The sequence below is a fragment of the Lithobates pipiens genome, unplaced genomic scaffold, assembly GCF_037356315.1.
Source record: "Lithobates pipiens isolate NorthernLeopardFrog02 unplaced genomic scaffold, aLitPip1_a1.2 Scaffold_18, whole genome shotgun sequence".
Taxonomy (NCBI): domain Eukaryota; kingdom Metazoa; phylum Chordata; class Amphibia; order Anura; family Ranidae; genus Lithobates; species Lithobates pipiens.
Genome location: NW_027507758.1, coordinates 560,950,296 through 561,094,474, shown reverse-complemented (window position 1 = coordinate 561,094,474; position 144,179 = coordinate 560,950,296). Strand labels below are relative to the sequence as shown.

Below are 144,179 nucleotides of genomic sequence, written 5' to 3'. Positions count from 1 at the left end.
CACCGGCAACTGGGACGAGATGTCTGCAACTTAACAGGATAACCAAGGTGAGTGTAAGGTTTGTTGTGTCTATTCAGCAGGGTACACATGCATCATAGTGAAGATTATAACCCCCTAAATGACCAGGTCATTTTATAGCAATACAGCACTGCGTCACTGACAATTGTGTAATGCTGCAAACAAACTAAATTGAATGGGAAATCAAACTGTTGGGGTCTTCCCTATAGTGTTTTGTGGGTGGGGGGGCAGATCTCTCTCGAATTTTGTCGGAGCACCCTCAACTTGTCGCAGGCCTAACCCCCATGCAGAGGCTTTGTCATTTTTGAGGCACACCACCGAGATGCGTGCGTAAGTATATCCATTTATTTTACTTAGCGATTTGTGACCAGTATAGCCGTATTCATGTTCACTTTTTTTTTTAAACGTGTAATGTTGTTATTGTTACCTAGAACTGTGTCAAGTGTCCCTGCGAGGGCAAGCGCAAGGCGTGAAACTTCGTCACCATCAGGAGACGCTGACACCAGTCAAGAAACCACAGAGACAGTGTCATCCATCCACTCAAGAACCTGTATTTTAAAAACGTCACAATCTCTGTCCACAAAAAATCTATTACTTAGATTTTGAAAGGGCAGCTGGTGTTGGTACAAATGTTGGAGAAACAACAACGGCTTATTTTTGGGCAAAGTGTCACTTGTACTTCTGGCTTTGGAGGTCTTCAGTGAGATCAGGTTTTTGCGGCTAAACGAGTGCCTGTGTCTGATCTATTCTAAACAGGTGCTGCAAGCTCTGACAATATTTGTACAGGCATCATAGGCAGTTCGCTAAAGTGTGCCTCAATATCAGAAGCATAATCTATATATGCAAACTATTGCAGGAAAATCCAGATAGGAGAGTCTGGTCTACTTCCACTACCCATCGAACACGCCTTACTCAACAAGAGACACCTTTTGAGGAATATTTGAACTGTATCATTGAAGAAATGAGAAACCAATCACAAAACCAGGCCAAAGATGAATTCCTCAACATCTCAGACCCAGATGTTATGTTCTTGAGAATGTTGCTTTGTGTAATCAGGGAGGTTCCTCCAGATAAGCGCACTGAGGTCAGGGGTGATATACATGCCTATTTAACATATATAATTTCCGCTTGCAAAGAGCAACGCCCATATCCAAAATTTCAGCCATGGGCTATGGGTGTTAATGCACCTAGTGACTCTTTCAGTAGACCAATGCCCAGTCAGCAGTGCCATAACACAACACCTGCTATTAACCCTTATGCAGGACCCCCACCACTGTATACACCTTACCCATCTAATCCTGGTTATCAAAGGATGCATGTGCAGCCACACCCAGTGTCTTCACCCTCATCTTCCCATTCAGGATCACCCATAGATGTTTGCAGTGAACCAAGCCACTCTTCCCTGTGTAACCCTAATTATCCAGTGTATGAAATCTTATAGTTTTGTCCTTCTAATTTGTTATTCATATGACAGTTTTATTTTTCTTGTTGTGTTAATTTAATGTTACTTAATGCTATTGTTACCTACACAAACTAATGTTTACAACCAACCCCAGATTCCTCCATCTACACTCAACTGTACGCACGAAAGAATCTCCCACTGTCCCAAGCTTACATATCTACTCGCCCCACTTGCTCTCACAATACCTGAACATTCTGATTGGGTGCTAGCATTGTTTAGGTTGAGAGCCAGCGGGGCTGACTAGATACTGAAACTTGGCCCAGTGGGAGATTACCCCATCTACACAGTGCAGTGTACATGGAGACATCTTTTGCACTTTCTCCATCTAGCTGTTTACTGCAGTCAGTGTCCAGCTGTAAAGTCAAAAAATGTTTAACAGCACTTCAGGAATACTGTATTTTTTTGGGGGGGGGGGGGGGATTTTGGGGACTCGTTATCTGTTGCACTTGAAATACTTGAAACTAAAAAGGAAATTTTATATATTCCAAAGGAATTAAAAACAGTTTTCTATACTTGCAAGCATTCAGTGTTTGTCTATTTTTTCAAGACCCTTTGTGTAGCAAAAGATAGAAATAAAAACAATTTAAATTGTAGAAAATTGTTGACTACTTTATTTAAGGCAAACGTGAAAACTGACATGAAAACATGAAAACTGTGATAAAGAACAGTAAAACTTTGACATGTAAGGTTCATGCAGCACCGGTAATAAATTTATAGTAACACGACCCATGGGTTCTTCGGAAACAGGGGATTCGGTGGCCACAATCTCCTTAACCCTCAAAATATTTTGGAGAACACAACATGCCAGAATCACATTGATGGCATGATCGACTTCTAGATGCATGGCTGTCATCAAAACATGCCATTTGGCAGTGCAAATCCCAAATGCGCACGCAACCATTCTTCTAGCTCTGCTGAGTCGATAGTTAAAAATTTGCCTCCTGGCAGTGAGACCATGCCTAGTATAGGGCCTGAGCAGGTGGGTAGATAATGCAAATGCCTCATCTCCGAGCACTACGAACGGAAGATCCGGTCCAGCAGTACCAAGGACTGTGGCACCTGAAATTCGCCATATTCAAACTGCCGGCCCATTATGGAATTTCTGAAAATTCTGGAATCTCCAGAACTCCCATACGCTCCAACATCCACAGCGATTAACTTCATATTTGCATCCCTGAGTCCCAGGAGGACAATGGAAAAGTATTTTTTGTAGTTGAAAAAGTGGGAACCGGATTTTGGAGGCTTGATGAGCCGGATGTGTTTCCCATCTAACGCCCCAATGCAGTTTGGGAAGTTGGTCTTCTCCCAAAATTCCTCCGCTATTTCCTCCCACAGATTGGATGTTGGTTCCGGCATGACTGATGTTTTCAGTTCTTCCCATATAATAAGACAGGTATCATGCACTATGGTGGATACGGTGGAAATTCCCATCAGAAATTGATGATGGAGGGAGGTGGAACTGGCACCAGTGGCAAGGTATCTGCAATACAAAATTGATAACAATTCAGAAAATATAAAAAAGATAGTAAAATAAATAAAATTAAAAAAAAATCAATATACATATAGAGTTCTACATGGTAACAAATAAACATCAGCACCTATGTAGCTGCTGACTTTTAACACATCGCAGCCCAAAGATGAAACGTCCCTCGGCTCTGGTTGCAGGTGCTGGCATCCAAACAGGAAGCCGTGTGGTGGATCGGTCTAATAAAGAATTTGGTGGTACCTTGCTTGTTAATGCAAAATTCTGCCTTTGTGTTCAGAGCTCACCTACATAATTATAAACTACTGAAATATTATGATGGTTCTTATTTGCAAAAAAAAAAAAAAGACATTCACGATTTTCACTAGAAGTAAAACACCAGAAAATAGTGAACATTTTCTTTGTTGGGACAGAAACATTATGCACCTCCTCACAGAATAGGCCCTATCACATATGGATATGATAAAATATATGGTAAGGATCAGAAAAAAACAGACTCTGCAAGGCACGATAAATAATTTTCAAGGATAAAAAATAATGGTAATAATGCAAGAAAAATCGCTATTGTGATATAGATTAGGACATAGATAGAGATTATGTATGTATGTATGTATGTATATATATATATATATATATATATATATATATATATATACACACACACACGCACACACACACAATTATCAATAATATTGGCTACACCTGCATGTACATGAATTTAAGCATTTGTTCAACATATGGAAAACCTACCTTAAAGTAAGTAACAGCCGTTCTTCTGGACTAATGCTTCTTCGCATGTTGGTTGTGGTTCTGGTCAGGCGTCCTCTAACAAGTCCCAACAGCTCATCGAAGCATGCCACCGACATCCTGGTGTAATTATGGAACTTTTCCTCCGGAACTTGTCCCAGCTCACCGAACATAAGGGCAAAGTAGCCGATCAATAGACGCTGGGATGTTAAGGGATGGACCCAGTAACGACGAGGACGTCGCCTACTCTGGATCGCTCTTCTCGTCTTCATCCTCATCATCTGCAATATGAGCATTGCCAGCAAACTACCCATATTTGCATTCATTTTTCAAAAAAATCTCTGGCACAAAACTGAACGCTCCTCTCCCTGCAAAACTCCAACACACACTCAGCCAGAGAACAAAGAAACAGGTTTGAAATACAAAGGACCGAAATACATCATGGGTACATTCCAGGGACCAAAAACATAAAGAAAAGGGTTGCTATGGGAATAAAACTGCAGCTAAACGCAACGGCACAAAAAACGCACGTATACGCAGGTAATCACACTGTACAAATGCAGCTGATCACTGTGCTTGGAGACTTGAATTTCGCAGAAAAAAATAAACATGCTAAACTGCAGCAGAACAGCCACCCGTGTGAAAGGGGCCTAAATATATATACCAAATTAAAAGCAAACTGGATGAAAACAAAAAAAAGAGAGTGGTTGAAAAAGATCAAACCTGTGCTGTACCAGGCAGAACCACAACGGATTCCGTGCTTTTAATCAGAGATATAGTATGGGACATTGCAGATAGAGAACAAAGAATTGGTTTAACTTCATTGGATTTCGAAAAAGCCTAAGATTGTGTAGCTCATGACTTTTTATTTGCTGTTTTTAAAGAAAATGGGATGTGCAGAAAAATTGATCAACCAGATAAAGAGTTTATATAACGGAAGTTTTAGCCAAATATTGATTAATTTGTTTATCAAAGTTAATTTACTAAGTGAGAGTCAAGCAGGGATGCCCATTGTCCCCAATACTTTTTATAAGTGCAATGGAACCCTTGTTGAGTACAATAAGAAATGACAAAGTGGTGGAAAGCTTCTTTGTCCCAGGAATCAAAGGAAAACAAATTAAGACCATAGCATATATGGATGATATAACAATTATTGTGAAAAATATGAAGAGCCCTAAGGACAATAAAATGGTTCTGTGGAGGATCAGGTTTTTAAATCAATTTAAGCAAGTCAAGTGTTTTTACTATAGGTGATTTTTATGTGGAACCTGATTTTAAGATAACAATATTAAATTAAGTAAAGAATTTAGGAATATGGTTTTGGGAAAATTGTGGAAATTTAAAGAACTGGGAGTCATTGCTGAAATGAGTTAAAAAGAAGATGGATTTTTACGATCATTAACTATGGAGGGGAAGATTTTAATCATAAAGCAAGTCATTTTACCAATGATTTCATATATTGCTATGATTTTTTTTATCCACCTGTTTATGTACTGAAAAAGATAATTAAGACCTGTTTTAACTTCTGGGGTGCTAAAATGGAGAGGTTGAAAAGTGAAGAGATGTACAAACCAAAAGAGCTGGGAGAGAAAAGCTTCCTAGACATAAGATATATATGCTTGAAATACTTGTCACATAGTAAACCGGTTAATGGACAAGGAAGTATACATTAATTTGTTTTTAATATACCAACTGGGCTTTTACATCAGAAAATAAAAATGGATGGAATTGGAACTACTAACCCCTCTAGATGGACTCCCCTGAAGAATTATATTGTTTTGGAAACATTTTTTAAGAGTGTGCAGTTTAAAAGGAAGCTGATCCTAAAATACTGAAAGATTATAAGACATTAAGAAAATTGTAGACAAAACCTTAATATTAAGCCCAGTTAAAAACTACAATACAACAAAAAAGATATGGGAAATGGTGAATTTTGCATTACTTTCAAATGAGCAAAAGCACATATCTTGGGTTGCTGTAAGAGAAGTATTACCGTCAAAGGGAATTTCAGCACAGAAGAGGACTAATAAGAAGTTCCAGATGTGAAAGAGAACGATGACATGGCGAAGAAACAATATTGCAAGTTTTTTGGAATTGTAGCTTTGCACAGAAAGTTTGGAGAATGATCAGCATTTTGATTAAAGAACTCAGAACTTTATAAAGCTTGAATTATGAAATTGTTATATATGGAGTTGGAGTGGAGAAAAGAGACTTTAAAAGGGCTGACTTTGCTCCATTTCTGTCCCTTGTTTGCTGCTGCAGCTAGCTAAATGTCAGTTGAGGCATTCATTCCGCAGCCTGTGTCTCCCTCTAGTGGGTCTCTGTCTCTCGTCTTTGTCCACGTTACCAGGAGGCGGGGCCCATGCAAATGATTTGCCTTGTTTTACATCAACGAGGAGCACATGGATCTGTGCAATTAGTGCTCAGGTGTTGCGTACCTGCCAGATGAGCCTGAAGTGCAATGGGAAGGCTGTCTCGTACAACCCCGGCTCAGGGGCCACCAGTGTTGCAACAGTGGCCGCAAGAGCCTGGCGGTGTATGGGTGCCTGGTTCGTCTTTGGTCTTGTCAGTTCAGCTGGTACAGCAGGGACCAGGAAGCAGGCTGGTAAGCTGGGGAGACACTGAATACATAGTCATAAAAGCCGGGTTTGGTAACAGATGATCAGATGTAGATAGACGACAGGCAGAGAATGGTCCAGATACAGGCAAAGTTCGGCAACAGGATATCAAGCAGTGTAGAGCTGAGCATGGTTACAAGGCAGGCCAGGGTCAGGATAACAGAGATCAATCGTAGTCAAACAAGCCGGGTCAAACACAGGAAACAGATCGGATTACAGGAACAGGAAGTGACAGGAACAGGTATAAGCTGCAGATCAGACAGCAAAGACACAGTGCTGCTGAGGTTTTTAAATAAGGCAACCTGTTGCCAATCACTGAAATTAGTCTGCACTATTTTAACCCCTAGGTGGCAGATCCATAACATCAGGGCTGCCTAATTGGCAGTTTAAAGGTCAGAATGGGCTTCAGGTGTGGGGGAGGTGTTAGAATAGTATGTTAAGGCCAGCAGGTAGGGATTAGGCCTCAAGCCCAGGAAGGTGTGAAAAATGTGTGTATTTGTGGCTCCAGCCAGTCTAGACTACTAGATGTGGGGGAAGGAAGGGCAGATAGCACCTCTCAGTGAGCTCTTTGTTTCGCCTAGGCCACCACTCGCTTGGAAAAGAGAATAATTGGGTTATCCCTTCTCGCCTTTTTGGCTGCGATCTTGTATCAGAGTTAAAAGGTTTACAGAAGGCACCAGTCTTACTCGGCCTGGGGGTGTTTTCCTTAACTGTGTATCCCCTGCTGGAAGTTCACGAGAGGGCGATTGTGGGTCGTAACCCCACAGGGCATGGCTGGTCGTGGTGAGGTGTTTTTTTGGGGGGCGTACCCTGGGATTTTGGAGGTGACTGGTACTTTTGTGCAAGATGGCGACCCGAGGTCTTGGGACTCTCTACATTTTCTGATGAAGCCAGAGTCCAAGGACAAGATTTCCTTGAAGACAGCAGTGATCAATGTGCTAATGGATGCCTGTAATGTTGGGGTAAGAGATATTATGTTTGCAAGATTTGCCTATGCAAGGTATTTACGATGTGACTCTTCCTCATCTGCTGAGGTACGGTGGAATGTTTTTGAATTATGAAAGAGCAAAAGAGAAGGAGGTTATGAAATGTTTGTAATACCCCTGTTTATGCAAGACGTAAAAATGGTGATTGTTCATATGTATAATCCTTTCGCAGATCCAACTATGTTAAGGGCCTTCTGGGCAGGGTATTGTGAGGTGTTGAAAGGGGGGAAGTGTTAAATTGTTTCAATCTGTTTCACCTGTTGTGCGCCATCCTACGCTAACCTGTACCTGGGGGAGTGGGAGGCCATGGTCCTAGATGATGAGGACTTATCAATGTATACGGACCACATTTTATGTTGGTACCGATATCTATTACATTCCTTGATGTCGAGGTCTATAGAGGAAAATCAGGTTCCATCTTGAGCAAACTATATAGAAAACCCACTGCAAGAAACTCTATCCTGTTTGCCTCTAGTTTCCATCCTAAGCCCCTTTTAAAATCAATCCCTTATAGCCAATATTTGAGATTGAGACGTAACTGCTCTGAGGATGCAATGTTCAGGGAGGAGGCGTGTAAACTCCGCGACAGACTGTTACTGCGGGGATATTCGCATGCCTCCCTGAAGCGCGCATTCAAGCAGGCCTCTTCAAATGAGAGAAACTATTATATTCAACAAAAACTAAAAAGGATATGAAGACCACTAGAATTATCACAAAATATAGTGACCAACAGGATACTATAAGAAAAATGATTGATACATATTTTTAAACACTTTTTATGTTCAAACGGGCCACCTCCATTGGAGACAAGATAGTTAACAGTGAATTTGAAGGAGACTTTGGAAAAAAATCATTGCAAGTACAGAGGGACTTTTATCTGTGGCAAATGCCACTATTGCAAATACATGTTAACACAAAAGAACCCAACCTTACCTAATGGCCAAGTCCTATGTGAACGCAATTGTTTTTATGTTGGTAAGACGAAAGTAGAATTTTAGAAGAGGGCCTATAGACACATCCTCAGCATGCAATCTTATGACCCAGACTTGCCCTTAGGTTGCCACATAGTACACAATGGTACATTTCCGAAGATTACATTTTTGATATTAAATCGCATACACCCAGATCCTAGGGGAGGGGACTGGAACAATGCCCTTCTTCAACTATAATCTTGGTGGATATACAAACTCAGGGCCACTGAACCCCCGACTTAAACAATAAAATCTGGTTAAAGCCCTTCCTTGAAGGTTTTGCATCAGGGGGCATGGAGCAATAATTCCTTCCCTGCATGCTCTGATACTAAGGGTCTAATTGATGATAATAATAACGCACCATATGTTTATCCTATGTGGCCTTATGTGTATGATTAAAAAAATGTCTCTCTTATATGGTCCTGAATCGAATGTCATGATGTTTTAGTGTTTATAACATATCAACAAATTGTGTTTTGTTTTTGTGATGTAGTCCATTATCCATATTTGGTTGCTAATTTTTATTTGGGTGATAATTTCTACTATGAAATGTAACATATAACACATTATGGTACAATTTCATTAATCATTGTGACGTCCGAGCTCCATTAGAGATGTTGTTAAAAAAAAGATAACCTTCTTTTGTAACTTAATATTATACTTTCAGGCACATCTTTTTGCCTGGTTAATATAAATTTTATATATATATATATATATATATATATATATATATATATATGTGTATGTATATGTTTTTTTTTTTTTTATCTCTTTGCCCCCCTTGGTTCATTTGGTGTGCACGGTGTAGTCACCCAGCACACCAAGCCGCCTGAGCTTGTTTAGCTCCCGGTGGCTCTCTGTGAGATCCCGGCCGATATTCCATTCTCAGCCGCTCTCCATCTGGCTAACCCAGAGCACATGCGCGGTGCTCGGGTGAAGCCTACTGTGATGGCGGGTATAGTGGGGGGGACCCCGCTCCGACATTCATGGTCGGGACAGGGCCGCGCGCACACCGCTCGGGGGGCGAATCGACGCCTGCCTGTCTTTCCTCTCCTCCATCAGCTGCTGCAAATTACTCACAACGGCTCATTGGAGGAGCTTCTCTTTATATTCTTGTAGAAGTAGACCAGTTGACATTCCACAGCTGAATCTGTGGAACGCCGGATGGTCAAAATGAGCTCCTCTCCCCTCCTCATACAAACCTACCTTTCTCCACCAACACTTTCCCCAATTTTTCCTGTCCTCAGCAGCGAACAAAACAAAAGGGGTGGCCATCTGTCTGGCCAAGCATATTAACCTCTCACAACCCGAGACTGTGGCCAACCCTCTAGGGCAATCAATTTTGGTTTCAGGGAAGGTTGATGGGGAACTATATACCTTTGTCTCCTATTATGCCCCGAACAAGGGTCAGAGGGCCTTCTTTGAATCCTTACTATACAAAATTAAACCACACTTCAAGGGTACAGTTTTTCTTGGTGGGGACTCGAACATTGCTTTTGATTCCTCACTTGACAAATCAGGCAATGGAATTCAGAAACCCAGACATCCTTTTCGACAAAGCATTAAGATCGCTCAGATGCTTCATACTGCAGGACTGATTGATATCTGGAGGGAGACGAATCCCTGTACTAAAGATTACACTTATTTTTCAGCCCCCATAACTCCTTGGCCGGGATAGACCACATCTTTACTCGCCCCGCGTCGATCCCTCTTGTCACCTGTTCTAAGATTGTTGATGCTCCCTTATCGGATCACTCGATGGTCACTCTGTGTTCAAAAAGGCCCATGGGGGTGGGCTCACCTCCTTGATGGCATCTACAGGAATCCATTTTAAGCGACCCTGTCCAGTGTACGGTGCTTGAAGGTGTCATACAGGAATATTTCCGTAACAACACGATGAATGATGTATCCCCTATGACAATTTGGGCAGCTCATAAGGTAGCTGTTAGGGGTGAAATTATCAGGTTAAAGCTGGCACGATAAATCTGACAGAAGAATTCCGATCAATAGCAAAGGCCCACAAGCGTCACCCTACTTCGGACTCCCTGGCCCAACTTGATAAGGCTCAGACCCTATTGAATTTACACTTAATGACAGCTGCCGAAAGACACCTTAGGTGGACAGGTGCTAAATTTTACAGTCAACGGGACAAGATTGGTTCCAAATTAGCTGTTAAGCTTAGCCTTCCCTAAAATTAAACTACCCTCGAGAGAGTTGTCGCAGAACCCGGAGAAAATAATGGAGGCTTTTCTTCAGTTTTACTCCAAACTTTACAAACAGTCACCCCGCCCATCGGGCCCGACTTAGAAAACTTTCCTGGATTCTCTCCAGCTGCCCTCACTGACCACAAAGACCTCTTGCAAAGCCCGTTCACTCAAGAGGAAGTTCTAAATACTATCAACTCCCTGAAAGTTGGCTCATCCCCCGGACCAGATGGTTTCTCCACTGGTTACTATAAGAAATTTGGTCCCTTAGGAAAGGGGCCCCTCTGAGCACTGACCTTAACTCAGCCTATATATCGGTAATACTGAAACCTGGTATGGACGCCAGCGAGTTGGGCAATTATCGTCCAATATCGCTCATAAATAACAACATAAAAATTATGACAAAGATACTGGCCAATAGGTTGGCGGGCTTCATCCCCTCATACATCCATAGAGACCAGGTAGGCTTTATCCCCGGGAGACAGGGCCCAGACCAGATCAGAAGGTCCATTGATGTCATTTCACTCCTAAATTCCCAATGGGACGGAGGTTCCCCTCAGGAAGGGTTCCTCCTATCGATCGATCTACATAAAGCATTTGATTCTATCGACTGGGCTTATTTGTCGGATAGCCTCAATAGATGGGGATTTGGCCCGTGTTTTCTTAACCTAATCAACTCTCTTTACTCTAAGGCCGCGTACACACGGGCGGATTGTCTGCCCAACTAAGTTCGTCAGACAATCCGACAGACAGTCCGTCCAAATTTTGAATGAACGGACTTGACCACATACGATGAACAGACAGTCCGCTGAAAACTTGCGCGATGACGTGTACAGCACGTACGACGGGACTAGAAAAACGACGTCCAATACACTGCAATGCAACCTTCGGCCGTGTAAATCCTTTCTGAGCATGCGCCATACTTAGTCCGTCCAACTTGCCTACACACGAGCGGACTGTCCGCTGAAACCAAGTTTGGACGGACAAAATTACGGAAATTCCGAAAGATAAAGTCCGTCAGACTCTCCGCTGAAAAAGTCAGCTGAAGCCCACACACGAGCGGATTGTCCGCTGAAACACGGTTCAGCGGACTAAGTTGGGCAGACAATCCGCCCGTGTGTACGCGGCCTAACCCTTCAGCCCAGGTTCGTTTAATGGATAGGTACTCAGCCCCGTGCCACATAACAAGAGGTACTAGACAGGGGTGGCCACTCTCCCCCCTCCTGTTTGCAGTCGCCATTGATACCCTGGCTATCGCTATCCGAACGAACCCTGACATTCGGGGGGTGGTCTGTGGGGACCAGATACACAAATGTGCTTTATATGCTGATGATCTCCTCCTATATATCCTTAAATCAATGGCACTAAATATTAATATCCCACAGAACCGCCTTACACAGCTAGTTAGAAATGTTGACTTTGTCTGGGCAAAGAGATCTCTTATCTAGGAATCAAACTATCACCTGACATCAAAGACCTTTTTAATGCAAATTATCCTCCTATGCTCACCAACTGCAGAAGAGCTCTTGAACAGTGGTCGAGGTGTGGTCTGTCCTGGCTGGGCAGAGTGCATGCTGTAAAAATGACGCTCCTTCCCTGTACTTATTTCGGTCCCTACCCATCCCTGTCCGAAAGCAGTTCCTCAGCAAATCACAATCTGAGATCATACGCTTTGTCTGGGGGAAAAAGGGTTACAGGTGCCCATCAAGAATTTTCGCTTGAAATCCCAAGGAGGGTTGGGTCTCCTGGATCTCTGGAGCTATTATCTGGCAGCACAATTGACACAAATCTCTCTAATCTTCTCCAAGGCCCAAAACCTGATTGGCTTTCAATGGAATGGAAAGCTGTCCCCCTTAACACGATTGATTTCCTTCTATGGTGTGATCCGAAAGTACGACCGGCCATTATGTAACCCACCCTCTCCCACTCTGTAGCGCTTTGCTCGAAGGTATTCACACGTAACACTTTGACCTCCCCCCTGAAACCGCTAGCCCACCTATTTCACAATGCAAACTTCCCCCCGGGTTTAAATATACAGGCTTTTAAATGGTGGACTGACAAAGGTCTTTACATAGGCCACTTCCTTTCTCCTGCGGGTCCCCTGACCCTTTCCTACTGTAGGAAGAAACTGGAAATACCAGACACAGAATTATTTAGATTCTCACAAATATCACATTTTTTAAAATCCATTTGGTCTGATCAGCAGACACACCCCACAATCACTCCTTACGAACACTGGTGTGTTAACACTTCAGACCAGAAAGGAGGCATCTCTTTGTTTACACAGCCCTCTTGACGAATGTGGAAAAGCCAACTTACGCTCGGGCCTGGGAGGAAGACACGGCAGTACATGGATCATGTCCGAGTGGTTCCAGACCTCTACACGTTCCTTCAAAGGTATTTGTAATATTTCATTAATAGAAGCACATTAGAATATTATTCCGTTGGTACTATGTCCCATCTAGATTGGCACAGATCTACCCAGGTACTTCACCCCTATGCTTCAGGGGCTGTGAACTGGAGGGTACAATGATACATATTTGGTGGACCTGTCCTCGCATCCGTTCATATTGGCAGAAAATCTTTTGCACTATTAGCATATTAACCAATACCACAGCCCTTCCCAACCCTAATGTAGCTCTCCTTAACCACTACATCCCCAAAATAACCAAACATCAACAGAAACTAGCTTTCTTTATCTTACTGGGGGGCGAAAACCATGATAGCGAAAGCCTGGAAGAGGCCTACTGTCTCATTCCACTGCTGCAGGAGAAAAGTTTATTGGATTATGTCTCTGGAACAATTAGTAGCTAAATTGCATGGAGAGTTTTTATGTTACCTGGGAACCCTGGGCGAATTATTGCAACTTACCTCTTATACCTGGAATGAAGATTTGATCCTGGATCCACAAGTCCTATCCTCTCTGGCACTATCCTCCTCTGCACCTCTTTCCTTTCACACTTTTTCTTCTTTCTTCTCTTGAGACAATCTAGTCCCTCCCTCCCTAATCTTTCCACAAAACCTGTAACTGCACCCACACATACTATGTGTATAATTGTGGGTTGGAATGTCCAGGGGTTACAGTTCGATCTTTTAACCTTTTGAATTAGTCTTATATTTTGTTTAACTTTGCTTTTAGCGAATGGGAACCCTGCTGTTCGGACAGGTTCTTCCAGCGGAGAGCAACCCTGGTCGGGGGATGGCCCGTGGGATTTCTGAGCTTTCCCACTGATAGTTCCCAATGGGGTGGGGAGCCTGTATTCTCTGGGGTCTATCGTTGGCCACATACTGGGTCACCTTTTTCATTTTTGTACTTTTTTTTGTTTTCTGAGACGGGTTGCTCTGGGCTGGAAGGGTTCAACTTGACAGACCTGACCTCAATGTGGGCGTTTATTGTAAAATATTGTAAAATTCTTATCCACAGTGACTGTCTGGATCACTGTGATCTTTGTGTATAACCAGCACTATCTGCTCCTGTATGGATGTACACTTGTACCGGTTGTCTTTTTGTTATATGATACATCATTTTATTTGATTCATTGTTGTCCTGTATAACTTTGAAAATTCAATAAAATTCTTAGCGCCTCTTCACTTGATCCAAGGTATTCAGTTTAATTACTCATACTTGCGTTTTATATTATGTATACCTTAGCAACATCTATTACCTTACTAGTCTATTGCCACTATATGCTTCTGAACCAGTGTGTTAGAAAAAAAATCATCATTTTTTTCAAAAAATTATTTTGAGGCTTTAATTATTAATTGCACTCATAATTTTTATAATATAAAAATATATATATATATTTTCCTCTCACTTTATTACCATCTTTTTCTTCTCTTTGTCTTATCTTTTAAGGTTGGACGCCACAATTTGTCCGCCTCAGTGCCTCCCCTGTGTATACTCAGCGATCCATTTTTCCTTTGGGGCTTTATATATATATATATAAAAAAAAAATTGTGGCTATATAATGCCTACGATTTTTTTGTTGAATGTCATACATTGATGGAGACCCTTGAAGCTCGGTGGAGTCACATACGTGCATTTTTGACCTACTCTTTTTTGTATTTAATGGCATATCATCTACACATTGCATTATCTGTTGATATGTAAGTATATTATTATAAATGATATAATTTTCCTCTCTTCTGCTTGGCAAATGTGTCTATTATTCTAATGTTCTGCTGTTAGTATTCTAATAGAACTGTACTCCATACTGTATATCTTCCCCTGAAGGAGATTCTCAAGGCTCCGAAACGCGCAGGGAAACTAATACTGTGATCAACTATAAAGATATTTTGTATGGATGATCTATGTTGATATTCCATGTATGATGCTGTTTAATTCTTTTTATGGCATGATTTTATTTTATTAAATACATTTTGTACTTTGTTATATACTTTTTGTGTACGTGCCTAAAAAGTCCACCCCCAGGGGAACTCTTTTCTCTCAAGATCTGGACAGGGAAATACCATTTTTTTTTTTTTTTTGCTAGGTTTAAACTTGACAAAGACTGTAAGACACCCTCTATCTGCATTTACTATAGGAGGAAAGAGAGGGTATCAGGGACAACCTAAATATTGTTGGAAGTGTTCCTCTTATGGACATGTTAGTACATATTGTGACTTATCACAGAAATTACAATTTTTCAAGCAAGTGGGCCATAAAGCCAGTGATTGTGGGGCTAGTTGGACATGTGACATATGTCATAAGGCGGGACACTTTGCCAAACAATTTGGTGAATACCAGAAGTGGAAAAAAAGACTTTTGCTTGGGTTGTTGCTGGTGGGAAGAGTCAGGAGGAAGAGCGGAGGTCTGCTAGTGAAGGGGATGGGGCCAGTGGGACTCCTAAGGTTTGGAGTCTAGTGGGCAAGCACCCTAGTGACCAATGATTCTGTGCCCAAGAAAACAGCGGGGAGTAGTGGTGTGGTAAAATTTACCGGTGTAGTGACTGCAGTGGTGGCTGGTATGGCCCACTGCTCCTGTGGTCGATGCTGTGGAGGGCATTAAGACAGGACAGGTGGAAGATCTTGGTGTGGCTCCTGGGCCCCTCCGTGAAGAGGAAAAGATGGAGACAAGTGTTCCAAATGAACAGTGCGAAGCTTCCCCAAGGGAGGTGGAAGTGACTAGTAGGGAGGAAGAGCAGGCTGTTGGTTTGTCAGCCAATCAGGATCTGCTTCCCCCCCATAGGACTTTTTGGTGAATTGTCCTCTAGTGATGATTCAGAGATGCTGGAGGTGGAAGCGGGGAGTGAGGAAAGTTTTGAATGTGCCCAGCTGGAGATCTTCCCAGTGGAGGTTGTTTTACAGCCTACAGTGAAGCGGGCATGGGAGGAGGGGGAGGATACAGAAAGTGAGGCAATCAGCTTTTCTGGGGCCTCAGGGGATGAGGTTGCCAATTCCCCAGGCCCAAGGAGGAGACAAATGAGAGTGGATGATGCATTGGGTTTGGAATATTATCACCAAAAAGTTATGATGACTTGTATAGCTTCCTTTTTCTTTTTGATGGCTTTAACCATTTGTTCTTTGAATGTGAGAGGGATGAGGTCGGGATGGAAGAATGTGGTGGTTCTGGATTACCTGAGTGCTATCAGTGCGGATATTATATGCCTGCAGGAATGTGGGCTGGATGGACCGGCTGGCATTTCAGAGTGGCGAGGTGGAACGGCTGTATGGGCATCTTGTTGCAGCTCAAGGGCGGAGGAGGTGGGCATCCTAATTAAAAATGGTAATGTCCAGGTGGTGTCCCATGAAATCTTGATACCAGGAAGATGTCTGTGTGTGGTGTTAGAGTATGCTGGTGAAAGAATGCATTTGATAAATTGCTATGCTCCTGCAGACAGAACTTGTCGTAAAGATTTCCTTCAGACCCTTAGGTTGCTACTTCCTGGTAGGATGGCTACGATTGTGGCTGGGGATTTTAATTGTGTCAGAGTGATGATCGGGGAGAGGGACGGGGGATGGGGGTGTGCATTCTACCTCAAGTTTCCTTAATGATCTTGTTGAGGATCTTAGGTTGAAAGATGCTGCATTTTTGGTGCAGGTGAATACACCTTCACATACTTATTTTTCTGACAGTGGGGCAGTCTCATTCCGTATTGACTTTTTGGGGTTGACAGATTATGCTACTGCTGCCGTTCTGTTTTCTGATCACGTGTTAGTATCTTGTAAGGTGGAGGTGGGAGTTGGAGTGAAGTTTGGTGGGTTGTGGAAACGAAACTGTTCTATCCTAGAAGATGAAGATGTGTGCAGGAGGTTTGAAATTTTCTTTGAGGAGTCTGTGCAGGAGAAAAAGGAATATGAAAATATATTACTGTGGTGGCATTTGATGAAGGGAAGAGTGGCAGAGGATATGTGCACAGAAGGCGAGAGAGAGGAGGGAGGTGGAAGAGTGGCTGATGCAGAAGATTAATTTCTTGCGCATCCCCAGAGGACAGTTTGTGAGATTGAGACGCAATTGCTCTAATGTTGAAGATTTTATTGGTCAGTCACAAATTCTGTCCTCTAGATTCCAAGAGAAAGGTTACAATAAATCAGAACTTGACAATGAAATCTCTCGAATTCAACAGCTGGATAGGTCCTTATTGGTCTCTGACAGGGTGAGAGTCTAATGTAGATGGGACGCATTTCAGGATGGTACTAGATTATAGTGTCCAATACAAAAAATTCGAAAAATTGGTGGCAAAAAATTGGTTCATTTTAAGACAGGATCATATTTTGGGACATCTCCTACCTGAACGCCCCTCTTTTGTTTATAAAAAAGCCCCCTCTTTGCGGGACCGACTAGCCCCTGGTGTTGTTGACCCCCCGGTTCAAACTGAGAGTAGGCTATTTTCATTCTTATCTGGGTTCTACGCATGCGGACGATGTACTGCAGGCAAACATTCTAAATGTAATGTTAAAAAGAGAAAATCTTTTGTGGCCGCAGCTAATAGGGAATATAAGATTGACCAATTAATTACATGTGCGACCGTGGGGGTCGTATACATGCTTCAGTGTGGCTGCGGCCTTCAATATATAGGTAGGACTTCTAGGCCCCTCCATGTTAGATTGGGGGAACACGTCAACAACATCAAAAAAGGCCTCAAAACACATAATGTGTCCCGGCATTTTAAATTAATTCATGCTCGGAGTCCGAAAAGTTTAAGCGTCTGGGGTATAGAAAAAGTTAACAAACATTGGCGTGGAGGGAATTTTTTGCGACAACTCAGTCAGAGGGAATTATACTGGATCCACGAAACTAAAGTTCTTACCCCTGGGGGCCTGAATGTAGAATTTGATTTAAATTGTTTTATTTCGGATAGGTGATTTTTTGTTTTTTTTTATGCACGGATCAGGGTTGGTACGGGTGACGTCTCGTCTTGTTTGTTGTTTTGGTGTCGAGCTGATACGTCAGTTTAGATTATATGAGGAATTTTTATCCCCTGTATTGAATTGATACTATGTGTCAATTAGGCTGGATGAAACTGTTAGTAATTTTTACAAATTGCCTATATTTCATTGTTTTTATTATTTTTTATTACCCTTTTAGGTATAATTCTTTTTCTCTCTTTCGGAAATATATGTATTTTTTTCCGTGATTTGGGTACAGTTGGAGATTTTGTTTTGCGATCCAATATACCCCTACTTTGGTTTGTGGCTTGTATAGCCCTGCCCTATTAATTGTTTGGGCTTGAGAGAGCTAGGTTTCATCTGTACCTATTTCATTTATCTGGCGGAGTGTTTGAATCTCTCTCTTTTTTTCCCATGCCTGGCCCTTTGTGAATTTCCTATTTCCGGGGACACGTTTGTAATGTTCGCTTCAGGATTCGACCCGCGGATGGGCGATCTCTTATTGTCCATCGAATTTTGCTTTGACCATAAATTTTCGACTTGCGCTTGGGCAATCTCTTATTGCCCATCGAATTTTGTTTTGACCATCGAATCCGTTATTGGCTATCGAATAGCGTTATTAGTATATAAGCGGGTGCTTTTCGTTACGCCGTCGCCGCTGATGAAGTCCGGCCTACCTTGTGGGGACGCAACACGTACGGACCACGTGACTTTAGCCGTGAAGTCACCCGCCTGTTTACAGCGCTGATCCGTGCATGGATGGTTTCTATGACTGTATTATAACCTTGTCTGCAACTTAACAGTGCCATACCATGTGAGTATACTATTTTAATCTGCTTTTTTAATATATTTTGAAACGAGAGCACTATTTGTTGCATTTTTATTTTTTTATATATACTTCACGGCATTATGCTGGTATAAGGGACATGAGAAGGATTAACCCTTGGAGCACCGATGTTGGAAAGCTGTTACCTGTGATTTACCCCTGGTGGGGATATGCCTGTTTGACCTGTCTGAGTTGTCAGGGGTCCATTGCTTAAGGTGAGTAGTGATGGACGAACTTCCGACGGGACGTTTCGCGAAAGCGAAATGCGAACGGACCCAAACGTTCGCGAAACCGAACGTTCGCCGCGGGCCCCATTGACTTCAATGGGAGGCGAACTTTGCAAACCTTCATGTCGAATTTGCGGCCACGTGGTAATTATTAGGGGGTAAAACGTAGTCCCACCATCTGGACAATGACATAATACATGTATGAGGTGAATTTGGGATCGATAACTACAAGCATTTTTATTTTATTTGGGAAATTGTTCTAACAATTCAGGACTATGGAGCTAATGAAGGCAATGGAGGAGAGGGAAGGTCAGGGACCAGGGTAGGCAAAGAAGAGGGTGCAGGAGATGATCACCAGCAGCGTGACATACCGGAATGACACATGCACCGTGATAGAGGCATCTGACAGCAGCACCGTAATACAGAGCACTGACAGCAGCACCGTGACATACAGCGCTGACAGCAGCACCGTGACATACAGCGCTGACAGCAGCACCGTGACATACAGCGCTGACAGCAGCACCGTGACATACAGCGCTGACAGCAGCACCGTGACATACAGCGCTGACAGCAGCACCGTGACATACAGCGCTGACAGCAGCACCGTGACATACAGCGCTGACAGCAGCACCGTGACATACAGCGCTGACAGCAGCACCGTGACATACAGCGCTGACAGCAGCACCGTGACATACAGCGCTGACAGCAGCACCGTGACATACAGCACTGACAGCAGCACCGTAAGCAGCCCCAGGAGGAAGTCAGCACAGCACAGGGATGGTGTGATCCCCTCATAATAAGAACCCCCAGGAGGAAGTCAGCACAGCACAGGGATAGTGTGATCCCTTCATAATAAGAACCCCCAGGAGGAAGTCAGCACAGCACAGGGATATCATAAGCAGCCCCAGTAGAAATATGACACCGCTCAACCTCTTCAAAGAGGAGGGTAGGGGCATATAGTACGGTGTGCTTTTTTGGGTCAAGGAAGTGAGCCAAATGAATTAAGAAGGTCTGTGTGCTTGATTAAAAAAATAGTTTATAGACATATACATGGTCTACTGGTCACATGTGTTGAATTCCTCCGAGATCCATGCCTCATTCATTTTTAGAAATGTGAGGTAGTTAACACTGTCGTGAGCTAGGCGAGTACGCTTATCGGTCACAATCCCCCCTGCTGCGCTGAACGTCCTTTCGGACAGGACACTGGATGAGGGGCAAGCCAACAGTTCGATTGCAAATTGGGCAAGCTCTGGCCAGAGGTCAAGCCTGCCCACCCAGTAGTCTAGGGGTTCATCACTCCTCAGAGCGTCCACATCGGCCGTTAACCCAATGTAGTCGGACACCTGACGGTCTAGGCGTTCCCTGATGCTGGATCCGGATGACACCTGTCGATGGGTCGGCTGAAAGAATGACCTCATATCCGAAGTCACCAACACATCTTCAAACCGGCCTCTTCTTGCAGGCGCTGTTGGATTGGTACCCGCAAATCCTTCTCTGGGAGTGGGAATTGCTCCTCTGCCAGCGCACGCAAAAGCAGAATGCAGCATTTCTCGAAGCAAGGCCTGGAAGTGCTGCATTCTGACAGCCCTCTGCGACGGCGGTAACATTTCCGCCATTTTGTGTTTGTACCGGGGGTCTAAGTACGTTGCCACCCAGTACTGGTCCTTGACCCTCATGCTTTTTATACGGGGGTCCCTATTAAAACACTGGAGCATGAAGGCCCCCATTTGCACTAAAGTGGAAGCGGTGTGGTGGCCTGGCTCCTGCTCATCATCCAGGATAATGTCGTCCTCTTCATTCTCCTCTCCCCATCCTCGCACAACAGGGATCCCAGAAAGGTTTAAAGCATGCTCTTCTTGCTCCTGCTCATCCGCCCCGGCACCATCCTCCTCTGACTCCTCATCAGACTCCTGTTGTTGACTTGTCTCAGATAGAGTAGCCCCCCCTGGGAATTCATCCAGCATTGCGACTTCCTCATCTTCCCGCTCCTGCTCCTCCACAGCCTGATCAATGACACGACGCAATGCACGCTCCAGAAAGAAGGCATAAGGTACCATGTCACTGATGGCGCCATGGCTGCGACTGACCAGTTTGGTGATCTCCTCAAATGGCCGCAGAAGTCTGCATGTGTCGCGCATGAGCAGCCACTGGCGCGGTGAAAAAAAACCCAGCTCCCCAGAACCGTTTCTTTCGCAGAGTTCATACAGGTAGACGTTAACTGCACGTTTCTGCTGGAGCAGCCTATCAAGCATATAGAAGGTTGAGTTCCATCGCGTCGGGCAATCGCAAATAAGACGTCTGACCGGCAGATGGTGTCGCCGCTGAATGTCAGCAAGGCGAGCCATGGCCGTGTAAGATCTTCTGAAATGGGCCGAGATTTTCCTTGCCTGCCGCAAGATGTCCTGGACCCCAGGGTATTTGACAAGGAATCGCTGCACGACCAAGTTTAAGACGTGTGCCATGCACGGCACGTGCGTGATTTTGCCCTGTTTCAATGCGCTAAGCAGATTGGCACCGTTGTCACACACCACTTTACCAACTGTCAAATTGAGCGGTGTTAGCCACTCATCTGCCTGTGAACGCAAAGCTGAAAGGAGTGCCGGGCCAGTGTGGCTCTTTGCTTCCAGGCACAACAGACGCAGCACGGCATGGCAACGTCTCACCTGGCATGTGGAATAGGTTCTGGGGAGCTTGGGCGGTGCAGTGGAAGAGACGCTAGCAGCGGAAAAGGAGGAGGCAGCTGAGGAGGAGAGGGAGGAGGATGGAGTAGGAGGAGGAGAAGAAGAGTCAGGCCTGCATGCAATCCGTGGCGGTAAAACCAAATCTACACGGGTGCCACGGGTTACATGCTTGACGGCCGTCAGAAGGTTCACCCAGTGGGCAGTAAAACTGATATACCTTCCCTGCCCGTGTTTGCTAGACCACGTGTCTGTGGTCAGATGTATCTTGGCACCGACACTGTGTGCCAGAGATACATTCACTTGCCGCTGAACATGGCCATATAGCTCTGGGATGCCCTTCTCTGAGAAATACTTCCTTCCTGGGACCTTCCATTGTGGTGTTCCAATGGCCACAAATTTGCGAAAGGCCTCCGAGTCCACCAGTTTATATGGCAGTAGTTGGCGGGCTATGAGTTCTGACAAGCCAGCCGCCAACCGTTGGGCAAGAGGGTTATCCGGCGTCATCATTTTTTTACGCTCAAACATTAGGCCCACGGAAGCCTGCCTTTTTGCAGAAAAATGTGAGCTTGGCGTGATGGAAGGTGGAGTGGAGGACAATTGTGAGGAGAGAGGAGAAGGAGAAGTAGAAGACGAGGCTGGACGGTGAGAGCCTGCAGTGTGGCTTTGTGTGTTCCGTTGCTCCCACTGGGCTCGGTGATAGCTGCTCATGTGCCTTCTTAAGGCGGTCGTCCCTAGGTGAGTATTGGGCTTACCGCGACTAACGCGTTGACTGCAAAGATTGCAGATGGCAACGCTATTGTCAGCAGCGGACACGTTAAAAAAAGCCCACACTGCGGAGCCATGTGCCGGTGTCCTGGGAGCGCCAGATGTGACCGTACATGGTCGATGACTCGCTCCTGATACATTTGCAGTCTGCTTTGTCCCTGCTGTGCAATGTAAGTCATTGCTGCTTCTCCTCCCTATCTGCTGGTCCATATCTCCCTCTGAACTCCCCTCCTCTTCCTCTCTTGTGGGCACCCACGTGACATCACTAGACACGTCATCATCAACGTCACCTTCCCCACCGCTATAAGTAGAGATCTCGGAGTAGGCAGCAACACCGGGGACCAACCTCCTCCTTGGGCTGATCTGGGTACTGTCGTCAGACTGCTGAGTAGCGCTTGTTGCTACCTCCTCTTCCTGATCCAATACCAAGAGTGGCTGCGCATCAGAAATGTCCTCTTGATATGGATCGGAAAATAATTCCAGTGACTCAAGCGGAAGGTATGTGGTGGTGGTGGTGGTGGTCGTGTTGTTGGTGGTAGTGTCTTTGGGGGTGCACATAGCAGAGAGTGAAGAAGAGGGTGCAGATCGAGAGGATGAGGAGGGTGCAGAAGAGTAAGGCTGAGCGAGCCACTCAACCAAGTCTGGTGCATCCTTTAAAGTAATTGAACGCACCTTCTGCAACTTCCCACTTTGGCTCAAGCCTGTTGCTCCTGCCCTACCCCTACCACCCCTGCGGAAGGGCCTGCCTCTTCCTCTGCCTGTCATTTTTTAAATGACCCTGTGACAAAACTCTTAGTCCCTATACCGCTGAAGGACTGCTGCAGTATAGGGCAGCGGTCAGCAGTGGTGCACGTCAACCCTATCTATTGTGGACCGATAGCGGTCCTTACAGAACAGCAGACTGTACCGCACTCAAGCCTATGTACCGTAGCACCCTATACCAAGTTACCAGTCCTTATAAGAACTTTTGTGGAACAAGCAGGTTGTGTGTTAGTGATTAGCAGACTGTACGTCAGTCCCTATACCGCTGAAGGACTGCTGCAGTATAGGTGAGCGGTCAGCAGTGGTGCACGTCAACCCTATCTATTGTGGACCTATAGCGGTCCTTACAGAACAGCAGACTGTACCGCACTCAAGCCTATGTACCGTAGCACCCTATACCAAGTTACCAGTCCTTATAAGAACTTTTGTGGACCAAGCAGGTTGTGTATTAGTGTTTAGCAGACTGTACGTCAGTCCCTATACCGCTGAAGGACTGCTGCAGTATAGGGCAGCGGTCAGCAGTGGTGCACGTCAACCCTATCTATTGTGGACCGATAGCGGTCCTTACAGAACAGCAGACTGTACCGCACTCAAGCCTATGTACCGTAGCACCCTATACCAAGTTACCAGTCCTTATAAGAACTTTTGTGGAACAAGCAGGTTGTGTGTTAGTGATTAGCAGACTGTACGTCAGTCCCTATACCGCTGAAGGACTGCTGCAGTATAGGTGAGCGGTCAGCAGTGGTGCACGTCAACCCTATCTATTGTGGACCTATAGCGGTCCTTACAGAACAGCAGACTGTACCGCACTCAAGCCTATGTACCGTAGCACCCTATACCAAGTTACCAGTCCTTATAAGAACTTTTGTGGACCAAGCAGGTTGTGTATTAGTGTTTAGCAGACTGTACGTCAGTCCCTATACCGCTGAAGGACTGCTGCAGTATAGGGCAGCGGTCAGCAGTGGTGCACGTCAACCCTATCTATTGTGGACCGATAGCGGTCCTTACAGAACAGCAGACTGTACCGCACTCAAGCCTATGTACCGTAGCACCCTATACCAAGTTACCAGTCCTTATAAGAACTTTTGTGGACCAAGCAGGTTGTGTATTAGTGTTTAGCAGACTGTACGTCAGTCCCTATACCGCTGAAGGACTGCTGCAGTATAGGGCAGCGGTCAGCAGTGGTGCACGTCAACCCTATCTATTGTGGACCGATAGCGGTCCTTACAGAACAGCAGACTGTACCGCACTCAAGCCTATGTACCGTAGCACCCTATACCAAGTTACCAGTCCTTATAAGAACTTTTGTGGAACAAGCAGGTTGTGTATTAGTGTTTAGCAGACTGTACGTCAGTCCCTATACCGCTGAAGGACTGCTGCAGTATAGGGCAGCGGTCAGCAGTGGTGCACGTCAACCCTATCTATTGTGGACCGATAGCGGTCCTTACAGAACAGCAGACTGTACCGCACTCAAGCCTATGTACCGTAGCACCCTATACCAAGTTACCAGTCCTTATAAGAACTTTTGTGGACCAAGCAGGTTGTGTATTAGTGTTTAGCAGACTGTACGTCAGTCCCTATACCGCTGAAGGACTGCTGCAGTATAGGGCAGCGGTCAGCAGTGGTGCACGTCAACCCTATCTATTGTGGACCGATAGCGGTCCTTACAGAACAGCAGACTGTACCGCACTCAAGCCTATGTACCGTAGCACCCTATACCAAGTTACCAGTCCTTATAAGAACTTTTGTGGAACAAGCAGGTTGTGTGTTAGTGATTAGCAGACTGTACGTCAGTCCCTATACCGCTGAAGGACTGCTGCAGTATAGGGCAGCGGTCAGCAGTGGTGCACGTCAACCCTATCTATTGTGGACCGATAGCGGTCCTTACAGAACAGCAGACTGTACCGCACTCAAGCCTATGTACCGTAGCACCCTATACCAAGTTACCAGTCCTTATAAGAACTTTTGTGGAACAAGTGAGTTGTGAATGTTTAGCAGACTGCAGCAGAAGGGCAGCAGTCAAGTATAATATCCTTTCTATATTTGGAAGAAAGAATATTATACATGTACAAGCCTATTACTGTACCACTGATACCAGTCCTGAAAAGAACCTTTGTGGAACTAATAATAACAGCAAGTCTTTAAAATTACCCTCACTGCCTGACAACACTGCTTCCTTCCTGTCCCTATACAAATTGGCAAAAAAAGAGAACGATTAGTGGTTACTGGAACAGCTCTTTTGTGGACCTTGATAGTAACAGCTAATGATGATGATGATGATGATGATGATGAAAGACTAATCTGGCTGTCCCTGTAGCATACACCGTCCTTTCCCTTTCTCTAAACTAACAAAAGACACTCAGGCTGCTGCAAGAATCAGCAGCACAGCAAACCTATCAACACCTAACACCTATACCAGTCCTGAAAAGAACTTTTGTGTACCAAATAGCTAGTGGTTTATCTCTCCCTACTCCACACAGGAACCTGTCCCTATCGTAACAGAAGAAAGAATGTAAAATGGCCACCGGATCGGGTGTATTTATAGGTTAGGGGGAATGTCCAAGTGTCCATGTGCTGTCATGTCTCAATTGGCTGTCCTGTATCACATGATAAACGTGTCACCAAAGGTTAAAGTTCTTGTATACATTAAACACGTAAGTCCGCCGCGGCGAACGACGGAAAAAGGCGTTCGAACGTGCGGACCGCGAATGTCGGAAATTCGCCGCGAAACGACCGCCGGGCGAAACGTTCGTCCATCACTAAAGGTGAGAGTCCATCTTATCCTCCCGTGGAAGGGATCACATCATCACTCCTCATTTTGTTGAAAGAAGACACTCTGCACTTGTGAACTCTTGATACTCCCCTCATCTATTCTGCATTCTATTTATTCATCTATTTTTTAGTTTATGTATCTGCGCTGTACTGTTGTATTTTTTATTTTTGATTGTGGGATTTGGTATTTTGTCCTATAGTATTCTAGCTGCAGGATTTTGCTTTGTGTATATTTTATATGTTTAGCGCTGGTTGATTTGTCTCTGAATTTCTTGCACCAATGCAGAAGGATGGGATTGGTGGTTGATGCTGAGCTTGATGAGGTCAGGGCTGAAATAACTGCTGTTTTGAAGGAAAAGGGCAAGAAGATAATCTCTGAAGCAAAAATTCAGGACATGGAGGAAAGGGAATGGCGTTCCCACTACTTCTTTAAAAAAAAGTGGTGGATACTAGGAAAGTGATGAGGTCAATTTTGGCTGGAGAGGTGGAGATGGAAGGGGCAAGAATGATGGAGGAGATGGTGGCTTTTATAGAGAACTCTATAGTGGGAAAAGTGTGTGGTTCAAGAGGAAGAGCTGAAGGAATATTGTGAGGTGGTGGAAGGGTGTTTAGGTGAGTAGGAGGCGGCAGGATTGATTGACCCTGTGATGGAAAAGGAGGTGGAGTGTGTCCTGAAAAAAGATGCCCAAAAACAAGACCCCTGGATGAGATGGTTTACCTGCAGAGTTGTATGTGAGCTTTTGGGCGATTTTTAAAGAACATCTTGTGGAATTGATGAGGTTCTGCATAAGTACTGGATCATTCTCCAGCTCCATGAAGGAGGGGGGCAATTACTTTGATTTTCAAAAAGGGAAAAAGGCGAGATATTACAAACTGGCACCCAATTACACTGCTTAACGCAGACTACAAGTTGTTGGCTAAGCTGCTGGCAAGTAGGTTGAGTGTGGTGGTGGGGAAGTTGATATATAGGACTTTGAGTGAAGCATGCAGCTGGAGAGCAAGGAGGCACTAAAGGTTATCAAAATTAATTTTATTCCATAAATACAACATACAATACAATACATTACTGGAACAGAGATACATTGAGACCCGCAAGCCATCTAAAGTTGAGTTGCATAATTTATAATATGCAATATAAATACGTAAACATAAGATACAATTGTATATGACGTCCCATACAATAGTGGTAAAATAGTCACTGACTGTAAACATAAGGTAGCAGCATTGTTGGCTCAAACAACTGGATGTATAACCATGATTGTAGCATCTATAGCTCAATGCGTTTCGTGACTGTCACTCATCAGGAGCAGACGCTATAGGGATGTCTAAAAAATTGAAAGGTGAACACTGAGTAAACTGAACACACATAAGATGGGGAAGGGGGAATGATGAAACATTCACCCATACTTACAGGTCACCAATGAACGTGGAGTGCGGCGGTGGATGCCAAGGCGAAGCTGCGGTCAATAGTCTCCCACGGGAGCAGAGGTGGCCAAAACAATGGAAAAGCAACGGGGAATTCTGAAGGGTGAGGTGTGACTGGGGGAGTGGACCCCACCAAAATCCATGTATGTGCATGGTTTGTGAATGAAAACATCTGTAAATGAATATAAAAGTGTGTATGAATACATGAGCAGTATGTGAGATATTATTATATTTACTGGTGAAGCAATAATCCAAATCTATTGTAAGAAAGTGGTGAAAGATGTGGGAAGTAATATACAGGGACATGGCAATAGCGGGAAATCCCTGCAATATTAAATCATATACCAATGTTGTACTATGATGGGGACTTTTTCTGGACTCTATTTTCTAATATATGTCTTTTTTTACGTTTTCCCTTGTGTTCCTTCCTCTCTCTGTATTTACTAGTTTTGTGGACACCTCTGGAGACCATTATCTCCACTTTTGGGATGGATGGCTGAATCCAGCACCTTTGTGTGAGGAATTTTGATAGGTATGGCATTCTGGTATAACCATTTATGTAGTCACATGGCTGACAAGTCTGGATTGCTAACTTTTCCAATCAGGGTTTATGTCTCTGATGGGCTGTGTTTTGATTTTTTTTCTTCTTGACCATAGAACCGCCTGGCCATACCACAATTATCTGCAGGGTGGGATTCGCGCCCCTTGGGTACAGTTCGTTTTGGCTGTTTTTACTGTGCATCTCCAGCCACCATCGCTGGGTCGCGGTCTGGGTCCTGTTCGGCAGACATCTCTACACCAGGTTTTAGCAATTTGGATGCCCTATGAATAGCAACGCACAACAATATCTGGGGAGATTATATGTTATAATCGAATTTGTTTCTTTATCACAAATTGTACCTATATTAGTATATTGTTTATTTATTGCTACCTATGGTCTTTTTTGTAATGTCCATAGATGGGAATGTAATGCATCATGTGCCCCTGAAGAAAAGGTTTAATACTTTTGAACAACCTTGAAACGCGTCGGGCCTCTGTTGGTTTCAGCATTGTTCTGTGATTGACAACGTGGGTGCCTTCATCCCCATTATGCTGCAGTAGAAACAGTGGAATTTGTTGTACTCTCTATTAATCATTGTGCATCCGCATATGTATATTGTTTTGTACTATGTAATAAAAATTCTTTTTTTTAACTTCTTTTTGCTAATCATTTTTGAGACTACTGCCTAAACTAAAGTCACAATCGAGGAAAAAATTGGTTTTGTGTCTCATGAAATAATAGCACAGCCATAATATGGACATTTATATCAGGTTGAAAAAGACACAAGACCATCTAGTTCAACTAATAAAAAAAATGATATATATTTACACACACATACACAATTTCAGAAAAGTGAGTGCACCCAACATTTCTGTAAATATTTTATTATATCTTTTTCATGTGATAACACTGAAGAAATTACACGTTGCTACAATGTAAAGAGTAGTGAGTGTACAGCTAGTATAACATTGAGTTGTTTTGAGGGGGCAGCAAATTTACAAACACAAAGCCATTAACATCTAAACTGCTTGCAACAAAAGTGAGTACACCCCCAAGTGAAAATGTTCAAATTGGGCCCAAAGTGTCACTATTTTGTGTGGCCACCATTATTTTCCAGTACTGCCTTAACCCCTCTTGGGCATGTAGTTCACCAGAGCTTCACAGGTTGCCACTGGAGTCCTCTTCTACTCCTCCATAACATCATCAAAGAGCTGGTGGATGTTAGAGACCTTGCGCTCCTCCACCTTCCATTTGAAGATGCCCCATAGATGCTCAATAGGTTTTAGGTCGGAAGACATGCTTGGCCAGTCCACCACCTTTACCCTCAGCTTCTTTAGCAAGGCAATAGTCATCTTGAAGGTGTGTTTGGGGTTGTTTTAATACTGCCTGCATCCTAGTCTCTGAAGGGAGGGGATCATGCTCCGCTTCAGTAGGTAACAGTACATGTTGGTATTCATGGTTACCTCAATAAACTGTAGCTCCCTAGTGCTGGCAGCACTCACTCAGCCGCAGACCATGACACTCCCACCACCATGCTTGACTGTAGGCAAGACACTCTTGTCTTTGTACTCCTCAACTGGTTGCCACCACACACTGGACACCATTTGAACCAAATAAGCTTATCTTGGTTTCATCAGACCACAGGACATGGTTCCAATAATCCATATTCTTAGTCTGCTTGTCTTCATCAAACTGTTTGCAGGCTTTGTGCATCTTCTTTAGAAGTGGCTTCCTTCTGAGACACAACCATTCAGAACAATTTAATGCAGTGTGCAGCGTGTGGTCTTAGCACTGACAATCTGCCCCCCCACCCCTTCAATCTCTGCAGCAATGCTGGCAGCACCCATCTGTCTATTTCCTTAAGACTACCTCTGGATATGACACTGAGCACGTGCACTCAACTTCTTTGGTCGATCATGCCGAGGACTGTTCTGAGTGGAACCTGTCTTGTTAAACCGCTGTATGGTTTTGGCCACCATGCTGCAGCTCAGTTTCAAGGTCTTGGCAATCTTCTTATAGCCTAGGCCAGGGATATGCAATTAGCAGGCCTCCAGCTGTTGCAGAACTATAAGTCCCATGAAGCATAGCAAGACTCTGACAGCCACAAGCATCACACCCAGAGGCAGAGGCATGATGGGACTTGTAGTTTTGCAACAGCTGGAGGTCCGCTATTTGCATATCCCTGGCCTAGGCCATCTTTATGTAGAGCGATTTTTTTTTTTTTTCAGATCCTCAGCGAGTTCTTTGCCATGGAGGTGCCATGTTGAACTTCCAGTGACCAGTATGAGAGAATGAGAGCGATAACACCAAATTGAACATGCCTATTCCCCCTTCACACCTGAGAACTTGTAACACTAACAAGTCACATGACACCAGGGAGGGTAAATGGCTAATTTGGCCCAATTTGGACATGTTCACTTAGGGGTGTACTCACTTTAGTTGCCAGTGATTTAGACATTGAGGGGACAGCAAATGTACACTGTTAAACAAGCTGAACACCCACTACTTTACATTATACCAAAGTTTAATTTCTTCAGTGTTGTCACATGAAAAGATATAATAAAATATTTACAAAAATAGGAAGGGTATACTCACTTGTGAGATACTGTATGTATAACCTTTGTTGAATAGCACTTCTCAATCTTTGTGTTGGGTGTAAGTCTATATTTGTACTTAATCTTTATGAATATGCACCATTTTTGGAAATGGGACATATTATCAAACTAACAACAACTATAGGAGTGCATTATCTAATGGTCACCATGTCATACAAAACACAGTAGAATAGGGTATTTAAAAGGCTCCTCCATATCAGGCATGTCAAACGTACAAATTAAAAGGTCAACACATTTTAGCTACTAAAGTAGTTGAATTCCCAATACAATGGGGGAAATTTAATATCTAGTCATCTTTAACCTGTAAATCAATAATAAAAGGAATTTGCTTTTCTCCAGGTTGGATAAGTAAAGTGAAAATTCACACAAATTAATTGTGTGAAAAATCTCAAATTAAGCCAAGTTATGTCTGTGGAACACATTTCTTTATTCTGCCCAAAAATCTGTTTTCCTCTTAACTTTCTCCACCAACTCCTCATAAGATTTCCTCCCTTTCAAAGATTTGTCAAACGTAATACCGAAAATTTTCACCTCTTTTTCCACAATCAACTTATTATTTTGTATACTTACTTCAGTTCCAAGGTTACATAAACTGCTTTTGTTCCAGTTCACTCTCATCATTGACGCCATACAGTATGGGTCCGTTACCAGACACACTCTATAAACCTCTCTTTGGGATGTACATACAGCCACCACATCATCCATATATTATTATTATTATTATTATTATTATTATTATTATTATTATACAGGTTTTATATAGCGCCAACAGTTTGCTTAGCGCTTTACAACATGAGGGCAGACATTACATTTACATTACAATTTGGTACAAGAGGAATCAGAGGGCCCTGCTCGTTAGAGCTTACAATCTAAAAAGGAAGGGGCAATTGATACTAGAGGTAATAGCTGTGGGGGAGTGAGCTGATGGAGAAAGTAAAACAGTGTTAGTTAGAAGCAAGATAGGCTTCTTTGAAGAGAAGGGTTTTCAGGGATCGTCTAAAGATGGATAGATTAGGGGACAGTCGGACAGATTGGGGTAGGGAGTTCCAAAGGATGGGAGAAGCTCTGGAGAAATCCTGGAGGCGAGCATGGGAGGAGGTGACAAGGGAACTAGAGAGCAGGAGGTCTTGGGATGACCGTAGAGGGCGGTTTGGTTGGTATTTTGGGATTAGGTCAGTGATGTAGCTGGGGGCAGAGTTATGGATGGGTGGATGAGTCTGGCAGCGGCATTCATTATGTACTGGAGGGGGGATAGTCTGTGTAAAGGTAATCCAACAAGGAGGGAGTTGCAGTAGTCGAGGCGAGAGATGACCAGGGAGTGAATTAGAAGCTTGGTGGTGTCATTAGTTAAAAAGGGGCGTATTCTGGAAATGTTGCGGAGGCTAAGGCGGCATGATTTGGACAGGGCTTGTATGTGGGCCTGAAAGGACAGTTCAGAGTCTAAGGTTACCCCTAGCACCCTGGCATGTGGGGATGGACTGATAGATGTGCCATTGATCTTGACATATATGCCATCATTTTAACACTTACCCCCTCCTCCTGGAACTTTTCAGCAATGGCTCTATGATCCAAATGAACGCCAGAGGTGACAAAGGACACCCTTGCCTAACCCCAGATTTAATTTGGAATGGGGCGCTCAGATTACCATTTACAATCACACGACTATAAATACCGTCATAATAGAACTTAATCACTTTCAGGAGACCTTTTGGAATCCCCAACCTTCCCATCGCATACTGCATGAACTTGTGTGACACCCTATCGTATGCCTTTTCCAGGTCTAGGGACACAACCACTAAAGGCCTATAGTTCCTTCCAGCGTAAGAAACCATATCTCTTAACAGGATCAAGTTGTCCGAAATTCTTCTTCCTTTTAAAGCACAAGTCTGCCAAGGTCCTATTACTTTTCCCAATACTTCATTTAACCTATTTGCCACCACTTTAGCTACGACCTTATAATCGGTATTCAAAAGTGTTATAGGTCTCCAATTTCTCGTGTCTTCTTTATCCCCTTTTTTATGAATTAACGTGATCACTCCCTCTCTCATAGAAGATGATATTGTTCCTTTCTTAAACACCTCCCTCACCACCTCACACACCTCCCCTCCAATCGTTTCCCAAAATGATATGTCAAATTCTGCAGTCAATCCGTCACAACCAGGGGTCTTATTTTTAGCCATTCAATCAAACACCTCCTTAATTTCTATATCATTAATCTCTCTCTCCAACCACTCTTGCTCCTCACCTCCTAAACATTCATCCAGCACTTCACAATACACCTTCTTCTCTTCCTCCTTCTCCATTTCATATGCCTTAAACTGCTCTTTAAAGAAAACAAAAAATCATAAGCCGCGCTAAACAAAATACAAAATACAAAAGCAAATGCAACCGATTACTTGTGCAGTAATACAAGAATAAATATTATATGGGGTATAGCAACCCCATATATATATATATATATATATATATATATATATATATATATACGTGATGCAAAACGCATAAGTGTTGAAATTTCTAACCAAAAATCCCACCACTACAATTTACCACATGTAATAAAAGTTCATGACATACACCTGCAATATACAAATAAATATATAAAATATAAACACCCAGTGTATAGACACAAGAGTAGGTTGATGTAAGACTGAATGAAAGTCCTCTGAATATAAACCACAATGTTCCTAGGGATCCAAATATGGGCGAAAATGTGTTCAATCCACCACCAACACACGATAAGATTTACTGCTTACCAGATACAAATGACCCCCCACTACAGAGGGTCACACGGAGCTTTATGAAAATGGACGCCACTTCCAACCACGAGGGAAAGGGGTTCCTCAATGTCTTCCTGGCTTCGCTGTTTCAGGAAATCTTGGGAAGAAAACTCGCTCCCGGACACTCAACTCAAAAGTCCAAAAAGACTCAGAGCCAGAGGCATCAAAACCATAGAGGAGAAATAAAGCTCAAATGTGTAAAACCCTTTTTATTTTAAGGATAAAAATATAAAAATGCACTTACAAATGTGTAAAAGAAAAAGCGCCTTAAGTCCGTGGCGCCGGCCGGACGCACACGGACAGACCCGTTCTCCTGGAACCCGTCACAAACACGAGGTGATAAGTTGCGCACCGCTCAGGGCTGTGGTGGGGGCTGTCGTGGTCTGGGCTGGGCTGTCGGGGATGCTTTTGTTGGAAAGCCCATGGTGATGTGCCCCTGGAGTGGCAGTCCAGGGGTGCCTTCTTTCACTGTGCGTCTGCACTTTGATTTAGGCACCTAGGTCACGTCACCATTACACGCTTTTTTTTACACCTGCCTCTAGGGCCCGGCCTTTTGGCTAGGACCAGAGGAATTTTTGATGAGGGCCGGAGGGCCGGCCATTGTATTGCACAATGGCCACTTTTCACTCTCCTCTCCACTATCCCTTCCTCACTTTTTATTTATTTTATTTGTGTGTGTTTTGTCACTGTTTGTCACTTCACGTTTTGATTAGTAGGGTGTCGGTCCTCGGACCAATCCTGAACGTCTTGTGGGAGAGCGGACATAGGCCTTCTGGCTTGGTCCAATCTCCATGAGGGGGGGCCTACCTTCGGGGAAGCCCCCACAGTACCAAGTACCTAGGAGGTTCTGTTTCGGCAGTCCTCCCGGGGAAAGGAGGTCTTCCGGTTTCGTCCGGGGACCACTTTGTTGAGTCTGGTACCTCAGTCCCTGTCTGGAGCCTAACGCCCCGGGGGATCAGGGTATGGTCCTTCTTTTGGAGGACATGAGGCACCCGTCTGCACTTTTTAGTGTTTCACTCTTTATGTGTGTGCACTTTTTTTATGCACCGGGTGGAAGTTTTTTGGGTGTGTTTGCACGCCATGGGCTTTTTCAATAGAAAAAAATCTGTTCTTATCAGTTTAATATCTGATACGTCCCCTATCTGGGGACCATATATTAAATGGATTTTTAGAACAGGGAGATGGAAGAAGAGCTTGCTCTGTCCACTCCACGCATCGACCTGGTATTGCAGTACCTCCAGGACCGGTGCACCCCTCTCTTATGAAGTTTCCAAAAACAGAATGAATTCAAACAGCAAATTATCCTCCATCCTCCTCATCCTTTTGCTTGCTTGCTCACTCACTTGCAATGTTACTTTTGCTCACAAGCTGTCTGTATGTTGTTCATTTTTGCAATAAACTTGCGTTTAACCCCTGTGCGTACTGGTGTTTTTTGCTTCGTGTCAGTTCTTGGCCTTTCTTTCTCCCTTCCTCCTTCCTTGCTCGCTCAATATTTTTTGGCTCAGGAAGAAGCAGGTGAAGTGGCAGTAGTTGCAAGAAGCCAAACCTAGGAAGTCAGCAAGTAGACACATTTCGACTAAGCAGCTAGCTCGAGTATGAATGAACTTTCTAGGCCAGGGCTGAAATGAGGCCTTTTTTTCCTAGCCATGTCCAGCCAGCTCAGCCATTGCAATAGGCCTGACTTCGCTCCATTCCTGTCCCTTCGTACTACCAGCTTGTTGAAAAGCAGTTCCCTGCCAGAGTATTCATTCAGCAGCCTGTGTCTCCCTCTAGTGGGTCCCAGCCTTTTCGGCTTTCGTCCACGTGTCCCAGGAGGCGGTCTCATGCAAATGCTTTTCCCTCGTAGAGCAGCAACGAGAAGCAACTTGGATGAGTGCAATTGTTGCTGCTGGCTGTCTGCTGGTCATTGCCAGGGTCAGCAGGTGCTTGCAAAGGTGTTGGACAGGTGTTAGAAATTGTGGATTGCTATCTAGGTCATCAGCAGGGGATTAGACAGCTTGACCAGGCCAGGTGTGAAAAGTTGCTAATCAGCGTCTCCGCCCGGTCTAGACGTGGGGGAAGGGCAGACAGGGGGCCAGGGCAGCCCCGGCAGCAGCTCCTCTCAGTGAGCTCTGGCTTGCGGGCCTGCCGCCGCTCGCTCGGAAAAGAGAATAATTGGGTTATCGCTTCTCGGCCTTTTGGCTGCGATCTTCGTGTCGTAGCTAAAGGGTTTGACGGAAGGCACCAGTTCTGCTCGGCCTGGGGGTGTTTCCTCGTTTCGTGCACCCCCTGCTGCTATTGGGCAGGACGCTGCTGGAGGTCCACGAGAGGGCGATAGTGGGTTGTAACCCCACAGGGCGCAGTTTAGACGGTGAGGGAGCTTCCGGGGCCCCTTCGGGGGTACCCTTGGAGCTTTTTTCGGGAGTAGTCGGTTCGGTCGCTGCGCCAGAATGTCGTCACGAGGCTTACGGGACTCGGTCCGGTTCCAAGCGAAGCCGGAATTTAAGCAGGAGATTTCCTTGAAGACGGTCGTGGTTGAGCTGTTGATGGATGTCCTTGGTGTCAAGGTAAAAGATATTGTTTGCTTAAAAGATTTTGTCCAGCAAGGGATTTATGATGCAACTTTTTCTTCCAATGAGGTATGTTGGAACGTTTTTGAAGACACAAAGAAGCGCGATATGGTGGATTTAATAAGGAAATTTGATATCACCCCCCTGTTTATGCAAGAGGAAAAAGTAATCATTGTACATCTATATAACCCTTTTGCAGACGTCAATTTGGTAAGAGCATTTCTTGGAAATTATTGTGAGGAATTAAGAGGGGGAGAAAAAGTAATGAACAAATTTGGGATCTGGTCGGGGAAATATAGATTTTTTGGACGTTTTAAGACCGACCCCTTTTGTGTTGGGGGTGTGAAAAGGCCTCCGGCCACTTTCAATATTGGAGGGGAAAGAGGTTTCCTGTATTACCCGGGGCAACCCAGCTTTTGCAGGAGATGTTTCACGTATGGCCACACAAGCGATGACTGCAAGCAGGAAATTAAATGTCGTTTTTGCGGGACAAAGGACCACCCTACTAAGGAATGTAAAAACAAAAGGACATGTGACATCTGTAAAAGCCCTGGACATTTAGCTAAAGAATGTGAGCAGGTTAAGAAGGCTAGATCAATGGCGGACCTGGAACAGAGGGTGGGTAGGAGGATGGGTAAGGAAAAGGAACAGCGGAGGTCTAGGACTGGACCGGAGGAGGAGGGCCCTGTGGGACCTGCCTCTACGGACTCAGGGGCTGCCCCCCCAGGGGTCTGGGTGGTGGGGCTGTGCCTGGAGGACCTGCTAGGGTGCCGGAGTGTGGGGGCGGAAAAGAGAAGGCCGCTCCATTGGCTGGAAGAAGGGCGACGGGTGGCAGGACCTATGCAGAAGCCACCGCGGGGGTGACGGGCGAAGGAAGTCTTGGAGGTCCTGGAAACATGGGAGGAGAAGAGGCTGAGATAGGGCGAGATGTCGTAAGTGAAGAAGAAGGTGAAGCTGTTGTGGCGGCAGAAAATGTACCATCTACCATAATGAGCCCTGGAATGTTGTCGGAAATTATGAGTGGCTTGTCTTCCAGTAGTGAGGATGAGGACGCTATGCAAACCGTAGACAGTGAAGGGAGTTTGGAATGTGGACAGAGGCTCGTGATTGCAGAAATGCATGAGTTGCCTCAGAGCAAAAGGCCTCGGGAAGGGGGTAGCAGTGGGGAGGACGGAAATAACCTACCCGTTCCTGACGATGGGGGTTCTGAGGAATCCGCCAGTTCTCCTTTTCTTAGGAGGAGACAGAGGGTGTGTGAGCAGTTGAATGAGGATGTTGATGAGATGCAACATACTTAGGTATGATTATGATGGCTGGTGTTGTCTTGAACCTCCTTTTTCTCATGTCTTTGTTATTTAGTTCTGTAAATGTACGAAGCATTTGTTCTGGGTGGAGGAGAGCTATGGTATTAGAACATCTGAGCGATCTGAGAACAGATATTATTGGTTTGCAAGAATGTGGCATTGAAAGAGTCCCAAGGGAGGAGTGGAAGTATGGCGTATCCTTGTGGTCACCGGTGTGTGGATCCAGAAGTGAGGGAGTGGGGATTCTGGTTAAAAATAAAAATATACGGTGTGTGTCTCATGAAGTGGTGGTGCCTGGGAGAATGCAGGTGGCGATTTTTGAGTTGCTCCATAAAAAGTTTCGTGTGATCAATTGTTATGTACCTGTAGATAAAAAGGAGAGGTGTGCTTTTTTGAATGTACTCAAGTTATGGCTGCCCGGGAGAACTGTTGTAATGGGAGACTTTAACTGTATAAGGAAGAATGAAGATAGAGAAGGGGGTGGTGAAGGGGGTGGAATGGATATTTCCTCTAAACTGTTGAATGAGATTGTGAATGATTTCCATCTACAGGATGTGGCGATGGTGGTGGAAGGGGGGGGGATGTGTCCTGTACCTTTCATTCTGATAAGGGGACAGTCAAATCCCGAATAGATTTTATTTTTTGTTCCTCTTTTCTGGAGATTCAGGGGTATGAGGTGATCCCGGTGGCCTTTTCTGATCACTCAATAATCTCTGGGCGTGTGAATTTTGAGGTGGGGGTGGATTTTGGGAGGGGTGTGTGGAAACTTAATTGCTTAATGTTAGAGAATGATACTATTCGTAAGAAATTTGAGTCCTTTTATGAGACCTTGTTATTTAAAAAGCGTAGGTTTATTAATGTGTTGGAGTGGTGGGACTGGGCGAAGAAGGAAATTGGTATTTTTTTTAGGAGGATGGGAAGGGCAGAAGCTAGAAAGAAACGTGAGGAAGAAGAACGTCTCGTGGATCAATTGCACTTCTTGTTCAAATGTAAGAGGATGGGGGTGGACGTGGAGAAGGAAATCCAATTGATAAGAGAACAGAGGAATGCGTTGATTAAAGAAAAAGGGAAAGGTATTGTGTTCAGAGCCAAAGTGGAGGATATGGAGGAGGGGGAGACCTGTTCAAGGTATTTTTTCAAAAAATCCTTTGGGCCCAGGAAAGCCATACTTACTGTGTTGGAGGGGGAGGAGGAGGTGCAGGGTGAGAAGATGAGGGAAGTAATTAAAAGTTTTTATGAAGATTTGTATAGGGGTGGAAGGTGTGCCAAAACGGAGGAGATTGTGGAATATTGTAAAGTGGTGGAAGGGAATTTGGGAAAGGAAGAAGCAGAGGCTGTAATGGATACTGTAACATCAAAAGAGGTGGAAGACGTTTTGAAGAGTATGAAAAAGAACAAGACACCCGGAGGGGATGGGCTTCCTGCTGAATTTTATTTGTGTTTCTGGTCCGTTATGAGGGAACAGCTTCTTGAAATCGTCGCTTTCTGTATGGAAAAGAAGGTAATATCGAAGTCGATGAAGGAAGGTATTATTACCTTATTGTACAAAAAAGGTGACCCACGAGAGGTGAAGAATTGGAGACCGATAACTTTGCTTAATGCGGATTACAAAATCTTGGCAAAGCTGTTAGCCAATAGGATGAGAGTGGTGATTGATAGGGTTATTGGTGAATGGCAGGTATGTGCGGTTCCTGGCAGGAGGATATCGGACAATTTGATCCTCTTGAGGGATCTTACCTTCTATGCCCAGAGCAATAATTTGCCGTTTGCGGTTGCTGGATGTGACCTAGAAAAAGCGTATGATCGAGTGTCTCATACGTATCTGATGACAGTTTTGAAGAGTTTGGGTTTTTCTGAAGACCTCGTAAGGATGGTGAAGTGCCTGTACGAAGACATCGGCAGTAGAGTGTTGATCAACGGGAAGTTATCCGAAGAAGTGAGAATAGGATCGGGGGTGAGACAGGGATGTCCCCTGTCCCCGATTCTGTTCATTTCCGTTATGGAACCCCTGGTAAAGCACGCTATGCTTGATAAAGCCTTTAAAGGGATGTTTGTGCCTGGCAGTGAGGGAACTAATATAAAAGCCTTATGTTACATGGATGACGTGGCCTTCCTATGTAGCTCTGCAAGAGACCTGAGCAGGGCGGAGCTTCAGCTTAAAATTTTTGGAAGTATGTCTGGTCTAAACGTTAACTGGGGGAAAAGCAACGTATGTACTTTGAGCGGCACATGTGATGTGTCTGGAAGCAGTTTGAAGGAAGCTGAGAAGATCACCGTATTGGGAATACAATTTGAACGAGATCTGATAAACCAAGGCAACACGGAAAGAGGAGTGGAGAAAATCTCTAAAAAGCTGGAATTTTGGAAACTAAGGAAGATGTCTTTGTCGGGGAAAACTCTAGTTGTGAAGGCTATTATTTTGCCACTACTAGTATACTTTGGAGTTATCTTTCCTCTGAGCAAGAGGTGGACGCAGAAGGTGACAAGATTGTTATTCGTCTTCTTTTGGGGTTCCAAGATGGAGAGGATAGCAAGAGAAGAGGTGATGAAGACCGAAAGAAGGGGTGGGTACAACTTCCCTAATATAGAAAGGTTTCTTGAGGTTCAGTGGTGGTTGGTCCATCATAAAGCCTTTTTGGCTGGTGGGAAGGCAGCTTCCCTAATGAGGTACTTAATTGGCTGGCCACTCCTGAAATGGGGGTGGTGTAAAAAGGACTTAAGGAGGCCAATGTCTTTGGTGTCTCCCAGTTATTATTTGAGGATGAAAGTTTTTTTTCGAGAAAAAAGGGCTCCTTGGGTTGGGGTCGGATGCTACCAATAAAAATTATTTATGGAAATGGCTGAGGAGGGGGGAGGTTACGGCTAGTGTTTTTGGGTTGAATTCAAAACAGGCTGAAGAGTGTTGGAAAAATAGGTCTGTGATAGGGATAACCAATAAACAAAAGGAGTTAGGTTGGATGGTGTTACATAACTGTCTACTTACCTGTGAATTCCTGAAAGCTAGGGATCTGGTTAGGAGTGATGTCTGCCCTAGGAAAGATTGTGGAGGGAGAGAGAGCGTTAGACACGTGTTCTGGGAGTGTGGTTTTGTGAGGAAATTGTGGAGGAGGATGGAAGGTTTTCTAAAAAGAGTGTTTCACGTAGAGAATGTATCTTATGTCCTTGGTGTGTACGGGGTTGGTGGTGGTGGGAAAGTGGCAGAACGCAAAATGCTCATTTTTTCAGCGATCTTTAAAGAGGTGGTGTGGGAGGCGAGGTGTGCGTTTCAGAAAAATAAGTTGGTGCTGACAGAAGAAGACTGTATGGAATGGTGTGTGGCTAAATTGTACCATGTATTGATGATGGATAGGAGGAGGCTGGGGGAAAGGGAGGCGAATGTGCTATGGAATTTTAAGGATTGGAGGGTGGGGGGTGTTTTGTGATTTTCGGATGTTTTTAATATTGTATTGTGCTTGATAATTTTTGTGCCCAGATGATGAATGGAACACTGTCAGTGAAGGTATCGTGAGTTCGTGTCGAGCTAGTGATTCAATCTGATGGGAAAAGAAAAAATAAAAATAAAAAATCTGTTCTTATCAGTTTAATATCTGATACGTCCCCTATCTGGGGACCATATATTAAATGGATTTTTAGAACAGGGAGATGGAAGAAGAGCTTGCTCTGTCCACTCCACGCATCGACCTGGTATTACAGTACCTCCAGGACTGGTGCACCCCTCTCTTATGCAGTTTCCAAAAACAGAATGAATTCAAACAGCAAATTCTCCTCCATCCTCCTCATCCTTTTGCTTGCTTGCTCACTCACTTGCAATGTTACTTTTGCTGCTCACAAGCTGTCTGTATGTTGTTCATTTTTGCAATAAACTTGCGTTTAACCCCTGTGTGTACTGGTGTTTTTTGCTTCGTGTCAGTTCTTGGCCTTTCTTTCTCCCTTCCTCCTTCCTTGCTCGCTCAATATTCTTTTGCTCAGGAAGAAGCAGGTGAAGTGGCAGTAGTTGCAAGAAGCCAAACCTAGGAAGTCAGCAAGTAGACACATTTCGACTAGGTAGCTAGCTCAAGTATGACTGAACTTTCTAGGCCAGGCCCAAAATGAGGCCTTTTTTTTCCTAGCCATGTCCAGCCAGCTCAGCCATTGCAATAGGCCTGACTTTGCTCCATTCTTGTCCCTTCGTACAACCAGCTTGCTGAACAGCAGTTCCCTGCCTGAGTATTCATTCAGCAGCCTGTGTCTCCCTCTAGTGGGTCCCAGCCTTTTTCGGCTTTCGTCCACGTGTCCCAGGAGGCGGTCTCATGCAAATGCTTTTCCCTCGTAGAGCAGCAACGAGAAGCAACTTGGATGAGTGCAATTGTTGCTGCTGGCTGCCTGCTGGTCATTGCCAGGGTCAGCAGGTGCTTGCAAAGGTGTTGGACAGGTGTTAGAAATTGTGGATTGTTATCTAGGTCATCAGCAGGGGATTAGACTGCTTGACCAGGCCAGGTGTGAAAAGTTGCTAATCAGCGCCTCCGCCCGGTCTAGACGCGGGGGAAGGGCAGACCGGGGGCCTGGGCAGCAGCCGCAGCAGCAGCTCCTCTCCGTGAGCTCTGGCTTGCGGGCCTGCCGCCGCTCGCTCGGAAAAGAGAATAATTGGGTTATCGCTTCTCGGCCTTTTGGCTAGGATCAAGTGCAGTGTTACTGCAGGAGACCTAGTCGAGAGGTGCCCGGGGTACCCGACAGTCGGCCTTGGGGGGAGCGTCCCTTTTCGGAGGGCCCCCCCTTGTTGCTATTGGCTTTAGGCTTAGTCCCCGGGCAACGGGAAGCGATCGCCTTTGGAAGGGCGTCTGTTCTTCGGTCGGTTGGCGGAACTGTGGGGGTTCCCCCTTGTGGGGGCCCCCATAGGTAGGCGGGCGGATCGTTGACCCTTTTTTCCTTCGAGATGGCGAACCGTGGGCTTAAAGACTCACTAAGATTTCTGGTGATGCCAGGATGCAAGGAGCAGGTGTCCTTGAAGACGATCGTGGTGGATGTACTGACGGAGACCTTCAATATTGCGGTGAGAGATGTGTTGTGCCTCCAAGATTTCCCAAGCCAAGGTATTTACGATGTGACCTTTTCTTCCACAGCGATTTGTTGGAATATTTTTGAAGCTGCTGAAAAAATGAAAGGAGAAGGTGCATTGAAATTCATACAAGTAATTCCATTGTTTATGGAGGAGGAAAAAATTATCATTGTTCATATGTACAACCCGTTTGCGGACCCGGCCTTGGTAAGAGCGTTTCTTGATAATTACTGTGAAGTACTGAGAGGGGGAGAACCCGTTTTGAATAGATATAATATTTGGACAGGCAAATACAGATTTTTTGGCCGGTTTAAACTGGACCGTGATAGTATTGGGGGAGTGAAACGGCCGCCCCCTATCTTCACGATTGGTGGAGAGAGGGGATTCCTATTCTATCAAGGGCAACCGAAGTATTGCAGGAAGTGTCTAATGTATGGCCACACTAGTAATGCATGTGAGATGAGTGAAAGATGCAGGCTTTGTCAGCAGGTGGGACATAAGGCCAAAGACTGTAAGGCGGGGAAGGTATGCGACATCTGTAAACGTGCAGGACATTTGGCAAAGCAATGCCCGGATTATGAGAGGGAAAGGAAGAAGCAAGCCAGTACCAGAATGGGATGGGGGGCAGAGCAGAGGGGTGGACAAGGAGGGGGTGCTGAGAGGGCTCCAGGGGAAGGGAGTCATGCCAGCGGAACCCCTGAGTCTGGTCCCAGTGATGCTCCACCCGGTGATGCTGGAGGGACAAGTGACGGAGTGAGGAAGGCGGGTGGTGCCGCCGCGGCTGCGGCTGATGCCACTGGCTGTAACTCTGCCCACCCAAAGAAGGCGGAGGGTCCGGAAGGGGATCATGCGGATGATCCCAATGCGGATGATAATTCCCCCCGAGAAGAGGAGATGGAAGTAGGCGGAGATGCGGTTCAATCCCCTGGTTCTCCAGATGGCATCGAGATCATCATTGAAGGTGGCAACCCGGTGGTTAGTCCGGTATCTAGCCCGTTCGTGGCTCCAGTGCTGGTCGCTGACATTCCTTCCAGTGAGGATGAGGAGCAGGATGACATGGATGACATGGATAGTGACGAAAGTCTTGAATGTGGCCAACCTATGTTGTCTTCCCCTGGTTCTGAAACTCAGTTGGCTGGAAAGCGGACTCAGACAGAGGGGGGAGGTGTGGAAAGTGAGGAGGGAAACTCCTTATATATCGCTTCACCTGGGGCTTCCGAAGAGGGGGTCGCCAGTTCTCCAGAGCCAAGAAGAAGACAGCGGATGAGGCAAGGAGATCCTGGACTTAAGGAAGGACCTTGTTAATTTTTTATGATGGCTAGTTTTCGTTTTTTGATGATGGTTCTTACTGTTGTCTCTTTAAATGTTAGGAGCCTTAAGGCAGGTGGTAGGAGGGCTTTCGTTTTGGATTTTTTGGGATCTGTTAATGCTGATATAATTTGTCTACAGGAATGTGGTGTAGATGATTTGTCGGGCATTACCAAGTGGGAGAAGGGAGTGGCTGTGTGGGCTCCTTGTTGTGAATCCAGGTCGGAAGGTGTTGGGGTGCTAGTTAAAAATGATAACCTGAAAGTTCTATCATATGAGGAAGTGGTCCCTGGGAGGTGTCTGTCAGTTACGTTTGAATTCGAGGACGAAAGAATAAGATTGTTTAATTGTTATGCACCTGCGGAGAAGAGGGGGCGTAAGGAATTTCTGGACGTTTTGAGATTGCACCTACCAGGAAGAATGACAACGATTGTGGCGGGTGATTTTAACTGTGTAAGAAAGGGGCGTGATAGATGTGGTGTCAGTGAAGGAGGGGGGGTGGATGTGACCTCCCGTCTACTGAATGAGCTCATAAGTGATTTTAGGCTTAAGGACGTTGCTCTGGTGGTGGAGGGGGATCAGACGGCGCATACTTACCATTCCGATAAAGGGACCGTGTCATCCTGTATTGATTTCCTGTTAACATCTGAATTTGTTGAGATAATTGGTTATGAGGCTATCCCAGTCCTTTTTTCGGACCATGTGCTATTGAGCTGCAAGTTGGATGTTGGGGGAGGGGTCAAGTTTGGTGGTGGGTGGTGGAAATTGAATGTTACAATTTTGGAAGATGAAGATGTATGTAGAAAATGTGGTACTTACCTGGAGGAGTTGGTGGAGCAGAAGGTGAACTTTACGAATGTCCTGGTGTGGTGGGATTGGGTCAAGGGATGTCTTGCTGAATTCTTCCAGAGAATGGGTAGATTGAAGGCTGCGGAGAGAAAAAAGGAAGAGTTGGTTCTGATTAAGAGGCTGTCCTTCTTGCATAAGTGCAAAAGGTTAGGTATTGATGTGAATGAGGAGTTGAAGGAGGTGCGAGAATTGAGAGATAGGATGTTGAAGGAGAAAGGGAAAAGTATTCTTTTCAATGCTAAAGTTAAAGATATGGAGGAGGGGGAGAAGTGCTCAAGGTACTTCTTCAAGAAGGCCTTTTCTGGAAGGAAGACAATGACCTCTGTGTTGGTGGGGGAGGAAGAGGTGAAAGGGGATAGAGTGATGGAGGAAGTGTTTTCTTTTTACAAAAATTTATATGATGTGCAAAAGGGGGTGCAGGAGGAAGAGCAGGAGGAATATTGCAGTGTATTGGGAAGATGTTTGGAGAAGGAGGATGCTGAGGGGTTGATGGACGATATAACAGAGTTGGAAGTCGAGAGAGGATTGAAGAGTATGCAGAGGAATAAAACTCCTGGTAAAGATGGCCTTCCAGCTGAATTTTATATTAGGTTTTGGGAAATTTTGAAAGGGCATCTTACAGAGATAGTTACGTTTTGTGTTTCCAATGGGGTATTGTCCTCCACTATGAAAGAAGGGGCGATTACTTTAATTTTTAAAAAGGGGGATCGAAGGGAGATAAAGAACTGGCGCCCTATCACACTGTTAAACGTTGATTACAAACTTGTGGCAAAGCTGTTGGCTAATAGGCTTAGTATGGTGGTACATATGTTGGTCGGGGAGGAACAGGTGTGTGCGGTGCCTGGTCGAAGGATCTCAGATATACTAATTTTGTTACGGGATTTGGTTACCTATTCCGAGCTGAATAATAGGCCCTTGGCCCTTATGGGAGTGGATTTGGAAAAGGCCTATGATAAGGTGGCGCATTCCTTTTTATTTAAAGTTTTGGAGCAGATGGGAATCCCGATGCCCTTTTTAAAGACTTTGAGGGGTTTGTATACGGGGATTGTGAGTCAAGTTTTAGTTAACGGCAATTTATCTGATTTATTTTCTGTTAAAGCAGGGGTTAGACAGGGTTGCCCCCTGTCTCCGATTATGTTTATTTGCGCAATTGAACCTCTTCTTCGTCATGTACAGAAGGATAAAGGGATAAAAGGTGTTTTTGTGCCAGGAAGTGGAGGGGAATACGCTAAAGCAGTCTGTTATATGGATGATGCAACGTTTATTTGTTCTTCTGAGGCCGATGCAAGGAGGGCTGAACTTCAGCTTAAATTGTTTAGTTGCATGTCCGGGCTGAATGTCAACTGGCAAAAGAGTCAGGTCTGTATGTTGAGTGGGTCCGGAACACTGAAGGAGGTAAAGGTGGAAGGGGTCGATTCCATAATAATCTTGGGGACTCAGTTTGGAAGGAATTTACTGGACCAATCCAATGCGGAGAAGGCGATGGGGAAGATCCAGAAGAAAATCGATTTTTGGAAATTAAGACGGCTAACATTAGCTGGGAAAGTGTTGGTGGTTAAATCAGTGATTTTGCCTTTATTACTGTACTATAGTTTGGTTTTCCCACCTAATGTGAGGTGGATGCAAAAGATTGTTAGAGTTCTGTTTGTTTTTTTCTGGGGTAGTAAGATGGAAAGGGTGGAGAGGAAAGTAGTAATAAAGAAACTCGAAGAAGGAGGATGTGGGTTTCCTGAAATTCCTGTCTTTTTAAGTTTGCATTTTTGGTTGGCGCATTATAAAGCTTTTATGGCGGGGGGCAAAACTGGCCTTTTAATGAGGTATTTGGCTGGGTGGACTCTGATTAAATGGGGCTGGTGCGAGAAAGATGCATCTAGACCAATTGCTTTGGTAACACCTTCCTTTTATTTGAGGTTGGCTGCCTTTTATGAAACCAATAGACTGAAAGAGCTGGGAGGAGCTGCAATTGAAAAGAGGGCTTTGAAAAAGTGGTTACTGAGAGAGGAGGTGAGGGCCAACATCTGTGGACTTAGTTCTAGATTAACGGAGTTATGCTGGAAGAGATTTCTTTTGGAAGGAGTCTCTAATAGGCAAAAGGAGATTTCCTGGTTGGCGTTTCATGGGGCATTGTTGACGAAAGCCTTTTTAAAGGCGAGGGATCTTTCTAGGGATGATAAGTGTCCTAGAGAAGGGTGTAACGATCTTGAGACTGCGGAACATGCTTTGTTTTATTGCTCCTTTGTACATAGAGTGCGGATGAAATTGGCCTTTTTTGTGGAAGAGGTGGTGGGTGTCAAGGGTGCGGGAAAGGTGGTGTGGTTCTTTGGACTGGTAGAGGGACATAAGACAATACAGAGGAAAATTTGGATTGTTGCCGCAATCTTTAGGGAGGTGATGTGGGAAGGAAGTTTGTAATGTCTGAGATGGATTGTGTGAATTTGTTTTTTGCCAGGTTGTATGTGGTGTTGTTGGTTGATAGGAAGCATATGGTAGTGGATGAAGCAAATGGATATTGGGGTTGGGGTAGGTGGAAGGGGGGTGGTTGGTAAGGGTATGGGCGTGTATATTATGTTTTAAAATGTTTATATGATGATTTTAAGATGTTTGTGATAAATATGAAGCCTATATGATGATTTGAGCGAGTACCTGGAAAGAACTTGGGCGGAAGGTTCTTGAAGGTGAACGATCTTTTCTGTGAGATATATGGACTTGCTTGAGATCTGATGGGAAGAAAAAAAAATAAAAAATAAAAAAAATCTGTTCTTATCAGTTTAATATCTGATACGTCCCCTATCTGGGGACCATATATTAAATGGATTTTTAGAACAGGGAGATGGAAGAAGAGCTTGCTCTGTCCACTCCACGCATCGACCTGGTATTGCAGTACCTCCAGGACCGGTGCACCCCTCTCTTATGCAGTTTCCAAAAACAGAATGAATTCAAACAGCAAATTCTCCTCCCTCCATCCTCCTCATCCTTTTGCTTGCTTGCTTGCTCACTCACTTGCAATGTTACTTTTGCTGCTCACAAGCTGTCTGTCTGTATGTTGTTCATTTTTGCAATAAACTTGCGTTTAACCCCTGTGTGTACTGGTGTTTTTTGCTTCGTGTCAGTTCTTGGCCTTTCTTTCTCCCTTCCTCCTTCCTTGCTCGCTCAATATTCTTTTGCTCAGGAAGAAGCAGGTGAAGTGGCAGTAGTTGCAAGAAGCCAAACCTAGGAAGTCAGCAAGTAGACACATTTCGACTAGCTAGCTAGCTCGAGTATGAATGAACTTTCTAGGCCAGGCCCAAAATGAGGCCTTTTTTTCCTAGCCATGTCCAGCCAGCTCAGCCATTGCAATAGGCCTGACTTTGCTCCATTCTTGTCCCTTCGTACAACCAGCTTTCTGAACAGCAGTTACTGCCTGAGTATTCATTCAGCAGCCTGTGTCTCCCTCTAGTGGGTCCCAGCCTTTTTTGGCTTTCGTCCACGTGTCCCAGGAGGCGGTCTCATGCAAATGCTTTTCTCTCGTAGAGCAGCAACGAGAAGCAACTTGGATGAGTGCAATTGTTGCTGCTGGCTGCCTGCTGGTCATTGCCAGGGTCAGCAGGTGCTTGCAAAGGTGTTGGACAGGTGTTAGAAATTGTGGATTGTTATCTAGGTCATCAGCAGGGGATTAGACTGCTTGACCAGGCCAGGTGTGAAAAGTTGCTAATCAGCGCCTCCGCCCGGTCTAGACGTGGGGGAAGGGCAGACCGGGGGCCTGGGCAGCAGCCGCAGCTCCTCTCCGTGAGCTCTGGCTTGCGGGCCTGCCGCCGCTCGCTCGGAAAAGAGAATAATTGGGTTATCGCTTCTCGGCCTTTTGGCTAGGATCAAGTGCAGTGTTACTGCAGGAGACCTAGTCGAGAGGTGCCCGGGGTACCCGACAGTCGGCCTTGGGGGGAGCGTCCCTTTTCGGAGGGCCCCCCCTTGTTGCTATTGGCTTTAGGCTTAGTCCCCGGGCAACGGGAAGCGATCGCCTTTGGAAGGGCGTCTGTTCTTCGGTCGGTTGGCGGAACTGTGGGGGCCCCCATAGGTAGGCGGGCGGATCGTTGACCCTTTTTTCCTTCGAGATGGCGAACCGTGGGCTTAAAGACTCACTAAGATTTCTGGTGATGCCAGGATGCAAGGAGCAGGTGTCCTTGAAGACTATCGTGGTGCATGTACTGACGGAGACCTTCAATATTGCGGTGAGAGATGTGTTGTGCCTCCAAGATTTCCCAAGCCAAGGTATTTACGATGTGACCTTTTCTTCCACAGCGATTTGTTGGAATATTTTTGAAGCTGCTGAAAAAATGAAAGGAGAAGGTGCATTGAAATTCATACAAGTAATTCCATTGTTTATGGAGGAGGAAAAAATGATCATTGTTCATATGTACAACCCGTTTGCGGACCCGGCCTTGGTAAGAGCGTTTCTTGATAATTACTGTGAAGTACTGAGAGGGGGAGAACCCGTTTTGAATAGATATAATATTTGGACAGGCAAATACAGATTTTTTGGCCGGTTTAAACTGGACCGTGATAGTATTGGGGGAGTGAAACGGCCGCCCCCTATCTTCACGATTGGTGGAGAGAGGGGATTCCTATTCTATCAAGGGCAACCGAAGTATTGCAGGAAGTGTCTAATGTATGGCCACACTAGTAATGCATGTGAGATGAGTGAAAGATGCAGGCTTTGTCAGCAGGTGGGACATAAGGCCAAAGACTGTAAGGCGGGGAAGGTATGCGACATCTGTAAACGTGCAGGACATTTGGCAAAGCAATGCCCGGATTATGAGAGGGAAAGGAAGAAGCAAGCCAGTACCAGAATGGGATGGGGGGCAGAGCAGAGGGGTGGACAAGGAGGGGGTGCTGAGAGGGCTCCAGGGGAAGGGAGTCATGCCAGCGGAACCCCTGAGTCTGGTCCCAGTGATGCTCCACCCGGTGATGCTGGAGGGACAAGTGACGGAGTGAGGAAGGCGGGTGGTGCCGCCGCGGCTGCGGCTGATGCCACTGGCTGTAACTCTGCCCACCCAAAGAAGGCGGAGGGTCCGGAAGGGGATCATGCGGATGATCCCAATGCGGATGATAATTCCCCCCGAGAAGAGGAGATGGAAGTAGGCGGAGATGCGGTTCAATCCCCTGGTTCTCCAGATGGCATCGAGATCATCATTGAAGGTGGCAACCCGGTGGTTAGTCCGGTATCTAGCCCGTTCGTGGCTCCGGTGCTGGTCGCTGACATTCCTTCCAGTGAGGATGAGGAGCAGGATGACATGGATAGTGACGAAAGTCTTGAATGTGGCCAACCTATGTTGTCTTCCCCTGGTTCTGAAACTCAGTTGGCTGGAAAGCGGACTCAGACAGAGGGGGGAGGTGTGGAAAGTGAGGAGGGAAACTCCTTATATATCGCTTCACCTGGGGCTTCCGAAGAGGGGGTCGCCAGTTCTCCAGAGCCAAGAAGAAGACAGCGGATGAGGCAAGGAGATCCTGGACTTAAGGAAGGACCTTGTTAATTTTTTATGATGGCTAGTTTTCGTTTTTTGATGATGGTTCTTACTGTTGTCTCTTTAAATGTTAGGAGCCTTAAGGCAGGTGGTAGGAGGGCTTTCGTTTTGGATTTTTTGGGATCTGTTAATGCTGATATAATTTGTCTACAGGAATGTGGTGTAGATGATTTGTCGGGCATTACCAAGTGGGAGAAGGGAGTGGCTGTGTGGGCTCCTTGTTGTGAATCCAGGTCGGAAGGTGTTGGGGTGCTAGTTAAAAATGATAACCTGAAAGTTCTATCATATGAGGAAGTGGTCCCTGGGAGGTGTCTGTCAGTTACGTTTGAATTCGAGGACGAAAGAATAAGATTGTTTAATTGTTATGCACCTGCGGAGAAGAGGGGGCGTAAGGAATTTCTGGACGTTTTGAGATTGCACCTACCAGGAAGAATGACAACGATTGTGGCGGGTGATTTTAACTGTGTAAGAAAGGGGCGTGATAGATGTGGTGTCAGTGAAGGAGGGGGGGTGGATGTGACCTCCCGTCTACTGAATGAGCTCATAAGTGATTTTAGGCTTAAGGACGTTGCTCTGGTGGTGGAGGGGGATCAGACGGCGCATACTTACCATTCCGATAAAGGGACCGTGTTATCCTGTATTGATTTCCTGTTAACATCTGAATTTGTTGAGATAATTGGTTATGAGGCTATCCCAGTCCTTTTTTCGGACCATGTGCTATTGAGCTGCAAGTTGGATGTTGGGGGAGGGGTCAAGTTTGGTGGTGGGTGGTGGAAATTGAATGTTACAATTTTGGAAGATGAAGATGTATGTAGAAAATGTGGTACTTACCTGGAGGAGTTGGTGGAGCAGAAGGTGAACTTTACGAATGTCCTGGTGTGGTGGGATTGGGTCAAGGGATGTCTTGCTGAATTCTTCCAGAGAATGGGTAGATTGAAGGCTGCGGAGAGAAAAAAGGAAGAGTTGGTTCTGATTAAGAGGCTGTCCTTCTTGCATAAGTGCAAAAGGTTAGGTATTGATGTGAATGAGGAGTTGAAGGAGGTGCGAGAATTGAGAGATAGGATGTTGAAGGAGAAAGGGAAAAGTATTATTTTCAATGCTAAAGTTAAAGATATGGAGGAGGGGGAGAAGTGCTCAAGGTACTTCTTCAAGAAGGCCTTTTCTGGAAGGAAGACAATGACCTCTGTGTTGGTGGGGGAGGAAGAGGTGAAAGGGGATAGAGTGATGGAGGAAGTGTTTTCTTTTTACAAAAATTTATATGATGTGCAAAAGGGGGTGCAGGAGGAAGAGCAGGAGGAATATTGCAGTGTATTGGGAAGATGTTTGGAGAAGGAGGATGCTGAGGGGTTGATGGACGATATAACAGAGTTGGAAGTCGAGAGAGGATTGAAGAGTATGCAGAGGAATAAAACTCCTGGTAAAGATGGCCTTCCAGCTGAATTTTATATTAGGTTTTGGGAAATTTTGAAAGGGCATCTTACAGAGATAGTTACGTTTTGTGTTTCCAATGGGGTATTGTCCTCCACTATGAAAGAAGGGGCGATTACTTTAATTTTTAAAAAGGGGGATCGAAGGGAGATAAAGAACTGGCGCCCTATCACACTGTTAAACGTTGATTACAAACTTGTGGCAAAGCTGTTGGCTAATAGGCTTAGTATGGTGGTACATATGTTGGTCGGGGAGGAACAGGTGTGTGCGGTGCCTGGTCGAAGGATCTCAGATATACTAATTTTGTTACGGGATTTGGTTACCTATTCCCAGCTGAATAATAGGCCCTTGGCCCTTATGGGAGTGGATTTGGAAAAGGCCTATGATAAGGTGGCGCATTCCTTTTTATTTAAAGTTTTGGAGCAGATGGGAATCCCGATGCCCTTTTTAAAGACTTTGAGGGGTTTGTATACGGGGATTGTGAGTCAAGTTTTAGTTAACGGCAATTTATCTGATTTATTTTCTGTTAAAGCAGGGGTTAGACAGGGTTGCCCCCTGTCTCCGATTATGTTTATTTGCGCAATTGAACCTCTTCTTCGTCATGTACAGAAGGATAAAGGGATAAAAGGTGTTTTTGTGCCAGGAAGTGGAGGGGAATACGCTAAAGCAGTCTGTTATATGGATGATGCAACGTTTATTTGTTCTTCTGAGGCCGATGCAAGGAGGGCTGAACTTCAGCTTAAATTGTTTAGTTGCATGTCCGGGCTGAATGTCAACTGGCAAAAGAGTCAGGTCTGTATGTTGAGTGGGTCCGGAACACTGAAGGAGGTAAAGGTGGAAGGGGTCGATTCCATAATAATCTTGGGGACTCAGTTTGGAAGGAATTTACTGGACCAATCCAATGCGGAGAAGGCGATGGGGAAGATCCAGAAGAAAATCGATTTTTGGAAATTAAGACGGCTAACATTAGCTGGGAAAGTGTTGGTGGTTAAATCAGTGATTTTGCCTTTATTACTGTACTATAGTTTGGTTTTCCCACCTAATGTGAGGTGGATGCAAAAGATTGTTAGAGTTCTGTTTGTTTTTTTCTGGGGTAGTAAGATGGAAAGGGTGGAGAGGAAAGTAGTAATAAAGAAACTCGAAGAAGGAGGATGTGGGTTTCCTGATATTCCTGTCTTTTTAAGTTTGCACTTTTGGTTGGCGCATTATAAAGCTTTTATGGCGGGGGGCAAAACTGGCCTTTTAATGAGGTATTTGGCTGGGTGGACTCTGATTAAATGGGGCTGGTGCGAGAAAGATGCATCTAGACCAATTGCTTTGGTAACACCTTCCTTTTATTTGAGGTTGGCTGCCTTTTATGAAACCAATAGACTGAAAGAGCTGGGAGGAGCTGCAATTGAAAAGAGGGCTTTGAAAAAGTGGTTACTGAGAGAGGAGGTGAGGGCCAACATCTGTGGACTTAGTTCTAGATTAACGGAGTTATGCTGGAAGAGATTTCTTTTGGAAGGAGTCTCTAATAGGCAAAAGGAGATTTCCTGGTTGGCGTTTCATGGGGCATTGTTGACGAAAGCCTTTTTAAAGGCGAGGGATCTTTCTAGGGATGATAAGTGTCCTAGAGAAGGGTGTAACGATCTTGAGACTGCGGAACATGCTTTGTTTTATTGCTCCTTTGTACATAGAGTGCGGATGAAATTGGCCTTTTTTGTGGAAGAGGTGGTGGGTGTCAAGGGTGCGGGAAAGGTGGTGTGGTTCTTTGGACTGGTAGAGGGACATAAGACAATACAGAGGAAAATTTGGATTGTTGCCGCAATCTTTAGGGAGGTGATGTGGGAAGGAAGTTTGTAATGTCTGAGATGGATTGTGTGAATTTGTTTTTTGCCAGGTTGTATGTGGTGTTGTTGGTTGATAGGAAGCATATGGGAGTGGATGAAGCAAATGGATATTGGGGTTGGGGTAGGTGGAAGGGGGGTGGTTGGTAAGGGTATGGGCGTGTATATTATGTTTTAAAATGTTTATATGATGATTTTAAGATGTTTGTGATAAATATGAAGCCTATATGATGATTTGAGCGAGTACCTGGAAAGAACTTGGGCGGAAGGTTCTTGAAGGTGAACGATCTTTTCTGTGAGATATATGGACTTGCTTGAGATCTGATGGGAAGAAAAAAAAATAAAAAATAAAAAAAATCTGTTCTTATCAGTTTAATATCTGATACGTCCCCTATCTGGGGACCATATATTAAATGGATTTTTAGAACAGGGAGATGGAAGAAGAGCTTGCTCTGTCCACTCCACACATCGACCTGGTATTGCAGTACCTCCAGGACCGGTGCACCCCTCTCTTATGCAGTTTCCAAAAACAGAATGAATTCAAACAGCAAATTCTCCTCCCTCCATCCTCCTCATCCTTTTGCTTGCTTGCTTGCTCACTCACTTGCAATGTTACTTTTGCTGCTCACAAGCTGTCTGTCTGTATGTTGTTCATTTTTGCAATAAACTTGCGTTTAACCCCTGTGTGTACTGGTGTTTTTTGCTTCGTGTCAGTTCTTGGCCTTTCTTTCTCCCTTCCTCCTTCCTTGCTCGCTCAATATTCTTTTGCTCAGGAAGAAGCAGGTGAAGTGGCAGTAGTTGCAAGAAGCCAAACCTAGGAAGTCAGCAAGTAGACACATTTCGACTAGGTAGCTAGCTCGAGTATGAATGAACTTTCTAGGCCAGGCCCAAAATGAGGCCTTTTTTTCCTAGCCATGTCCAGCCAGCTCAGCCATTGCAATAGGCCTGACTTTGCTCCATTCTTGTCCCTTCGTACAACCAGCTTTCTGAACAGCAGTTACTGCCTGAGTATTCATTCAGCAGCCTGTGTCTCCCTCTAGTGGGTCCCAGCCTTTTTTGGCTTTCGTCCACGTGTCCCAGGAGGCGGTCTCATGCAAATGCTTTTCCCTGGTAGAGCAGCAACGAGAAGCAACTTGGATGAGTGCAATTGTTGCTGCTGGCTGCCTGCTGGTCATTGCCAGGGTCAGCAGGTGCTTGCAAAGGTGTTGGACAGGTGTTAGAAATTGTGGATTGTTATCTAGGTCATCAGCAGGGGATTAGACTGCTTGACCAGGCCAGGTGGGAAAAGTTGCTAATCAGCGTCTCCGCCCGGTCTAGACGCGGGGGAAGGGCAGACAGGGGGCCAGGGCAGCAGCAGCCTCAGCAGCTCCTCTCAGTGAGCTCTGGCTTGCGGGCCTGCCGCCGCTCGCTCGGAGAAGAGAATAATTGGGTTATCGCTTCTCGGCCTTTTGGCACGATCAAAGGGCTCCCGCGCGTGTCCGGATATTTCGGGGATCAGCGGGCCAGGCCTCTGAGCCTGGCCAGGTGAGCATTGAACATTTTGGGGGTTCCCCCCTTAATGGAGAAGGCTGAGAGCGACTGAGGTTCTCCAGTGTGAGAAGCCTATTTGCATATATTTGCATATCCTGTGCATATCCTTTGCTTTGGTAATGGAGGATGCAAGGTTTACCTCAGCGGCCCATGAGGTGCGCTTCCGCAATGCGGTTAAAATTGAAATCGATGGCGAATGCCGGGAGGAAGATTGTGCTAAATTGGTAATGGAGAAAGTATTATCAGAATGTGGAATCCAAGGTGAGGATTTGCTGTGCATGGCGGAATATCGGAACCAAGGAGTGGTGGAGGTGATTTTTAATGAATATTCGATATATAAGGATTTCAAGATGAGGTGGGAGGCGGTGGAAAAGAAACCGGAGATGGAAAGATTTAGTGTAGAATTTTTACATCGGAGTCCTTGGAAACTTGTGACTGTGATGATGTACAATCCCTATGTGACAACGAGGGAAGTGACCGATTTCTTGAAAATGGAATGTGAGGAGGTGGAATTCGTGAAGTTGATTGATAACAGCGTTGGAGTGTGGTCTGGTAAAAGGCTATATAGGTGCAGGTTCTATGTGAACGATTTTGCAGCCGATCACTCAGATCACATAAAACAGACCTTTCAAATTGGCCGTAATAGGGGGTTCCTCAAATATTCGGGGATGCCCCCCTATTGCTGGAAGTGTGCGGATAGGGGACATACAACTGCACAGTGCGACTTGTTGAAGAGGTGCCGGAATTGTACGGGCTTGGGACATTCTGCAGAAAATTGTACTGCCCCTAAGAAGTGCACCCATTGCCAAGGCACAGATCATTTATACGAAGAATGTCCTAGCAGAGTCAAGACGTTTGCTGAAAAAGTAGCTGGAACGAAAACAACTAAGAAAATGAATTTGCCGGAAGATGAGGATGTTCTGAGGCAGGTGGTGGAGTTGGAGAAGGAGTTGGGGTTGAAGAATCCGGAGGATGGAGGAGGAGGTAATGTGGTATCTGAGGTGGAACCCAACGTGAGGGTGGAGAAGGAGAGTGAAATGGTGGTGGAGGAGAAACCCGATGAAACAACTGTGGTGGTGGAAGAGGATAAAGAGGAAATGGAATGTCAAATGGGAAAGGAGGTGCGACTACAAGAAGACCCAGAAGAAGATGTGGGGCATAAAAGAAGGAAAGTAGCGGAGAGTACAGCTGAAGACACGGGTGAGGATTTATTTGGTGGAGTGGGGTCGCCAGATTCTTTCTCCTGGACCATGGATTTGGGAAAGGAGGAAGATGATGGGGGCTCTGGAGTGTCCGAACCTGTGGTAAGAAAGCTACAAGATGGTAGGGAGACGGAGCCCGGATAACCTGGATGGAGACCGTAATGGAAGATTTGTGTTATTCTGCTCTATCCCTTTTTTTTGAATGCAGTTGAGGGTGGCTTCTCTTAATGTGCGATCTATCGCAAATACTAGACGTAGAGTGACAATTTTTGATTTTCTTTCTACTATCCAAGCGGATATTTTTTTGTTACAGGAGTGTGGGGTTGAATTTAAGTTATGTTATGAAGAATTAGAGAAAGATTGGAAGTTCGGATCATCTGTGTGGTCAGGAGAGAATGGTGTGAAGAATTCGGGGGTTGGGATTCTAATTAAAAATAGAAATGTAGAAATTATTTCTGTTACTTATATTGAGCCAGGGAGGGCCATTTTGTTTAAAGTTTTATTTATGGGGAAGGAAATGAGGATAATTAATATTTATGGCTCAGTGAGGAAGAATGAGCGGTGTGAGTTGTTGGAGAAGTTAAGTTTTTCTTAGTAGGTCAGGAACCGATTTTGTTTATGGGGGATTTCAATTGCATTGTACGTCTAGGTGATAGAAGTGGGGATAGCTCGTTGGATAAATCTTCCAAAATATTGAGTGAGATGTGTGTGGATTTGCGGTTACAGGATGTATGGGTTTGTGTGGGTAACGAAAGTAATAAGTTTACATGGCAGAGTGCAAATATAAAGTTGAGGATTGATCATTGTTTTGTTGCGAATGGAGTGAAAGAGGTGAGTTGGGAATTGTGTGAAAATTTGTTTTCGGATCATCGTTTTGTTTTGGTTGAGGTAAGAGTGGAAGGATGTGTGTCTGTGCAGAGTGGTTTATGGAAGTTAAATGTATTGTTATTAGAGGATGAGGAGATGAGTGAACAGTTTTGTGCGTTGTATGAGAGATGTGTGAGTGCAAAAACAAGGTTTCAGAATGTGTTAAAATGGTGGGATTGGTTTAAGTTACAGTGTAAATTTTTTTTTATTAGATTGGGAATTAGGAGGAGAAATGAACAGAGAAAAAAATACTTTCTTTTGAACACAAGATGGCAGTGTCTGATTAAACTGAAAGATATGGGTGTGAATGTGAGTGATGCTATGGAGAAAGTGTGTGAAGAGAGAAAGAAATGGATAAATGAGAGGAAGAGAAATTATCTATAGAGCGAAAGTTGAGGAACTAGAGATGGATGAGAAGTGTACGAGGTTTTTTTTCAAAAAGTGTGTGCAAAAGAAAAGTGTGATTAATGAGATAGATGGATGTAAGGAAATGGATGGGATTTTGAATAAGGTTTTTGATTTTTATCAGTTACTTTTTTCGGAAAAACAAATTGATCCGTCCTTTTATCTTGATTTTTTGGATAATTTGAATGGTAAAGTGGAAAAAAGTATGTATGGAGGTTTAATTGAGAGAGTGACGTGTGCTGAGTTGGAGATGATTGTGAAAAGTATGGCTAAAGGGAAAACACCTGGGTGTGACGGTCTGAGTGTGGAATTTTATTTAAAGTTTTGGGATTGTGTGAAAGAGGATTTGTGTGAGATGGTGAATTACGTGTTTGAATGTGGAGAGCTAAGTGGATCACAAAAGGATGGGGTCGTAACGTTGATTTTTAAAAAAGGGGATCCAACTGACATAAAAAATTATAGACCTATCACGTTACTTAATGTCGATTATAAAATTATAGCAAAATTATTGGCGTGGAGATTGAAAGCTGTGGTTAAAAGTGTGATTGGTGAGAGTCAAGTGTGTGCTGTGCCTGGTCGGAGTGTGTGGGAGAATTTGATTTTGGTGAGAGATGTTGTGAGTGATGTGTTGGACAGGAAGAGTGGTGTGGCGTTATTGTCATTTGATTTTGAGAAGGCGTATGATAGGGTGAGTCATGAATTTATGTTTTTGGTGTTAGAACGAATGAATTTTCCGAGAGAATTTGTGTGTATGGTGAGAGTGTTGTATAGGAATGTTTTTTTCGCGTGTGTTGGTGAATGGGGCTTTAACTGAGAAGATCAACATCAATTCTGGAGTTCGTCAAGGATGTCCATTGTCACCTTTATTATTTATTTGTTGTATAGAACCGTTAGTGGTGAGTTTGTGTAAGGAAAAAATAATTCGTGGAGTTACTGTACCGGGGAGTGGTGGGAGGGAAGCAAAGGTTTTGAGTTATATGGATGATGTGGTTGTTGTGTGTAAGGATGTGAGATCGGTGAAAAGAGCGGTGTTGGTTGCTGAGTGTTTTTGTTCTGCGTCTGGGTTTAAAATTAATTTGGATAAGAGTGTGTGTTGTGGATTTGGTAGTTGGAGTGTGGGTGAGTGTTTGAAAGTGAATGTGATTAATGAGCAGATTAAAATTTTGGGGGTTGTTTTTGACCAGAGGAATAATGGTGTTAAAATTTGGGAGGAGATATTGGAGAAGGTTAGGAGGAAAGTGGCTTTCTGGAAATTCAGAAAATTAACCTTTACTGGGAAAATTTTGATTATTAAAGCTATTATTTTACCTTTATTGCTTTATACTGCTTTAGTTTATTATCCTGGGGAGCTGATTCTAAGGAGGATTATAAGAGAGCTATTTACGTTTGTTTGGGGGGCGAAAATGGAACGTGTGAAAAGAGAGGTTTTATGTAAAGATGTGGGAAAAGGTGGAAGGGGTATGCCTGATGTGAGATTGTTTTTGTGTGTGAGATATGTTGGGATGATAGTGAGGATGAGTGGGAATGAAACTTTAACTGGATGTATGGTAAGGTATAGTGGTGGTAAGATTTTGAGAAGGTATAAGTGGGTGGTTGGTAGACTGAATATGCCTTATTCAGATGCTTTAAGTGGTCATTATAAAATTATGTTTAGGTTTATTAAACGTTATAATTTACAGGAGTATAGTGGAGAAGAGTTGAAAAATTCAAAAATGGTTATAAAGAGAATTTTGAGTGAGCAGTATGTGGAGACGGTTGGAAGATATAGTGAGAGTGTGTCAAAGAGCATTTGGAATATGGTGGTAAATAAAAAATTAACAAATAGCCAAAGTGATTTAGGATGGCAAATAGTGCATGAGTGCTTGCCAGTGAGGTATTTCCAATATAGGAGAGGGTTGCTAAGATCTGGAAGATGTCCTAGATTTCCATGCGGAATGATGAAAGTGTATTGCACCTTATGTGGAATTGTAATTTTGCACGGGAATTTTGGAAGAGAGTGGGTGGAATTTTGAAGGTAGTGACTGGAATGACACGTTTGGGGTTTGAAAGAGTGATGTATGGTTTTAGTGGAGAATTATTAGTTCTGGTAAGGAAGTTTTGTGGGAAAGTAGATGTGTGTTGGTATGTAAAAGAGAGTTGATAAGTGTTGAGGATTGTGTAAGAATGTTGCTATCTAAGATGTATGTATATTTTTTGTGGGATGTGAAGTGTATGGGTGAGAGAGCGAATGATGTGTGGAAGATAAGGGAGTGGTATTTGTTTACATAACATAATCTAAAGAAGAATAAGAATAATAATAAAAATAAATAAATAATAAAAAAGAAATAGATATTTAATGCCAAACAAATGATGCAAATATGGACTCAACATAAGGAGTTCTTCGTTGAAGTTTGTCTTAGACGTTGAGTAAAATCATAATTAAGCCGATGTTTGGTAAAAAAAAAAAAAAAAAAAATCGACTATAGCCCTTAGGGGTGTCTCTGCTTCACAGCTAGGACGTTGAGAACCACTTGTATCTATCCAAGCCATTAGGTCCTTGTGGGGTACCCTCCTGCTTGGCCTTGTAGGATCGTTGATTAAATTCAGCTTCACCTACTTGCTGCTATTGGGCCAGAGGCTTAGCCCCCACAAGGAACGAGATTGCGGTCTTCCCTCCTCCCCCCCTCCTCCGCATTACTACCTCCGGGCAGTAGATGCAAGAGCCTTTCTAAAGGCTTCAGAGCGAAGACGTCGAGGAATCCAGAAGGAAGCCGCCGAAAGAACACCTGAAGCGACTTCCCTCTCCAAGACGATGGGGAAGAGCGAGAGAAAGACCAGCAGAAGCAAGAAGAACCCCGCTCCAGCCACTTCCACCGAGGTCCCCGAGGATGTTGCTGCCTCCACCTCCACCCCGGCCAGCACCAGCCAGCCGGGACCAGCCAAGCCTTCCCCCCCTGCAGACGGGCTCCCTACCTTGGAGTCCTGGATGAAGCAGACGGTCGTGCTGCAACTGAAGGAGGTGGACGGAAGGGTCCCCGACATGACCCCGGAGATCTTCGGCAAGAAGATGATCCTGGAGCAGGGGTTCAGCAAAGCGGAAACGCTTTCGGTGCAGGCCTTCACAAGAGGTATATTTTTTATAACTTTTGTGTCTTTCCAGGCCTGCAGAAGATACTGGGATATGGTCAAGGCGAGTGGTCCTGAATCCCCCTTCCGTAAGTTCGCTGCGAACTGCCCCATAACACGGGACGAGAAGTGGGTGACGGTGGCCATGAGGAACCCCCATACCTCAGGAAAGGATATAGCCACTTACCTCCAGAGGTTCTGCACCGTGGTGAAGGACCCCGTCCGAATCCTCGATGCCAACGGCTTCTGGATAGGTAAGTGGTCAGTACTCTGCAAGTTCAGGAAGGACCCTTCGGGGGACATCCTGCACCTGCAGCCGTGCTTCTCCCTGGGCAACTCCGCAGGCATCCTTTTCTACCCCGGTATACCCTTCACCTGCAACAGGTGTAGCAACACCGGACACATGGAGAAGGACTGCAAAGAACCTGCTTGCAGGTTCTGTAGGGTTGCAGGCCACGAGACCAAGGATTGTCCGAGGTCCAAAGCCTGCAACCTCTGCGGAGCGGCTGAGCACGTGTTTAAACACTGCCCCCAGCGGTCCCGGTCCTATGCTGGCGTCCTGATCCAGGGCAAACCATTCTCCAGCACCGGGAAGAAGCAGCTGGAAAAAGAACCACGGACGAAGACTGGTAAGTCCACCCCCACCCCTACCCCCACCCCTGTCCAGGCCCCAGCCCAGACCCCTGCCCCAGCCCCTGCCTACAGCACACCCCCACCCACCTCCTCTGTGCTGGAGGAGACCCCCCCACCCTCCCCTCACCCACCCCGGACCTGTCCTCCCTGGAGGACTTCCCCACCCTCCCCTCCACCCCCACCAGTGGACTCTCAGGAAGCCGGAAACGGAAGCCTAGGAGTCCAACAGCAGAGGAACCCGCTTCCTCCACTAAAAGGCCCACTGGCGACCATCGCAAAAGCGAGGGACCAGAGCCAATAGTGGAGGACCTCGAGTCAGCGGGGGAGGAAGATGAGGACGTGGGGGGGAGGTGGAGGTCAAGGCCGTCCCTGAGCCTGACCTCCCCTCCGACCTCCACGTCGTCATCACCAAGACAATGATGGATGCTGTCCTGGAGGAGCTCGGCCTGTCCGAGAACACAGGACAAGCAGAAGAGGCAGCGGAAGACCCCCCTCCGGGGAGGTAAGTTCGGTCCCTTGCCGACTAGACCTCATACCCCTTTTTCATTATGGCAGAGATCTCAATCTTTTCCATTAATGTGAGGAGTATCAAGGATACATCTAGAAGGCAAGCGGCACTGACATTCCTAGCCACTCAGCAGAGTGATGTCTACATGCTCCAGGAGTGCGCACTCCCTCCTCTGAGGAGGTACACCCATCTGACCTCCCAGTGGACCCTCGGTCCCTCCTACTGGTCCGGGGGTGGCGATTGTAAGTCTGCAGGTGTAGCCATTCTTGTCAGGGGTGGGCGCTTCGCGGTTGACTCCATCCATAAGCTAGTCTGTGGCCGTCTTCTGGTCATAGACGGCTCGTGGGTGGGAGAGCCAATTAGGCTCATCAACGTGTACGCCCCCCCAGATAAGAATGAGCGTCTGGAACTTTTCCAGACCCTGCGGACCCAACTCGTCACCACCAGGGCAGTAGTAATCGGTGGTGATTTCAACTGTCCGATAGAGGAGGATGGGCGCAGCTCCAGCATGTACGCAAAACTTGATGCTACATCCAGGCTGCTCGAGGAGATGATCTCGGAGGCTTCCCTGCAGGACGCCGTGGGATCCATAGGGAGAGGTACCGTGAACTACTCATGGTGCCGTCCCGATGGATCAGTGCGTTCCAGGATCGACTTCGTGCTCACTTCAAGAGCAGTCAAGCATCGCGATTTCTCCATGATCCCCTGCTTTTTCTCTGACCACAGGGCTATTCACTTTCGGGGGGTGACCTGGGCGAGGGCTTTGCCCGCGGACCAGGCTCCTGGAAGCTGAATAGTACCCTGCTGGAAAATGAGGAACTGATGGGGGAACTCCGGGAGGCCTATGCCACCTGGAAGGAGGAAAAGCGATTCTTCGGAAGGGTAAGTGACTGGTGGGAGTTTGTGAAGGTCAAGCTGCGCAGCTTCTTTCAGGCAAGGGGACGACAGCAAGTGTGTGCCAGGAAGAAGGAACTCAGGAGACTGCAACGTCAGTTGCAGTCCCTGCAGGACCTTCACCACTGTGGCTGGGACGTTAGGCAGGAGGTAAGTAAAACCTTGGACAGAGGGGTGGCGGTGGACGTGGTATACTTGGATTTTGCAAAAGCATTCGATACAGTTCCCCACACACGGCTCATGTGTAAGGTAAAGTCTACAGGTTTGGAAATATCAGTTTGTAAATGGATAGAAAATTGGCTAGAAGACAGAATTCAGAGAGTAGTGGTTAATGACTCTTACTCTGAATGGTCTAAGGTTATCAGTGGTGTACCCCAAGGTTCAGTGCTGGGACCCTTACTTTTTAACATCTTTATAAATGATATTGGGTCTGGGATCAAAAGTAATATTTCTGTCTTTGCAGATGACACCAAGATATGCAGTGGAATAACGTCTTTACAGGATGTCTCCAATTTACAAGCCGACCTCAATACACTGTCTAATTGGGCGACTATGTGGCAGATGAGGTTTAATGTTGATAAATGTAAAGTTATGCACTTGGGGCCTAAGAATATGCATGCATCATACATGCTAGGGGGAGTACAACTGGGGGAATCCATAGTGGAGAAGGATCTGGGGGTTTTGGTAGACCATAAGCTCAATAACAACATGCAATGCCAAGCTGCTGTTTGCAAAGCGAGCAAAGTCCTTTCTTGTATTAAGAGAGGTATGGACTCCAGAGTAAGACCTCACCTGGAATATGCCGTTCAGTTTTGGGCACCAGTTCTCAAAAAGGATATCGGGGAACTGGAGAAAGTGCAGAGAAGGGCAACCAAACTGATAAGAGGCATGGAGGAACTCAGCTATGAGGAGAGATTAGAGGAACTAAATTTATTCACTCTTGAGAAGAGGAGATTAAGGGGGGATATGATCAACATGTTCAAATACATTAGGGGTCCATATAGTGAACTTGGTGTTGAGTTGTTCTCTGTACGGTCAACCCAGAGGACACGGGGGCACTCTTTACGTCTAGAGGAAAAGAGATTTCATCTTCAAGTACGGAAAGGTTTCTTCACAGTTAGAGCTGTGAAAATGTGGAATAGACTCCCGCCAGAGGTGGTTCTGGCCAGTTCAGTAGACTGCTTTAAGAAAGGCTTGGATACTTTCCTGATGGTACATAATATAACTAGGTACTAACATAGGTAAAGTTGATCCAGGGAAAATCCGATCGCCTATTGGGGGATCAGGAAGGAATTTTTTTCCCCTGCTGTTTTTCGCCTTCCTCTGGATCAATTGTGGGCATAAAATTGGGTATCTGGATTGTACGATTATTTTTTACTTTATTTATTTGTTTTTATGGTTGAACTGGATGGACTTGTGTCTTTTTTCAACCTGACTAACTATGTAACTATGTAACTATGACCTGGAGGACACCAAGAAGAGCCTGAAAGGGCACTTTGAGGAAGAATCCAGGCACATTGTCTTCCGTGCCAAGGTGGACAACCTTGAGAAAGGTGAGAAGTGTAATTCTTTCTTTTTCAGGAAACTCCACTCAGGACACACACCCTTGTCTGAGCTGCGTGACGAGACCGGAACACTCCAGAAGGGAGAAGGGAAAGGAGGCTGTGATGCAAGTGGTCAGCGACTACTACACCAACCTCTACTCCCCGAAAACAACAGATTCACAGGCAGCCGACAGGTTCCTGTCAGGTATCTCTAACCAAATTGATCCTGCAGGTTCGTCGGACGTCAACGCCCCCTTGGTGTTGGAGGAGCTGCACTCTGCCGCTAAATCCTTTAGGCAAGGCAGGACCCCGGGCTGCGATGGTCTCCCAGTTGAACTTTATGTAACGCTGTGGGATCTCGTAGGCCCGGACCTGCTCGAGCTGTACGAGGAGATGGTGGTGGAGGGCAGAATGCCTCCGACCCTAAGGGAGGGGATGATCACGATTTTGTATAAGCGCAAGGGGGAGAGATCGGACCTGAAAAACTGGCGTCCGATCTCTCTTCTGAACGTGGACTACAAAATCCTCGCCAAGGTTCTGGCCAACAGGCTGAAATCTGTCATCGGACAGATCATCCACCCGGATCAGACTTGTGGCATTCCTGGTCGCAGGATTGCGGACAGCCTTGCGTTTGTCCGGGACACGGTCCAGTACATTCATGGCCGCCATGTGCACGCAGCCCTGGTCAGTCTTGACCAGGAGAAGGCCTTTGACCGTGTCTCCCATGAGTTTATGTGCAGCGCTCTGCGCAGGTTTGGTCTTGGGGAAATGTTCTGTTCATATGTAAATGTAATGTACAATGAAATTTGTAGTGTGGTGTTGGTGAACGGTGGAAAACTGACCCCTTTCCAGTGTTGTCTGGGGTCAGACAAGGCTGCCCTCTCTCACCTCTGCTTTTTGTCTGTTGTATAGAGCTCTTCGCCCGAAGCATCAGACGGAACCCAGAGATCAGAGGGATCACCGCACCAGGACCGGACAGACGGGAGGTCAAGTGCTCGCTCTACATGGATGATGTGACGGTGTTCTGTGCCGACCGGCGCTCCATCGACACACTCGCCCAGACGTGTGAGGACTTCGGCCAAGCTTCAGGGGCAAAGGTCAACTGCGGGAAGTCGGAAGTCATGCTCTTCGGAAAGTGGTTTCTGCCTTCTTCTGCACCCATGCCCTTCAGCGTCAAAGCAGACTTCATCAAAATCCTTGGGGTCTGGTTTGGAGCAGAGGGCGCAGCCCTGAAGTCCTGTTGAAGAAAGACTGGCAAAGATGCGACAGAAGTTTGGACTTTGGAGCCTCCGAGAACTCACCATCGAAGGTAAAACACTGGTACTCCGCAGCGAGATTCTCCCTGTGTTGCAGTACCTCGCCCAGGCCTGCCCCCCCCCCCCCCCGGGTTAACACCTGCAAGGCCATCACCAAGGCAGTGTTTCACTTCATCTGGAGCTCCAAAATGGACAGAGTAAAGCGGGCGGTTATGTTCAAGGAACCCCTCAAGGGCGGTAAGGGCGTGCCCGACATCGCCACCCTACTGAGGGTCTTCTTTGCCTGTAACTGCATCCGCAGAACTTTGGTGGACAGAACTGTAGACTCTGGTGGTAACTCCATGTCCCGTTTCTTCCTCCTGCCTCTCTGGAGGTCCCTTGGATGGGACAAATGGGACAGCTCCATCCCCTACAACTGGGACACTCCTTGGTATTACTTGGACACTTTCAAGTTTATTAAGGAGCTGGGGCTACATGGAGTGAAGCCCGACTTGTGGAAGCCAAAAACTATCCACAAGTTGATCAGAGCATCGTACATTGTTGAGACTGTTCCAGGCCTCCCTTCAGCCACTTGTAAAGTGGTCTGGAGGAATGTTTCTTCAAAGAGACTTACCAACAGGCACAAAGATCTGGCATGGATGGCAATCCAAGGGGGGTTGCCACTCAGGACATTCATGCATGCCAGAAACCTGTGCAGATACAGACACTGCCCCTTTTGCATCATCCAGGAGGAAACTGCTCTGCATGTTTTCTGGGAGTGTCCCTTTGCACAGGGCCTGTTGAGGGCTCTGGAACCTGATCTCAAAGACTTTGTTCCACAGACTGCTATAACACACTTTGGTGTGTTAAACGGACTCTTTTGTGGGACTCACTCACAAGAGGACATTGATAGTGCCTGGCGGGTGCTGTGTTGTTTTAAGGACACTGTTTGGTGCGCCAGAAAGCGCCTCATCCCCCAGAGGGAGAGGATGTCCATCCAGGACTGCCGCAGACTGACCCACAGTCTGCTCAGAGACTATCACCTGATGGACAACAAGGAGGAAGAGGAGGTCTGAAGATTTCCCCTTCCCCCCCCACCCTCCCACCACTATGTACCCTTTTTGGCAGTTCAATAAAGCTTCGGGCCTGTGAACTCTTTTTCCCCTCCCCTCCCCACCTTCTCCAACCCCCCGCATCACACCTGTTGCTCATTGAAAGGTCATTTTGATTTTGACTTTGACTAAGACTGTATGACTTGACATGTATTTGGTAATGGTTTTTGGTAATGCTTTCAGGGTAATGCGGCGTCATGCATGATGTGATGTTTCGGGGTATTATTACTCTGCACAACACATCAGGCATCATACCGCAGAATGAATGTAATTTATTTGTATGTTTGGAACTGTATTGTTATGTAGTGTATTTTATGCGCTGCGTCGCAGTACAGTGTGGAATGTACCCTGTTAAAAGTATTTTGTTTTTTGTATATTTTCTTGCAAAATAAAGTATACATTTTCAATCAAAAATCTGTTCTTATCAGTTTAATATCTGATACGTCCCCTATCTGGGGACCATATATTAAATGGATTTTTAGAACAGGGAGATGGAAGAAGAGCTTGCTCTGTCCACTCCACGCATCGACCTGGTATTGCAGTACCTCCAGGACCGGTGCACCCCTCTCTTATGCAGTTTCCAAAAACAGAATGAATTCAAACAGCAAATTCTCCTCCATCCTCCTCATCCTTTTGCTTGCTTGCTCACTCACTTGCAATGTTACTTTTGCTGCTCACAAGCTGTCTGTCTGTATGTTGTTCATTTTTGCAATAAACTTGCGTTTAACCCCTGTGTGTACTGGTGTTTTTTGCTTCGTGTCAGTTCTTGGCCTTTCTTTCTCCCTTCCTCCTTCCTTGCTCGCTCAATATTCTTTTGCTCAGGAAGAAGCAGGTGAAGTGGCAGTAGTTGCAAGAAGCCAAACCTAGGAAGTCAGCAAGTAGACACATTCCGACTAGGTAGCTAGCTCGAGTATGACTGAACTTTCTAGGCCAGGCCCAAAATGAGGCCTTTTTTTCCTAGCCATGTCCAGCCAGCTCAGCCATTGCAATAGGCCTGACCTTGCTCCATTCTTGTCCCTTCGTACAACCAGCTTGCTGAACAGCAGTTACTGCCTGAGTATTCATTCAGCAGCCTGTGTCTCCCTCTAGTGGGTCCCAGCCTTCAAAAGTTCATTCAAAAGTTTAGATGTAGAATCCACACCTCCCTCCTGCCCCACACCTTCTTTCAGTTATCTTCCTTACACAATTAAAATCACCAGCCCAAATGGTAGCCATCCTCCCGGGTAAAAATAGTCTCAATATCTCGAAAAATTCTTTTCTATCTTTGCGCTCAGCTGGGGCATAACAATTCACAATTCTCATTATAGTATCCAGATAATCCACCACCACCACCAACACTCTCCCTGGAATCACAACCTCGTGGGATAGAATTTTTATATTCCTATTTTTAACTAGAATTCCCACCCCTTCACTCCGGGACTCACATGCAGGCGACCATACAGTAGGTCCATACTTCCACTCCTCCGCCCCTGGCCATCTATCCACCCCACACTCTTGCAAGCAAAAAATATCTGCCTCCACATCACCCAATTCTTTTAATACTGCAGCTCTCCGCCATCTTGATTTTACACTCCTCACATTCATCGAACTAATAATCAGAGCCATCAGTAGAGTAAGAATTAAATGTACCGCCATACTGACATAATAAAGTTTACACTCCATTCTTCTCCAAACTTCTGCATCTTCTTCTAGGAGTAGGGGATTCTACAGACCCTTCCACCCCTTCAGCCTCTTCTACTAAAAGCCCTTCTCCTTCACCAGCCTTCTCTAGCCGGGCTCTCTTGCCGGATGAGAAGCTGTCTCTGTCCTCGGCCCCACTAGCAGGGTGCTGGCCACATTCCAAACTACCGTCACTTTCTTCCATCTCTTCCTCCCCTTCCCCCTCCTCCTCTGATTCACTTGATGATAAGTCACCAATAAGTGACGATCTTGCACCAGAGGCGGGGCTGGGGAAAGACCCAATGTTCAGATCTGCCGCATCATTTTCCCCACTTCCTGGTATTTCCTGATCCGCTCCACCTCCAGTCTCCATCTGCTCTTCCTCTTCCGGGTTGCACGAAGCATCTCTACTTTCCTCCGGAGTTACTCTTTGACCCGTCTCTGTATCATTGGGTGACCTGCATGTACTCCCAGCTGATGCTTCATTCACAGGATCACCACTGGTTTCCTCCGCGCCACCCTCAACACCACTTACATCTCTTGGCACAGTTTCACTAACCTCCTGCTCTGGCGGAGGACTAGTCGAGGCCGCATCAGGCTGTTCCGCGGGTCCCCTTCTAGCTGTCTCCCCACCATCCGCAGCCCGTGGTCTAGAGCGTTCACCAAAATCCGAATACATCCGTCTTCCTGAAGCCATCATATCTGCCCACCTGGTCTTGTAAAACTGGTACTCCTCGCATTGTCTAGCCATATGTCCGACCTTTTTACAGATATCACAAACCTTCTGTTCTTTACACTCTCTAGCCACATGTCCACTCTTGCCACAAAAACGACATTTCTGTCCATCATTACATTCAGTATTAACATGCCCATACGTAAAACATTTACGACAGTATTTAGGCTGTCCAGGGTAGAATAAAAAGCCCCTTTCTCCTGCAACGGTGAAGACAGCAGGGGGTCTCCTTACTCCTCCCACACAACTAGAGTCAATTTTAAAGCGACCCACAAAGCGATATTTTCCAGACCAAATCCCAAAACGATTACAGATCTTCTCACCCCCTCTCAGTTCAGAACAATAACCATTCAGAAAAGCTCGAATCAAAGCAGGGTCAGCAAATGGGTTGTATAAATGAACAGTTATCACTTTTTCTTCTTGCATGAACAACGGGGTTATCTCAAACATTTTCACCACATCATGTTCCTTCATTTCTTTTGCACGTTCAAAGATAGACCAGCAGACCTCCGACAAAACAAAGGTAACATCATACAGACCTTGTTGCTGAAAATCTTGAAGACAATAAATATCGCTCACCTTCAAGCCAAGAGCTTCCTTCAAAAGATCCTCCACCACGACCTTCAGGTTCACCTTCGTCCTATACTCGACTCTCGTCTGAAATCTCAGTGAGTCTCGCAACCCACGAGCCGCCATCCTGGAATCCCAAAAAAGGACCCCGCTTCTCCTCCGCCAAGGGGCTCCCCAAAAAGGAGCCCCGGAGAAAAACGCACGCACTGCCTCTAAAGGGCGATCGCCTCTCGTTGCCTGGGGACTAATCCTCCGGCCAATAGCAGCAAGGGGGGGGGCCTCCGAAAAGGGACGCTCCCCCCAAGGCCGACCCTTGGGTACCCCAGGCACCTTCCAACCAGGACCAAAATGCAGCAGATTTTTTTTTTTGGAAAAAGCCCATGGCGTGCAAACACACCCAAAAAACTTCCACCCGGTGCATAAAAAAAGTGCACACACATAGAGAGTGACACACTAAAAAGTGCAGACGGGTGTCTGATGTCCTCCAAAAGAAGGACCATACCCTGATCCCCCGGGGCGTTAGGCTCCAGACAGGGACTGAGGTACCAGACTCAACAAGTGGGCCCCGGACGAAACCGGAAGCCCTCCTTTCCCCGGGAGGACTGCCGAAACAGAACCTCCTAGGTACTTGGTACTGTGGGGGCTTCCCCGAAGGTAGGCCCCCCCTCATGGAGATTGGACCAAGCCAGAAGGCCTATGTCCGCTCTCCCACAAGACGTTCAGGATTGGTTGAGGACCGACACCCTACTAATCAAACGTGAAGTGACAAACAGTGACAAACACACACAAATAAAATAAATAAAAAGTGAGGAAGGGATAGTGAAGAGGAGAGTGAAAAGTGACCATTGTGCAATACAATGGCCGGCCCTCCGGCCAGGAATCAAAAATTCCTCTGGTCCTAGCCAAAAGGCCGGGCCCTAGAGGCAGGTGTAAAAAAGCGTGTTATGGTGACGTGACCTAGGTGCCTAAATCAAAGTGCTGACGCACAGTGAAAGAAGGCACCCCTGGACTGCCACTCCAGGGGCACATCACCATGGGCTTTCCAACAAAAGCATCCCTGGCCCCCCAGCCCAGACCATAACAGCCCCCACCCTAATCAGGAAGGTATGGAGATCCAGGAGCTTAGTGAGACCCTTTACCATCAGGTCCACCCTCACTCCCATCACTCCCACCTAATTACATCCAGGACGTACTGGCCGCTCCCCCCCAAGGGGAAAGGGGGAACAAGCGTTCCAATCCCGAAAAACTGACCGGAGCTAAAGCTGCCACAATCCAGGCCAAAAGGCCAGGGTCCCCTCCCCTGGCTTCGACCAGTGGTTCTCCATCCCCATCAGAAGGCTTCCCTTTCGGCTACGAACCGCTCCAGGTCACCTTTACACCAGCAGGCTTTGCATAGCAACCGCCAACCCTGCTCCACCTCGCCGTAGAACAGGGACGGAAGCAAGCGCCACCTCCTGGTAACTGATAAGAACAGATTTTTTTTTTTATTCTTTTATTTAAAAATTCACAAATAAAATACATAGAAAACATAAATCCAAATAACAATATGTACAAAAAAGTAAAATAACATTTGTACAAAAATAATTCAGAGATATATCTTCACAACAAAAAATTAAAATATTTACATAACCCACCCCCTTCCCACCCACAAAACCCACCCACAAAAACCCACCCACAAAAACCCAAAAACACATAATAAAGATAACAAGATAAATCCATAATAACAAGATAATAACAAAACATTCCAAAAACAAATAGCAACAAAAATTATTTACATAAAAACCCATTTCCACCCTTCATTAGTGAAAGCAAACATTAAACTATCCCTACTATATACTGACCCTCCACCCTATCCCTACACAAACAAAAAACACTCCTATACACTTTCTCCACACTTTCCCTTTGTCACCACCTGCACTCACCCTGAAAAACAAAGAAAAGAGATTAATCATTCAAAAATAACATCAACAACATAAGACCAATATTTACACTATATACACCAATGCTTCCACTCCCCAAGTTTCCATTCACCTCTAGCATTATTTTCACCCATTTTTTTACAATCAAAATAAGCATAACTATAAATCTTCCCTCGGACCATGGCCACGCACTCTTTCACTTTAACCACTTCCTGCCGAAAAATTAAAATATTCCGAACATCCCACAAACACTCTTTAATACAATTCACCACAATCCATAACAACCTCTCTTCCTTCTTAGCCAAAACACACAAACCATACAACACCATCTCATACGTTACATTATCCACACCAGTCAATCCCTTAATCATCTTTTCCATCCTCTTCCACACCTTTTTTGCATAACGACACTCCCAAAACACATGTACCACCCTCTCAATCCCCCCACACCCCACTCTCGGGCACACCTCACTATCCACAAACCTCCTCCTCCTCTGAAACTCCCTTGTAGGCAAACATCCATGCACCCCCATCCACGCAATATCCTTCTGCCTATTATCCAAACCTTTACAGCACACATTCTTCCAAACTTTCTTACATTCAACAACCCTCAGACCACCTATTCCTTACATTTCCTCCCTCTCCTTCAATATCTGCATTACTTTTTTACTGTCACACCATTTATCACGCGTCACATCTTGCAACCCATACCTCCTCATACATCTTTCAACCCTCACATAAAACCACGGCGCAACAAAACATACAGGCCTCCTCAAATCAACATCACACAAACTATATTTGCGCAACACACTCCCACTTGCATATCTTGCCATACACCCTGCAACACTCTCCTTCTCACTTAACCTCACACACATACTAACATATTTCACCACTAAGAACTTCTCAATACACACCATACCTTTCCCACCATTCTCCACACCTTTCATTACTTTTTCCCTCTTCAATTTCTCCATTTTGGATGACCAAAAAAAGGAGAAGCACACCCTCACAATCTGTTTCATCACTCTGTCCGGCGCTGGAAACACACAATATAAAAATAACAAAATCGGAATCACCACAGCCTTCACAATCAATACCTTCCCTTCCAATGACAAAGTCCTTAGAGACCAAAAATCGACTTTCTTTCTCACTTTTACTAAAACATCCTGCCAACTTTCTCTCCCATACAAATCTGAATCAAACTTGACACCCAAAATCTTCACTCCCCCCACACAAAGCTTCCAAACACACTGTTCAATACCCCTCCATACACCAAACAACTTACACTCACTTTTCCCCATATTCACACAAAAGCCACTTGCCAAACAAAAAATCTCAATCAGCAACTTCACCCTTTTTAACCCTGCCATATCTTTACAAATCACTGTAACATCATCCATATATCCAATCACCTTCAAAACCCTCCCACCACTCCCTGGCACTTCCACCCCTCTCACACACTTATCTTTCGCCAGCATCCTCATCAAAGGCTCAATCACGCAAATAAACAACACGGGTGACAATGGACACCCCTGTCTCACTCCCGACCTAATACTTATATCATTCGTCATCCACCCATTCACCAAAACCTTACTTACCATACCTTTATACAAACACTTAATCCATCCAATCATTACCTCAGGAATTCCCATTTTTCTCAACACCTTAAACATAAAATCATGCGACACTCTATCATACGCTTTCTCAAAATCCACAGCTAACACTGCCACTTCCTGCATCCTCTCCTTACAAAACCATAACCCATCCCTCAAGCTCACCAGACTTTCAGCAATAGACCTCCCAGGCACTGCACATACTTGCTCCTCCCCCACCAACTTCTCCACAACCGCACGTAACCTATTTGCCAACACTTTCTTTTTTTTTTTTTTTTTTATATTAATTTTTTATTAAAAGGCTTGCATGGTACAAAGAAGAAACTTACAAACAACCAACAGACATAAGGAAATCCTTTACATCTTATAGTCTCCATTGCCAACACTTTCGATACCACCTTATAATCCACATTCAACAAAGAAATAGGTCTCCAATTTTTCAACTCACGCTTATCATCTTTTTTATATAACAACACAATCACACTTTTTGACATAGATTCAGGTATCCTCCCCGTTTCCAAAACTTTCATCACCACCTCATACACATACTCACCAATCACATCCCAAAATGCACAATAGAACTCAACCGGCAAACCGTCACTCCCAGGCGTTTTACCTTTCTTCATACTTCCAAGACATTCATCAACTTTACCTTTACATACAATCTCTCCCAACATACTTTTATCATCCATATCCAACCTCATCTCCACCTGCTCCAACACATCCTTCTCAGCCCTTTTATCCCTACTCTTCTCAGTATATAAATTGGAATAAAATTTCCAAATTTCCTCCCCCACCCTCTCCCTCCCACTTACTACCCGTCCACTCTCATCCAACACGCATGACAAATCCACTTTCCCACCATACACCTTTTTAAAGAAAAACCGCGTACATTTTTCATCCTTCTCCTTAACCACCATTCTAGCTTGCGATATAATCTCCCTCCCCTTTCGCTCCAAAAAAACTCTCAACTTTCCTCTTGCTTCCACCAATTCACACCCCACATTCTCCCCCCCTTCCCTCAGTTCCTCCAAATACTCCATCCTCTTCAACCACCATTCATACGCCTCACGCTCTTTCCTCGCAATCTCACACCCTTTCCTCACAAAAAACCTTTTAGTCTTATCCTTCACCCACTCCCACCACTCAATCACACTCAGAAAATCATTCCTCCTCCTTTTAAGCTTCCCAAACAACTCAACATACTCTCTTTTCACACCTTCATCCTCCAACAATTCCACGTTCAACTTCCATACACCTTTACCATACGTTACCTCAGAATCCATACTCACAACACACTCGATCCGACCATGGTCCGAGAAAGCCTCCCGCTGAATAGCGAAGGAATCCAGCATTTTTTTTTTTGAAATAAAACAAAAATCAATCCTTGATTGCACCGACCCTCTATCACTAAAATAAGAAAACCCGCCACCCTCACCAACATCCCTTAATCCAAATAAACGTATTATTTCACCCAACTCCTTCCCCGACTTATCAACACCCCCACACCTATCCCCATCACGTAAAATACAGTTAAAATCCCCCAACACAATAACAGGATCCCTCCCCCCCAAAAAAAACTTCATTCTCTCAAAAAGATCCAACCTCCCTTTTTTATCCACAGGCGCATACACACAAAAAAGTTTAAAACAAACACCCCCATATTCCAAAAAAACCAACAAACAACGTCCCACCTCCACCTCCACCTTCCTTAAAATCTTAATCTTATTATTTTTAATTAACACCCCCACTCCACTGCTCCTGCTCCGGCCCAACGACCACACCGACTCTCCTGGGGTCCATCTGGCGATGTATGGTTCTTCCCTCATGTTACAGTCCTGCACGCATATAATATCTGCAGCATACCCAGATAAAATTTTAAAAATTGCTGCTCGTCTACCTGCAGTCCCAAACCCTCTGCAGTTGAGGGAAGACACCTGTAAGCGCATAAAAAAATCAAGAAGGGATCACATTCCTGTCACGGTTTCTTCTTTCTCCCGGGTTTGTCCTTGGCCCTAGTTCTGGGTCCTACCCCTGACCCAGAACTCACCCCCCCGCCTTCTTCTTCATCTTCTCCTTTGGCCCCCTGGCATACCCCATTACCTCCTGCAGCTCCGACACCTGACCAGTACTCACATATGATGGTGCCTGCGAGGAATCGGAATCAATCACCGCCTCAGATGTTTCAGGGTCAGGAGAATCCGGGAAGGAGCCTATGGCCTGGGAGGACTCCGCAGCCTCCATCTTTCTCTTCAGGGAAGGAGTTCCCACCTCCATCCCTTCCTCCTCCGATCCTACACTGCTCCCCTCCGCCTCCCCCTCGGCCATGAGGTGCCCAGGGACACTCTCCTCAGATACAGGAGAGGCCCCCTCCTCCCCCACAGCGTCCACAGGGGAGGGACCTGGCTCACCCTCCATAGGTGGGCAGGCTTCAGCCCGCACCACCACTTCCTCGGGCAGCTCCACGGTCTGTTCCACGGAGTCCACCACGGTAATCGGGGCAATACCGGCCTTGGCCACATCCGCGTAGGACAGCACCTTCTTGCCCGTCTGAGCCTCCACCGCTTCTACCGCCACGACAACCGCAGTGGGCTCAGACTCCCTGGATACCTTCGGGCACTGCCTAGCAAGGTGCGTCCTACTCCCGCAGATGTGGCAGCTCTTCTTCTCCGGACACTGCCCGGCTCCGTGACCCTGCTTGAAGCAGTTGCGGCATGTTAGACCTGCCTCGCACTGGTCCTTGGTGCGCCCAAACGAAAAACACTGCCTGCAGAAGAGGGGCTGGCCAGGGTACCACAAGTAGCCCCGGTTCCTTCCAATGGAGAAAGACTGCGGGGGGTGCCGGACGCCCCCTATACCCTCCGAATCCACCCTAAAGGTTACCCAAAATTTCCGCTGCCCGTTGAAGGTACCTAGAACATTTGTCAGCTTCACGCCTGCTGAAACCGACTCACAGTACCTGAATAAAAAGGCAGCGATTTCCCCATCCTGTACAAAAGGATTGTACATATGTACAGTGATGGGGATCCGCACTTTCGACTCACTACACAGGAATGTGATCCCTTCCAGCGCCTTGTCGCCCTCCTTCTCATTCTTCCGGAGCATACATGTCTGCAGGTCCTCCTTTTTCCAGAAAGTAACATCATACATTCCAGTAGTAGGGAAACACTGCATGCAGAAAATCGATTCTCTTGGCATTCCGAAAAGGTCTTCAATCAACTGCTTCTGAATGAAGAACAAACCGACCTCGTTCCTCTTAGGCTCGGCCACGACCAGCCTCAAAGTGTTTGGTGCGCTCGGCGGCCCCACCATGTCCTACGCCCACCAATCCCACAGCCAACTCAAGGATGGTAGGGAAAGGCGATCACTCTCGTGCACTCCCGGTGGCGTCCCCCCCAATAGCAGCATGGGGTGTACCCGCAGGAAACACCCCAAGGCCGAGAGGGACTGGCACCGGTCGTTACCTTAAGACAACAATCAAGGCAGAAACTGCACTTGATCTTAGCCAAAAGGCCGAGAAGCGATAACCCAATTATTCTCTTTTCCGAGCGAGCGGCGCAACGCCCGCAAGCCAGAGCTCACTGAGAGCTGCTGCTGATGGCCTGGCCCCCTGTCTGCCCTTCCCCCGCGTCTAGACCGGGCGGAGACGCTGATTAGCAACTTTTCACACCTGGCCTGGCCAAGCAGCCTAATCCCCTCCTGATGACCTAGATAGCAATCCACAATTTCTAACACCTGTCCAACACCTTTGCGAGCACCTGCTGACCCTGGCAATGACCAGCAGGCAGCCAGCCAGCCAGCCAGCAGCAGCAACAATTGCACTCATCCAAGTTGCTTCTCGTTGCTGCTCTACCAGGGAAAAGCATTTGCATGAGACCGCCTCCTGGGACACGTGGACGAAAGCCGAAAAGGCTGGGACCCACTAGAGGGAGACACAGGCTGCTGAATGAATACTCAGGCAGGGACTGCTTTTCAACAAGCTGGTAGTACGAAGGGACAGGAATGGAGCGAAGTCAGGCCTATTGCAATGGCTGAGCTGGCTGGACATGGCTAGGAAAAAAAGGCCTCATTTTGGGCCTGGCCTAGAAAGTTCATTCATACTTGAGCTAGCTGCCTAGTCGAAATGTGTCTACTTGCTGACTTCCTAGGTTTGGCTTCTTGCAACTACTGCCACTTCACCTGCTTCTTCCTGAGCAAAAGAATATTGAGCGAGCAAGGAAGGAGGAAGGGAGAAAGAAAGGCCAAGAACTGACACGAAGCAAAAAACACCAGTACACACAGGGGTTCAACACAAGTTTATTGCAAAAATGAACAACATACAGACAGACAGCTTGTGAGCAGCAAAAGTAACATTGCAAGTGAGTGAGCAAGCAAGCAAAAGGATGAGGAGGATGGAGGAGAATTTGCTGTTTGAATTCATTCTGTTTTTGGAAACTGCATAAGAGAGGGGTGCACCGATCCTGGAGGTACTGCAATACCAGGTCGATGCGTGGAGTGGACAGGAGTGGACAGAGCAAGCTCTTCTTCCATCTCCCTGTTATAAAAATCCATTTAATATATGGTCCCCAGATAGGGGACGTATCAGATATTAAACTGATAAGAACAGATTTTTTTTTTTCTTTTTCTTCCTTCAGATCCAGCGTATCATACTTCAGTCAACAAGAACCAAAAAAGATTCCTTCCAGTACTACGCTTCGATCATCATACAGGTAAGTATTTTCTTAAAACAAAATTTAACACATTAAAAACATAATATTCCAAAAAGTAAAAAAAACATTTCCCAGCACCTCCCACCACCTTATTACAGCCTCCACCTTCCAAAATTCCAAAAACTATTGGCCTCCTCCAAACCCATCACCTTCCTATCATACAATAGCACAGTAAAAAGCTTACTCATCACCCACTCTTTACATTCTTCTTCAGACACCAAAAAGCTTCCTTTCTTACACCCACTTCTTGCCTCCCAAACCACCTCCTTCACAATTGCAGACAAGATCCATCCCCTCCTCTTCACCTCAGAGCCACCATCCACCAATCCATATAAGCATAACTCAGGTGTAATAGTTCCAATTCCCAAAACAGTTCTGACAAGTCCCACCAACCTGCCCCACACTGTTTTCACAAAGGTGCATTCAAAAAAAACATGTCGTACAGTCTCCATACCGCCACAACCTTCCCTCACGCATCTTTCGCTCCTCACCAAATCTCTGGCTTTTAAGAACACCATTGTCATCAGACACTAATGAAACGACATCCAAACAATTTCTTTTTGCCTATTTGTCACCCCTTCCATCTTTAAATTTTTTCAGCACACTTCCGACTGTTTGGTCTTTAAATCAGCAATATTTGTAATTACTTCATCCTTTTTTAACCATTTAACCAGAAGGCCCTTGTTCGTAGCACCTTCACCCAAATCATTTAAACCCTGTTCGTCATGCCACTTCTTTAGTTTAACATAATAAGGAGGTGGTACTAAAGCCACAGGTCTTGTCAGGTCCCGGACTCCCCACCCCCAACTCAAAACAAACCATCCCATCAAGTATCTCATAAAACACATTGCCCTTCCCCCTCCCATAAAAACTTTATGATATAGCAACCAGGTGTGCATCCCTAAAAAAATTTCCACGTTGGGAAAGTTTTGCCCTCCCAACCTCTCCTCCTTCATTACAGCGACTCTCGCCACCCTCTCCATTTTGGACCCCCAAAAAAAGAGAAACAAAACTCTAGAAAAATTCTGGATCCATCTTTTGTTAAACGGAAAAATTATGCCAAAATACAGCAACAGAGGAAGACAAACTGCCTTAGCAATCAACGTCTTCCCCGTCAAAGTCAATCTTCGTAATTTCCACATTTACAGTTTTTTGGACACCTTCTCAAAACACTTTACAGCATTGGCTTGATTCTGCAGGTTCCGCTCAAAATGAATTCTCAACACTTCAATACTATCAACTCTTTTTATTTTAGGTGCTGAAAATTCACGCAGTCCACTGAGCATACAGAACGCACTTTAATCCCAGTTGACTCTCATTCCAGCCATGCTTCCGAATAGCTGCAGTTGTAATTCTACTCTCGCCAGATCTCTTTGTGACTTACATAGAAAAACCGCATCGTCCATGTAACATAAAGACTTCAGCCTCTCGCCCTTCCCACCTGGAATAAAAAAACCTTCAAAAGCCTTGTCTCCCTGCACGTGTTGTAATAAGGGTTCCATGATGCATATAAATAAAAGAGGAGACAGAGGGCACCCCTGCCTCACTCCAGATTTTACTTCAAAAGATTCGCCTAAAAAGTCATTAACCAAGACTTTACTACTAACTCCACCATACAAACATCTCACCATTTCTATAAAGCTATCAGGGAAACCCAGCTTTCCCAACACACAGAACATAAATTGATGGGACACTCTATCATACGCTTTTTCCAAGTCGACTCCTGCAACTGCTAACGATAGATTATTATTCTGCGCGTAAAAGGCCAGGCCTCTGAGAAGCACCAAATTATCAGCGATTCTCCTCCCTGGGATAGCACACACCTGCCAACTTCCAATAACACCACCCACCACCTCTTTCATCCTATCTGCTAAAATTTTAGCAAAAACCTTATAGTCCACATTAAGTAGTGTGATTGGGCACCAGTTCCTTATATCCTTCTCATCCCCTTTCTTGTATAGTAGAACTATAACCCCCTCCTCCATTGAGGGCGTCAACCTCTTCTCTTCCATACAGCACCTTATCACATCCAACAAATGTGGCTTGATAATTGACCAGAATTTCAAATAAAATTCCACTGGAATTCCATCTCCTCCTGGAGTTTTGTTCTTGGCCATGCTCTTTAAGGTCTTTTCTAGCTCCAGTTCTCCCACGTCTTCCGTCAAACCGATACCTTCTTCTTCCTTCAGTATGTCTGACAACACTTCACAATATTCTTCCACTTGCCTCATTTCAGCAACATTTTCACCTCCGTACAGGTCTGCGTAGAAACTCCTTATACCATCTCTCATCTTTCTTCCTTCCACCTCTTCTTGTCCGTTCTTCATCGTCTTCATCAACTTCTTTGGACTAAAGGCCTTCTTAAAGAAAAAAAACGTGAGCATTTTTCATCCTCTTCCATCACCTGGACTTTCGCTCTAAATATGATTCCTTTTCCTTTTTCCTTTAACATCTTCCTCCTTTCCTCCTGCACCTCCTTTAACTCTTCTTCCACTTCCATCCCCCATCTTTTGCATTGATATAAAAAGAGCATTCTCTGTAGTAAAAGCCTCTCTACCTCCCTTCTTTCACTAGCTCTCTTTGCACCGGCCCTTTTATAAAAGGAAGCCACTTGACCTTTAGACCAATCCCACCATAACAACAGGTCCTTAAAATCATTTCTCTTCCTTTCCAAGGATTGAAAGAAAAGAACGAAACGCTCAGAAATCTCCTCATCGTTCAACAATAACGTATTCATTTTCCACGTACCCCTACCTACCTCCACTCCTACATTTAACTTAAAAGAACAAGAAATCAAAGAATGGTCAGAAAATAACACCGGAGCAACCTTATATGTCTCCCCCTCCAAAAACTGTGATAAGAAAATAAAGTCAATGCGAGACCTTACAGTCCCTCTGTCAGACAGGTAAGTAAAGGTCGTGTTTCTTCCCTCCACCTCCATAGCTACGTCATGTAACTTAAAGTCATCTACTATATCATTCAAAATTTTAGATGAAATATCCATCCCGCCATCTCCACCACTCCCCTGCCGATCTCCATTTCTTCTGATGCAGTTAAAGTCCCCCATCAATATAGTTGGAACCCTCCCAGGTAAGTACAATTTTAAGTTCTTTAAAAAACTAACTCTTGCTTTTTTTCTCCGCAGGAGCATAACAATTTATCAATCTCACATGCTGCCCAAAAACATCCAACACCACCACCTGCGATCTTCCAGGAACCACCACTTCATGAGACACGATTTTTATATTGGGATTTTTAACCACCACTCCAACCCCCTCACTTCTAGTCTCGCACGCATATGCCCACACAGAAGGACCCCATGACCAATCAGTCGCAGGATCACTCATCATGCCACACTCCGGTAAATATAAGATATCCACATTGCATTTACTGATTTCCTCAAAAACCGCCACCCTCCTCACTTTTGTAGCAATACTTCGGACATTAATAGACCCTACTGAAAGAGCCATCAAAAGAAAAAGAAAAAACACAGCCATTACAAAGTCTCAAAAGTCCATCTCGTCTTCTACCTCCTTCTTCTCAGATTGGCTCTTATGTCTCCTCCGGGGAACCGGAGAGCTGGCGGATTCCTCTGAATCCCAATTTCCTGCAATAGCGCCACCCTCCTCCACCCCACCAGTCCCAGGCAAATCCAGCCTGGACCTTTTGCTGGTCATGGTATCAGGCAAGTCTGGTGAGGCCAAAGAATCATCCACCCTTTGTCCACACTCAATACTACTGTCACTTTGCATGCCCTCCTCCTCTGAGTCTGTATCGCTATCCGACAAGTCCCCCAAGAGTGGTGAAAGGTTCAACCCCGACACAATGGATGTATCCATTCTCAGATCCTCTCCTTCTTCCCCCGACGGGACATCATCCTCCTGACCTTCTTTCCTCCCCTCCTCCTGCTCTTCCACTTTCTCCGAAGGGCGTGGAGCTCCATCAGCAACACCTTCGCCCGGCATGGCATCAACGGCATCAGAACTGACACCACCATCCGCCACCTCATTCTCAGTAGCCGTGGTTGTGTCGCCTGTTCCTGCCACATCACCTGCCTGCTCACTGGGCGCAGCTTCATTGGCCGGGTACTCAGGGGGAACAGTAGAAGAGCCTGCATCCGCAGACTCTCCCCTAGTCCCACCTTCCGCACCCTCCTTCCATGGCCTCTGCTGCCAGCTATCTCTCTTCTCCTTCCCTCCAGTCAAAACGGTAGACAAATGCTCCTTTTTTGCAGCCTTATACATTTCACAGTTTTTAGCCACATGTCCAGCTTTTTTACAGATATCACATACTCTCCCTTCCTTGCAATCCTTAGCAACATGTCCTCCTTTGCCACAAAAACGGCATTTAAGCCCTTGATCACAATCCCCACTGACATGACCATATCGCATGCATTTTCTGCAGTATCTGGGTTGTCCAGGATAAAACAAAAAACCCCTCTCTCCACCGATGGTAAAAACCGCAGGGGGTCTTTTAACCCCACCCACACAACTGGGGTCCGTTTTAAACGTTGCAACAAAGCGATATTTTCCTGACCAGATTTGAAAGTTATTCATCACTTTCTCTCCACCCCTCAAAGTGTCACAGTAATTACTCAAAAAGGCTTTAACTAAATTAATGTCTGCAAAAGGGTTGTACAAATGCACAGTAATTACCTTTTCCTCCTGCATGAAAAGGGGTTGCACGGCAAATTTTCTTCCAATTTCACTATCTTCCACTGTCTTAAACTTTTCGTATATATTCCAACATACCTCGGGTAAATAGAAGGTCACATCATATAGCCTCTGATTAGGAAAATCCTGTAGACATAATATATCTCTTACCCTAAGGTCCAGGAGGCCCATCAAAAGATCCACAACCACCGTCCTCAGCGTCACCTCGTTTCCGAATCCCGGTCTCACAAGGAACCGTAGCGAATCCCGAATCGCTCCAGCCGCCATCTTGAAAAGTCTCTGGATCCGACCGTTTCACTGCGGGGGGTCCCACAAGGGGAAACCCCCACAGTTCCGACAACCGTCCAAAGAAATCCGCCTTTAGAAGGGCGATCGCCTCTCGTTGCCCGGGGACTAAGCCGTAGGCCAATAGCAGCAAGGGGGGGGCCCTCCGAAAAGGGACGCTCCCCCCAAGGCCGACCCTTGGGTACCCCGGGCACCTCTCAACCAAGACTCGCACAGCAGATTTTTTTTTGAATTCTTTTATTTAAAAGTTTCACAGATAAAATACATAGAAAACATAAATCAAAACACATATGTACAAAATAAAATGACATAACATTTGTAAAACATATGTGACAATAAGAAATACATTTTCAGACAAAAACAGATTTTTTTTTACAATATTTACATAACCCACCCACGTCCCTCCCCAAGAAACCCACCCACGTCCCTCCCCAAGAAACCCACCCACGTCCCTCCCCAAGAAACCCACCCACCTCCCTAACCCCACCCACCTCCCTAACCCCACCCACAAAAAAAAAAGCAAAACACTCATAATATCAACAAAATAACAATAGCAATTCCATAACAATCATAAAGATAACAAGAAAATTACAAGAAAAATACAAAATAACAACGATAATAAGGTAATAAGAAAAATTTTCACATCATCAAAAAAAGTAACATAATCATTTCCAAAGAAAAAACAATAATAACAAAAATAACAAATAACCCACTTCCACCCTTCGTGATAAACAACATCAAAGACTATCCCTAACATATACTGTCCCTCCACCCTATCCCTACACAAACATACTCACTCCTAAACACTTACTCCACGCTGTCCCTTTATCACCACCTGCACTCACCCTGAAAAAACAGAAAAAAGGTTAATCATCAAAAAACAAAAATATCAATAACATAGACCCAAAATACACACTATATACACCATTTCTTCCATTCCCCCAATTTCCATAACTTTCGTGCATCACCCTCACCAATTTTCTTAAAATCATAATATGCATAATTAAAAATTTTCGATCGGACCATGGCCACACATTCTCTCACTTTAACAACCTCCTGCCTAAAAATCAAAATATTACGCACATCCCACAAACATTCCTTAACACAATTCACCACTATCCACAACAATCTCTCCTCATTCCTCCCTAAATTACACAAACCATATAGCACCATCTCATACGTCACCCTATCAACATCAGCCAAACCCTTAACCATCTTCTCCATCCTAAACCACACCTTCTTGGCATAGCGACATTCCCAAAACACATGCACCACCCTCTCAATCCCTCCACACCCCGGTCTCGGGCACACCTCGCTATCCACAAATCTTCTTCTCTGAAACTCCCTTGTAGGCAAACACCCATGCACCCCCATCCATGCAACATCCTTCTGTCTATTATCCACTCCCTTACAGCACACGTTCTTCCAGACTTTCTTACATTCAGCTACTCTCAAACCACCTATCCCCTCCACTTCCTCCCTTCCTTTCAACAACAGCATAACCTTCTTACTCTCACACCACATGTCACGCGTCACATCTTGCAAAACATACCTCCTCATACACCTATCAATCCTCACATAAAACCAAGGCGCAACAAAACATACAGGCTTACTCAGATCAACATCATACAACTTATACTTCCGCAACACACTCCCAGATGCATATCTCGCCATACACCCCGCAACATTCTCTTTCCCACTTAACCTCACACACATACTTACATACTTTATAACCAAAAACTTCTCAATATTCACCATACCTTTCCCACCATTCAACACACCTTTCATAACTTTCTCCCTCCTCAACTTCTCCATCTTTGACGACCAAAAAAACGAAAAACACACTCTCACAATCTGCTTCATTACTCTATCTGGAGCCGGAAAAACATAATATAAAAATAACAAAATCGGAACCACAACAGCTTTCACAACCAACACCTTCCCATCCAACGATAAAGTCCTTAGAGACCAGAAATCCACTTTCTTCTTCACTTTCGCCAAAACATCCTGCCAACTCTCTCTCCCATACAAATCTGCATCAAACTTGACCCCCAAAACCCTCAAACCACCAACACAAAACTTCCAACCACATTGTTCAATCCCACCCCATATTCCAAACAACTTACACTCACTTTTCCCCATATTCACACGGAAACCACTTGCCATACAAAAAATCTCAATCAAAAGCTTCACTCTCTTCAACCCCATCATATCCTTACAAATTACAGTAACATCATCCATATACCCAATCACTTTCAAAACTCTACCACCACTCCCTGGCACCTCCACCCCTCTCACACACTTGTCTTTTGCCAACATCCTCAACAAAGGTTCAATCACACAAACAAATAATACAGGCGATAACGGGCATCCCTGTCTTACTCCCGACCCAATCCCTATATCGGAAGTCATCGACCCATTCACCAACACTTGACTTACCATACCCCTATACAAAACCTTGATCCACCCAATCAAAACCTCAGGTATCCCCATCCTCCTCAACACGTTAAACATAAACCCATGCGACACCCTATCATACGCTTTCTCAAAATCCACAGCCAACACCGCCACCTCCTGCTTCCTCTCTTTAAAATACCATAATACATCCCTCCGGCACACCAAACTTTCCGCAATAGACCTCCCAGGCACCGCACACACTTGCTCTTCTCCCACCAATTTCTCCACCACCGCACGCAACCTATTTGCCAACACTTTCGCCACAATCTTATAATCAACATTCAACAACGATATAGGCCTCCAATTCCTCAAATCATGCTTGTCCCCCTTTTTATAAATTAAAACAATCACACTTTTCAACATTGATTCAGGCATCCTCCCCTCCTCCAAAACCTTCATCACCATCTCATACACACAATCACCAATCACATCCCAAAACGTACAATAAAACTCAACTGGCAAACCATCACATCCAGGCGTCTTACCCTTTTTCATACTCCCAAGACATTCATCAATCTCACCCTTACTCACTTTTTCCCCTAGCATACTCTTATCCTCCACATCCAGACACATTTCAACCTGTTCCAACACTTCCTTTTCAACCCTCTCATTCCTCCTCTTCTCTGCATACAGTTTGGAATAAAACTTCCAAATTTCCTCTCCCACCCTTTCTTTCCCATTCACTACCAGCCCATTCTCATCCAACACACTCGACAATTCCACCTTCCCACCATACACCTTTTTAAAGAAAAAACGCGTACACTTCTCATCCTTCTCCTTCACCACCATCCTTGCTTGAGAAATAATCTCTCTCCCCCTCCGCTCCATAAACACTCTCAACTTCCCCCTTGCTTCCACCAACTCACATCCCACATTCTCCCCCCATTCCCTCAGTTCTTCCAAATACACCAACCTCTTCAACCACCATTCATACGCCTCACGCTCCTTTTTCGCAATCTCACAACCCTTCCTCACAAAAAACCTCTTAGTCTGCACTTTCACCCATTCCCACCACTCAATTACACTCAAAAAATCATTCCTCCTCCTTTTAAACTTCTCAAACAACACAACATACTCACTCTTAACACTCTCATCTTCCAACAACTCCACATTCAACTTCCATACACCTTTACCATACATTACCTCCGAACCCATACTCACAACACATTCGATCCGGCCATGGTCCGTGAAAGGCTCCCGCCGTATGGAAAAGGATTCCGGCTGTAAGTTTTTAGAAATAAAACAAAAATCAATTCTTGACTGTACACTCCCCTTATCAATAAAATAAGAAAACCCACCACCTTCCCCCACATCCCTTAACCCAAACAAACGTAACACCTCCCCCAACTCCTTCCCAGACTTATCCACATCCCCACCACCACCACCACACCTATCCCCACTATGCAAAATACAATTAAAATCACCCAACACAATAATAGGATCCCTCCCCCCTAAAAACAACTTAATCTTATCAAACAATTCCAACCTCCCCTTCTTATCAACAGGGGCATAAACACAGAATAATTTAAAAACAACACCCCCAAACTCCAAAAACACAAGCAAACACCGTCCCACCTCCACCTCCACCTTCCTTAAAACCTTAATCTTATTATTCTTAATCAACACACACACACACCACTACTCCTACACCGACCTAACGACCACACCGCATCACCAAGGGGCCACCTTGCGGAATGCGGTTCTTCCCTCAAATTGCAGTCTTGCAGGCAAAAAATATCGGCAGCATATCCGGCCAAGATCTTAAAAATGGCTGCCCACCTGCCAGCAGTCCCAATACTTCTGCAATTGAGGGAAGACACTCGTAAGTCCATAGAAAATTAGGAAGGGATCATATCTCTGTCATGACTTCTTTCCTTTTTTTCCGACTCTACTGCTGGACCTAGTCTTTTTAGAGCCCACCCCTGCCCCGGGACTGCCTCCCGTTTTTCCCTTAGTCTTCTCCACCGTTCCCTCCGGCACCCTGCAGTACCCCATAACCTCCTGCAGATCGGAGACCTGGCCAGTGCTCACATAAGATGGAGCCAGTGAGGAGTCCGAGTCGACTGCCGCCTCAGATGGACCAGGCGTTCCAAGGTCAGGAGAGTCCGGCTAAGAGCCTATAACCTGGGAGGGAGAAGGAGACTCAGGGACTTCCAACTTCCTCTTAAGGGAAGCCTGCCCTACCTCCATCCCCTCCTCCTTCTCCTCACCGCTGCCCTCCGCCTCCCCCTCGGCCATGAGGTGCCCAGGGACACTCTCCTCAGCCACAGGAGAGGCCTCTACGATGTCAACAGGGGAGGGGCCTGGCTCACCCTCCATAGGTGGGCAGACATCAGCCCGCACCACCACTTCCTCAGGTAGCTCTGCGGCCCGCCCCTCGGAGGTCACAGGCCCTCTGGCCACATCCGCATAGGACAACACCTTTTTACCCTCCGCCGCCTCCACTGCTTTCACTGGTGCAACCTCCGCAGTGGGCCCAGATGTTCGGGACACCTTGGGGCACTGTCTGGCAAGGTGTGTCCTACTGCCGCAGATGTGGCAGCTCTTGCTCTCCGGACATTGGCCGGCTCCATGACCCTGTTTAAAGCAATTGCGGCAAGTCAGACCCGCCCCGCACTGCTCCTTGGTATGCCCAAAGGTGAAGCACTGGCGGCAGAAGAGGGGCTGACTAGGGTACCAAAGGTAGCCGCGATTCCTCCCGATGGAGAAAGACTGAGGGGGGTGTCGGATTCCCCCTATACCCTCCGAATCATGCCTAAATGCAACCCAGAATTTACACTGCCCATTAAAGGTGCCGAGAACATTTGTCAGTTTCACGCCTGCTGAAACTGACTCGCAGTACCTGAACAAAAAGGCAGCGATCTCCTCATCCTGTACAAATGGATTGTACATATGCACAGTGATGGGGAGCCGCACTTTCGTCTCGCTACACAAAAATATGATCCCTTCCTGCATTTCTTCTCCTTCCTTCTCGCTCTTCCGCAGCATACATGTTTGCAGGTCCTCCTTTTTCCAGAACGTAACGTCATACATCCCAGTGGTAGGGAAACACTGCATGCAAAAAATGCTTTCTCTCGGCATCCCAAAAAAGTCCTCGATCAGCTGCTTCTGGACAAAATGCAGACCGACGTCGTTCCTCCTAGGCTCGGTTACGACCAGCTTCAAAGTGTTGGGTGCACTCGGTGGCCCCACCATCACTCACGCCCACCAATCCCACAGCCACATAAAAATGGTAGGGAAAGGCGATCGCAACTCGTTCACTCCCGGTGGTGTCCCCCCCAATAGCAGCATGGGATGCACCCAAAGGAAACACCCCAAGGCCGAGAGGGACTGGCACCGGTCGTTACCTAATGGCACAGACCAAGACAGAAAACTGCACTTGGTCTTACCCAAAAGGCCGAGAAGCGATAACCCAATTATTCTCTTTTCCGAGCGAGCGGCGGCAGGCCCGCAAGCCAGAGCTCACTGAGAGGAGCTGCTGCGGCGGCTGCCCTGGCCCCCTGTCTGCCCTTCCCCCGCGTCTAGACCGGGCGGAGACGCTGATTAGCAACTTTTCACACCTGGCCTGGCCAAGCAGCCTAATTCCCTCCTGATGACCTAGATAGCAATCCACAATTTCTAACACCTGTCCAACACCTTTGCAAGCACCTGCTGACCCTGGCAATGACCAGCAGGCAGCCAGCAGCAACCATTGCACTCATCCAGTTGCTTCTCGTTGCTGCTCTACGAGGGAAAAGCATTTGCATGAGACCGCCTCCTGGGACACGTGGACGAAAGCCGAAAAGGCTGGGACACACTAGAGGGAGACACAGGCTGCTGAATGAATACTCAGGCTGGGACTGCTTTTCAGCAAGCTGGTTGTACGAAGGGACAAGAATGGAGCAAAGTCAGGCCTATTGCAATGGCTGAGCTGGCTGGACATGGCTAGGAAAAAAAGGCCTCATTTCGGCCCTGGCCTAGAAAGTGCATTCATACTCGAGCTAGCTGCTTAGTCGAAATGTGTCTACTTGCTAACTTCCTAGGTTTGGCTTCTTGCAACTACTGCCACTTCACCTGCTTCTTCCTGAGCAAAAGAATATTGAGCGAGCAAATAAGGAGGAAGGGAGAAAGAAAGGCCAAGAACTGACACGAAGCAAAAAACACCAGTACACACAGGGGGTTAAACGCAAGTTTATTGCAAAAATGAACAACATACAGACAGCTTGTGAGCAAAAGTAACATTGCAAGTGAGTGAGCAAGCAAGCAAAAGGATGAGGAGGATGGAGGAGAATTTGCTGTTTGAATTCATTCTGTTTTTGGAAACTGCATAAGAGAGGGGTGCACCGGTCCTGGAGGTACTGCAATATCAGGTCGATGCGTGGAGTGGACAGAGCAAGCTCTTCTTCCATCTCCCTGTTCTAAAAATCCATTTAATATATGGTCCCCAGATAGGGGACGTAACAGATATTAAACTGATAAAAAAAGATATTTTTTTATTTATTTTTTTTAAACCATCAGATATCAAGCAAGTCTGGCTTTAACGAATCAAACTCGTTCACCATCAAGTACCTTCCGCCCAAGATCTTTCCAAGTACTCAACTTGAATCATCATATAGGTTTCATCTTTATGAATTCATCAAAGAAATCAGTTTAAAACAATCACATTATACATACATTAAAATACAATATACGCACCCCTACCCCCACCCTCCACCCCTTTTCCACTTCCCCCAACTCCAATACTCATCCGCTTCATCCACCCCCATCCACTTCCTATCCATCAACAAAACCACATATAATTTTGCCAAAATCATATTCACACAATCCCCTTCCGACAGTACACACTTTTTCCTGGTTTTCCAACACCTTACGTCCCATACAACTTCTTTCAGAATTGCACTCAAAATCCAAACTTTCCTCTGTATTGCTTTCGGTCCTTCCACCAAACCAAAAAACCAGATCATTTTATTTATATCCTTAACTCCCAGCACCTCCACCAGGAAAGGAGTCAGCTTTCTTCTCACCCTTTGTACAAAAAAACAACCAAACAGAGCATGCTCTACTATCTCCACTTCATAGCAATCTTCTCTTGCCAGGTCTCTACCTCTTAAAAAGGCTTTTGTCAGAAGCGCCTTGTGAAAGGCCAACCAAGCAACCTCTTTCTGCCTGTTCGAAACACCTTTTATAAGGAACCTTTCCCAACATACCTCCACCATTTTTGACCCGAGACCCCAAATATTGTCTCGTACCTCCTCTCCTCCAATCCACTTTACCAAGTTTTTTTTTTCTAGAGCACCTGCTACCAGCTCCTTCAATTTATTTGTTACAATTTCAAATAAAAAAACGGGGTTACCAACGCCATTGGTCTTGTTAGATCTTTTCCACACCAGCCCCATTTTATGAGGGCCCAACCAGCTAAGTACCTCATTAAAATTGCCGCCTTACCTCCTCCTGTGAAGGCTTTGTAATGCGTCAGCCAATAATTTGTACTCAGAAAGACATCAACATCTGGGAAACCATAGCCCCCTCTTTTGGGGCTCTTGATGACAGATTTTCTCTCAACTCTCTCCATTTTACTTCCCCAGAAGAAAATAAACAATATCCTGATAATCCTGTGCGTCCACCTTTTGTTTGGAGGAAAAATTAAACTGAAATAAAGCAATAATGTTAAAATAACAGATTTCACTACCAGCACTTTTCCTGATAGCGTCAATTGTCTCAATTTCCACAAATCAACTTTCTTTTTAATTTTTTCAAAAGCTCTTTCTGCATTAACTTGGTTCAACAAATCCCTCTCAAAGTGAGTCCCCAAAATTGTCAAATTGTCAACCACTTTAACTTTAACATTACTCAAAGCCCCAGAACCGCTCAACATGCAAACTTGACTCTTCTGCCAGTTCACATTTAGTCCAGACACACTACTGAACAGACTTAGTTGTAATTCCGCTCTCCTGGCATCCATTTCCGAGGAACACACAAAAGTAACATCGTCCATGTAGCAGACGGCTTTAACACATTCTCCTCCGCTCCCTGGCAGAAATACACCTCTCATTCTTTTGTTATTCAGTACATGCCTGAGCAACGGTTCTATGGCACAAATGAACATAATAGGTGACAAAGGGCACCCCTGTCTCACCCCTGCTCGAACCGGGAAAAACTCGGTCAGATTGCCATTGACTACAACTTGACTCATAATGCCCTTATACAAACCTTTCAGCGTTTTCAGAAAAGGTGGCGGGATCCCCATCTCCTTCAACACTTTAAATAGAAAAGAATGTGCAACTCTATCATATGCCTTTTCTAAATCAACACCCATCAGGGCTAACGGCGTATTGTTCAGTTGGGCATAACCAATCAAGTCTCTCAACAAAATCAAAATATTGGATATCCTCCGACCGGGGACAGCGCACACTTGTCCTTCCCCCACCAACTTATTAACCACCAAGCTCATCCGGCTAGCTAATAGTTTAGCCACCAGCTTGTAATCCACATTTAATAGTGTAATCGGGCGCCAATTTCTAATCTCTCTCCGATCACCCTTTTTAAAGATCAATGAGATTACTCCTTCCTTCATCGATGGGGATATTTCCCCCGTTGATACACAGTACTCAACTATTTCCTTCAGATGTTTCTTCAAAATAGGCCAAAATTTAATATACAATTCTGCTGGTATACCGTCCCTTCCAGGAGTCTTATTCTTCTGCATGTTTTTTAACACACTCTCAACCTCCAATTCTGTTATAGGGTCCAACAATCCATCTGCATCTTCCTTTCCCACACACTTTCCCAGTATACCACAGTATTCGGTCTGTTCTTCCTCCTTCACTCCCTCCTGCACCTCGTATAAATCCTTATAAAATGAAGAGACCTCTTTCATTAACCTTTCTCCTCCCACCTCCTCCTCTCCAACCAAAATTGTGGACATAGTTTTCTTTCCAGAAAAGGCTTTCTTGAAGAAATATCTCGTACATTGCTCTCCTTCCTCCATATCCTTAATTTTTGCATTAAATATGATTTTCTTCCCTTTCTCTTTCAACAGCTTATCTCTCTGTCTTCTAACTTCTTCCAACTCATCAGCCACTTCTAACCCCATTTTTTTACAGCTATACAAAAAATGTAATTTTCTTAGTAACACTAATTCTTTCTCCTTTTCCTTCTTAGCTTTCATTTTGCACATTTTTTGGAGAAAACTAGCCAGACAGCTTTTCGCCCAATCCCACCATCCAAGGACATTCGTAAATTCTCCTTTCTGTTCAACCAACTTTTCAAGGTAGGTACAAATTTTCCCACATACTTCCTCATCCTCCAAAATAGTTACATTCAGTTTCCATAAACCTCTTCCAAACTTCACTCCAGCTCCCAATCCCAAACCACAGCACAAAAGCTTATGATCAGAGAAAAGAACCGGGATTGTCACATACTCTTTCACTTCCACAAATTCAGATACAAACACAAAATCAATTCGTGAGGACACCGTCCCTTTATCTGACAGATAGGTATGTGCAGGATGTTCTCCCTCCACCACCATAGCAACATCCTTTAACTTAAAATCACTGATTAACTCATTTAGTAAACGAGATGTCACATCCATACCTCCACTTTCACTTGTACCATGTCGATCACTCCCCTTCCGCACACAATTAAAATCACCCGTGATAATTGTTGTAACTCTACCAGGTAATTGCAATTTCAGTGCATCAAAAAACTCCCTCCTCCCCCTCTTATCTGCTGGCGCGTAGCAGTTAAACAGTCTCACTTTTTCATTTTCATATTCCAGCATTATAGACAAGCATCTGCCCGGTACCACCTCCTCATGTGACAATATCTTAATATCCTTATTTTTGAATAACACTCCCACACCTTCTGCTTTTGTTTCGCTACAGGGTGTCCATACCGCTATCCCCTTCCCCCATTCGACAATGCCACCTAAGTCCTCCATACCACATTCCTGTATGCAGATGATATCGGTCTTTACTGACTCCAAATAGTCCATGACCATAGCCCTCCTCCCACCAGCCTTCAGGCTTCTAACATTTAAAGAGGCCACACTAAGAGCCATCAACACATAAAGCATAAAACTAGCCATCATTAACAGAATTCTTATTCCTTCTGATGTTCAGTCCCTCCCAGAACTACTTTCTGTCTTCTCCTGGAGCAGGGAGAGCTGGCGGCCTCCTCCTCGGAGGCCCCAGATAAGGCGATGTGCAGGGAGCCTTCTTCCCCACTTTCTGCTTCCTCCTCCTCCAACCGGGTTCGCTTCCCCGCTAACTGAGACTCTGATATGATCATCTGCTGACCACACTCCAGACTTCCTTCATCAAAGTCATCATCCATTTCTTCCTCATCTTCCGCCTCTTCCTCACTAGAGGAAATATCCCCGATCAGAGCTGATGCTGGAAAAGACCTAGATACCGGACTGGCATCCGGGACTCCTCCTTCAGTAACGACCTCTACTCCTTCCTGGAAACCCTGGGGACAACCCGCCGTCTCATTGGTCTCCATCTCTTCTTCTTGTTGGGGGGGAACTACTTCTGCCTCAAGACCACCCGCATGATCTCTTACTTGTCCCTCTGCTGTCTCAGAAGCTGCGGGGCAAGGTCCGGCGGTATCAGCTGCAGCCGCAGCGACACCACCCGGTTCCCCTACCCCACCACCTCCACCCGCAGCATCACTGGGAGGAGCGTCATTGGATGCAGACTCCGGGGTTCCGCTGGCATGGCGCCCTTCCTCGGGAGCCGTCTGCTCAGCACCCCCTCCTTGTCTGCCCGTCTGCTCCTTGTTCCCCCATCCCATCCTAGTTTTAAACAGTTTTGTCCGTTCTCTTGCATAGACAGGGCATTGTTTCGCCAGATGTCCCTCGCCTTTGCAAATATCGCACACTTTTCCGGCTTTGCAGTCTTTGGCTTTATGACCCATTTGTTGGCAGAATCTACATTTCTCTGTCATCTCACATGTATCACTAGTATGTCCATATGATAAGCATTTCCTACAGTATTTTGGCTGTCCTTGGTAGAACAAAAAGCCCCTTTCTCCCCCAATTGTGAACACAGGAGGTGGCCTTTTTACCCCCCCAATACAGTCCCGGTCCAATTTAAATCTGCCAAAAAATCTATATTTACCGGACCAGATTTTATATCTATTTAAGATCGGCTCTCCTCCTCTCAGAGACTCACAGTAACAGTCTAGAAAAGCCCTAACCAGGGCGGGGTCAGCAAAAGGGTTGTACATATGAACCACTATCATTTTTTCCTCCTCCATAAACAACGGAATAATCTGAACAAATTTCAGCACTCCTTCTCCCTTTATTTTTTCAGCCTCTTCATAAACATTCCAACAGGTTGCTGTAGAAGTAAAAGTTACATCGTAAATTCCCTGACTGGGAAAATCCTGCAGACACATTATCTCGCTCACCCTGATGTTGAATAGGTCCGTCAAGATGTCCACGACCACGGTCTTCAAAGTAACTTGTTCCTTACATCCTGGCTCAACCAGAAAACGCAATGAGTCCTTCAACCCACGATTCGCCATTTTGAGAAAAGGGTCCACAGATCCGCCCGCTCACCTATGGGGGCCCCCACAAGGGGAGACCCCCACAGCTCCGCCAACCGACCTGCGCCTTTAGAAAGGCGATCGCTTCCCGTTGCCCGGGGACTAGGCCTAAGGCCAATAGCAGCAAGGGGGGGCCCTCCGAAAAGGGACGCTCCCCCCAAGGCCGACCGTCGGGTACCCCGGGCACCTCTCGGCTAAGTCTCCTACAGTAAAACTGCACTTGATCTTAGCCGAAAGGCCGAGAAGCGATAACCCAATTATTCTCTTTTCCGAGCGAGCGGCGGCAGGTCCGCAAGCCAGAGCTCACTGAGAGGAGCTGCTGCCCTGGCCCCCTGTCTGCCCTTCCCCCGCGTCTAGACCGGGCGGAGACGCTGATTAGCAACTTTTCACACCTGGCCTGGTCAAGCTGTCTAATCCCCTGCTGATGACCTAGATAGCAATCCACAATTTCTAACACCTGTCCAACACCTTTGCAAGCACCTGCTGGCCCTGGCAATGACCAGCAGGCAGCCAGCAGCAACAATTGCACTCATCCAGTTGCTTCTCGTTGCTGCTCTACCAGGGAAAAGCATTTGCATGAGACCGCCTCCTGGGACACGTGGACGAAAGCCGAAAAGGCCGGGACCCACTAGAGGGAGACACAGGCTGCTGAATGAATACTCAGGCAGTAACTGCTTTTCAGCGAGCTGGTTGTACGAAGGGACAGGAATGGAGCAAAGTCAGGCCTATTGCAATGGCTGAGCTGGCTGGACATGGCTAGGAAAAAAAGGCCTCATTTTGGGCCTGGCCTAGAAAGTGCATTCATACTCGAGCTAGCTGCCTTGTCGAAATGTGTCTACTTGCTGACTTCCTAGGTTTGGCTTCTTGCAACTACTGCCACTTCACCTGCTTCTTCCTGAGCAAAAGAATATTGAGCGAGCAAGGAAGGAGGAAGGGAGAAAAAAAGGCCAAGAACTGACACGAAGCAAAAAACACCAGTACACACAGGGGTTAAACGCAAGTTTATTGCAAAAATGAACAACATACAGACAGACATTGCAAGTGAGTGAGCAAGCAAGCAAAAGGATGAGGAGGATGGAGGAGAATTTGCTGTTTGAATTCATTCTGTTTTTGGAAACTGCATAAGAGAGGGGTGCACCGGTCCTGGAGGTACTGCAATACCAGGTCGATGCGTGGAGTGGACAGAGCAAGCTCTTCTTCCATCTCCCTGTTCTAAAAATCCATTTAATATATGGTCCCCAGATAGGGGACGTATCAGATATTAAACTGATAAGAACAGATTTTTTTTTTTTTTATCCACTCAGACTGAATCACTCATAAACTCAGCTTAAAAAACGAGCACACCGGTACCTACACTGAGCCGTGTTCATTGCATAATATGTGGCTTTAATGTATCAAAAAACAACAAGATAAAATTCATATATACATTATTTACATCAATCCCTTACCCCTCACCCACACGCCACATTTCAAAATCCCAATACGCATCAGCCTCCTCCACACCCATTCTTTTCCTGAGTATAAAAGTATAGAACATCTTCGCCAAAACCCAATCAACACAATCTTTCTCAGCCAATAACAAACTCTTTTTCACCAGAGCACACCGCGCCTCCCACAACACCTCCCTTACCACAGCAGACAACACAAACATCTTGTGTTCCTTTTTTTTTATCACCTCCCACCAAACCAAACACCCCAGCTTCAAAAGACACACCTTTCACCCCCACCACCCTTTCCACATAGCCACACAGCAGTCTCCAGAATTTTTTAGCAAACAGGCATTTCCAAAAGACATGCCTTACAGTCTCATTTCCCGAGCAGCTTTCTCTGGGGCACACCTCCCTCCTCACCAAATCACGAGATTTTAAAAAGAACATTGTTGGCAAACAATCATGCAATGACAACCATGCCACCTCTCTCTGCTTGTTCGTCACACCCTTCAGAAGTAAGTTCTTCCAACAAGCTTCTGCACTCTTCAACCTTAACCCAAAGACATTAGATGGTAACTCACCCCTCCTTAACCATAGCCATAAGGACTCTTTCTTCCAAGCATTCTCCCCCAGTTCCTGTAACTGATTTTTACGAAAAAAGTCTGTCATTTTTAAATAATAGGCTGGAGATAGCATAGACATGGGTCTTGTGAGATCCCTTCCACACCACCCCCACTTTAACAAAGGCCATCCAATCAGATAGCGCATTAAAGCAGCCGTCTTTCCTCCTGCCAGAAATGCCTTAAGGTGCACTAACCACCACTGAACTTCTAAAAAAAGGCCGACATTCGGGAAGTTATACCCACCCAAATGTACTTTCTTGACAACTACCTCCCTTGAGACTGAAATAAATTGATACTTGTAAAATATTTCAAAGTCTTAAGTATATGTTGAGATCGATCAATCTTGTGCGACGAATTTTCTTAATTAGATCTGAGTGAGCGTAATTAAAAAAATTTGTATTTATTTGTACACATTTAAATAGAAAAGTATACTTACAAATAAATAGTACAATAATAATCATTTGTATCTTTAAAATTGTCTTATGAAAATGTAAGGTTATTTTCAGGTAACTTCTATTGTCTAAAATGGCGGAATAACCCTTTGTATGCTGGAAGGCTGTGTGCAAGACATGTGTCTTTCTTCTAGCTTGCTAGGTCTTTCAAGAGCACATCTGCCTCGTTGTGTGTAAAAGATTCAACAGCAAGTCTCCCTGCCAGTCTTACCATTATATATTAACCTACATTCCTGAGTTCCGGCCGAAAGATAACTCCTCCTTACAAAAGTGTAGGCTGAATGATTGATTACTATAGCAAAATAACATCTGTTACCAGTTTAAGGTTTAAATGACCTGTAACCTTAAACAAACATCTCAGTTACATAGAAATAGAGTTTTAAAAGCATGTATATATAATGAGGTGAAGAAGTAAAACTAAACAATGTATTACTTACATAGCCCTTAAAAGCATATATAAGATATACAATATTCATCAAAATCCTGACAGGTTTTAAATGTTTACTTTTTCAATTATTGCAATTCATAACATAGAATTTATTGTCTCAAAGTTTTTCTTTCATACAGTATGGAAATATTATATTCTGAATAAAGTATAATAAAGCCAATTAAAATTTAGATATTAAGAATATAACATTCCCCTCTGAAATATGAATACTAATCATATTTTTCAGATTAAAATTCATTCATCACCATTCATGTCACATTCAAACAAACTTTGATTCAATAACTCCAAATGTTTTGTCATGCACAATTGAATTCATACCTTCAAAACCCATTTTCCTCTCAATTTATTCTGTAACAAGTCATCTCCTTTCTTAATATCACTTCTAATTCGATAATATAATTTTTTCATTCTAAACATTAAACATAACTGGAATATAAGAAATAACATGATAATAATAAAAATAATTACAATAGGATGTGATAAAATATTTCCTGCTGCTGAAGTTATCGAAGTTTTTCCCCACATGGATACACTATTACTAAATCTTTTCCACCAATTACTTCCTGAAAATTCTGACCATTGATGTGATATTTCTTGCAAATTACCTTGTTCATGTTTAAACAATACTTCTGCATTCTGCAATTCCTTAGCCAAAGCTATTAATAAACCTTGATCCTTTTGAATTATATTTGCCCATTTTTCCCATGGAAATTCATCTATTTGGGAAATATTATACTGTGTAGGTAGAACGCTAATATTTTTCATGAACATATTTGTTAAATTTGTTCTCAACCCATTAATACTTATTGCAACAATATCTCCTTCTATACAATACAACCCTTGATTTAGGTTTTCTGTATTTGTACAAGAAGAGAAAAAAGTTTTAACCCTTTCTGTATCTGACATAATCTGAAAGCAAACCTTCTTTTTATCTACACGAGTAATTAATTCAGAATTAATTTTATTTTCAATTCTTGCTGAACATAATGTATGATTATGATAACAAGAATGAAATATGCTTTTATCTTGATTAGGTAAACATATAATTTTAGACTGGAATTGTAAACATGATGACAAATCTAATTGTTCTAATTCAGAATTTTCATTATTAAATACAAAATCTGTATACTGTAATTTATAGTATAATAATTGTGTATTACTGACAGGTAATCCCAAAACAGTGATTGGAACCAAAATTTGTTCTTTTCCAGCTATTGGAATCATAGAAGAACTATAACATATGTCCTGCTTGCATCCTATCCATTTATTTACCCATAAATCTGTATGATTTATCGCATATAAATATTCTTTGGGCAAATACTGTAAAATGCCAAGAGGAGTTATTCCACTCTGAAATGCTTGCGCAATTATTTTAAAATTAGTGGAATATTCCGTTTGAATCTCTAAACATGCTCTGGCTATATGAGAATGTTGTTCACTTCTCATCAAATCAAGAGTAATATTTTGAAGATGTAAAATAGATGGACCCATTATATTAGCAGTTTTAATTACCATATTTTCTAAAATCTGATTTAAATGTCTTTGTATTTTAATACCGTTACTTCCCACTAAACCAGCGGTTTCTAGATCAGACTTTAAAGTATTAATATCCATACTATTTGTTATACTCCCGATTGTGCCAATCCCTCCTAAAATACCTTCAACAATACCACGCTTATTTCTATTATGATTTCTATTATTAATTCCAAACCATCTCTCAATACCCAATTCCATATTAACCAAATGTCCTTGACATTGTGGAAACCTTGTAGAAATTTCCACAAGTTCCACAAGATAATGACAAATTTTCCTTCTCTCAAAAGAGTTCTGGATTGGAAATGGTTAATCTGAAAAGGGCTTGCAGAGAAACTTTTCTTATTGACACATGGAGTTTTCCTAGGAGACATAACAATAACACTTGCCTTTGCACATTTCACCGGATAATTTTCTATTGATATGCAACATTCATATATGCCAGTATCATTCAAAGATACTCTCATTTGTTGATAAACAAATGTATCATTGATCCAATTCACACTACCAAAAATTCCTTTATGAATTATGATAGTGGAACTATAAAGAAAACTACCCAAAAACTCATCATTCCTTTTCCAAGTCAACAATGAATTTTGAGGTAAAGATATTTTTGTATCACATATCAAATGCAAATTATCTTTATTTTCCATAATTTCCAAAGATTGTGGGAAAATATTAATTTCTGGAACAATCTTATCAACTATAAAGATATCAATTTTGACCCTTATTTCAGTGAATTTTCTTGTTACTTTAAAATCCCATGTTCTTACAACGTCTCCTTTTTCATCTCCAATGATGTTTAAATATTTTGGATTTAATATCTTTACAAAACTTTGAAAAAGATAATAAAATTGATCAAAGGAATAAAGTATTTTCCCAGATCTTGTCATAATATTAGTAACATCTCCAGACCAAATTGTTGACTCATTACCTTTTAAAAATATAGACCAGAAACTCCTCAACAATATGTTACATTCAAAAGTTCCGGTTTTGTTATTTAGTCTATAAGATCCCTGCATTTTAACAAACTTTGTTTTGGATTCTATTTTAACTTTGATTTCAATATCATTGCTGTGAATGAAATACAATTGCAAACAACAATTGTACCCTTGTCCAATACATAAAAATCCATACAAATCTTCTGCTGTATTAATATCAACATCTCTAAAATTATGATTTTTATCATATGCATTAATATCAATAACTCTATCATTTTTGTCCTTTGTAATGATATCAATGTTCTTATTTTTCAGTTCATCTGCATTGATATCAATGTCTACATCTCTCTTATTTCTGAATAACATATGATCTTTGTTGTGTAATTCTTCATTCCTGTTAGTCTTTGCATAACTTGAGCAGTACTTGATATATCTTATCACAAATAAAATTGTCACTAGGGAAAAGATGCATCCTGTAATGATGATACACTTTCTCTCTTTAAAACTTTTCATTTGTTGTGCTGACATCTTTTTTCTTTTGGAATACGCACTTTCTTCAGGTTCGATTTTTATTTTTAATTCCTGAAAAAATAAAGGCAGCATCATTATCTTGGAATATAAAATTTGTTATACCCACATTTTTCTTTCTACATACTTGTTTCACTGAACTGAAAAAGTATTTGTACCCCTTGAACATCCCAAAATGTCCATGGACCTTCTCAATTACTTTTCCATGTTTCAACTCCTGAAACTCTGTGACGTGTCACCATCTCTGGGTGTGACCTCACATGTAACAATTCTTTAATCATCTTTTATCTTTTCTGTCTTAGACTTGTGTCAACAATATCTAATTTTATCTTAAATAAACCTTTCTGTTCCTGGTCTACTTAATAGACCGCTTATCTTGTATAAAAGATAATTTTTGGTTTAACAACAAAATAACAAAATGTTACAAAAAAACAATATCAATTGTAAAATATCAAAAATAGATTATTCTTACAATGAAGATTAAATCCGATATGTGCTTGGATTTAATAACAATCCTTCATGATATATATAAATATATGTATTATGTGTACTGGAATGAAACTTTCACTGTAATGTGTGTACTCCATTGTCTGTGTCCACTCCTAAAACAAAAAACCAGCCTCCACTTTATTTTCCTTCTTAAGGTTTTTCTGAGCAGGATAGTGCTACAGAATGAGTATTTTCCCTCCCACCTTTCTAAAACAATGGGTGTCTCATTCTAAATTCCTAAGGGTTGCTATGAATAACCCTTTGTATAAAACCATTTTAAACATACACAAACCTTTTTACCTTATTAATATATATACAAATTATTTCTTAATCTCTTAATCAAGAAACATTGTAATATAAAAACTTATATTTTTACTAGAACAAAGACACTTTTTATCATGAATTAACTTCCTTTCTCAAACTTAGAAATATGAGGAGGAACCATTTTGTATACCTTCTTCAACCAATTATGACTCCACGAGGCAACACAAACGCCATTTTACTTTCTCTTTTAAACTCAAAAGGAGAATACTTTGTAGCATCAGAAATTGTGCTTCTTACATCCATTAAAAATAACTGGAACAACATCAACCCAAATATTTTCTTTGTCCAATAACATTTATTTTCAATTCTAGATTTAATTATCCAATACATCCTCACAATAATACCTACAGACTGTGAATGCTATCATACATGAAATCTCTGTTCTATTCCCAAGATATTACACATCCTCTGTCACTACTGAGGTTTACTGATATATCCCAAACTAGAAAAACATGATTAATCAACATCTAAACAATAGTTAAAGCATGATCATTAGTGAATCCCACCTGAAGGTGTTGTGATATATATAAAAACACGAAAATCCTTTTTTGTCATGACACAAACTTATGGTCTAATGACCCAAATAATAACTTTGTGGCAACCTATGAGAACTAAAAAAAGCGTTGTGACCTTTTTTTCCTCTGATATTAAAGGAATCTGTGTGTCTATTTTTTCACAACATTAATTGATACCATTTCAGGTTGAATTACTAATTTTCCATGCAAAAGCTGCTTCCTTTGCCAATAAATCTGCTGTTCTATTACCTACAGATAACTCACTATTTTTTTATGTGCTGGAATTTTTACAATATCCTATGCAAAAGAATTACTCTTTGCAAGGTCAAAACCTACTTCTAATGTCTCTTTCTGCACGAGAGTCTTATTGGATGAATCCACAAAACCTCTACATTTCCAAATAGGTAACGTACAACATATGAACTGTCACTATAAATCACTAGTGAACCTTTCTTCTCTTCCTTGTCAATAATGCAGTTTTCATCAACAAATACAAGCTCATCAATATTCTCTGTCTCTCTTTGTTGTCTATTCATTCAATTGCTAATTATGTACCATGCTGAAAATGGTCTTCAGTTACTGAAAACAAAACTATTCTTACTCTTCTTTTCAAGTGAACTAAACCTTTCAATGTTCAGCTTGAACAAAACAAAAATAAAAACTTAATACTCATGACAATGAAACATTGATAAAAAATAATAATCCAATAGATTATCCTTGAAAATATTAAAAATTATATCAAAGTCCTCAATAATATTCCAAACGTCACAACCAAATATTTTAAACTCAAATCAATCCTTATTCATAGCCATTAAATATCAACCAGAAAATTCTTACCATATCTGCAGTTAATTTAAGGACTGCTGACTGTTTTCAGAGTATTATATGCTACATAATTAAACCTTTCCTGTCTTAATGGACTATTTTCAGTTTGCAATCTTTGTCTTTGGGTCTTAGAAGAAAAATGAATTTGCTTATTATGACCTCTATACCTCAGATTACTGTGCCAACGTACAGAATAAACCTCTTGACGCCTGGGCAAAATTTTCGGATAATACAACCTCTTTTGTGTATTATTATTATTATTCAACTTTTTATAGACTTTCCTCTGAGCATATGGCGATGAAAATTTACATTTCTGTTTACTATCAGTATTATTTAAGTCAACTGACTTCCCACTCTCCTTGTCTGATGAAATATTAACATTTGACTCATTACAGGATATGACGTTCACGTCTGCCTTTGTCACATGTTCACCATCCTCCATTTTTGAGCACTGAGCATGTGCAGGAATCTCAGCTTGCATTAATTGAGTCTTAAGCAAATTTAAAATATTCTCATGTACACAGCTTTCCAAAAAACCTATTTGATTTTCATTTTCTTTCAGAGATTGCAATAATGCATCAATTCTATGTTCCAATTAAATTTTTTCAGTCAATAATTGTTCAGTATATTTCTTCTCCTGCTTTGCTGCAATTTCTATTGCATTCTCTAAATGTTCAATATATGTACAAAAAGTTTCACAACTTAAACAACTAGGTTCAAAAAGTACATTTTCAGTTACATTTTGACTTTGTTTTCCTGGCATATCAAACACCATAGTATTATAACTTTTAACAAGTTTCATTACATTACGTACTTTTTTCTTTGTTTTAACTAATGAGAATCTATCCTTCTCAATGTCAGCATTTGCCTGAAAGCATTGATCATACATTCATTTCCATAAAACAGCATCAGAGACCTGTTTCGATAAACCTTTAAATTCTAATGTACTTTCATCAGCTAAAACATCTACAAATTCCATATTACTTTTCTACTCACCAAATATAAAACTCGTCAGTTTTTTTCCCGCTGTCCACCATCTTTCAAGACTTCTGTATATCTGAAATTCTCCGGTCTTTCACAATCAATCGATCGATTTTCCTTCTAGGTTCTTTTTCAATCTTTGCAAAGTTTAATCTCTGTTCATCACTTCCCCTCTGATCAAAGGATGGAAGTTGAAAAAAAAAAAAATCTTCCGACTTATGATTGACTGGCTGAAGTTCGCCAATGAAATAAATTGATACTTGTAAAATATTTCAAAGTCTTAAGTATATGTTGAGATCGATCAATCTTGTGCGACGAATTTCCTTAATTAGATCTGAGTCAGCGTAATTCAAAAAATGTGTATTTATTTGTATACATTTAAATAGAAAAGTATACTTACAAATAAATAGTACAATAATAATCATTTGTATCTTTAAAATTGTCTTATGAAAATGTAAGGTTATTTTCAGGTAACTTCTATTGTCTAAAATGGCGGAATAACCCTTTGTATGCTGGAAGGCTGTGTGCAAGACATGTGTCTTTCTTCTAGCTTGCTAGGTCTTTCAAGAGCACATCTGCCTCGTTGTGTGTAAAAGATTCAACAGCAAGTCTCCCTGCCAGTCTTACCATTATATATTAACCTACATTCCTGAGTTCCGGCCGAAAGATAACTCCTCCTTACAAAAGTGTAGGCGGAATGATTGATTACTATAGCAAAATAACATCTGTTACCAGTTTAAGGTTTAAATGACCTGTAACCTTAAACAAACATCTCAGTTACATAGAAATAGATTTTTAAAAGCATATATATATAATGAGGTGAAGAAGTAAAACTAAACAATGTATTACTTACATAGCCCTTAAAAGCATATATAAGATATACAATATTCATCAAAATCCTGACAGGTTTTAAATGTTTACTTTTTCAATTATTGCAATTCATAACATAGAATTTATTGTCTCAAAGTTTTTCTTTCATACAGTATGGAAATATTATATTCTGAATAAAGTATAATAAAGCCAATTAAAATTTAGATATTAAGAATATAACAGAGACCCTCTCCATTTTGGAGCCCCAAAAGAAAACAAAAAGCATTCTCGTAATCTTCTGAACCCACCTCTTATTTGGAGGGAATATCATAGAAAAATACAATAATAATGGGAGTATCACAGCCTTTTACTATTAATGTTTCCCCGGTAAGGGATAATCTTCTGGTCTTCCATAGATTCACCTTTCTCTCCACCTTCTCCAACCCTTTAGCAGCATTCACCTGGTTGACCAAGTTTCTTTCAAAGTGTACCCCCAACACCTCCACCTCCTGCACCGTCCTTAATTTACTCTTCGATACATCACATGTGCCACTTAAGACACAAACGCTGCTTTTACCCCAATTCACACACAATCCTGACATGGCCCCAAAAATCTCAAGCTGGAGCTCAGCTCTATTCACATCCCTTGCGGAATTACATAGCAAGCTCACATCATCCATGTAACATAAGGTTTTGACTGGCTCATTCCCGCCACCTGGTATGAACATCCCTCTAAAACATTTGTCTTTAATCACATGCCTCAAAAGGGGCTCCATCACGCAAATAAAGGCGACGGGTGACAGAGGGCATCCCTGTCTTACCCCCGACCTCACCCGCACCTCCTTTGACAATTTACCATTCACCAGAACTTGGCTACTGATCCCTTCATAGAGGCACTTCACTAGCTTCACGAAATCTCCAGGAATCCCCATCTGCCTCAACACTGCAAAAAGAAACCTATGAGCCACCCGATCATACGCCTTTTCTAAATCTATACTTGCCAACGCCAAAGGCATGTTGTTACATTGGGCGTAGTATATAAGGTCCCTTAGAAGGATTAGGTTGTCGGAAATCCTCCGTCCAGGCACAGCGCAGGTCTGTCCTTCACCGATGATCTTGCCCACAATCTTACTCATCCGGTCAGCCAGCAATTTCGCAAAGATCTTATAATCGCAGTTTAACAATGAAATTGGACGCCAATTTTTGACCTCCCTTTGGTCACCTTTCTTGTATAATAGGGTGATTATTCCCTTTTTCATTGAAGCAGATGTTCCTTTTTCTTTCATACAGGTCTTCATCACCAGGCAGAGGTCGTCCTTCAACACTGACCAATACTCAATATAGAAATCGGCCGGTAAGCCATCTCCGCCAGGAGTCTTATTTTTCTTCATTCCCTTCATCACTCTCTCAATCTCATCATCCTCCACCGGATCCAACAGCGTCTCTGCATCCTCTGAACACAAATTCCTTTTCACCACTTCACAATATTCCTGCATCTCCTCTTCTGTAGCACCACCGTTGCCACTATACAAATTCGCATAGAAGGAACGGATGACTTCCACCATTCGGTTCCCGCTCACCTCCTCTTCCCCCTCCAAGACCGTCTGAAACGTCTTCCTAGGCCCAAAGGACTTCTTAAAGAAATATGCAGAGCACTGCTCGTCCTCCTCCATCTCCTGGACCTTTGCTCTAAAAACAATACCCTTCCCTTTCTGCTTAATCAGCGTATTCCGAGCCTCACGTACCTCCTTTAAATCCTCCTCCACATCCACCCCCATCCTCTTACACTGAAATAGGAAATGCAACTTATCCACCACCCTCCTTTCAGCTTCACGCTTCCTCCTGGCTGCCTCCACTCCAACCTTCTTGAAGAAACCAGCAATCATCCCTTTCGCCCAATCCCACCACTCAAGAATATCCTTAAAGTTACTTTTCTTAAGGGAAATAAACTCAAAAAAAGTTTTAAATTTAGTAAAGACCCCTTCTTCCTTCAAAAGAGAGCAATTAAGCTTCCACACACCACCCCCAAAACTACTAGCGTTATCCAACTGTACCATGCCTGTGATCATAGTATGATCAGAAAAGGCTACAGGATCACTCTGGTAACTCGTAATCATAAAAATGGGTGATACAAAAATAAAATCCAGCCTGGAACTAACAGACCCTTTATCAGAAAAGAAAGTAAAAGATAAATCCTCTTTCTGTGTTTCCACAGCCACATCTTGCAAATGAAAAGTATTTACCAAGTCATTTAGTAATTTAGAAGTTGCATCAACTCCACTATCCGTGCTCACCCCCTGTCTCTCCTCACTCCTCCTCACACAATTGAAATCACCCACAAGAATGGTGGGGACTCTCCCAGGTAACCATAATTTTAATAAATTCAAAAACACCACCCGTTCCCTTTTTTCCGCAGGTGCATAACAGTTAATAATTCTAACTCGACTCCCCGCCACCTCCAAAATAACAATCTGCAATCTTCCCGGCACCACTATTTCATGTGACACAAACTGAATACGTGAATTCTTAATCAACACACCCACACCTTCATTCCGCGATTCACACATAGGAGACCAAAAGGATGCTCCACATCTCCACTCCTCACACACCGCCCTTTCCACCCCACATTCCTGAACGCAAATAATATCAGAACGCACCCCCTCCAACCAATCTAACACAGCAGCTCTCCTCCACTTAGAGCATATGCTCCTAATATTAATAGAACTAATAGTCAGAGCCATCAAAAATAACAAAAAGGTTGTGCCAGCCATAACGAAAAAAACTTATAAAAAGTGCGTAGCGTCCTCTAGACCCTTGCTAGCCACATTCGCATAGGTCAACCTCTTCCTCGTAAACGGGGAACTGGCAGACTCAGAGCCTGAGCCTCCATCATCTTGAAGGGACACGCCTCCCCCCCCTCCATCCGGCCCCTCCTCCCGAGCTCTTTTGATGGAGGACTGTGCTGTCTCATCCATTGAAATCACTAGTTGCTGTCCACAAGGCAGACTGTCGTCGCTGTCCATCTCTTCCTCCCTCCCCCTCTTCAGCACTTGATGACAACCCACTCATTAAGTCCGAAAGTACACCCGGACTTGCAAAAGCCCCACTCCTCTGTTCCAGATCAGTCCCTCCATCTTCTGGAGGTTCTTGCTCCACCTCCTCTTCCAGCACACCACCTTCCACCTGAGGATCTTCACCTACGGCATCTGTGGAGCTCCCAGGACCAGCACCAGCATCCACCACCACATCAGCAGTAGCAGAGTCAGTGCGAGGTACCCTGTTCACTGCATCCACCTGCCCTGTAAGCCCAGCATCATTGGCCTTAGATCTAGCGGGCGCAGTAGGCCGATCCGCATCAGCGGGTTCAGCACTATCGCGTTCTCCCCGTGACCCAGCTTGCCTCTGCTGCCTTCTTCTAGCCTGAGTCTTTGCCAGTACATCGTGAAACTCTGCTTCCCTTTTAGTGTTGAAGTACTCCTCGCATTGCCTAGCAAAATGGCCAGTTTTTTTACAGATGTCACAAAGTCTAGTCTGCTTACATTCCTTAGAAGGATGATTTTCACTTCCACAAAACCTGCACCTAATTTTACGGTCACAGTCCCCACTTGCATGACCATACACACAGCATTTCCTGCAATATACCGGTTGTCCAGGGTAAAAAAGAAACCCCCTCTCCCCACCAATGTTAAACACCGCCGGGGGCCTCCTCACCCCACCGACACATCCTAAATCAGTCCGAAATCTTCCATAAAATCTGTACTTGCCATTCCAAATGCCAAATTTGTTAAGGACTTTATCACCTCCCCGCAAGTTCTCGCAGTAATTGTTCAAAAATGCTTTAACCAAGTTCACATCTGCAAAGGGATTGTACATATGCACAACTAAAGCCTTTTCCTCCTGCATAAACAAAGGAATAATCTCCATCTTCTGTAACAATTCAAAATCCGCATTCCTCATCTTCTCGTATATTTCCCAACACATCTCGACAGAAAGAAAGGTAATATCAAACAATCTTTGTTGCGGAAAATCCTGCAAGCAAACAATATCCCTTACCCTCAGGCCAAGGTATCCCATCAACACGTCCAACACGATGGTCCTCAAATCGATCTCCGCCTTGAACTCCGGCTTCACAACGAACCGTATGGAATCCCGCAAACCGCGGACCGCCATCCTGGTACCTCCGAGTACCACGCCTCTCCAACGAACCAAGGGGTACCCCAAAAAGGGGCCCCTAACGCTGCCTCCGAAACCCTTTAAAAGGGGGTGATCGCTTCCCGTTGCCCGGGGACTAAGCCTAGAGCCAATAGCAACAAGGGGGGGCCCTCCGAAAAGGGACGCTCCCCCCAAGGCCGACTTTCGGGTACCCCGGGCACCTTTCGGCTAAGTCACTCACAGTCAAACTGCACTGGATCTTAGCCAAAAGGCCGAGAAGCGATAACCCAATTATTCTCTTTTCCGAGCGAGCGGCGGCAGGCCCGCAAGCCAGAGCTCACTGAGAGGAGCTGCTGCGGCTGCTGCCCTGGCCCCCTGTCTGCCCTTCCCCCGCGTCTAGACCGGGCGGAGACGCTGATTAGCAACTTTTCACACCTGGCCTGGTCAAGCAGTCTAATCCCCTGCTGATGACCTAGATAGCAATCCACAATTTCTAACACCTGTCCAACACCTTTGCAAGCACCTGCTGACCCTGGCAATGACCAGCAGGCAGCCAGCAGCAACAATTGCACTCATCCAGTTGCTTCTCGTTGCTGCTCTACCAGGGAAAAGCATTTGCATGAGACCGCCTCCTGGGACACGTGGACGAAAGCCGAAAAGGCCGGGACCCACTAGAGGGAGACACAGGCTGCTGAATGAATACTCAGGCAGTAACTGCTTTTCAGCGAGCTGGTTGTACGAAGGGACAGGAATGGAGCAAAGTCAGGCCTATTGCAATGGCTGAGCTGGCTGGACATGGCTAGGAAAAAAAGGCCTCATTTTGGGCCTGGCCTAGAAAGTGCATTCATACTCGAGCTAGCTGCCTTGTCGAAATGTGTCTACTTGCTGACTTCCTAGGTTTGGCTTCTTGCAACTACTGCCACTTCACCTGCTTCTTCCTGAGCAAAAGAATATTGAGCGAGCAAGGAAGGAGGAAGGGAGAAAGAAAGGCCAAGAACTGACACGAAGCAAAAAACACCAGTACACACAGGGGTTAAACGCAAGTTTATTGCAAAAATGAACAACATACATACAGACAGCTTGTGAGCAGCAAAAGTAACATTGCAAGTGAGTGAGCAAGCAAGCAAAAGGATGAGGAGGATGGAGGAGAATTTGCTGTTTGAATTCATTCTGTTTTTGGAAACTGCATAAGAGAGGGGTGCACCGGTCCTGGAGGTGCTGCAATACCAGGCCGATGCGTGGAGTGGACAGAGCAAGCTCTTCTTCCATCTCCCTGTTCTAAAAATCCATTTAATATATGGTCCCCAGATAGGGGACGTATCAGATATTAAACTGATAAGAACAGATTTTTTGATTGAAAATGTATACTTTATTTTGCAAGAAAATATACAAAAAACAAAATACTTTTAACAGGGTACATTCCACACTGTACTGCGACGCAGCGCATAAAATACACTACATAACAATACAGTTCCAAACATACAAATAAATTACATTCATTCTGCGGTATGATGCCTGATGTGTTGTGCAGAGTAATAATACCCCGAAACATCACATCATGCATGACGCCGCATTACCCTGAAAGCATTACCAAAAACCATTACCAAATACATGTCAAGTCATACAGTCTTAGTCAAAGTCAAGATCAAAATGACATTTCAATGAGCAACAGGTGTGATGGGGGGGTTGGAGAAGGTGGGGAAGGGAGGGGAAAAAGAGTTCACAGGCCCGAAGCTTTATTGAACTGCCAAGAAGGGTACATAGTGGTGGGAGGGTGGGGAGGGGGGAAATCTTCAGACCTCCTCTTCCTCCTTGTTGTCCATCAGGTGATAGTCTCTGAGCAGACTGTGAGTCAGTCTGCGGCAGTCCTGGATGGACATCCTCTCCCTCTGGTGGATGAGGCGCTTTCTGGCACACCAAACAGCGTCCTTAAAGCAACACAGCACCCGCCAGGCACTATCAATGTCCTCTTGTGAGTGAGTCCCACAAAAGAGTCCGTTTAACACACCAAAGTGTGTAATGGCAGTCTGTGGAACAAAGTCTTTGAGATCAGGTTCCAGAGCCCTCAACAGGCCCTGTGCAAAGGGACACTCCCAGAAAACATGCAGAGCAGTTTCCTCCTGGATGATGCAAAAGGGGCAGTGTCTGTATCTGCACAGGTTTCTGGCATGCATGAATGTCCTGAGTGGCAATCCCCCTTGGATTGCCATCCATGCCAGATCTTTGTGCCTGTTGGTAAGTCTTTTTGAAGAAACATTTCTCCAGACCACTTTACAAGTGGCTGAAGGGAGGCCTGGAACAGTCTCAACAATGTCCGATGCTCTGATCAACTTGTGGATAGTTTTTGGCTTCCACAAGTCGGGCTTCACTCCATGTAGCCCCAGCTCCTTAATAAACTTGAAAGTGTCCAAGTAATACCAAGGAGTGTCCCAGTTGTAGGGGATGGAGCTGTCCCATTTGTCCCATCCAAGGGACCTCCAGAGAGGCAGGAGGAAGAAACGGGACATGGAGTTACCACCAGAGTCTACAGTTCTGTCCACCAAAGTTCTGCGGATGCAGTTACAGGCAAAGAAGACCCTCAGTAGGGTGGCGATGTCGGGCACGCCCTTACCGCCCTTGAGGGGTTCCTTGAACATAACCGCCCGCTTTACTCTGTCCATTTTGGAGCTCCAGATGAAGTGAAACACTGCCTTGGTGATGGCCTTGCAGGTGTTAACCCGGGGGGGGGGGGGGCAGGCCTGGGCGAGGTACTGCAACACAGGGAGAATCTCGCTGCGGAGTACCAGTGTTTTACCTTCGATGGTGAGTTCTCGGAGGCTCCAAAGTCCAAACTTCTGTCGCATCTTTGCCAGTCTTTCTTCCCAGGACTTCAGGGCTGCGCCCTCTGCTCCAAACCAGACCCCAAGGATTTTGATGAAGCCTGCTTTGACGCTGAAGGGCATGGGTGCAGAAGAAGGCAGAAACCACTTTCCGAAGAGCATGACTTCCGACTTCCCGCAGTTGACCTTTGCCCCTGAAGCTTGGCCGAAGTCCTCACACGTCTGGGCGAGTGTGTCGATGGAGCGCCGGTGGGCACAGAACACCGTCACATCATCCATGTAGAGCGAGCACTTGACCTCCCGTCTGTCCGGTCCTGGTGCGGTGATCCCTCTGATCTCTGGGTTCCGTCTGATGCTTCGGGCGAAGAGCTCTATACAACAGACAAAAAGCAGAGGTGAGAGAGGGCAGCCTTGTCTGACCCCAGACAACACTGGAAAGGGGTCAGTTTTCCAACCGTTCACCAACACCACACTACAAATTTCATTGTACATTACATTTACATATGAACAGAACATTTCCCCAAGACCAAACCTGCGCAGAGCGCTGCACATAAACTCATGGGAGACACGGTCAAAGGCCTTCTCCTGGTCAAGACTGACCAGGGCTGCGTGCACATGGCGGCCATGAATGTACTGGACCGTGTCCCGGACAAACGCAAGGCTGTCCGCAATCCTGCGACCAGGAATGCCACAAGTCTGATCCGGGTGGATGATCTGTCCGATGACAGATTTCAGCCTGTTGGCCAGAACCTTGGCTAGGATTTTGTAGTCCACGTTCAGAAGAGAGATCGGACGCCAGTTTTTCAGGTCCGATCTCTCCCCCTTGCGCTTATACAAAATCGTGATCATCCCCTCCCTTAGGGTCGGAGGCATTCTGCCCTCCACCACCATCTCCTCGTACAGCTCGAGCAGGTCCGGGCCTACGAGATCCCACAGCGTTACATAAAGTTCAACTGGGAGACCATCGCAGCCCGGGGTCCTGCCTTGCCTAAAGGATTTAGCGGCAGAGTGCAGCTCCTCCAACACCAAGGGGGCGTTGACGTCCGACGAACCTGCAGGATCAATTTGGTTAGAGATACCTGACAGGAACCTGTCGGCTGCCTGTGAATCTGTTGTTTTTGGGGAGTAGAGGTTGGTGTAGTAGTCGCTGACCACTTGCATCACAGCCTCCTTTCCCTTCTCCCTTCTGGAGTGTTCCGGTCTCGTCACGCAGCTCAGACAAGGGTGTGTGTCCTGAGTGGAGTTTCCTGAAAAAGAAAGAATTACACTTCTCACCTTTCTCAAGGTTGTCCACCTTGGCACGGAAGACAATGTGCCTGGATTCTTCCTCAAAGTGCCCTTTCAGGCTCTTCTTGGTGTCCTCCAGGTCATAGTTACATAGTTACATAGTTAGTCAGGTTGAAAAAAGACACAAGTCCATCCAGTTCAACCATAAAAACAAATAAATAAAGTAAAAAATAATCGTACAATCCAGATACCCAATTTTATGCCCACAATTGATCCAGAGGAAGGCGAAAAACAGCAGGGGAAAAAAATTCCTTCCTGATCCCCCAATAGGCGATCGGATTTTCCCTGGATCAACTTTACCTATGTTAGTACCTAGTTATATTATGTACCATCAGGAAAGTATCCAAGCCTTTCTTAAAGCAGTCTACTGAACTGGCCAGAACCACCTCTGGCGGGAGTCTATTCCACATTTTCACAGCTCTAACTGTGAAGAAACCTTTCCGTACTTGAAGATGAAATCTCTTTTCCTCTAGACGTAAAGAGTGCCCCCGTGTCCTCTGGGTTGACCGTACAGAGAACAACTCAACACCAAGTTCACTATATGGACCCCTAATGTATTTGAACATGTTGATCATATCCCCCCTTAATCTCCTCTTCTCAAGAGTGAATAAATTTAGTTCCTCTAATCTCTCCTCATAGCTGAGTTCCTCCATGCCTCTTATCAGTTTGGTTGCCCTTCTCTGCACTTTCTCCAGTTCCCCGATATCCTTTTTGAGAACTGGTGCCCAAAACTGAACGGCATATTCCAGGTGAGGTCTTACTCTGGAGTCCATACCTCTCTTAATACAAGAAAGGACTTTGCTCGCTTTGCAAACAGCAGCTTGGCATTGCATGTTGTTATTGAGCTTATGGTCTACCAAAACCCCCAGATCCTTCTCCACTATGGATTCCCCCAGTTGTACTCCCCCTAACATGTATGATGCATGCATATTCTTAGGCCCCAAGTGCATAACTTTACATTTATCAACATTAAACCTCATCTGCCACATAGTCGCCCAATTAGACAGTGTATTGAGGTCGGCTTGTAAATTGGAGACATCCTGTAAAGACGTTATTCCACTGCATATCTTGGTGTCATCTGCAAAGACAGAAATATTACTTTTGATCCCAGACCCAATATCATTTATAAAGATGTTAAAAAGTAAGGGTCCCAGCACTGAACCTTGGGGTACACCACTGATAACCTTAGACCATTCAGAGTAAGAGTCATTAACCACTACTCTCTGAATTCTGTCTTCTAGCCAATTTTCTATCCATTTACAAACTGATATTTCCAAACCTGTAGACTTTACCTTACACATGAGCCGTGTGTGGGGAACTGTATCGAATGCTTTTGCAAAATCCAAGTATACCACGTCCACCGCCACCCCTCTGTCCAAGGTTTTACTTACCTCCTGCCTAACGTCCCAGCCACAGTGGTGAAGGTCCTGCAGGGACTGCAACTGACGTTGCAGTCTCCTGAGTTCCTTCTTCCTGGCACACACTTGCTGTCGTCCCCTTGCCTGAAAGAAGCTGCGCAGCTTGACCTTCACAAACTCCCACCAGTCACTTACCCTTCCGAAGAATCGCTTTTCCTCCTTCCAGGTGGCATAGGCCTCCCGGAGTTCCCCCATCAGTTCCTCATTTTCCAGCAGGGTACTATTCAGCTTCCAGGAGCCTGGTCCGCGGGCAAAGCCCTCGCCCAGGTCACCCCCCGAAAGTGAATAGCCCTGTGGTCAGAGAAAAAGCAGGGGATCATGGAGAAATCGCGATGCTTGACTGCTCTTGAAGTGAGCACGAAGTCGATCCTGGAACGCACTGATCCATCGGGACGGCACCATGAGTAGTTCACGGTACCTCTCCCTATGGATCCCACGGCGTCCTGCAGGGAAGCCTCCGAGATCATCTCCTTGAGCAGCCTGGATGTAGCATCAAGTTTTGCGTACATGCTGGAGCTGCGCCCATCCTCCTCTATCGGACAGTTGAAATCACCGCCGATTACTACTGCCCTGGTGGTGACGAGTTGGGTCCGCAGGGTCTGGAAAAGTTCCAGACGCTCATTCTTATCTGGGGGGGCGTACACGTTGATGAGCCTAATTGGCTCTCCCACCCACGAGCCGTCTATGACCAGAAGACGGCCACAGACTAGCTCATGGATGGAGTCAACCGCGAAGCGCCCACCCCTGACAAGAATGGCTACACCTGCAGACTTACAATCGCCACCCCCGGACCAGTAGGAGGGACCGAGGGTCCACTGGGAGGTCAGATGGGTGTACCTCCTCAGAGGAGGGAGTGCGCACTCCTGGAGCATGTAGACATCACTCTGCTGAGTGGCTAGGAATGTCAGTGCCGCTTGCCTTCTAGATGTATCCTTGATACTCCTCACATTAATGGAAAAGATTGAGATCTCTGCCATAATGAAAAAGGGGTATGAGGTCTAGTCGGCAAGGGACCGAACTTACCTGCCCGGAGGGGGGTCTTCCGCTGCCTCTTCTGCTTGTCCTGTGTTCTCGGACAGGCCGAGCTCCTCCAGGACAGCATCCATCATTGTCTTGGTGATGACGACGTGGAGGTCGGAGGGGAGGTCAGGGACGGCCTTGACCTCCACCTCCCCCCCCACGTCCTCATCTTCCTCCCCCGCTGACTCGAGGTCCTCCACTATTGGCTCTGGTCCCTCGCTTTCGCGATGGTCGCCAGTGGGCCTTTTAGTGGAGGAAGCGGGTTCCTCTGCTGTTGGACTCCTAGGCTTCCGTTTCCGGCTTCCTGAGAGTCCACTGGTGGGGGTGGAGGGGAGGGTGGGGAAGTCCTCCAGGGAGGACAGGTCCGGGGTGGGTGAGGGGAGGGTGGGGGGGTCTCCTCCAGCACAGAGGAGGTGGGTGGGGGTGTGCTGTAGGCAGGGGCTGGGGCAGGGGTCTGGGCTGGGGCCTGGACAGGGGTGTTGGTAGGGGTGGGGGTGGACTTACCAGTCTTCGTCCGTGGTTCTTTTTCCAGCTGCTTCTTCCCGGTGCTGGAGAATGGTTTGCCCTGGATCAGGACGCCAGCATAGGACCGGGACCGCTGGGGGCAGTGTTTAAACACGTGCTCAGCCGCTCCGCAGAGGTTGCAGGCTTTGGACCTCGGACAATCCTTGGTCTCGTGGCCTGCAACCCTACAGAACCTGCAAGCAGGTTCTTTGCAGTCCTTCTCCATGTGTCCGGTGTTGCTACACCTGTTGCAGGTGAAGGGTATACCGGGGTAGAAAAGGATGCCTGCGGAGTTGCCCAGGGAGAAGCACTGCTGCAGGTGCAGGATGTCCCCCGAAGGGTCCTTCCTGAACTTGCAGAGTACTGACCACTTACCTATCCAGAAGCCGTTGGCATCGAGGATTCGGACGGGGTCCTTCACCACGGTGCAGAACCTCTGGAGGTAAGTGGCTATATCCTTTCCTGAGGTATGGGGGTTCCTCATGGCCACCGTCACCCACTTCTCGTCCCGTGTTATGGGGCAGTTCGCAGCGAACTTACGGAAGGGGGATTCAGGACCACTCGCCTTGACCATATCCCAGTATCTTCTGCAGGCCTGGAAAGACACAAAAGTTATAAAAAATATACCTCTTGTGAAGGCCTGCACCGAAAGCGTTTCCGCTTTGCTGAACCCCTGCTCCAGGATCATCTTCTTGCCGAAGATCTCCGGGGTCATGTCGGGGACCCTTCCGTCCACCTCCTTCAGTTGCAGCACGACCGTCTGCTTCATCCAGGACTCCAAGGTAGGGAGCCCGTCTGCAGGGGGGGAAGGCTTGGCTGGTCCCGGCTGGCTGGTGCTGGCCGGGGTGGAGGTGGAGGCAGCAACATCCTCGGGGACCTCGGTGGAAGTGGCTGGAGCGGGGTTCTTCTTGCTTCTGCTGGTCTTTCTCTCGCTCTTCCCCATCGTCTTGGAGAGGGAAGTCGCTTCAGGTGTTCTTTCGGCGGCTTCCTTCTGGATTCCTCGACGTCTTCGCTCTGAAGCCTTTAGAAAGGCTCTTGCATCTACTGCCCGGAGGTAGTAATGCGGAGGAGGGGGGGAGGAGGGAAGACCGCAATCTCGTTCCTTGTGGGGGCTAAGCCTCTGGCCCAATAGCAGCAAGTAGGTGAAGCTGAATTTAATCAACGATCCTACAAGGCCAAGCAGGAGGGTACCCCACAAGGACCTAATGGCTTGGATAGATACAAGTGGTTCTCAACGTCCTAGCTGTGAAGCAGAGACACCCCTAAGGGCTATAGTCGATTTTTTTTTTTTTTTTTTTTTTTTTTACCAAACATCAGCTTAATTATGATTTTACTCAACGTCTAAGACAAACTTCAACGAAGAACTCCTTATGTTGAGTCCATATTTGCATCATTTGTTTGGCATTAAATATCTATTTCTTTTTTATTATTTATTTATTTTTATTATTATTCTTATTCTTCTTTAGATTATGTTATGTAAACAAATACCACTCCCTTATCTTCCACACATCATTCGCTCTCTCACCCATACACTTCACATCCCACAAAAAATATACATACATCTTAGATAGCAACATTCTTACACAATCCTCAACACTTATCAACTCTCTTTTACATACCAACACACATCTACTTTCCCACAAAACTTCCTTACCAGAACTAATAATTCTCCACTAAAACCATACATCACTCTTTCAAACCCCAAACGTGTCATTCCAGTCACTACCTTCAAAATTCCACCCACTCTCTTCCAAAATTCCCGTGCAAAATTACAATTCCACATAAGGTGCAATACACTTTCATCATTCCGCATGGAAATCTAGGACATCTTCCAGATCTTAGCAACCCTCTCCTATATTGGAAATACCTCACTGGCAAGCACTCATGCACTATTTGCCATCCTAAATCACTTTGGCTATTTGTTAATTTTTTATTTACCACCATATTCCAAATGCTCTTTGACACACTCTCACTATATCTTCCAACCGTCTCCACATACTGCTCACTCAAAATTCTCTTTATAACCATTTTTGAATTTTTCAACTCTTCTCCACTATACTCCTGTAAATTATAACGTTTAATAAACCTAAACATAATTTTATAATGACCACTTAAAGCATCTGAATAAGGCATATTCAGTCTACCAACCACCCACTTATACCTTCTCAAAATCTTACCACCACTATACCTTACCATACATCCAGTTAAAGTTTCATTCCCACTCATCCTCACTATCATCCCAACATATCTCACACACAAAAACAATCTCACATCAGGCATACCCCTTCCACCTTTTCCCACATCTTTACATAAAACCTCTCTTTTCACACGTTCCATTTTCGCCCCCCAAACAAACGTAAATAGCTCTCTTATAATCCTCCTTAGAATCAACTCCCCAGGATAATAAACTAAAGCAGTATAAAGCAATAAAGGTAAAATAATAGCTTTAATAATCAAAATTTTCCCAGTAAAGGTTAATTTTCTGAATTTCCAGAAAGCCACTTTCCTCCTAACCTTCTCCAATATCTCCTCCCAAATTTTAACACCATTATTCCTCTGGTCAAAAACAACCCCCAAAATTTTAATCTGCTCATTAATCACATTCACTTTCAAACACTCACCCACACTCCAACTACCAAATCCACAACACACACTCTTATCCAAATTAATTTTAAACCCAGATGCAGAACAAAAACACTCAGCAACCAACACCGCTCTTTTCACCGATCTCACATCCTTACACACAACAACCACATCATCCATATAACTCAAAACCTTTGCTTCCCTCCCACCACTCCCCGGTACAGTAACTCCACGAATTATTTTTTCCTTACACAAACTCACCACTAACGGTTCTATACAACAAATAAATAATAAAGGTGACAATGGACATCCTTGACGAACTCCAGAATTGATGTTGATCTTCTCAGTTAAAGCCCCATTCACCAACACACGCGAAAAAAACATTCCTATACAACACTCTCACCATACACACAAATTCTCTCGGAAAATTCATTCGTTCTAACACCAAAAACATAAATTCATGACTCACCCTATCATACGCCTTCTCAAAATCAAATGACAATAACGCCACACCACTCTTCCTGTCCAACACATCACTCACAACATCTCTCACCAAAATCAAATTCTCCCACACACTCCGACCAGGCACAGCACACACTTGACTCTCACCAATCACACTTTTAACCACAGCTTTCAATCTCCACGCCAATAATTTTGCTATAATTTTATAATCGACATTAAGTAACGTGATAGGTCTATAATTTTTTATGTCAGTTGGATCCCCTTTTTTAAAAATCAACGTTACGACCCCATCCTTTTGTGATCCACTTAGCTCTCCACATTCAAACACGTAATTCACCATCTCACACAAATCCTCTTTCACACAATCCCAAAACTTTAAATAAAATTCCACACTCAGACCGTCACACCCAGGTGTTTTCCCTTTAGCCATACTTTTCACAATCATCTCCAACTCAGCACACGTCACTCTCTCAATTAAACCTCCATACATACTTTTTTCCACTTTACCATTCAAATTATCCAAAAAATCAAGATAAAAGGACGGATCAATTTGTTTTTCCGAAAAAAGTAACTGATAAAAATCAAAAACCTTATTCAAAATCCCATCCATTTCCTTACATCCATCTATCTCATTAATCACACTTTTCTTTTGCACACACTTTTTGAAAAAAAACCTCGTACACTTCTCATCCATCTCTAGTTCCTCAACTTTCGCTCTATAGATAATTTCTCTTCCTCTCATTTATCCATTTCTTTCTCTCTTCACACACTTTCTCCATAGCATCACTCACATATCTTTCAGTTTAATCAGACACTGCCATCTTGTGTTCAAAAGAAAGTATTTTTTTCTCTGTTCATTTCTCCTCCTAATTCCCAATCTAATAAAAAAAAATTTACACTGTAACTTAAACCAATCCCACCATTTTAACACATTCTGAAACCTTGTTTTTGCACTCACACATCTCTCATACAACGCACAAAACTGTTCACTCATCTCCTCATCCTCTAATAACAATACATTTAACTTCCATAAACCACTCTGCACAGACACACATCCTTCCACTCTTACCTCAACCAAAACAAAACGATGATCCGAAAACAAATTTTCACACAATTCCCAACTCACCTCTTTCACTCCATTCGCAACAAAACAATGATCAATCCTCGACTTTATATTTGCACTCTGCCATGTAAACTTATTACTTTCGTTACCCACACAAACCCATACATCCTGTAACCGCAAATCCACACACATCTCACTCAATATTTTGGAAGATTTATCCAACGAGCTATCCCCACTTCTATCACCTAGACGTACAATGCAATTGAAATCCCCCATAAACAAAATCGGTTCCTGACCTACTAAGAAAAACTTAACTTCTCCAACAACTCACACCGCTCATTCTTCCTCACTGAGCCATAAATATTAATTATCCTCATTTCCTTCCCCATAAATAAAACTTTAAACAAAATGGCCCTCCCTGGCTCAATATAAGTAACAGAAATAATTTCTACATTTCTATTTTTAATTAGAATCCCAACCCCCGAATTCTTCACACCATTCTCTCCTGACCACACAGATGATCCGAACTTCCAATCTTTCTCTAATTCTTCATAACATAACTTAAATTCAACCCCACACTCCTGTAACAAAAAAATATCCGCTTGGATAGTAGAAAGAAAATCAAAAATTGTCACTCTACGTCTAGTATTTGCGATAGATCGCACATTAAGAGAAGCCACCCTCAACTGCATTCAAAAAAAAGGGATAGAGCAGAATAACACAAATCTTCCATTACGGTCTCCATCCAGGTTATCCGGGCTCCGTCTCCCTACCATCTTGTAGCTTTCTTACCACAGGTTCGGACACTCCAGAGCCCCCATCATCTTCCTCCTTTCCCAAATCCATGGTCCAGGAGAAAGAATCTGGCGACCCCACTCCACCAAATAAATCCTCACCCGTGTCTTCAGCTGTACTCTCCGCTACTTTCCTTCTTTTATGCCCCACATCTTCTTCTGGGTCTTCTTGTAGTCGCACCTCCTTTCCCATTTGACATTCCATTTCCTCTTTATCCTCTTCCACCACCACAGTTGTTTCATCGGGTTTCTCCTCCACCACCATTTCACTCTCCTTCTCCACCCTCACGTTGGGTTCCACCTCAGATACCACATTACCTCCTCCTCCATCCTCCGGATTCTTCAACCCCAACTCCTTCTCCAACTCCACCACCTGCCTCAGAACATCCTCATCTTCCGGCAAATTCATTTTCTTAGTTGTTTTCGTTCCAGCTACTTTTTCAGCAAACGTCTTGACTCTGCTAGGACATTCTTCGTATAAATGATCTGTGCCTTGGCAATGGGTGCACTTCTTAGGGGCAGTACAATTTTCTGCAGAATGTCCCAAGCCCGTACAATTCCGGCACCTCTTCAACAAGTCGCACTGTGCAGTTGTATGTCCCCTATCCGCACACTTCCAGCAATAGGGGGGCATCCCCGAATATTTGAGGAACCCCCTATTACGGCCAATTTGAAAGGTCTGTTTTATGTGATCTGAGTGATCGGCTGCAAAATCGTTCACATAGAACCTGCACCTATATAGCCTTTTACCAGACCACACTCCAACGCTGTTATCAATCAACTTCACGAATTCCACCTCCTCACATTCCATTTTCAAGAAATCGGTCACTTCCCTCGTTGTCACATAGGGATTGTACATCATCACAGTCACAAGTTTCCAAGGACTCCGATGTAAAAATTCTACACTAAATCTTTCCATCTCCGGTTTCTTTTCCACCGCCTCCCACCTCATCTTGAAATCCTTATATATCGAATATTCATTAAAAATCACCTCCACCACTCCTTGGTTCCGATATTCCGCCATGCACAGCAAATCCTCACCTTGGATTCCACATTCTGATAATACTTTCTCCATTACCAATTTAGCACAATCTTCCTCCCGGCATTCGCCATCGATTTCAATTTTAACCGCATTGCGGAAGCGCACCTCATGGGCCGCTGAGGTAAACCTTGCATCCTCCATTACCAAAGCAAAGGATATGCACAGGATATGCAAATATATGCAAATAGGCTTCTCACACTGGAGAACCTCAGTCGCTCTCAGCCTTCTCCATTAAGGGGGGAACCCCCAAAATGTTCAATGCTCACCTGGCCAGGCTCAGAGGCCTGGCCCGCTGATCCCCGAAATATCCGGACACGCGCGGGAGCCCTTTGATCGTGCCAAAAGGCCGAGAAGCGATAACCCAATTATTCTCTTCTCCGAGCGAGCGGCGGCAGGCCCGCAAGCCAGAGCTCACTGAGAGGAGCTGCTGAGGCTGCTGCTGCCCTGGCCCCCTGTCTGCCCTTCCCCCGCGTCTAGACCGGGCGGAGACGCTGATTAGCAACTTTTCCCACCTGGCCTGGTCAAGCAGTCTAATCCCCTGCTGATGACCTAGATAACAATCCACAATTTCTAACACCTGTCCAACACCTTTGCAAGCACCTGCTGACCCTGGCAATGACCAGCAGGCAGCCAGCAGCAACAATTGCACTCATCCAAGTTGCTTCTCGTTGCTGCTCTACCAGGGAAAAGCATTTGCATGAGACCGCCTCCTGGGACACGTGGACGAAAGCCAAAAAAGGCTGGGACCCACTAGAGGGAGACACAGGCTGCTGAATGAATACTCAGGCAGTAACTGCTGTTCAGAAAGCTGGTTGTACGAAGGGACAAGAATGGAGCAAAGTCAGGCCTATTGCAATGGCTGAGCTGGCTGGACATGGCTAGGAAAAAAAGGCCTCATTTTGGGCCTGGCCTAGAAAGTTCATTCATACTCGAGCTAGCTACCTAGTCGAAATGTGTCTACTTGCTGACTTCCTAGGTTTGGCTTCTTGCAACTACTGCCACTTCACCTGCTTCTTCCTGAGCAAAAGAATATTGAGCGAGCAAGGAAGGAGGAAGGGAGAAAGAAAGGCCAAGAACTGACACGAAGCAAAAAACACCAGTACACACAGGGGTTAAACGCAAGTTTATTGCAAAAATGAACAACATACAGACAGACAGCTTGTGAGCAGCAAAAGTAACATTGCAAGTGAGTGAGCAAGCAAGCAAGCAAAAGGATGAGGAGGATGGAGGGAGGAGAATTTGCTGTTTGAATTCATTCTGTTTTTGGAAACTGCATAAGAGAGGGGTGCACCGGTCCTGGAGGTACTGCAATACCAGGTCGATGCGTGGAGTGGACAGAGCAAGCTCTTCTTCCATCTCCCTGTTCTAAAAATCCATTTAATATATGGTCCCCAGATAGGGGACGTATCAGATATTAAACTGATAAGAACAGATTTTTTTTATTTTTTATTTTTTTTTCTTCCCATCAGATCTCAAGCAAGTCCATATATCTCACAGAAAAGATCGTTCACCTTCAAGAACCTTCCGCCCAAGTTCTTTCCAGGTACTCGCTCAAATCATCATATAGGCTTCATATTTATCACAAACATCTTAAAATCATCATATAAACATTTTAAAACATAATATACACGCCCATACCCTTACCAACCACCCCCCTTCCACCTACCCCAACCCCAATATCCATTTGCTTCATCCACTCCCATATGCTTCCTATCAACCAACAACACCACATACAACCTGGCAAAAAACAAATTCACACAATCCATCTCAGACATTACAAACTTCCTTCCCACATCACCTCCCTAAAGATTGCGGCAACAATCCAAATTTTCCTCTGTATTGTCTTATGTCCCTCTACCAGTCCAAAGAACCACACCACCTTTCCCGCACCCTTGACACCCACCACCTCTTCCACAAAAAAGGCCAATTTCATCCGCACTCTATGTACAAAGGAGCAATAAAACAAAGCATGTTCCGCAGTCTCAAGATCGTTACACCCTTCTCTAGGACACTTATCATCCCTAGAAAGATCCCTCGCCTTTAAAAAGGCTTTCGTCAACAATGCCCCATGAAACGCCAACCAGGAAATCTCCTTTTGCCTATTAGAGACTCCTTCCAAAAGAAATCTCTTCCAGCATAACTCCGTTAATCTAGAACTAAGTCCACAGATGTTGGCCCTCACCTCCTCTCTCAGTAACCACTTTTTCAAAGCCCTCTTTTCAATTGCAGCTCCTCCCAGCTCTTTCAGTCTATTGGTTTCATAAAAGGCAGCCAACCTCAAATAAAAGGAAGGTGTTACCAAAGCAATTGGTCTAGATGCATCTTTCTCTTACCAGCCCCATTTAATCAGAGTCCACCCAGCCAAATACCTCATTAAAAGGCCAGTTTTGCCCCCCGCCATAAAAGCTTTATAATGCGCCAACCAAAAGTGCAAACTTAAAAAGACAGGAATATCAGGAAACCCACATCCTCCTTCTTCGAGTTTCTTTATTACTACTTTCCTCTCCACCCTTTCCATCTTACTACCCCAGAAAAAAACAAACAGAACTCTAACAATCTTTTGCATCCACCTCACATTAGGTGGGAAAACCAAACTATAGTACAGTAATAAAGGCAAAATCACTGATTTAACCACCAACACTTTCCCAGCTAATGTTAGCCGTCTTAATTTCCAAAAATCGATTTTCTTCTGGATCTTCCCCATCGCCTTCTCCGCATTGGATTGGTCCAGTAAATTCCTTCCAAACTGAGTCCCCAAGATTATTATGGAATCGACCCCTTCCACCTTTACCTCCTTCAGTGTTCCGGACCCACTCAACATACAGACCTGACTCTTTTGCCAGTTGACATTCAGCCCGGACATGCAACTAAACAATTTAAGCTGAAGTTCAGCCCTCCTTGCATCGGCCTCAGAAGAACAAATAAACGTTGCATCATCCATATAACAGACTGCTTTAGCGTATTCCCCTCCACTTCCTGGCACAAAAACACCTTTTATCCCTTTATCCTTCTGTACATGACGAAGAAGAGGTTCAATTGCGCAAATAAACATAATCGGAGACAGGGGGCAACCCTGTCTAACCCCTGCTTTAACAGAAAATAAATCAGATAAATTGCCGTTAACTAAAACTTGACTCACAATCCCCGTATACAAACCCCTCAAAGTCTTTAAAAAGGGCATCGGGATTCCCATCTGCTCCAAAACTTTAAATAAAAAGGAATGCGCCACCTTATCATAGGCCTTTTCCAAATCCACTCCCATAAGGGCCAAGGGCCTATTATTCAGCTGGGAATAGGTAACCAAATCCCGTAACAAAATTAGTATATCTGAGATCCTTCGACCAGGCACCGCACACACCTGTTCCTCCCCGACCAACATATGTACCACCATACTAAGCCTATTAGCCAACAGCTTTGCCACAAGTTTGTAATCAACGTTTAACAGTGTGATAGGGCGCCAGTTCTTTATCTCCCTTCGATCCCCCTTTTTAAAAATTAAAGTAATCGCCCCTTCTTTCATAGTGGAGGACAATACCCCATTGGAAACACAAAACGTAACTATCTCTGTAAGATGCCCTTTCAAAATTTCCCAAAACCTAATATAAAATTCAGCTGGAAGGCCATCTTTACCAGGAGTTTTATTCCTCTGCATACTCTTCAATCCTCTCTCGACTTCCAACTCTGTTATATCGTCCATCAACCCCTCAGCATCCTCCTTCTCCAAACATCTTCCCAATACACTGCAATATTCCTCCTGCTCTTCCTCCTGCACCCCCTTTTGCACATCATATAAATTTTTGTAAAAAGAAAACACTTCCTCCATCACTCTATCCCCTTTCACCTCTTCCTCCCCCACCAACACAGAGGTCATTGTCTTCCTTCCAGAAAAGGCCTTCTTGAAGAAGTACCTTGAGCACTTCTCCCCCTCCTCCATATCTTTAACTTTAGCATTGAAAATAATACTTTTCCCTTTCTCCTTCAACATCCTATCTCTCAATTCTCGCACCTCCTTCAACTCCTCATTCACATCAATACCTAACCTTTTGCACTTATGCAAGAAGGACAGCCTCTTAATCAGAACCAACTCTTCCTTTTTTCTCTCCGCAGCCTTCAATCTACCCATTCTCTGGAAGAATTCAGCAAGACATCCCTTGACCCAATCCCACCACACCAGGACATTCGTAAAGTTCACCTTCTGCTCCACCAACTCCTCCAGGTAAGTACCACATTTTCTACATACATCTTCATCTTCCAAAATTGTAACATTCAATTTCCACCACCCACCACCAAACTTGACCCCTCCCCCAACATCCAACTTGCAGCTCAATAGCACATGGTCCGAAAAAAGGACTGGGATAGCCTCATAACCAATTATCTCAACAAATTCAGATGTTAACAGGAAATCAATACAGGATAACACGGTCCCTTTATCGGAATGGTAAGTATGCGCCGTCTGATCCCCCTCCACCACCAGAGCAACGTCCTTAAGCCTAAAATCACTTATGAGCTCATTCAGTAGACGGGAGGTCACATCCACCCCCCCTCCTTCACTGACACCACATCTATCACGCCCCTTTCTTACACAGTTAAAATCACCCGCCACAATCGTTGTCATTCTTCCTGGTAGGTGCAATCTCAAAACGTCCAGAAATTCCTTACGCCCCCTCTTCTCCGCAGGTGCATAACAATTAAACAATCTTATTCTTTCGTCCTCGAATTCAAACGTAACTGACAGACACCTCCCAGGGACCACTTCCTCATATGATAGAACTTTCAGGTTATCATTTTTAACTAGCACCCCAACACCTTCCGACCTGGATTCACAACAAGGAGCCCACACAGCCACTCCCTTCTCCCACTTGGTAATGCCCGACAAATCATCTACACCACATTCCTGTAGACAAATTATATCAGCATTAACAGATCCCAAAAAATCCAAAACGAAAGCCCTCCTACCACCTGCCTTAAGGCTCCTAACATTTAAAGAGACAACAGTAAGAACCATCATCAAAAAACGAAAACTAGCCATCATAAAAAATTAACAAGGTCCTTCCTTAAGTCCAGGATCTCCTTGCCTCATCCGCTGTCTTCTTCTTGGCTCTGGAGAACTGGCGACCCCCTCTTCGGAAGCCCCAGGTGAAGCGATATATAAGGAGTTTCCCTCCTCACTTTCCACACCTCCCCCCTCTGTCTGAGTCCGCTTTCCAGCCAACTGAGTTTCAGAACCAGGGGAAGACAACATAGGTTGGCCACATTCAAGACTTTCGTCACTATCCATGTCATCCTGCTCCTCATCCTCACTGGAAGGAATGTCAGCGACCAGCACCGGAGCCACGAACGGGCTAGATACCGGACTAACCACCGGGTTGCCACCTTCAATGATGATCTCGATGCCATCTGGAGAACCAGGGGATTGAACCGCATCTCCGCCTACTTCCATCTCCTCTTCTCGGGGGGAATTATCATCCGCATTGGGATCATCCGCATGATCCCCTTCCGGACCCTCCGCCTTCTTTGGGTGGGCAGAGTTACAGCCAGTGGCATCAGCCGCAGCCGCGGCGGCACCACCCGCCTTCCTCACTCCGTCACTTGTCCCTCCAGCATCACCGGGTGGAGCATCACTGGGACCAGACTCAGGGGTTCCGCTGGCATGACTCCCTTCCCCTGGAGCCCTCTCAGCACCCCCTCCTTGTCCACCCCTCTGCTCTGCCCCCCATCCCATTCTGGTACTGGCTTGCTTCTTCCTTTCCCTCTCATAATCCGGGCATTGCTTTGCCAAATGTCCTGCACGTTTACAGATGTCGCATACCTTCCCCGCCTTACAGTCTTTGGCCTTATGTCCCACCTGCTGACAAAGCCTGCATCTTTCACTCATCTCACATGCATTACTAGTGTGGCCATACATTAGACACTTCCTGCAATACTTCGGTTGCCCTTGATAGAATAGGAATCCCCTCTCTCCACCAATCGTGAAGATAGGGGGCGGCCGTTTCACTCCCCCAATACTATCACGGTCCAGTTTAAACCGGCCAAAAAATCTGTATTTGCCTGTCCAAATATTATATCTATTCAAAACGGGTTCTCCCCCTCTCAGTACTTCACAGTAATTATCAAGAAACGCTCTTACCAAGGCCGGGTCCGCAAACGGGTTGTACATATGAACAATGATCATTTTTTCCTCCTCCATAAACAATGGAATTACTTGTATGAATTTCAATGCACCTTCTCCTTTCATTTTTTCAGCAGCTTCAAAAATATTCCAACAAATCGCTGTGGAAGAAAAGGTCACATCGTAAATACCTTGGCTTGGGAAATCTTGGAGGCACAACACATCTCTCACCGCAATATTGAAGGTCTCCGTCAGTACATGCACCACGATAGTCTTCAAGGACACCTGCTCCTTGCATCCTGGCATCACCAGAAATCTTAGTGAGTCTTTAAGCCCACGGTTCGCCATCTCGAAGGAAAAAAGGGTCAACGATCCGCCCGCCTACCTATGGGGGCCCCCACAGTTCCGCCAACCGACCGAAGAACAGACGCCCTTCCAAAGGCGATCGCTTCCCGTTGCCCGGGGACTAAGCCTAAAGCCAATAGCAACAAGGGGGGGCCCTCCGAAAAGGGACGCTCCCCCCAAGGCCGACTGTCGGGTACCCCGGGCACCTCTCGACTAGGTCTCCTGCAGTAACACTGCACTTGATCCTAGCCAAAAGGCCGAGAAGCGATAACCCAATTATTCTCTTTTCCGAGCGAGCGGCGGCAGGCCCGCAAGCCAGAGCTCACGGAGAGGAGCTGCGGCTGCTGCCCAGGCCCCCGGTCTGCCCTTCCCCCACGTCTAGACCGGGCGGAGGGGCTGATTAGCAACTTTTCACACCTGGCCTGGTCAAGCAGTCTAATCCCCTGCTGATGACCTAGATAACAATCCACAATTTCTAACACCTGTCCAACACCTTTGCAAGCACCTGCTGACCCTGGCAATGACCAGCAGGCAGCCAGCAGCAACAATTGCACTCATCCAAGTTGCTTCTCGTTGCTGCTCTACGAGAGAAAAGCATTTGCATGAGACCGCCTCCTGGGACACGTGGACGAAAGCCCAAAAAGGCTGGGACCCACTAGAGGGAGACACAGGCTGCTGAATGAATACTCAGGCAGGGAACTGCTGTTCAGCAAGCTGGTTGTACTAAGGGACAAGAATGGAGCAAAGTCAGGCCTATTGCAATGGCTGAGCTGGCTGGACATGGCTAGGAAAAAAAGGCCTCATTTTGGGCCTGGCCTAGAAAGTTCAGTCATACTCGAGCTAGCTACCTAGTCGAAATGTGTCTACTTGCTGACTTCCTAGGTTTGGCTTCTTGCAACTACTGCCACTTCACCTGCTTCTTCCTGAGCAAAAGAATATTGAGCGAGCAAGGAAGGAGGAAGGGAGAAAGAAAGGCCAAGAACTGACACGAAGCAAAAAACACCAGCACACACAGGGGTTAAACGCAAGTTTATTGCAAAAATGAACAACATACAGACAGACAGCTTGTGAGCAGCAAAAGTAACATTGCAAGTGAGTGAGCAAGCAAGCAAAAGGATGAGGAGGATGGAGGGAGGAGAATTTGCTGTTTGAATTCATTCTGTTTTTGGAAACTGCATAAGAGAGGGGTGCACCGGTCCTGGAGGTACTGCAATACCAGGTCGATGCGTGGAGTGGACAGAGCAAGCTCTTCTTCCATCTCCCTGTTCTAAAAATCCATTTAATATATGGTCCCCAGATAGGGGACGTATCAGATATTAAACTGATAAGAACAGATTTTTTTTTTTTTTTTCCCTTCAGATCCAGCGTACCATACTCAGTCAACAAGAACCAAAAAAGATTCCTTCCGGTACAACGCTTCGATCATCATTCAGGTAAGTGCCATTTCTCTTAATGACTTCTTTTCAATAAAACAGGTATAAAACACATCAGGTAAGTAAAAAACACATCAACCCTCAAAACCCCCTCCCCCCACCCTTCCACCTTCCCCACCTCCAATACTCATCCGCATCCTCCACACCCATCCTCCTCCTATCCACCAACAACACCACATACAATTTAGACAAACATAAATTAACACAATCATCTTCGGATACAACCCGCTTCCCTCTCACCTCCCAACACCTCACATCCCACAATACTTCCCTCAGAATAGCCATAAAAATCCACACCTTCCTCTGCAAGACCACACTTCCCTCCACCAGGCCAAAAAACCAACACACAAAATCCATATCCTGAATACCAAAAATAGCATCCACTATAGGGGTCAATTTCCTCCGTACTCGAAGAACAAAGGAACAATCAAAGAGTGCATGCTCCACCGTCTCCAACCCTCCACAGCCTGGTCTAGGGCACGTCTCTATTCTAGATAAGTCTCTTGACCTAAGAAAAACTCTAGTCATTAAGCACCTATGAAAAGCCATCCAGGCAATCTCCTTTTGCCTGTTAGTAACTCCATCAACTGAAAATCTCTTCCAGCAGATTCCAGCCAATCTGGACCCAAGTCCTCTGATGTTAGCAACCACTTCATCCTTATATAACCATTTCTTCAGTCCCTCCTTCCCTACCGCCCCAGCCCCCAACCCACGCTCTCTATAAAACTGCTCCAAACGCAGGTAAAAGGAAGGGGGAAGCAGGGCAACCGGTTTAGACAAATCCCTACCACACCAACCCCACCTCACCATACGCCAACCAGCCAAATATCTTATCAGGCAGGCTGCCTTCCCACCACCCATAAAAGTTTTAAAATGACTCAGCCAGAGGTTTGCACCCAAAAAGGTAGCCACATCCGGGAAGCCATATCCTCCTAACTCAGGTCTCTTAATAATGGTTGCTCTGGCCACTCTCTCCATTCTAGCGCCCCAAAAAAACATAAAAAGTCTATGCGTCACTTTCTGAATCCACCTGACTCTAGGCGGAAAAACCAAACTGAAATACAGCAGTAGTGGCAATACCACTGCCTTAGTGACCAAGGTATTGCCTGTCAGTCAGTCGCCTGGTTTTCCAAAAGTCCAACTTCTTTGTAATTTTGTCCATCACTTTCTCTGCATTGACCTGGTTGGAAAGATCCCTTTCAAAATGAGTACCCAGTATGACAATATCTTCAGTCACCTTAACCTTGACATTTTCCAAATTACATGTGCCACTCATCACACATGCCTGGCTCTTATGCCAATTAACGTTTAGGCCAGACACGCTGCTAAACAGGCTTAGATGCAACTCCGCCCTTCTAACATCCATTCCTGATGAGCAAGTAAAGGTAATATCGTCCATGTAGCACACTGACTTGACACGTTCACCATTACCACCTGGAATAAACATCCCTTTCAGAACCTTATCCCTCTGAACATGCTTTAATAGCGGGTCAATGGCGCAAATAAAAAGAATCGGCGAGAGGGGACACCCCTGCCTGACCCCTGACAATACCGGAAAAAAAACAGATAGATTCCTATTAACCAAAACTTGACTTACTACCTCAGAATAAAGGCCCCTAAGGATCTTCAAAAGAGGTCTCGGAAGTCCTAACCTAGCCAAAACCTCAAACAAAAAAACATGAGAAACTTTATCATAGGCCTTTTCCAAGTCTATCCCCAAAAAGGCCAGAGGTCTATTGTTCACCTGAGCATAAAATGACAAATCTCTTAGCAACACAAGATTATCGACAATCCTGCGCCCGGGAACCGCACAGGCCTGCCATTCCCCCACCAACTTAGAGACTACTTCGCTTAGTCTGCTTGCCAACAGCTTGGCCAATAATTTGTAATCTGCATTTAGCAGCGTAATCGGGCGCCAGTTTTTAATGTCCCTCCTATCCCCCTTCTTAAAAATCAAAGTGATCGCCCCCTCCTTCATGGAGCGGGACACGGTACCAGAAGCAAAACAGAATCTTAAAAGTTCTAAGAGGTGTTCTCTAAACAAGAACCAGAAACTTAAATAAAGCTCTGCGGGCAAACCGTCTCTCCCAGGGTTTTTATTTTTGGGCATGCTCTTCAAAACACTCTCCACTTCTCCCTCCATTATCGGGTCAATCAAGCCGGCACCTTCTTCCTCTCCCAAGCAACCCTCCACCACCTTACAATATTCCATTAATTCCTCCTCTCGTGCCACACTCCCTCCACTGTACAATTCTCTGTAGAAGGAAGATACCTCCTCCACCATCCTGTCCCCTTCTACTTCCACTTCTCCTACCAACACAGATCTCATAATTTTCTTAGGATCTACCACCTTTTTAAAAAAGAACCGGGAACAACGTTCCCCTTCCTCCAAGTCCTGGATTTTAGATTCAAAAATAGCTCTTTCCACCCGAGCCTCTTCAAGTTCCTCATCCACTGACAGACCCATTCTCCTACATTTATGCAGAAAGTGAATCCTATTGATCAGCTGCTCCTCCACCTCCCTTCTCTCTCTGGCCCTTCGTGCACAAATTTGTTTAAAAAACCCAGCCACCTTGTCCTTCATCCAATCCCACCACATTTGTATATTTTCAAAATCTTTTTTTAAAAGCCACCAGCCTGCCAAAAAAACCTTCAAATTCCTTACATACTTCTTCATCCTCCAGAATGGAACAATTTAGCTTCCATAACCCTCCACCAAACTTAACCCCAACACCCACATCCACCTTACAAGAAATAAGCACATGGTCAGAAAAGATGACAGCCGTGGTATTATACTCTGTCACCCCTAAAAAATCGGACAGGAAAAAAAAAAAAATCGATCCGGGAAGAGACTGTACCCCTATCAGAAAAATATGTGTGCGCAGGGGTACTCCCCTGCGCCATCAGCGCAGCATCTTTCAACCTCAAATCACTAATAAGATCATTAAGAATCTTTGAAGTAACATCCACACCTCCCTCCCCCAGCCCGCTTCGATCTTCCTTCCTCCTAACACAATTGAAGTCCCCTGTTAAAATCGTGGCCACTCTACCCGGGAGCAGCAATCTCAAGGTCTCAAAAAACTCCTTGCGATCACTTCTTTCAGAAGGAGCATAACAGTTCAATATACGCATTCTTTCACCCGCATATTCAATCATTACAGCCAGACATCTTCCGGGAATTAGGATTTCATGAGACACAACCTGCACATTCCTATTCTTAATTAGAAAGCCAACCCCCTCAGCCCTAGAACGACAGCAGGGAGCCCATACAGCCACTCCCCCCTCCCATTCAGAAAAGCCCGAAGGGCCATCCAAACCGCATTCTTGTAAACATAAAATATATGCATTAACTTTACTCAAATAATCCAAAACCACAGCATTCTTCCAGCCTGATCTCATTACCCTCACGTTCAAAGAGCAGATGGTCAAAGCCATCAAAAAAAAGAAAGTTACAACAGCCATCATAATGTCTTTAGGAGACAACTTCCAATCCTGCCTCATCATTCACTCCCTTTTGCCTTCTCTTCGGGCATGGAGAACTGGCGGCCTCTTCGCCAGAGGCCCCAGAAAAACTTATTGCAAGGGGGGGGGGGGGGGTTCCTTCCTCACTCCCATCCCCAACCCCTTCCCTCCGTGCCCTTTTGACAGTAATTTCTACCGGGGAATACTCCCGTTGAGCACATTCCATACTAGCATCACTCCCCTCTTCTACTTCCAACATGTCAGATTCATTTTCACTGGAAGATATCTCCCCAAAAGGTCCTAAGGGAGAGCAGCTCTTGGTTAGCCAAAGAAATAACAGTCTGGTCTTCGCCTTCCACAGGCCCTACATCTCCCTGGGGGTCCGAACACTGTCCATCCATGGCACTAGTCTCCATCTCCTCTTCTGCCTTCGTATTTTCTCCACCACCATCCAAAGGAGCCGCAGGGGCCACCCCAGCCTCACCAACCACTGCGGTAGCTGTTTCAGCAGGAATCGCCACCTCCCCACTCCCCGTCACTCCCTTGGGCACAGCATCCTTAACCCGCTCTCTAGGGTCCTTGCCTCCTGGGAACCAAATTTTAGGAGTCTCACCAGCCCCACCTCCTCCACTAGTAGGCCTCTGTCCTTCCTCCTGGCTTTTCCCGCCTGCCGCCGCCGAAGCAAAAGTCTTCTTCCACTTCTTATACTCGTTACACTGCTTTGCCAAGTGACCTGCCTGGTGGCAAATGTCACACGTACGACTGGCTCCGCAGTCACTAGCTTTGTGTCCCGGTTGCTTGCAGAACCTGCATCTCTGAACCATATCACATTCTGAACTTACATGCCCGTACATGAAGCACTTTCTACAATATTTGGGCTGCCCCTGATAATAAAGGAACCCCCTTTCTCCTCCTATGGTAAAGGCAGATGGTGGATGCCTTACCCCCCCCAATACACTCCTTATCTAGCTTGAATCTAGCAAAAAAGCGGTATTTCCCAGTCCAAATTTTAAAACGATTCAGCACCTTTTCTCCTCCTTTCAACTCTTCACAATACCCAGCCAAGAAGGCTCTAACCATAGCCTGATCCGCAAAGGGATTGTACATATGCAGGATCACCATCTTTTCATCTTGCATAAAGAGAGGTGTGACTTCCAAATACTTCATAACTTCTACATCTTTCTTTTCTTTTGTCCTTTCAAAGGCGTTCCAACAGACCTCGGCAGAGGAGAAGGTAACATCATAAATTCCTTGCATAGGGAAATCCTGAAGGCATAACACATTTCTTACCTCCACATAGCAGATGTCCATCAGCACGTCAACCACCACCGTCCTCAAGGAGACCTTGTCCCTGTATTCTGGCTTCACCAGGAAGCGAAGAGAGTCCCGGAGCCCTCTGTTCGCCATTTTGAAAAGCAGGCCAGCCGCTTCCGGAATCCGGGGGGGGGTACCCCACTGGGGGGGGCCCCCAGAAAAACCACACCGCCGACCAACCGCGCCCTGTGGGGTTACGACCCACTATCGCCCTCTCGTAGACCTCCAGCAGCGTCCTGCCCAATAGCAGCAGGGGGTGTACCAATCAAGGAAACACCCCCAGGCCGAGCAGGACTGGTGCCTTCCGTCAAAACCCTCTACCTACGACACTAAGATCGCAGCCAAAAGGCCGAGAAGCGATAACCCAATTATTCTCTTTTCCGAGCGAGCGGCGGCAGGCCCGCAAGCCAGAGCTCACGGAGAGGAGCTGCTGCTGCGGCTGCTGCCCAGGCCCCCGGTCTGCCCTTCCCCCGCGTCTAGACCGGGCGGAGACGCTGATTAGCAACTTTTCACACCTGGCCTGGTCAAGCAGTCTAATCCCCTGCTGATGACCTAGATAACAATCCACAATTTCTAACACCTGTCCAACACCTTTGCAAGCACCTGCTGACCCTGGCAATGACCAGCAGGCAGCCAGCAGCAACAATTGCACTCATCCAAGTTGCTTCTCGTTGCTGCTCTACGAGAGAAAAGCATTTGCATGAGACCGCCTCCTGGGACACGTGGACGAAAGCCCAAAAAGGCTGGGACCCACTAGAGGGAGACACAGGCTGCTGAATGAATACTCAGGCAGTAACTGCTGTTCAGCAAGCTGGTTGTACGAAGGGACAAGAATGGAGCAAAGTCAGGCCTATTGCAATGGCTGAGCTGGCTGGACATGGCTAGGAAAAAAAGGCCTCATTTTGGGCCTGGCCTAGAAAGTTCAGTCATACTCGAGCTAGCTACCTAGTCGAAATGTGTCTACTTGCTGACTTCCTAGGTTTGGCTTCTTGCAACTACTGCCACTTCACCTGCTTCTTCCTGAGCAAAAGAATATTGAGCGAGCAAGGAAGGAGGAAGGGAGAAAGAAAGGCCAAGAACTGACACGAAGCAAAAAACACCAGTACACACAGGGGTTAAACGCAAGTTTATTGCAAAAATGAACAACATACAGACAGACAGCTTGTGAGCAGCAAAAGTAACATTGCAAGTGAGTGAGCAAGCAAGCAAAAGGATGAGGAGGATGGAGGGAGGAGAATTTGCTGTTTGAATTCATTCTGTTTTTGGAAATTGCATAAGAGAGGGGTGCACCGGTCCTGGAGGTACTGCAATACCAGGTCGATGCGTGGAGTGGACAGAGCAAGCTCTTCTTCCATCTCCCTGTTCTAAAAATCCATTTAATATATGGTCCCCAGATAGGGGACGTATCAGATATTAAACTGATAAGAACAGATTTTTTCTATTGAAAAAGCCCATGACGTGCAAACACACCCAAAAAACTTCCACCCGGTGCATAAAAAAAGTGCACACACATAAAGAGTGAAACACTAAAAAGTGCAGACGGGTGCCTGATGTCCTCCAAAAGAAGGACCATACCTTGATCCCTCGGGGCGTTAGGCTCCAGACGGGGACTGAGGTACCAGACTCAACAAGTGGTCCCCGGACGAAACCGGAAGACCTCCTTTCCCCGGGAGGACTGCCGAAACAGAACCTCCTAGGTACTTGGTACTGTGGGGGCTTCCCCGAAGGTAGGCCCCCCCTCATGGAGATTGGACCAAGCCAGAAGGCCTATGTCCGCTCTCCCACAAGGCGTTCAGGATTGGTCCGAGGACCGACACCCTACTAATCAAAACGTGAAGTGACAAACAGTGACAAAACACACACAAATAAAATAAATAAAAAGTGAGGAAGGGATAGTGGAGAGGAGAGTGAAAAGTGGCCATTGTGCAATACAATGGCCGGCCCTCATCAAAAATTCCTCTGGTCCTAGCCAAAAGGCCGGGCCCTAGAGGCAGGTGTAAAAAAAACCATGTAATGGTGACGTGACCTAGGTGCCTAAATCAAAGTGCAGACGCACAGTGAAAGAAGGCACCCCCTGGACTGCCACTCCAGGGGCACATCACCATGGGCTTTCCAACAAAAGCATCCCCGACAGCCCAGCCCAGACCACGACAGCCCCCACCACAGCACTGAGCGGTGCGCTACTTATCACCTCGTGTTTGTGACGGGTTCCAGGAGAACGGGTCTGTCCGTGTGCGTCCGGCCGGCGCCACGGACTTAAGGCGCTTTTTCTTTTACACATTTGTAAGTGCATTTTTATCCTTAAAATAAAAAGGGTTTTACACTATTTGAGCTTTATTTCTCCTCTATGGTTTTGATGCCTCTGGCTCTGAGTCTTTTTGGACTTTTGAGTTGAGTGTCCGGGAGCGAGTTTTCTTCCCAAGATTTCCTGAAACAGCGAAGCCAGGAAGACATTGAGGAACCCCTTTCCCTCGTGGTTGGAAGTGGCGTCCATTTTCATAAAGCTCCGTGTGACCCTCTGTAGTGGGGGGTCATTTGTATCTGGTAAGCAGTAAATCTTATCGTGTGTTGGTGGTGGATTGAACACATTTTCGCCCATATTTGGATCCCTAGGAACATTGTGGTTTATATTCAGAGGACTTTCATTCAGTCTTACGTTAACCTACTCTTGTGTCTATACACTGGGTGTTTATATTTTATATATTTATTTGTATATTGCAGGTGTATGTCATGAACTTTTATTACATGTGGTAAATTGTAGTGGTGGGATTTTTGGTTAGAAATTTCAACACTTATGCGTTTTGCATCACATATATATATATATATATATATATATATATATATGGGGTTGCTATACCCCATATAATATTTATTCTTGTATTACTGCACAAGTAATCGGTTGCATTTGCTTTTGTATTTTGTTTAGCGCGGCTTATGATTTTTGTTTACTTTTTTGTATGTATGTGACATAGTGAAGCCGCAGCTGAATATTTTTATATATAAGATATTCACGTATATCTATATATTTCACATATTCACATATTTATTTTCACCTTAGCGCAGTTTTTCTTCTTTTTTTCTTTTTTTTTTTTTCTTTGCTCTTTAAAGAAACCCTCCACTTCTTTTATGACACCTTCCCCTTCCACCCTCCTTCCTCCCACATTGACAGCCACCAACACATCCTTCCTTCCACATATTTTCTTAAAAAAATATCTTGAACACTTTTCATTTAATTCCATATGTTGAATTTTAGCCTGAAACACAATATTTTTACCCTTCTCCTTCATAAATTCTTTCCTTTCTTCCTTCACAATCCTCAATTCCTCCTCCACATCCATGTTCAGCTCTTTAAAATGTTGTAGAGTCTTAATTCTCCATCCCAATCTCTCATAAATCTCCTTCCTTCTCCTTGCCCTCCTCCTTCCCCATGCTTTGAAGGAAGAACCAAACCTCCGTTTTACCCAATCCCACCACTCTAAGCCCCTGTACACACAGTCGGAGATTTCAACAACCAAATCCGTCGGATTTTGTCCGTCGGATCTTGTCCGAAACTGTTGCATACACACGGTCAGACTAAGTTGTCGAAAAATCCGATCATTCAGAATGTGATGATGTAATTTCGTTACGATGGGACTACGTTCAGGCTAGTAGCCAATAGCTTTGATGTAGGAATTTGATCTGAGCATGCATGGCACTCGGTCCGATCAAAATTCTTTACACATGATCGGAGTATGTCCGATCGAACCAGTTGGTCGGAAAATATTTCCAACAAGTTGGAAAATTGGGTCCGACGGAATCAGTCCGATGCATACCACACACAGTCGGATTATCCGACAACACGGTCCGATAGGACACATTCCGACGGATTCTCCGACCGTGTGTACAAGGGCTAATAAGTTCTCAAAAACGCACTTCTTCTTCAACAAATGCTTATATAATCGATCAAAATCCTCCCCAACCTCCACATCTTCCAATAATAAGTTGTTTAATTTCCACAACCCTCTGCCAAAATTAACGGAACTCTCAAATAAAAAGGTAGCCTTTATTCCTCGATGATCCGAGAAGAAAACATCAAACAAACCATAATCCTTAAATTTCAAAGTTCTTGAGCATAACAAAAAATCTATAAGAGACTTAACCCTCCCAGTCTCAGAGAAAAAAGTAAAATTTCATCCTGCCACACCCAAATCCTTCCCAACATTAGAAAAGCAAAAATCCAAAATAATATTATTCAATAAGGTACTTGATCCATCTAGACCATCTCCACCTCCACGCATCTTATCCGACCTTTCCCTTACAGTATTGAAGTCACCCACTACCATAGTTGGGATTCTTCCACTTAAATGCAATTGTAAATCTTGCAAAAAAATTATCCTATCCAGTCTCCCTGCCAGGGCATACACATTTAATCCACCACTTTAATCCTTTTGTTTCTTAACAAAAATCCCACACCACAATTTTTGTTATCTCCAGCCGGTGACCATACTGGCTCCCCCTTCCACTCATTTATCCCAGGGGAATATTTAATGCCGCATTCCTGAAAACAAAAAATATCATAATTCAACCCCGCCAAAAAAATCAAAAATCACCGCTCTCCTACTAACCGATCTAATCGAGCGGACATTCAGAGATGCCACAGTCACTGCCATTATTTCAGAAACATATCAAGGAAAACCAAAAACGTACTTATGTCTCCAAGTCACCTCCTTTACTGTCCCCAGCCCACCCCTTCCTAGCTGCCACTACCGGGGACACAGGAGATTCTCCTAAATCTGAAGAAGAAATCATACCTAGCAGACTCTCCGTTTCTGTCTTAGGCTTTTTCCTAATTATGGCTTCCTCATCTTCATCAATTTCTTTAGTTCTCTGACCAGGAGTCACACCACCACTATCCTCCATCTCCATTCTAGATCCCTAGTCCGCATCCAACATTCCGGCAGTTACAGGGTTAATCTCCCCCCCCCCCTACTGCAATCACCCTGTCACATCCATTTCTGCACCTTCCACCATCCTTTTACCTTCTCCAGCCTCCAAACTTCCTTTTAACTCTAATTCTCTCACTAAGTTTACCTATAAAGCATTCATTTACATAATTGCCACCTCCATTGCTCCTCATTTAACACAGCACTTTCTTTGTCTGCAATTGCACACAAGGCAACAGTAGCAACCCCCACACATGGCGTCCCAGCGCCATCTTCAATTCTCTCCCCCTTCCTCTATACCAGCTTCCGCATGCCCCACCACCTCCTCCTCCATCTGCTCTTCCTCCTCACGCACCCCACATTCTAAGATTAACTTAAGGGCTCTCTCTTTAACCACCGCAATGTCCGCAAGTTTTGCTGCATCAGCCTGCACCTCCGGAACCACCTGCAGACCCCGAATTTTGCCCCCCCTTACCACATCAGCAAAAGAAAAAAATATGCATTCTTCTTTTGCATGCCCATATTTAAAACATGTCCTGCAGAAAGGGGGTTGTCCAGAAAAAAAACAAAGAACGCCTTTCTCCTGCGATTGTGAAAAAAGGTGGGGGCAAAGTATAAACGCCTTTCTCATCAACATTAAACTTAACTTTAATCTTACTTCTATATAAACCATACACATTTTTAACCTTAGTCCCCCTACCAATAGTTGTACAATACTTTAAAAGATAAATCCTTACCACCTCCTGCTCTAGGAAGGGATTATAAAGATGAACAATGACATCTCTTTTTTCGATGTTGAAAAGGGGCTCAATCTCCACATGCTCCCAGATGCCAGTATCACATCTTCCACAATATTGTTCATAGGCTCTCAAGCATACGTCCTCAGAATAAAACGAGACATCATAAACTCCTGTTGCCGGAAAATCCTGCAAAGCGGAGATATCGCTTACCGTTAGGTCCAGATCTTCAAATAGATCATCTTCAATAATTTTCTTCACAGTAATTGTCTTCCTTTTCTCTGGTCTGACCACCAGTCTTAAAGATTTAGGCAAAATCCTCTTCGCCATCTTTCCGTGAAATATGATCAAAAACTCTGGATTCCCCAAAAGGGGAGAGCCAGAGCGTTGCTTCAACCAATCGATATGAGTTTCCCCACACCGATCGCAGCCAAAAGGCCAAGAAGCGATAACCCAATTATTCTCTTTTCCGAGCGAGCGGCGCCCTGCCCGCAACCAAGAGCTCACTGAGAGCTGCTGCCCAGGCCCGTCTGCCTTTCCCCCGCGACTAAACTGGGCGGAGACGCTGATACGCAATTTTTCACACCTGGCAGGGCTTGCGGCCTAATCCCTTCCTGGTGACCTAGATACCAATACACAATTTCTAACACCTGTCCAACACCTTGACAAGTACTGCTGACCTTGGTAGTGACCAGCAGGCAGCCTGCAGCACAAAATGCACACACACCCAGGCGTTCCACATGGATGCACAGCAAGGGAAAATCATTTGCATGGCACCGCCTACTGGACACGTGGACGAAAGCCGAAAGGCAGGAAACCACTAGAGGGAGACACAGGCTGCCGAATGAATACTCAGGCAGGGACTGCTTTTTAGCAAGCTGGCTGTACTAAGGGACAGAAATGGAGCAAAGTCAGCACTATTGCAATGGCTGAGCAGGCTGGGCTGCTGCTCTCCAAACTGACATGGAAAGAACAAAAGGCCTCATTTTGGGCCTTGTATAGAAAGTTCATTCAAACGCTAGCTAGCTGCCCTTGTCGAAATGTGTCTACTTGCTGACTTCATAGGTTTGGCTTCTTGCAAAAACTGCCACTTCACCTGCTTCCTGAGCAAAAAAATATTAAGCGAGCAAGGAGGGAGGGAGAAAGAAAGAAAGGCCAAGAAACTGACACGAAGCAAAAACACCAGTACACACAGGGGTTCAACGCAAGTTTATTGCAAAAATTAACAACATACAGACAGCTTGTGAGCAAAAGTAACATTGCAAGTGAGTGAGCAAGCAAGCAAAAGGATGAGGAGGAGGGAGGAGAATTTGTTGTTTGAATTCATTCTGTTTTTGGAAACTGCATAAGAGAGGGGTGCACCGGTCCTGGAGGTACTGCAATACCAGGTCGATGCGTGGAGTGGACAGAGCAAGCTCTTCTTCCATCTCCCTGTTCTAAAAATCCATTGAAAAACCATGAATAATTCAACACATTTTCCCACAACCACCCTCATTTACATATGCAAAAAAGTTATAGTACCCAAATGCATTCTTTCCCTCCACCCTATCCCTACAATAACATATTTCAATTTTTCTTCTATCCCTCCTTGCTTTCCCTTCACCGAACCCTCCACTCACCCTGAAAAATAAAAGACATATATTAGAATTACATATTTCAAAAATAAAAGGCCAAAAGATTCTCAAGAAAAAGGCATTTTGCCTATACAAAAAACAGAAAAAAAAATACAGAGACCACTCCCTCCATTTATTAAACTTCCAGATGGCATATGCCTTCTCCTGCCCCAATTTTTTACAGTCCCAATATCCATAGAAATAAAACCTTCCATGGACCATGGCGACACAATCCACTACTTCCTTCCTAAAAATCAAAATATTCCTAGCATCCCAAAGACTTTCTTTCACACAATTTACCAACAGCCATAATACTCTCATTTCTTACTTCCCAAATTTACATACACCATACAACACCATCTCATATGTTATTCTCTTAATTCCAGTCAACCCTTCAATTATTTTAACAATACATTTCCACACTTCTTTTGCAAACTCGCATCCCCAAAACACATGATACACAGTCTCACACTGTCCACACCCCTCCCTAGGACACACCTCACTATCAACCATCCTTCTTCTCCTTTGAAACACATCCTTCTATCGATTTACCAAGTCCTTACTACATACCCTTTTCCAAACATTCTCACACTCATTTTCACTCAAACCTCCAATTAATTCCATTACTTCTTTTTTCCTTATCAAACCCATTACCTTCTTACTTTCAATCCACATTTCCTTGCTCACATCACCTAATCCATATCTCCTCACACCTCTCTCAATCCTTACATAATACCATGGTGCATTAAGACACACCGGCTTCCTCAAATCACCTTCCCCTAACTTGCATTTCCTCAAAACACTACCTCCCACATATCTTGTCATACATCCAGCCATATTCTGTTTTTTTTGCAACCCTTACACACATACTAATATATTTTACCACCAGGAACCTTTCTATACATACCACTCCTTTTCCCCCATTTACCGTCATCTTCACCACCTTCTCCCTCTTCAATTTCTCCATTTTAGATGACCAAAAGAAACTAAAACAAATTTTTATTATTTTTTTTAAACACCCTGTCAGGTGCAGGAAACACAGAATACAAAAACACCAAAATCTGTAAAATTGCAGCTTTAATTATAAGGGCTTTTCCCTCGGACAACGATCTTAAGGACCAAAATAACACTTTTTTCTCTACTCTTGCCCTTGCATCCTCCCAACTCTCCCTTCCATACAAATCCTTATCAAATTTTACACCTAACACCCTTATACCACTTGTACAGACACTCCATCTGCTCTGCTCTACATTACCCCATTCTCCAAAAAACTTACATATAGTTTTCCCCAAATTAATATTAAATCCACTAGCCATACAAAACACATCTACTAACAACTTCACCCTCTTCAAACCCACCTCATTCTTACACACCACTGTCACGTCATCCATATACCCAATCACATTTAAAAATTTTCCCCCACTCCCAGGCACTTCTATCCCCCTCACCAATTTATCCCTCCCCAACATCCTCAACAAGGGCTCAATTACACACACAAATAACACAGGAGACAACGGGCACCCTTGCCTCACCCCAGATTTTATTTCCATTTCCGTCAACCATCCATTCACTAATACTTTACTAACCATCTTATCATACAGACATTTAATCCACCTCATCATTCTCTCTGGCACCCCCATTCTTTCTAATACTTTAAACATATCCATGCACTACCCTATTATAAGCTTTCTCAAAATCTATAGTTAACACAGCCACCTTTTGTTTTCTCTCTTTACACCACCACAACACATCCCTCAAGCATATCAAACTTTCTGAAATCGTCCTTCCAGGTACAGCACATACTTGCTCCTCACCAACCATTCCTTCAAACACACGTCCTAATCTATTAGCCATCACTTTTGCTAATCTTTGTTTAACCCCCCTGACGGTATTCCCGAGTCTGACTCGGGGTGGATTTTTCATACCAAAAGCGGTATCCCCGAGCCAGACTCGGGACTGCATCGCTGGATCCAGGAGGAGGTTTACTTACCTTCTCCCTCGGATCCAGCGTTGTCTCCCCGCTGTACGAGCGAGCCGTGTCTCGCTCGATGCATTACATCGCCGATCTCCGTGCCTTCCGAGCGTTGCGACGCACGGGCACGGAGATCGGCGCCAAATTCAAAAAGTGAAACAAACAGTAAACATACAGTATAATGTAATCTTACAGATTACATTGCTGTATGTAAATATTTCACATCCCCGTTGTCCCTAGTGGTCTGCCCAGTGTCCTGCATGCAGTTTTATATAATAAAAACTGTTCTTTATGCCTGGAAACTGGAGATTGTCCATAGCAACCAAAACTGTCACTGTACATCAAAAATGATTTTAGACCAGCTAGAAAACAGCGATAATAAATTAGAATCACTCGCAGAATTGAGCGATAGCGATTTGTGGGGAGATCCGTCATCAAATACTGAAAAGTAATGACAGTGACAATTCTGCAACTGAGCAAATTTCAGTGTTTTTGATTTGATTACATTATTGAATAATTTTTATTATTGTTATATTATTATTTGGTACAATTATTTATAATTATTTATTATATTATAATTTATGATTTAATTTTTCAAACTTTATCATACCCGGGATGTCTGCTAGACTCTGGTTTGGACAGATTTAAGAGTTATTCCTAAGAATTGCAGGACTACAATATAAAACGCCAAATTTTCATGCAAAATAATGGTACCGCTTTTAGCACCTAAAATCCGAAATAATCGTACCGCCAGGGAGGTTAACAATGATATCGGCCTCCAATTTTTTAACTCGCTCCTATTCCCTTTTTTATATAACAACACAATCACACTTTCACGCATTGATTTCGGCATCCTTCCATCCCCCAACACTTTTACACACACCTCATATACACAATCTCCTATCACTTCCCAAAAGGCATTAAAAAAAATCCACCGTAAGCCCATCACTTCCCGGCGATTTACCCTTCCTCATACTTTTCATATTCCTTTCTACCTCTTTACACACATCTCCACTTAGACATTCCCTGTCCTTTGGTC

At 44.8% G+C, this 144,179-nt stretch overlaps 2 protein-coding genes, 3 non-coding genes and 10 pseudogenes across 5 annotated transcripts; 6 read left to right on the top strand and 9 right to left on the bottom strand.

The window, feature by feature from the left end:
* Positions 1-34,279: 34,279 nt before the first annotated feature.
* Positions 34,280-34,466, top strand: LOC143990474 (U2 spliceosomal RNA). The gene has a single exon (XR_013277354.1). It is a non-coding gene; the product is annotated as a U2 spliceosomal RNA (small nuclear RNA).
* Positions 34,467-40,588: 6,122 nt separating this feature from the next.
* LOC143990522 (U2 spliceosomal RNA) lies at positions 40,589-40,780 on the top strand. The gene has a single exon (XR_013277379.1). It is a non-coding gene; the product is annotated as a U2 spliceosomal RNA (small nuclear RNA).
* Positions 40,781-46,936: 6,156 nt separating this feature from the next.
* LOC143990506 (U2 spliceosomal RNA) lies at positions 46,937-47,160 on the top strand (annotated as a pseudogene).
* Positions 47,161-53,295: 6,135 nt separating this feature from the next.
* Positions 53,296-53,519, top strand: LOC143990524 (U2 spliceosomal RNA; annotated as a pseudogene).
* A 6,285-nt stretch (positions 53,520-59,804) lies between these two features.
* Positions 59,805-61,052, top strand: LOC143986770 (uncharacterized). The gene is made up of 2 exons (XM_077485175.1): positions 59,805-60,747; positions 60,937-61,052. Exons 1-2 carry the CDS (start codon positions 59,805-59,807, stop codon positions 61,050-61,052), a joined length of 1,059 nt encoding a protein of 352 aa, XP_077341301.1.
* Positions 61,053-66,439: 5,387 nt separating this feature from the next.
* On the top strand, positions 66,440-66,611 carry LOC143990463 (U2 spliceosomal RNA; annotated as a pseudogene).
* Positions 66,612-76,982: 10,371 nt separating this feature from the next.
* On the bottom strand, positions 76,983-77,214 carry LOC143990541 (U2 spliceosomal RNA; annotated as a pseudogene).
* An 11,760-nt stretch (positions 77,215-88,974) lies between these two features.
* Positions 88,975-89,156, bottom strand: LOC143990549 (U2 spliceosomal RNA). Its single transcript, XR_013277390.1, has one exon. It is a non-coding gene; the product is annotated as a U2 spliceosomal RNA (small nuclear RNA).
* A 6,161-nt stretch (positions 89,157-95,317) lies between these two features.
* On the bottom strand, positions 95,318-95,529 carry LOC143990498 (U2 spliceosomal RNA; annotated as a pseudogene).
* A 13,905-nt stretch (positions 95,530-109,434) lies between these two features.
* LOC143990471 (U2 spliceosomal RNA) lies at positions 109,435-109,607 on the bottom strand (annotated as a pseudogene).
* Positions 109,608-114,784: 5,177 nt separating this feature from the next.
* On the bottom strand, positions 114,785-116,232 carry LOC143986769 (uncharacterized). Its single transcript, XM_077485174.1, has 2 exons — positions 115,290-116,232; positions 114,785-115,089 (listed from the first exon to the last, which is right to left on the bottom strand). Exons 1-2 carry the CDS (start codon positions 116,230-116,232, stop codon positions 114,785-114,787), a joined length of 1,248 nt encoding a protein of 415 aa, XP_077341300.1.
* A 6,281-nt stretch (positions 116,233-122,513) lies between these two features.
* On the bottom strand, positions 122,514-122,737 carry LOC143990505 (U2 spliceosomal RNA; annotated as a pseudogene).
* Positions 122,738-128,869: 6,132 nt separating this feature from the next.
* On the bottom strand, positions 128,870-129,087 carry LOC143990486 (U2 spliceosomal RNA; annotated as a pseudogene).
* Positions 129,088-135,175: 6,088 nt separating this feature from the next.
* LOC143990503 (U2 spliceosomal RNA) lies at positions 135,176-135,351 on the bottom strand (annotated as a pseudogene).
* Positions 135,352-140,906: 5,555 nt separating this feature from the next.
* On the bottom strand, positions 140,907-141,071 carry LOC143990562 (U2 spliceosomal RNA; annotated as a pseudogene).
* Between the last annotated feature and the right edge of the window lie 3,108 nt (positions 141,072-144,179).

Bases quoted from the DNA above. Each gene is read 5' to 3' on its own strand.
- LOC143986770 (XM_077485175.1), top strand. From the start codon at position 59,805: ATGGGGAAGAGCGAGAGAAAGACCAGCAGAAGCAAGAAGAACCCCGCT. The intron at 60,748-60,936 runs GTAAGTCCACCC...CACCCCCACCAG, and splicing joins AGAACCACGGACGAAGACTG to TGGACTCTCAGGAAGCCGGA.
- LOC143986769 (XM_077485174.1), bottom strand. From the start codon at position 116,232: ATGGGGAAGAGCGAGAGAAAGACCAGCAGAAGCAAGAAGAACCCCGCT. The intron at 115,090-115,289 runs GTAAGTCCACCC...GTGGACTCTCAG, and splicing joins AGAACCACGGACGAAGACTG to GAAGCCGGAAACGGAAGCCT.